The sequence below is a fragment of the Mesoplodon bidens genome (assembly GCF_964165515.1).
Source record: "Mesoplodon bidens genome assembly, chromosome: 16".
Classification (NCBI taxonomy): Eukaryota; Metazoa; Chordata; class Mammalia; order Artiodactyla; family Ziphiidae; genus Mesoplodon; species Mesoplodon bidens.
The window spans coordinates 41512631-41656809 of NC_138173.1; the positions used below are offsets into that span (position 1 = coordinate 41512631).

Below are 144179 nucleotides of genomic sequence, written 5' to 3' on the forward strand. Positions count from 1 at the left end.
GTAAATAAATAAATAAATAAATAAATAAATACAGTTAAGCACTTCTTTTTAAAGGACTTCTAGAACCTTCCATGTAATAATCTACATTGTGATTCTCTAAGAAGTGGATAATAGTCTATAGTATCTTTTTTTTTTTAATATGGTATCTTTTAAATCTTTTTGAGCCCCAAATTCTGTTTTCAAGGACCAGTGTTCTTAGGGACATATGTTGGGAAGTGCGACCGTGCAGTGCAGTGATGACCTCTGCAAGGTGATAGCTAAAATGTCGAGCTGCTTTTAAACGTTCATGCAGCCCCATTGTCCACCTGACATTTTGAGCAGGGTATAAAAGAGAGGTCTCATCCTGCCCCATAGGAAGAGTGGCGTCATCACTGCTTTTTGTCACTTGCAGGGAAGCTAGGTGCTCATCAGCTTTTAGTGGCTGTGCATGTCTCACTCATACTCTTACTCCGTCGTTTTCTGCCATACATTTCTAGCAGAGCTTAGGTGGGATTAGTATTAATTTTTTATTTAAATGTACAGTTAGGTGTTATTGATGTAAATGCATTGTGTTTTTGCAGTAGCGTTTGGCAGTGACTGTCTTTGGGAGTGACAAGTTGGGGAGAGATAGAGCAGTATTACAGTAGCCAGTGAAACGTCTGTCATTCTCCCTCTCACCCTGCCTCTGAAAGTATTTGTGTCCAACACAGATGAGACTGAAAAAAATAGTATAATTTTTTTTTGGTTTCTGTAAGCAGAATAAATTAAAATGTCACCTGGTGCTTGGTTGTTAATAGTTGATGGGCCATTCCTCATTTGTTTTCTAGGCTCTAAGCCACTTCTGTGGCTTAGCTCGCTTGATGACAGAAGTCTGAGCGAGCTGTGTCACTGAGTCCCATTCCGTACAGTACCCCGCGTGGGCCCTGCTGCCCTGCCCTCATCACAGGGGACAGGGCACAGTTGCTCTGCTTTGTGGTGGCAGGTCAAAGAACTATGCGCTGAGAGGATAGACTAGCATTTCCCAAAATACATTCCTGGGAGCCCTGGTCCCTGGAGATGTTTCCTGGGAAAAAAGTATTTCATGGCTACATAAATTTGGGGAAGGCCATATACTGTACCCTCCTATTGCAGATCCACAATGAATATTTGTATAGTTGAGGCTCTGCAAATACCTATAGGAAGGAAATCTGTCTTTCACAGACCACCACTTTTTTTTTTTTTTTTGCATACCTATTGTCTGGAGAATGCTAGTTTTGTGAAATATACCTTGCAAAACAGTGTGACAGAATTTGCATAAATAAATAAACAGGAAAGTGTCCATTTCTGTTGTGAAAAAGACTGATAGGAATGGTCTTATTCTCTATAGCAATGAAATGAATGGACGTGTTTATGGTGATCCTACTAGGTGTCTGCCGAGCAACCGAATAAGTACAGTGTGGCTCCTGCCCTCTGGTTGAGCAGCAGAGATTTCATTCAGTCAGGAAGTGTCCTGAGCAGCCAATTTGTGAGCTGAGCACCCGGAGACCAGCTACACGCCTGAATTGTGCATGAAACAGAACTCTGTCTGTGTGATAATGCTCTGCTTTTAAAAAATATTACATAAGTAACGTTTTTATATTAATAATCCACATTCATCATAAAAACCTAGAAAATGCAGATAAGCAACAACAATAACAAAACTTAAGTCACCTGGATTTTCACCATCCAGGTTGTAGGCACAGTTACCTTTCTGGTGCATATCCTTCTAGGCATTGACGTGTATGTCGGCAGTTTTCTTTTAAGGAAAATTGCATCAGCAATATATAATGTATAAAAAACCCATGCAGGACATGCACCGCTTAAGTGCATGTTGCCAGTTCCTTATGGAGCTTGATTATCGTGACCCTAATGTTCATTCTCCTTTTATCGGAAGTTAGTACTCAATGTTGCATTGCTGTCTTGGCTGCCACCTGCCCAGGGTGAGTTCTTTCTTCCTAGCCAGTGGCAGGTGGTGTTGCTGAAATCTTGGCTTCTCTGTGCACTGATGCCGAACAGAAATAGGGAGACAGAGGTTTTGGAGGGTGAGAGAGATGGCTTTATTTTTCTGCCAGGCAGAAGGGAAGACACAGCAGGCTAGAGCCTCAAGAACTGCACCTCCCTCCTCGGGGAATCGGAGCTTTCATACGCTGGGCTTGCAGTCCGGGGTATGTGATAAGGATCAAAGTAGTGAAGGCCTTGTATTCTTTTTCCTTTGCATTATTTCAAAACAGTCATAGCTGGCATCAGGCAGGCCGGTAACTTGGGTCTGGTATTCTGGTAATTGGGTCCATTTGTCTCTGGTTTATCGGCTGGCGACCTTCTCTCTGAAATGGTGACCCTGCAGGGGGTGATTTGTTAGAAGGGGGCGATTTGTTAGAAGGGGGCATAGGGAATGTAAGCACCAGGATGTAATAAGGTTAGGGAGTGATAGGCACAGGATGTAACTCACACAGAGTTAGGGGTGATAGGTGCAGAGTGTAATTTACATAGTGTCAGGGAGTGAGGTTAGCTTTGTGAAGTACAAATCTAGTTACAGACAGGATGGATTAGTAACAGTCTGCCCGCCAATGCAGGGGACACGGGTTCGAACCCTGGTCCGGGAAGATCCCACATGCCACGGAGGGCTGGGCCCGTGCACACAACTACCGAGCCTGCGCTCTAGAGCCCGTGCTCCGCAACAAGAGAAGCCACCGCAGTGAGAAACCCGCACACTGCAACGAAGAGTAGCCCCCACTCACCACAGCTAGAGAAAGCCCGCGCGCAGCAACAAAGACCTAACTCAGCCACAAATAAATAAATTTATTGAAAAACAAAACAAAACTAGGAGTGATTAACTCTTTCAGGCCAGGTTATGTTTCTTCTCTAGTCTGTTCGCTGTTCCTTTTTTTCCCCTTGCTCTCAGGAAAAGGAAAATTCATTTCTATTTTTGCTGCAAGAAATTCCCCACTGCTAGTTCATTCCCTCCATATCAATGAAGGAAGGGAAACGGGTGTCATTCTCGTCTGGCTGAGGACAAAACTTCAGTTTTGCTCCATTTGACAAACACCAGCTGTCTGGTCCAGGGGCCTATCTCCTACTTCAGGCCCACCCCCAGGGATGCCGACTTCACGAGTCAGGGGTGTGGCCTGACTCTGGGATTCTTAGGAGCTCCAGGTGACTTGCAGCCAGGATTGAGAACCTGTGGTCTAGACTTGAATATGAGGTTCAATGCAATTAGCCAGGGACACAGAAGCTTATCAGCTTATAATGCAGGGCAGGAGCAGATAGATGTAGCCTGTCTTCAGCAGGGCATGCAGCTGTCACTGATGTCCCCGGATGGGGTCCTGCTGCCTTGGAGCCAACGGCCAAGTTCACATAATGGCATTTTCCTTCTTTTTTTAAAATTAAAATTCAACCAGCTACTGTTCTGGAAGAACCCACCCTAACCACCCGTGTGCTTTCACTTAAGGAAGTGTTTACCAACATGGACCGCTCCTAGGTCCTGGCCCCAGCCTCACTGCACCCCGCTTCGTTCTCTTCACTTTGCCCTGAACACACTGATCTTTAGGCTCCTTGACCAGCCAGGCTCTTGATGCCACCAGACATGTGCTGTGCTTTGCCTTCATGGAATGTTGTCACCCCTCCCCCATGCTTTCTGCACCCCTGTCCCTCTCATCCGATCCTGCTGAGCTTGGCCTAATGTTTCTCAGGGAGACCCGCTTCTGCCTACGTTATTTTCTATCACACAATGGATTTATTTCCTGATGACGGCACAATGTGTAATGATTATTTTGTTGTTTACTTGTTTGTTGTCTTTCCATGAGGCTGTGAGCTTCATGAAGGGGAGACCATGTCTTATTTGGTTACCTTGGCACCTCAGATTCTAGCACAGTCCCTCACCCATATCTTTTTTTTAAAAAATTCATTCATTCATTTATTTTTGGCTGCGTTGGGTCATTGTTGCCGTGCGCTGTGGCTTCTCTTGTTGTGGAGCACGGGCTGTAGGTGTGCGGGCTTCAGCACGCGGGCTCAGTAGTTGTGGCTCACAGGCTTAGTTGCTCCGCGCTACGTGGGATCTTCCCGGACCAGGGATCGAACACGTGTCCCCTGCATTGGCAGGTGGATTCTTAACCACTGCGCCATCAGGGAATTCCTCACCCATATCTTGTATTTAATACGTTTTTGTTGAATCGATGTCTTAATCAAAGAGGGTGTTTGTTTGTGTTCAAACTACAATACCATCTATCCCCAGTATATGTTGTAATGGACTAAGCAGCCACTAGGTGGTGCCAAGACCTCATGAGAAAACCACCTGCTGTGGAATAACATCAGAACTGGAATATATTCAGTCGTGTGTGTGTGTGTGTGTGTGTGTGTGTGTGTGTGTGTGTTGTTGGACTTGGGGGAGTTTATGAGGTTACAGATCTAGCAATGTTCCCTCTTCTGGGGCAGACCCCTACTCCCAAGATCCTACTTTGAAAAGGCTCCGTGATTTTTAAAGAGGGGCCTAGAGAAGAAACAACTTGAAAAGCTCTCATCTAAAAAATAAATCCCATACACATTATCCCCAATAAGTTTGCTGAATGCCTCCCATGACGGGGAGATCATTACTTCACCTGAAGATGCCATCTCCCCCTTGGCAGCATGCTGATGGGCGACCTGGTCCCTTAGCCCCAGCTTCAGCCGGTCTCCCCTCCTCCCTGCTTCCATCGGCTAACATTGAGAACGAGCACTTTACGTTTAGGAAGTCAGTTATTAACCTTTTTGCTTTCTCTTCTCCAGGCTAAACAAGCCTCATTTCTTTTATCTTCCCTTCTCTTGTTTCCAGCATCTCACAGAGGACCTTAAACTAGTTTTTGGACAAGACATAATTTGTTCTCAGAATACCCCTGCACTGCTGTATGAGCCTCGGGCAGGGGCTGCTGGCTTTAGGGAGCGCCTCGAACATTCTGGCTCACTCTGGGTCCTCTCTGAAGTCTCCAGCCTTCTCCTCCCTTGCCCTGCAGGATTTAGCCGCTACTGCTTGAGGCGTGTGTGAGCGTGGTTTTCCTCAAAAGCAGAGCCTGGATGGCTTACGGGCAGGTAGTTTGTTTTAGGAAGTGACCTAAGGGAACAGGAATGCGGAGCCGGGGCAAAGGGAACTGGAGAAGGCGTGAGAGCCGATGAAGCGTGCATTATTCAGCTGGTCACCCGTGGAGGCATGCCCTTACAGCTGGACAGTAAGGGCACCCCGCACTGTCCACGTGAGGCCCAAGAGAGAGGAATCTCTGTATCAGCTCTCATTCCTCCTGGGCAAGGGCTGCCCCAGGGAGTCTTCATTTCCTTGCACCTCCAGGTCTGCTTGTGGGCATCCCAGGGAGGCCTGTGCAAAGCCCCGAGGCAGAAGAGGTGCAGCTAAGGCTGGGCTGCAGCAAGCGCTGAACAAAAGCTGTGCCCGGGGGTAGAGCCCTTGGAATAGGTGACTCTCTCACGGTGCCACTTTTGAGAAGCCAAGGGGTGTGTGTGTGTGTGTGTGTGTGTGTGTGTGTGTGCGCGCGCACATGTGCACGCTTGTATGGGGGAGGTGCTTGATGAGCTTTCTGGAATAAGTGCCAGCAGTTGGCGTGTAGACTCTGAAGCTCATCTTGCCAAAGTGGGGACAGCTATGGTCCGGCCGCTGCCACCTCTCCTTCTGGGGGCGGGGTGTCTCTGCAGAGAGCCTTTCTCCTTTGGTGAGCCCCGCCTGGCACGGTTCTGAATATTCCCCATTGTACGCCTGCAACCATCATTAGGAAACAAGTCCCAAGACTCCTGTCTGGTAAGGAAATCCCCCAGCGGAGATGTTCTGCTGGCTCTAGGGCTGACTCTCCCGTCATTTTTGCCCAGCTAGCTTCCAGCTCCCTTTGGCTCATCCCCACCCACCTCATTGTTTTCCTCCTAACTCAGCGGTTCCTCTCTCAGCCTCCCCCATTCCTGCAGCTCAGTTTATCCATTTCCTCGGTAATATTGATAGGGACAGAGAAAAGGACCAAAGTAGGTGATCAAATAATTAATCCCACTGGGGGATTGCAAGTAGACAAAAAAAATGGGAGACCCCTGTAAATTAATGATCACTCGAGAAAGCAGGCTTGCTTAACAACAAAACCAAGCAGGCTTGCTTAGCAACAAAACATGCAACAGAAGCATGAGACATGCCCCAAAACAACAAAACGATGGTAACCTGAGACCCACATCCTGCCCAGTGAGGTCAGTAAGTTAATGATTCCTAGGACATGCTCCTCTGTGCACACTAAAAACAAAAATACAAGGAAAAGATGAAATTAGACCGAGACCTGAGATGGTTTATCATATTTTAGTATACGTTACTTGCCTTTTTGCTCATTTCTGTTGTGCCACGACAGTCCCAGTTTGACCATGTAGGGACCAAGAAAACTCCCCTGCCCGACATGCGGGAGGAACCGATGATGCAACGGTGACGTCTACTCAAGAATGAGGAAGAAGGTGGTCTTCCCCTCCCCCCAACTTTCCCTTTGATTATAAAACTGTAGCCCACTAAGTTCTCAGGGCACCACTCCTTTGCCCGCCCGCTTGTATCTCTCACAAGCATCCTGTACTAATAAATTCTTTCCTTACCTGTCATCTGCCTCCCCCTGAATTCCTTCAGCCCTAAGACAGAAGAACTGACGCTCTACTAAGTCCCGAGACACGTTCTGCCGGTTTCAATAAAGGGGAGGTTGGAGAACAGTCTTGCATCAGCATTAGAAATGCAAGGTCTCAGGCCGTACCCCAGACCTCCTGAAACGAGTTTGCATTTGAAGAAAGTCACTAGGGGATTCACGTCCACAGGAAAGTTGCAGGAGCAGCAGATCGATTCAGTGGTTTCTAAACCTGGTTGTCATTAGAAGCACCTGAGGAGTTTGATAAAAACACAAATTTCAGGCTTCCCTGGTGGCGCAGTGGTTGAGAGTCCGCCTGCCGATGCAGGGGACACAGGTTCGTGCCCTGGTCCGGGAAGATCCCATATGCCGCGGAGCGGCTGGGCCCGTGAGCCATGGCCGCTAAGCCTGCACGTCCAGAGCCTGTGCTCCATAACGGGAGAGGCCACAGCAGTGAGAGGCCCGCGTACCACAAAACACCCCCCCCACCAAAAACGAACAAAAAACCCCACAAATTTCTGAGCATGGGTGGCCCTGAAATCTGCAATTTTTATTAAGCTCCCTTTGTGATTCCAACACAGGCCATTCGTGGGATCATGTCTGAGAATCACCAGAACAGGCAACTTTTGGTTTTTTTCCACTTCTAAGATTCTGACATTTTTGCCGCTCACTGACTTTTCACAAATTTGAATGTCGCTCTTTTTGGGTGTTATGAATTAGCAGGACCTAAGGTTTTTGCGTGTATGTGTGTGTGTGTGTGTGTGTTTTAAACAGGCCTGGTTTCTAATTTCTGAATATTCTGGTCAGGAACTTGTCTTTCGTCCAACATCTAATGGCCCCGGAGTCCCAGTGTCCTGATGTCCCTTTAAGTAACTCATGGGTACTTTGCCAAGCCCTGCAAGCTCCCACTGGAGACACTCCAGTGGCGCCTGGGATGGCATTTTGCCTCAGCCCCTCAGGCGTTAAGCGCTGGATGCTGTGCCTGAGATGCCCGGTCCGGACTCCCTGGTGATGCTATTGAGAGATGGAGCCCGAAGCATCTACGGAGAGAAGTCAGGGTGTCTGATTGCATTTGGTCTCATCAGGCGTCTCGGATGCCCCGAGTTGGTCCTGTCCGCCGACCTCACGCCCATGCAAGCCTGAGCAGCCTTTGAGAAGCAGCTACAATCCTTTGCCATGGGTGCCTTGGCAGGGGCATCTGTGGTGGCACCTCATGTGGAGAGGAGCTTGGCTGGCTTGGCACTAAATGTCCCCGGAGCACAGAGCACTGAAGCGTCTGAAGACCTCCGGGCACCCCAGCCGGGTGGCAGGAGGCACCAAACCGAAAGAAAGATTTCCTTCGAAGGTCCTCCTGGAACTTGGGCTCTCATGCAAAGCCTAATATCTCACCCCATTAAATTCCTTGATGTGTCATTCATGGTTTTCTGCCTCTCTGTGTCAGGCAGAGCCATCCCTTTGGAACAGAGAGGAGAGAAGGTAGGAATTGTTTTTCCCTAAGGGCAGAGCTTGGCTCCCCCAAAAGCTTGCCATTCGTTTAGCTGAACGCACTGGGGACAGGGTACCCTGGACGGGGAAGGAAGTGGTAGCCAAGGGGAAGCTGGCCTTCAGCCTGGGGTCAATGTGGGTCTGGGGTCTGGGGTTTGTTTTTCCTGGGCCAGCATCATCACAGACAGCTCTGCCCACCCCACCCTCCCAGAGGCCAGAGTTGAGGGGGGCCATGGGCTGCGTGTCTGCCACGTTTGCAGCCTGAATCAGCGGACACCTCCCCGAGTCTGAGGGGGAGTGGAGAGAGGAAAGAGGGGAGCAGGGGTGGCTAGGGAGCCCCAAACCCCAGCATAACGTCTCCCTCATGATCATCACCCGTGCTTCCTCAGCCTGTATCTCCCCATGGTATGAAAAAACTTAATTCTACCAGCGTGGCATGTGGGATGGATTTTCAGTTTCCAGCTACTGCCTTCAGTCATTAGCAGTACCAAAGAGGCACTGACACAGTGCTCACGGTACACTAGGCTTTGTGTGCAATATTCTAGTTACTATTTACAACCACACTCTTATTATGTCTCCATTTTACAGATGAGGAAACTGAGGTTTAGAGAAATTCAGTAATTTGCTGGAAAGATACAGATTCGGGGTCTGGTTGCCAGGCTGTGCTGCCCCCCGTCCTTCACCCATTTGGACCATCAGAGTCATGTGTGTTCTGTGCCAGGCACCGGAGGGTCAGACACCAGCGTGAATCAGATGTGGGCACGTCCTGAAGCCATTCAAGGTCAACAACTTGCTCCTTTGGTGCCACGTGAAGAGCGTTCAGACTTTTGGCTCTTGGTCTGGCATAGGAATCAAGTCTTTCTCATCCTGATGTTTTCCTAGGAAAGATGGCCCTGGAGTCCCAATAGATTTATTTCACTTGCTTTTCTCTCTCTTCATTTTGCCCCGATATGCTGCTGTTATTTATGATTCGAGCACCACCCAGACCATTCATCTTGCCATTGATAGGCATGTATGGAAGGCCCGTGATTACATCTCCCAATTGGCCTGCTCACGTTTGAAATATCGGCCAAAAAGCAAAGCAATAAAAAAAACAGCCACTCTTCCTCCCAGAGAGGAGTGGGTACACAGCACAGCATGGTCTATCTGAACCCAGAGAGGTGGTCTCCCAGCACGTGCCTCTCCTCCCGCTCTGCCCAGTGTTGGTCTTCGAAGCCTCAGATCATCTGATTCTTGTCATCTTGCCCCCCCAGTCAGTGGGCCCAGCTCCCCCGCCTGCATCCCTGCGAGCCTTGCTTCTCCCCCGGCCGCTTGTGTGGGCCTCTTCGGGCCCAGCCCTGCCGTCCCAATGAGGATTAATGTTAATCTCCTGTTCATGAGAGTGAGTTGAGTTATCCTTTCCGTCTGTCACCCCCCAGGCCGGAGCTCGGTGTCCTCCTTACCTTCCGTTCGAGGTCTCTGAGGGACAACGGCTATGACCCCCGACCCTGGACACATACTGGATCTCTGCAAGGCAGGCTGTCCAGGGACAGGTTAGGAGCTGAAAGGCCCTGAGAGACGTCTTGGCCAACCCCCTCGCTCATTTTGCCGACGAGGGGACGTCGCACTGTCACCCAGTCACAGCTGGGACCAGAGCCCAGGTCTCCTGACAGGGCCAGGTGCTTCTCAGGACCATCTCTTAAACTAAAACTTTTTCCAGAAAGAATCTAACATCCACAGGAGAGTGGAGCAGGTCTATGCTGCACTCAAGTTCCGCAGCTACTCTTTCTTCCTCTCCTGTGATGCCCCCAACTTTTCTTTGGCAGTTCTGCCCTCTGCATCTCTTCTTCCAGGAGCTGCCTGGAAAGCTAGCAAGAACAACAAGACTTGGGTTCAAGTCCTGGCCTCCCCTCTGCCGAAAGGCCCCGGGCAGGTCCCTTAAGCGGTTGGATCCACCATTTCCATTTTGTTTCGTTCAAATGGAAATAATATTAACGTCCACCTCACCATCTCGAAGCAAGACTCAAGTGGAGTTATAGAAGCACGAATGCTTGTGTTTATATTTGTCGAGCACTTGCCACGTGCCATTCACAGATCCTTGGCTTCATTTACACGGCTTACGTTCTGTAATCCTCACAGCAATTCTGTGAGTTATATCATCCGCATTCTATAGAGAGGCAAACTGAGGCTCCGTGAGGCGAGGCAATGCCCAGGGTCACACAGCTAATTGGGATCAAACCCACATCTGTCCAAGTCCTTAACTGGGTTGTCACAGTGACCTCCCTTTAATAGGCCCTTAACAAACAGGGGCTTAAGGTATCAAGGGCCAAAACAATGGAGGTCAAAGCATTGCCTGTCCTTTCTCAGAGACTTCATAGGGGGAAGGAGGTGGGGCTGAGGATGACCAGCTCAGGATTCCTATTTCCCTCAAAACTGGGGGGATGAGGATGATCCTACTGGCAAGGTGGGCGGCGGGGCTCCCACAGTCCGAGACGATGAAGTTCCAGGGTCTGGCCGCGGGGTGGCGCCGTGGACCGACACAGGCGCTCCCCCGGGTCCCCGGGAGAGGAGCCTCAGTTCAGCCTCCGACACGTCCGTGGATGGAGATTCGGGAAAGCAGGCCCTGGAGGGGCCTTCAGTTTTGTTGTCCAGCGCTGCAGCCCGGGAACCCGGTGAGGTTTACGCTCCTTTGGATTCAACAGGGTTTGAGGAGCTCTGGCCACAGACTAGGACCCGGGCTTTGGGAACCCGGGGGGCCTACATGACCAGGTCTGTCTCTGTCCCCTAGGAACTCACAGTCCACCTGGGGAGGCAGACACGGATACCGCTGGTCCCTTCAAAGTGAATACAAAAAAAACAGGACAGTTTTTTATGGCCTTAAAAAAAAATTTAAAACTTGTATTTGCTTTACCACCAGCAAATGAGAACTTCATGCTTCCCCAGACCTCCACCCGCCCTGCCTGCTCACTGGGAGTGACCCATCCCCATAGGAAGTGGGATCTGGGAATCCCAGGGCTCAGATGAACGTTCTAAAGATCAGGAATGGGCCTTCCTCACTAAGCACATCCCCCCATTCACGACCAAACCCATCTCACCTGGGGCAGGTCTCTGCCTCTTCTAACCTGGCAAGCTCTGGTTCTTCCTCAGAGAGCTACCCATCTACCCTTTTGGGGTCACTTTTCCTGAATCCTCCAGAATTAACCACCCCCTCCTGTGTATTGTGTACCCTCCAATGACTGGACATTGGCCACATATACTAATCTGTCTGTTTAGAGGTCTGCCCTGCTAGACTAAAATGTCCCTGAGGGCAGGCTTTTGGGGCTTGAATCCCTAGCATCCAGCACAGTTCCAGGTAGGTAGAATGTGCTATTTAGGCACTTGTTGAATTTGAGTTACTTGAGTGAGACCGCACACAGGATTTTTTTAACAGTGATTACCTAATTCATTCCTAACAACACCCTGTACACTTGGTATTATCTGCATTATTTTAGAAGTGAGGTGATGCGAGTTGCTGCAACAGGTCAACCCTGAAATCTAAATGCATAACACACCAGAAGTTATATTTCACATCACAGCCATAGCCTTCTTCTACCTCAAAGCTATTTCATCTAGAATACATCTTTCCAAGACTGCTGCTCTGGCTGCTGTAATAAAATATCGCAGACTGAGTGGCTTTAACTGTAGATATTTATTTCTCACAGTTCTGGAGGAATGGAAGTCCAGGATCAAGGTGCCAGGAGATTTGGTTCCGGGTGAGGACTCTCTTCCTGACTTGCAGACAGCCACCTTTTTGCTTGTGTCCTCACATAGGAGAGAGAGAGAGAGAGAGAGAGAGAGAGAGAGAGAGAGAGAATGAGATGTGCTGGTCTCTCTTCCTCTTCTTAGAAGGACACTAATCCCATCATGCGGGCCCCACTCTCATGACCTCATCTAAGTCTAATCACCTCCCAAAGGCCCCACCACCAAATACCATCACACTGGGGGTTTGGGCTTCAACATAGGAATTTGGGGGGAACACAAACATTCATTTAGTAACAGCTTCCACGACACAGACACAGGGGCTGCCCTGGACCGGAAGTGTACACACCTATGAACTGTGCTCTGACACAAGTCCTAAATATGAAATCACCTCTATAGACACAGAGAGTCTGCAGAACATTGTGTGTCCCAAAAGAAAAGACTTGTGTAAAAGAATCTGCATGTTGGGAAACGAAAAGGGCTGCATTTCTTAAAGAAGCTATTTTTCCCCATTGTTATTTAGCGAAGTGTTATGCTTACGACAGAAAAAAAAAATGAGGTTTTGGGAGAAAATTTGCAGAGCAGCAGACAAGCAGGTGAAAGCAAGGATGACACAGAGAGACGAGGATGTTCTCTCTGTTTCTGAAGATAACAGAGTTCTGGAGACAAGCCATTCCTGGGCGGTTTACAGAGGGAGCAGCAAAACATCATCTTTGCAAGATTTAGCTTGAGCACCAGAGACAAAGGTTTTATTTCTGATAATTCTCTTGCATATATATAGAAACAGGAGAGGCAGGAAGAGGGGGTGACTATACCTCCCCCTCCTCGCGGCTTTGTGCTGCGCCTGCCTTGTGGGTGTTGATGGCTGACGTAGAGGTTAAAAGCGACTTCTGGGAGGTTACCTGACGACATTTTGACGTTACAGAGAATGGAGGTGATGCGTCTTTGTGGGAATTAAGATATTGGGGCCAATTATAAAAATAAACCTGCCTTAAAGGGAAAAAAAAGAAAAGCCAAGGTTTTAAACCCTCGGTGTTGATTGATCCCCCCTTCCCTCTCTCAGGAGAGGCCTGAGATTAGTGTCTGGGACACAGAGACATTCCTTCACTCTGGCGTTTCTGGCCCGGATCAGGCGATAATGAGATTCCCTGAGAGATTTGGATTTCACTCCAACAACTCAATCCAGTTTGATAAACATTCCTGGAGTGAGTGCTGGGGGCCTGGCACGTCTCTGGACACTCAGAACACAATGTTCTCTTGGTTTCTGCCTGCAGGGAGCATGCAGTTTGGTGAGAGAGAGAACGCATGTGCTCTAATAACTGGAAGACAAAGAGGGGTGAGACCCTGTGGAGGGGTGTATGTGTGTGTGTCTGTGCGTGTGTGTAGAGGGTGCATGGGGAGTGATGTGGGGAGTCTTCACACCAGCCCTTGGAACGTGGTACCACTTAGCTCTGACGGGGAGGGGCACAGACTAAGGCACATGGGAGCTCGCTCAGCATTGCCTGAGCAGCTGACCCCTGATGGGAAGTGCACAGAAAGGTTGGGAAGGAAGTGCACAGAAAGGCCACCCTGCAGCAGCAACACCTGACTTCCCTTGGCCACCAGAAGCCCCCGCATAAGCACCAGCTGAGGAAGCTGCATCTTGCAGTTGGGCCATGGCTGATGGGAGTGGGAGAGGGTGGAAGGCGACACAACAGTTTGCAGTGGTGGGCATGGCTCAGGGATGGGGGCTTGGCCCTGCGGGGTCTCCCACAGCACCCAGGCAACAGCAGCCGGGCAGCTGCCTGAGGGAGAAGGAAACCACGGTCATCAGCAGTGGCTGCACTACTGTTCGCTCTCCTGTTCAATATCTCTCTGCCTTGGGCTGGAATCACACCAAGTGCTTTCCATGTGGAGCCTAGAGTTGGGGAGCCCGGACTGACAGCCCAGCTCACCCCTCTGGCAAGTTTCTTGTCTTCTTTCATCTCAGTCTCCTTATCCAGAAAGTAAATCAAATAATGACAAAGACTGGTTGGCACATTCTGTATGTCAGGCGGGTAGTTTCTGACCTGGGCTGTTAGCCATGAAGCTGTCCTGCCTCGTGCCACCCTGCTGGGGTGTAAGGAGGGTAGAGGGAGGTCATGAGGGCCAGGGAATTAGCACCTGGCACACAGGGACTCCTCAGTGTATGTTACTGTTATGGACTGAAAGTTTTTGTCCCTGCCTGCCACCCTCCCATTTGTATGTTGAAGCCCTAACCCCCAGGGTGATGGTATTTGAAGACGAGGCTTTTGGGAGTTAATTCAGGTTAGATGAGGCCATGAGGGTGGGGCCCTTATGATGGGATTAGTGCCCTTCTAAGGAGAGACACCAGAGTGCTTGCTGGCACTCTTTCCACGCTCACACAAAGAGGAGGTCATGTGAGCACACAGCAAGATGGTGCCACCTACACACCAAGAGAAGAGGCCTCAGAATGAAATGTACCTCACTGACATCCTGATCTTGAACTTCCAAGCCTCTAGAACTATGAGAAATAAATATCTGTTGTTTAAGCAGCCCAGTCAATGATATTTTGTGAGGGCAACCCAAGCCAACAAAGACAGTTACCTAACTTAATCTTGAATCCCCAGGTCAATATCATTAGACCCACATTCCAGGTGAAAAACAGAGGCAGAGGAAGTTTAAATAATGAGATCTGGGCAACACAGCTACACAAGCTCCAGTTCTAGCTCAGGCTTGGAACCAGAGACCCAAGTACCCCAACTCGGGGAGATGACTTGACGTCACAAAAATAATGTGCTAATTGGCTTCCAAGAGAGCTTCCAATGACCTTTACCCCCAGGTATTCATACCTTGTGTAGCCCCTCTCCCCACTGAATCAGGGCTGGCCTGTGTGGTGAATAGACAATGGTAGAAGTGACGATGGATGACTTCCAAGGCTATGTCAAAGAGGCATTGCAGCTTCTGCTTTGGTCCTAGGATCACCTGCTCTGGAGGAAGCCAGATTCCATGCCAGGAAGAGACTCATGCAGTCCTGTGGAGAGGCCTACATGGGCAGGAGCAGAGACCCCAGGCCAACAGCCCAGCACCAATTTGCCAGTCATGTGTGTGAACTACTTTGGAAGTGGACCCTCCAATCCCAGCCAAGCCTTCAGATAGTTGCAGCCTTGCCTGGAACCCAACTGTAACTTCATGAGAGAGTCTGAGCCAGAATCGTCCAGCCAAATGGCTCCTAAATTCCCTACGCACAGAAATGATGAGAGAGAATGGATGGCTCTTGGTGTTTAAGTGTCTAAGCTTTAGAGTGATTTGTTATGCAACATTAGCTAACTAATACAGACAGGACTCAAAGGGTAGACTTTCAGACATTAAGACCCTTCCTAGAACTGAGCTGCCCACTCTCGGAGCAAGGCTGATGCCCTGTGGTCTGGGAGCATTTTAAAATCACCTTGCTGCCACCTGTGCTCCATGTTGTTGCCTCACTGCTAGCCCTCCCCTTCATGGCCTCGGTGTTGCTCTGCGCTCCCCACGCCTGGGTGTTGCCAGCGTTCCTTGGTGGCTGCTCCAGTGCCCAGCACTGCCAGCACAGTCGGCTCTGCTTGCTGTCAGCATTCTGCCCCCCGCCCCCAGGCCAGCTGGTTTGGGTGAGGAACACAAGGCAGCAGATGACTTTCCTCCTGAGTCCCTCAGAGTGTCCATCATGGGCCACGACTCTTTTGGAATAAAGGACTGAGGTCAACGGGATCTTCTGTCTGGAATCTGGAGGGCAGGGCTGCAAATGTTGACACATTTTTAAACATCTTACAAGAGAAATGAGTTTGTGCTGCTCCTAAGATGTTCTAAGCAGAAGAACCTATCCAACCAGACAGCCAGGGCCTGGGGGCAGGGGCCATGTGACATTTCTCCCTTTCTCTCTTTTGTTCATTTGTTCATTCATTCCTTCAACCATGACTTGTAAGTCCTAAGCACTGGTGAGCTGGCAGGAACAAAATAGTAACCCCTGTCCTCAGGGGAGCTTACATTCTGGTTGGGGAAGTGGACAATAACCAAAATAAGTAAAATAGATTCTGTTGAATATTTGCTAGCAAGAGGTTCTGTGAGGAAATGCAAGAAGAGAAGGAGAGAGCAAGTCAGGAGGTGGCTGCAGCTTCAGTCGGCAAGTCAGGAAGGCGTCACTGAGCAGGTGACATCGGGTAAAGGCCTATGGGAGGCGAGGGCTGAGTCCAGTGATTCCAAGGGGAGGAATGTCCTAGGCAGAGGAGCAGTCAGTGCAGGGGCCCTGAGGTGCAAGTGTCAGGAGTTTTCAAGAGACAGCAAGTGGCCTGTATGGCTGGAGCAGCGTGAACAAGCAGGGGAGTCGTGGGGACAGGCCACGGGGGCAGGGAGAGGGCACACACTGCAGCTCCTGGTCATAGGTGTGTACACTTCTTGTCCTGAGCAGCCCGGGGAGGGGGGCGGGCTGGTGTCTCAAGCACCGGAGCCTTTTATTGCAGAGGCCCCCTGCCTGAGTTTGCTTCCCCTCATGTCCCTGGTGGCTCTAAAGCTCCAGTCCCCATCCACTCAGGCAGGGCCTTCAACTCCTCCCTCCCAAGGGGACATCAGGTGTATATATACACCAGGCTCTTAGCCAGGGTCGCAGGTGCACAGGCCCTGTCCCGGACATGCACTCCCTGAGGGCCAGTTGGAGGAGCCTCACCACTGCTCTGTTGCTGCATCCCCATGTGGGAGCATCATGTGGTGGCCGCTGAGTCCATGTAACCCTGGGAGCTGGAGAAACACAGGATCCATGCAGGCAAGGGAGAGAGGCCACCTGCCTTTGTCAGTGACAACTTTGGCAACTCTGTGCACAAGCCACGCTACCATGGGACCCAGGTAACCTAGTCTCCCGACCCAGCAGCATTCCCGGGGCTTGGCGCTCACCTATCTGAGCATCATAGCCGGAAGCCAGGACCTGCTCACACTTATCCTTCTTTTGCCCAACGTGAACTCCGTCCTCCTTTTCAATACAAAAAGTCCTGGATTCTGGTGGGGTTGGAGGTGATCGAGTGCTGTCAACACCTGCAGCGTCCGAGGGCCAGCTGGCCAGATGCCCCCGGATCTCTCCCTTGGCCATTGGCGTTATGCCCTTTGAGATCCTGTCCATTCTCTTTCCTCTTGTCACACTGCATGTCCCCATGACTGGTTTGCACCTCTTGGAAGGTGGCTACTGGGTCCTGTTCTCCTCTGTATGTCCTTCTTGTTTCTTCAGTGCCTACAAGTGTTTTGGGTCCTGGCGGACCTTCAATTTAATGTTTAATCTTGGAGTCACATAATAGGTGCTTGGTCACTTCTGGATATAGCCAGAGACAAATATGTCAGATTATCTTCGACACACTGGGTGTTCTCTTTGTGTGCTTGTGGTTTGCACATTATACATGTCATGTGGATGCCGATGACAACATGGTCTCCACGTCCCTTTCCTAAGCAATTTTCAAGCTGGGCTGTTATCCTTGTGGCTCTGGTCTCCTTGCTGTTGTTTTCTTCTTTATTTCTCAGATCTCATGTGAGATAAATCTTCAAGCCCTCCACCCATCCTTGAGCTGGTCTATGACTCACCAAGTCCCATCCTTGAGAATAAACAGGCTGTCCCAGCTCTCCCGTCTCCACCCTCCATGACCCAGCGCCCTCTCTCCAGCAATGATGGACCTTTACTGCAGCGATGGGTCGGGGTTTGGTCTTGAGTTGGCGACGTTATTAAAAACAGATTTAGTAATGTTCAAAACAGTGAGTCCCCCTGTCCAGTAATGGTTCATCATAGTCATAAAGCTAAACGGGCCGATTAGGCGTCAACTGATCTCTGCTTTTAACAGGCATGACCACACCTACGTCATTCCAGAGAGAAGGAATTATCTTTTACTTGTTATTTTTTAAAGACCTCCAGAGAGAGCTCAGCCTCCTGCAGAAAAGCACTCCGGTGATACAGTGGTCCCTAGGCCACGCTGAGCTGAGTGTGCAAGCGATGTGCACACTCCGGGGTTTCTGTGACCTTTCCTGTCCCCACCACTCGCCCTCCGCCCCCTTCTGCAGGCACAGGGTCTGAGACAAGGCAGCAGTCGAGAGCAGAGAACAGAGAAGGGGGGGAACAGCTGGGCGTGTGAAAAGGCTGCAGGCTTTGGTGCCTGGATTCAATACCACCTACCATTGACTTGCTCTGTGACCTGAGGCGAGGCTGATTAGAATCCCTGAGACTCGGTCCCCTCGTCTGTGACAGGGGGAGTAATAACTGGTACTTTGCAACGCTGTGAGGCTGGAAGTAATATATGTACAATGCCTCTTCCCATAGTAGCTGCTCCACAAATGCCTACTAGTATTGGGGATAGAGAAAAATGATGCCTGGGTGAGGCAGTGGAGACATTTGGACTTTGTGGTCTGCATGGGCACACTTCAGTCAGGGGTGAATCCTCCTGTGAGTCTCCACTGCTCACAGCACGGGGCTCCCAGGGAAATCCTGAGGCTGCCTGCTGAGCTGGAAGGGGTGCTGATCCCATGGGCATCCTGGGTACTTCCAGCTGACTGGCCAGTGCATACTTGCCCCAGGTTGTGGAGGTCATGGGCCCACATCTGTGGGTTCTGTGGGGGGTGATACACGTTGCCTGACTTGATGAGAAGCAACCTGTCCCTGGGCTGTTGGTTTCCATGGCAGCACAGGGAAGAGCAGCCAAGCAACCAGGCAGTTATGCTTGAAAAAAAAAAAAAAAAGCTTGATTTGGGAACCTAGTGACTGTCATTGCTCTGTGTATGCAAAATACAGAGATTCGATTATGAAACAAATGTTTATTCAGAATCTACCACATACCAGGCACATGGGATATATCAGTGAGCATAACAGAGATCCCTGTTCTTAAGGAGCTCACAATGTAGCAGGTAGGGGTGGAGAGGCAGACAATGAACAATAAGCGTGAGAAATACATACGTTGTAGAGTGTTTTAGGAGGTGAGCCATGATATGAAGAGAAAGAGGTATGGGGAACTAACAGTGCTGGGTGGAGGTGGGGTGGTTTGCAATATGAAATAAGGTGGTCAGAGTAGGCCTCCTTAAGGAGGTAACACTTGAGCAAAGACTTAGGTTTCAGGAATTAGCCTGGCAGAGAGACAGCAGCATGTGCAAAGGCCCTGAGGCAGGAGTGTGCAGTGGCGGGGGGGATCAAGGAGTAGGGAGGACGCAGGAGGGGGCCCTCGGGGCAGAGAGGTTGTGGACATCAGACCACATCAGGTCATCTGACTTGGGCTTTTCTACTGAATGGCCAGTTAGAAGTCTATGGTGATGATCCAGTGGGAGATGATGGTGGAGGCAGTGGAGGTAGAGATGAGTCCAGTGAATAAAGAGTTGTAGTTGAATAGGAGAAATGGGACGGCACACAGATGACCGTGACCCAAAGTGGAATAACCCGAGAGTTGCACACACACACAAATCAAAATCAAACCAAATCAAATATAGAAGGGATTCTAAGGAGGGAAGGAGCACATCTGGCTGATAAAGTCATAAAAGTCTTCAAGAATGAAGGATGGATAGATTCCATCTGGGAGCAGGTCCGGGAGGACAATGAGGGCAGGCGCTGCATCTGGGCAAAGCATGAAGGTGGGAAAGGTAGGGACAGATCAGGCCTTTTTCCATCTATGCTTCCTCTCCTGCCTTCGCCGGCCCCCACCCCAGAGCAAGCACAGAGCATGCAGGGCAGCAGAGAGAGTGGAGACAACCGGGCTGACCAGTGGGGAAGCTGGGGTGGTATTTCAGGTGGGAAGTAGGGAGGATCTAAAGCAAGGGCTGCAGCTGGGGGTCTGGGGAGACGGGAAAGGTGGGATGCTGACTGTCGAGTGACTGGCTGTCGGCCAAGCTTGGAGTCGGAGGTGGCCCTGAGGCCCAGCTGGGAGTAGGGAGCACAGGGGTGCCACTCAAAGGAGTAGGTGGTGGAGAAAAGAGGAGACGAGAGAGGCAAAGGCTTTGCCTTTAAACACACTGACAGCAAGATGTCTGTGGGGCAGTGGTCAGGCAGGGGCTGAAATGTCAGTCAAGGAGTTGTGACCACACTTGGCTCTCCGTTGATTTGCACTGATCTGTTTTGTTGGGGGCTCCCAGGATCAGTGGAGAGACTGCAGGATGAGGTTGGGAAAAGAGGCAGTGAAACCAAATGGCTGGACCTACGGCCAAGGTCAGGCTTCTGGCAAATGCTGGATGGCGTCGCTGGCGCCTTTACAACTAGATGTTGGATGCTGCCCCCGCTGGTGGCAAAAGAATACATTTTAAACAGGCCCGTGCTCCAGACTCAACATTCTGGGAGGAAGTGTCAACTGCCAGGGCTTGGGGACAAGGGGTCTTGCTTTTCAGCTTCCAGGGTGTGGGAAGGGTCTGCTTCCCCACAAGGTTCTCACCATGGTCGATTCCCCAGTCACAGCACATGGGGCACATGCTGGGGGCTGAGGGAGACAAAAGTCCCTGTGTCGGTTTGCTAGGGCTGCTGTAACAAAGGACCACTGGGGGCATTAAGTCAGGAATGTGTTGTCTCATAGTTCTGGAGTCTAGGAGTCCGAGGTCAAGGTGTGGGCAGAGTTGGCTGCCTCTGAGGGCCGTGAGGGAGCCTCTGTTGCATGCCTCTCGCCCAGCTCCCGGTAGCCTCAGGCGTTCATTCCTAGACTTGGAGATGGCTGTCTTCTCTCTGTGTCTTCACACTGTCTTCCCTCTGTGCATCTCTTTGTGTCTAAATTTCCTGTTTTTATAAGGACACCAGTCATACTGGATCAGAGCCCATGCTAATAACCTCATTTTTAACTTGACTACCTCTGTCAAGACCCTATTTCCAAATAAAGTCCCATTTTGAGGTGGCGGGGTTTAGGACGTGAATGTATCTTTTGGTGGGGGGACACGATTCAGCCCATGACGGTCCCCTGCAGTAGCATGTTGGTTTGGCTTTTTGTAACTTCAGTTCACTTCTCAAGAACAGGATGGTTTCCTTTTTTTTTTTTTTTTTTTTTTTTTTTGCGGTACGCAGGCCTCTCACTGTTGTGGCCTCTCCCGTTGCGGAGCGCAGGCTCCGGACGCGCAGGCTCAGTGGCCGTGGCTCACGGGCCTAGCCGCTCCGCGGCATGTGGGATCTTCCCGGACCGGGGCACGAACCCGCGTTCTCTGCATCGGCAGGCGGACTCTCAACCACTGCGCCACCAGGGAAGCCCCAGGATGGTTTTCATCCTGATGGTTTTAGGAAGATATTTGTGTAATTGTCAATTTTTAAATTACGGAAATTAAATAAATCTGCTTTGCTGTTTCAATCATTCATAAGAATCAGTTAACAAGCTTCGGTTTGCTCTCAGCAATTTCTGTTGATAGGTTGGAGATTCAATGCGCTGCTTGCGGAGTGTCCCTGGCCGTGGGATAAATGTTTTTTCCATTATTAACTTTATTGTTGTGGTGCAAAAATCAGTCAGGACAGTGGGGCTGTTCTCACTGCTTTTGGACGGAGAAAACACTTTCAGCAAGTGGGCTGCATCAAGGGGCCAAATACCAATTTACAGCAGAGACCCGTCACCCCAGGCCCACCCGGGGGCGGCTGCTTCACCAGTCAGACCTTCTCCCCACACGTATTTGATGTCCCCGTGGTTTCCAGAAAAGACTCAAGTCGCACACGTGTTCAGCCTGACGTCTGGGTGCCTCTGCTGCAGCCATCTGGATTAGCTTTTCCCGTCTGGTCACCTGCGCCTTTGCTGTTGACTCCACTGTCTCGGGAGCATTCTTCCGAAGGCGGATGTAGGGCCTCGGTGGTGCCAGATCTCAAGTTCCCTCTTTCTGCTGTCCCTTTACATGTGTCATCTGCTTTTTCTTCCACATCTTCCCTCTGGGCCCAGCAGGCCAGGGAAAAAGAGCTCTGCTTTATAAACAGGAAAATGGGGCATCAGAGGCAGACAAGCACCCAGCAATTGGCATCCCTCTAAACAGGGAGAGAAAAGGGAGATTTGGGAATGGACCGGGCAACCCCCCAAATAAACATACGTGCAACTAAAGGAAGGGAAATGGCAACAGGGGAGGAAAAAACTCCTCACTTTCAGCGTTCTTTGGAGGGGGCTCCGTGCCCAGATGTCCAGCGGGGCCCCTGGCCCGGGCGGAGAGCAGCAGTGCTGAGTAAACAGGAAACGCCAGGAATCTATTTTTATTTGGTGCTGTCTTTACTTTCCCTTGTTTCAGTGGAAAATGAGTCTGCATTCCACAGACTTCTGAGTGCCCAACAAATAGAAGCGGAGACAGTGCCAAGGCTAAGGTTCCTCTGCGCTGATTTGGACCCGGTTCTCCTTTGCGGCGACCTTGGAAGGCTCGGCCTGGCAGGAAGCAGGTGGTTTGCTTTAGAGAAGACCCGAGGGAGGCAGCGGAGAGTGCCTGCGCCCGTGACAGATTTCTGTCCGCTCTGCAGCAGCCTGCTTCCCATCAGCCGTTGACAAGGGTCAGCCCCGCTCCTGGCCGGACACCATCTCCGGGGCTGACAGCGGAGGCGGCCACGCCACTGGGAGAGGATGGCCGTGGCCGCAAGGTCTGTGAGGACACCCAAACTGTTCCTGGAGGCCGAGCGAACTTGGCCTAGGGGTGAGGCCAGATACGGGGCTGCGGTGGGCTGGGGGGTGCTGGGCGGAGGGCGGGTGGTGCATTGCGGGGTTTTGCCCTAAGGCCCACCTGCTCAGATCTGCAGGCCCTGGAGACAGAGTCGAGGAATGAGGTATTTAAAGGGCTCTTTCGGGCTTCCCTGGTGGCGCAGTGGTTGAGTCCGCCTGCCGATGCAGGGGACGCGGGTTTGTGCCCCAGTCCGGGAAGATCCCACATGCCGCGGAGCGGCTGGGCCTGTGAGCCATGGCCGCTGGGCCTGCACGTCCGGAGCCTATGCTCCGCAGTGGGAGAGGCCACAACAGTGAGAGGCCCACGTACCGCAAAAAAAATAAAATAAAATAAAGGGCTCTTTCGTGGTTGAGCTCCCTGGTTTTTTCCCCTGTCTGTGACTGGGGGTGACTGATCTCTCTCTCCACGTTGAGACGGCTTCACGTGTGTCTCCAGCTCCCCACGGCATCCCTTTCTTCAGCCCCTCTCTCATTCAGCAGATGCCTCAGACATCCTTAAATCACCACATTTCAGGATTACTACACCTTTAAAAAAACAACAAGGGGAGCTTCCCTTTGGCGCAGCGGTTAAGAATCCGCCTGCCAATTCAGGGGACGCGGGTTCGATCCCTGGTCCGGGAAGATCCCACATGCCACGGAACAGCTAAGCCCGTGTGCCACAACTCCTGAGCCTGCGCTCTAGAGCCTGCGAGCTGCAACTACTGAGCCCATGTGCCACAACTACTGAAGCCCGTGTGCCTAGAGCCCGTCCTGCAACAAGAGAAGCCACCGCAGTGAGAAGCCCGCGCACCACAACGAACAGTCCCCACTCTCTGCAACTAGAGAAAAGCCCGCACGCAGCAACGAAGACCCAACGCAGCCAAAATAGATAGATAAAAACAAAACCAAAAAACAAAGTTATGATGTCATCAAGCCTGGGATCTACCAGTGACTTCAGGTCATTTTCTTGGGCCCACCTTCTTCTGCCTCCTGTCTGAAGACTCCCATTGAACGGGTCTGCATTATAATTTGAATACTCGAAAGAATGTCCTCCTGGTTTTCATGAAGCGTTTCTCCAGTGGGCTCATCCTTTCCCTTTCTGTGCCAGCAGCCCCATCTAACGCATGTCTTTTGGAAACTCAATGAGCCCTGGGAAAGTCAGGTTCTGGTGGTGGCCGGGTACAGATATGCTCTGCAGCCAGCTGGGAAGGGCTTGGCTGGTGTTTAAGTGTGCTCACGAGCGAAGGTGAGCCTCAACACACCTGGGCCTTCCCGACACAGGCCTGGGCCTTGGCTCTTTCTTGGTCAGCCCCTCTTGAGTCTCTGCTTCTCTTGCAGGATCTGCTTACTTGCCTTCCTCTGCTAGCAGATTTGGCTCTTAGCTCTTTTACTCCATGATTCCCTCTCCCCTATAACTTTAATTTACTAATAATTGGGGCTTGCTCATGGCCCTTAGCTGTCATTCTACCTTCACACCTTTCTAGGGAGCCTTCCAGCTTCAGCTCCCACTCCTAACTCCTTGGCTCTCTCCACATCACCCAATTCAGGTTCTGGAGGGTGCGGCTCTGGTTGATCCAGCTCATCCTCCTCTGGGCACAATTTTTATGCCCACAGGCCATCTCAGTGGTCACTGTCTAGCCTACGACCCTGTTGCACTTGGTCATTTCTCATAGGACGTGATGTGCCACAAGTGCAAAACTTGAATTCGATCATTATTTCTTGAATGTTTATTATGCCATCTGATGTCACTCGTGAATGACTAAGAAAGATACAGGGGAAATGTCTTTAAATTCTGATAGGTGAGCTTTTGAAAAGATACTGATGATGTCCTTAGGTCCACCCCACACCCCCAGAAATGAAGTTAGTGCCATCAATTTACTTCCCAAATCAAGTCCAAATTCTTGAGTCTCTATCAGAGCTGGCCACTCAAGGCCTTCTTAGCTGCCTTTCTAGTCCTATCGATCTGTCTTCCTCTTCATGTGACCCACGTTCCAGATGTTTCCCAAGCTTGCCTTGAGCTATTCAGCTTCTCTTTTGCTCACAGGTTTCCTCTAATGTCCAAATTCTACATGTGCTTCAGAGGCCAGCTCAATACCTGTGTTCCTTTCCTGTGGTTGTCCCAACAAATTACCAGTGGGTGGCTTAAAACAACAGAAGTATATTCTCTCACAGTTCTAGAGGCCAGAGCTGAAGTCAAGGTGTCAGCAGGGCTGTGCTCCCTTCAAAGGCTCCAGGGGAGAATCCTTCCTCACCTCTTCTGGTTTCTGGAGGCTCTAAGCGTTCCTTGGCTTGTGGCTTCAGGCTGTACGCTCTGTCTGTCTTCATGTGGCCTTCTCCTTTGGGTGTTTGTGTCTTTTCTGTTTCTTACAAGCATCCTCATTTTTAGATTTAGGGACCACCCAGGTAAGCTGGGATGATATCATCTCAAAATTCTTAATTTAATTACATCTGCAAAGATCCTTTTCCCAAATAAGCTCACGTTCATAGGTTCTAGCAGTTAGGAGGTGGACATATGTCTTCGGGGTTGGGGGCCGCATTTGATCCACTACAATCCCCAATTCCCTTGAAGGCTGTCACCCAGCCAAAAGTGACCCTTCTCCCTCTTGGGCTCCCATGCCCTTTATTCAAGACTCTTAAGGCCCTTTGACAGTCTACTGTGCAGTTTAGATATTTTGGTACTAGTGGTAAGGGTGTGGGTTGCAGAGGCGTCCTGGGTTCAAATCCCAGCCCTGCCACCTGCCAGCTGAATGGCACCTGTCAAGTTATCTAACTCCTCTTGCCAGGGTCAGGATGCTGTGAGGCGCCTGGGGTACACAGTTTAAGGGGGCCCTTATTCACAGGGCCTGCAGGTGCAGGGTTGGCCCTCTCTCTACCCTGAGGGCAAGATTCCCATGAGCTTCCTTACATTTTGTGCCCTAGGTGCCGCTCTTGCCTTACCCTCGTCCCTGCCCCGCCTCTTGCCCTGGTTTTTAAATCTGTGAAGTAGACATAGTGACCTCCCTGAGAGAGAGAGAGATTATGAGGACTAAATGAACGGCAGGAGTAAAGGACTTACACAGTAAGGGCTCAACAGAGGAAAGCTATCAGTTTTCTGACCAGACAGTAAGTTCCTGAAGACCTAGCCTTCATGTCTAATGTGTTTTTATATTTCTAATAACTTGAAACATATTACATTGAAAATAGTATGTGATCAATTATGTTTGAGTACATTAATGCATATTTGCTGCTTGAGGCATGTGGTAATTGGGTTAGTGTCTATAACCAGGCAGGCAATTCAAGCTTCAAGTCCCTAGATCAAACGTTCCTGAACTGATTCATTTCCTTTCGTTTAGTGTTTAGAAGGTTTAGGTGAGGTGCTTTGGACAGAAGGAGTAGAAGCCAAGACTCAGAAGATTTTCGAGGCTGGTTTTCAAATGAGAACCATGAAGGAAGAGGCTCCACCAGCAGGCTGCGTGCATGCTGGAAGGATGAGCTTGCGTCTGGATAGCAGCAGCTCAAATGTGCAAAGTGGCTTGTGTCCATGCATGCTGGTCCTTCAGGAATGGATGGGCTCCTTCTCCGTTATGCATTTGCCAGCTCCCTGGGAAGCAGATTCTTTCCTGGAACACGGAGGCTATCTTGCATCTTGCCTGGAACTCTGTGAAACTCCAGCTGCGTGCACCCCAAAACACCACATTTATTTGATATTGGGATTGATATTCCTCTTTTACATTGCGGTTGGGACTCATTAACTCTCAATAAGGACCGACACTGAAGGCGGAGTTTCCTCCCTTTGTAGCCAAAAAAAAAAAAAAAGTTTCCTTGGATGGGCCACAGCTCCTGTAACTGATTTGCTCTCCTGGCACAGGACAGCATGTTGTGTGGTACCCTGAGGCTGGTGAGAAAGGGGAGAGACTCAAGAATTCCTGGGTGGGAAGGTTCTTCCCTGCATTTACCACAATTACTAAAACACTACATTTAATAGCCCAAGACTGGTCTATATTTGCATGGAAACCACATATATGTGGAATTCTATTTTTTTTACTTCAAGATGGCCATAATAAGAGCCAGACGGTTGATGAATCTAACAATTAGAAGCAGCTTCTAAATTCCCCACACAGTCATGTTGGGTTCAATTCTGAGATCTTGTTCTAAAAGTTCAAACTGTGTGGTGTTTATCTAGCAACCTCACTAAAGCACTCATATTGGCTGGTGCCAGACATGTGCATTAGGTTTGCAGTTGCCCAGTTCAAGGACTGCTCTATAACCAGCCTTGGAATTTAAATAAAGCAGTCTGGAAGGGTGTTGGAAAGGTTCATTTTAATAACTGGTTATATTTACGTCCATAATATCACTATTAAATTGGCAAGCAGGAGGCAGCCTTCGGTGTGGCCGAGTGTATATAGTCACCACCCCTGGATGAGCTGTGTGCTTTGAAACAAGGAGCATAAAGAAGTTCTTGGCTTCAGGAATTTGGCTCAATGCTTCTATCCACTTGAGCCATGTCCACCATTGCACCTGCTTCTTCTGGAGCCAGACTTACACATTATCACCATTATTCTTCAATAGCACTGAAATTGCACTAATCTATGAAATCTGTCTCTTCCCTTTCTTTCTCTGCCACAAACCTGAATCTCCAGGAGCTTGTGGGAATGGGTTGCGGCGGTGGGGGGGGGGGTTGAAATCTACATTCTGGAATCACTGCTTGAGACATTTTTTTATTATATTTTTTTCAAGTGATTCTGGTGACGAAAGTAGTATAGTTACAGGGCAAGCAAACACTGAAACTGATAACAATCAGATGGTAAGGACCTCTGCTTTAATCTGCTACGTGAGAGGTAACTGCTACTCATTTCTGAGGCAATTATCCACTTAAGAGTGTGGGATTGGAGAGGCCCTTCCGATAGAGTTAGTGGTGCTCATAAAAGAACTGCTACCTTCAACAGAGAAGAATTTGGGCACCAATGATGAACTCATTGCTTTCATTTGTATCTTACGTAAGCAACAAGATCCTAATGTAAATATCAAGACATGGCTAACACTCCCATTGTATCCAGTTTGTTTTTTAAACTCTTGAATGCCCAAGAAGTAAAGAAGAAGCAGCACGGCAAGGGCAGAGGAGTCTAGACCAAGCGTTGGAAAACTATAGCCCACCAACTGGCCACCTCCTTCTGTAAATAAAATTTTACTGACACCAGCCACGCTCATTTGTTTATATACTGTCTATGGCTGCTTTCATGCTACAATGGCAGAGTTGAGTGGTTGCCACAGACACTGTATGGCCAACAAACCCCAAAATATTTACTCTCTGTGTCGTTACAGGAAGAGTTTGCAGACCCCCTGGTCTAGACAGTCAGATGAGTCAAGTGTTGGCTAAAGGTCCCCAACTCACAATGCCAAGAGAAGGACAGGGTTGGCTTTGGTTGTTGTCGTGCAGTGTGTAATTTAAAAAATCTTTACAAGTCAGTACAAGTAAATCTCCTATTCACCTTACCTTGGAGACGCAATATGGAAAGTAAAATTAGGTCTGAATATATTTTATATGTTACCTAAACTCCTGAAGCATTGCTGGATTGTGCAAATGTGCATGTCAATGTCATTTCTTACAACTTTTAAAAGATGCAAATGTTGGCGACCACTAAAGTATTGGCATTATGCAAAATTCTACAACGTGCAAGACCACGTGCTATAGCTATAAATATAGTCCCACTTCAAGTAAAACTCTTCTAATTATTTTCCAAATTTTTGAAACCAGTTTTAAGAGTCACCAGAAATCTGTAGTTTAAGGCACCAGACACATTTCTTAGCTGAGCCTTCCAATGCCAACATGTTGGACCAGGTTCAGTAAAACATGCCATAAATTATATGACTTATGTTATTTGAATTAATGGGACACTTTCCACAATGGCAGGAATTGTTACCAGGAGTTCAAAAGCCAGACATGGGCTCTAGATTATTATTCATACATTGGTGATGGATTTGAATCTCACCTTTGTGGCCCGGTTTGGTTGGTCTGGTCAGGAATGCAGGTCATGACAGAGAACAAAGATAAAAGACCCAAAGCAGTTAAGACTATAGTTTCAATAGTTCTGAGTTAAACAACCAAACAAATGCAGGACAATTAGCTGGAATAATATTGGACTGGCCTGTCAGAAGTCATCTGAAGGTTTTGAAATGTCATTAAGGAGGGGGCTTATTATTTGGTGTTGGTGATAATGAAAGCTAGCTCTTTTCTTCTCATTTAAATATTAGGAGATCATAAATAATAACAGATATGATTATGGACTCTACCTGCAAATGTACCTTAGTAGCTATGTCACTATGGCAGCGGAAGAGCCATTCGGGGTATGGTAGCACCTGGGTTTCCTCCCTAGACTTAGGTTGGACCCCTTGGCTGTGTTCTATATCTACAGATTTAAAAAGGCTGAAATCCAGTTCTCTAATCATAACTGTTCTTTTACCTAGAAGAATTTTATTCTAAAGCTTGAAGTAATGCCTTGAGGAAGAAACAGTGTTAGTGAAAATATCACTAAGAATTTAAATATGATTTTTGAGACGTGTTAAAAGTTAAAACATAAAAACCCACTTGATAAATTATAAGACCTAAACAAATAAAGGCATAGTAAATGAAGTATATGTATATGTATACTATATGAAGTATATAGTATATGAAGTTTGTCTTCAGTTTCAATTCAAGTATAATAGGATCATACAGCTGAAGAAAACATCACCATTCTATTACATCTTTATTTAAAAAATTGGTACTAATTCTTAAATTTTTCCTTTCTTAAGCCTAAAAAAGTCCACCAGTCAAGGTCTTTTGATTTTGGTATACCCCATCATAGAATGGGGTATAAATTCTAATTTAAAGACACCCTTAATTTTCAAAGGATATTTGTGATAGGGCTAGTTTTCAGAAAAGATGATTCACCACTCAATTTGGGAATAGGAAGGTGAAATGTTTTGGGGGAGGCTCATAAAAAGGTGTCTCAGGAAAAATGAGTGCTTTCAAACCTTTGGTTTAGGAGCGAGGTGCTGGGGCTAAAGTGTCCCCTTAAAACAAAGCAACTGACCTTGCAAGCTGTATGGGAAAAGCAACCGATGTGTTCCGCAGCCAAATCGTGAATGCACATTTTTGTGTGACATTCCTGTTTGGGCAGCCAGGCTCTAATTAAGATCTAGCCAGTTCGATGATCACTAGGGAGAGGTCCAGGGTGTGGGGGAACACTTCAAATCACATTCCATGAAAACATTAGACTGTCAAAGCTTAGGAAGTCCCTGATAGTCCATAGACATGGAGGTGGGGTAAAGGACTGAAACAAGTGGGAGCACATGTCAGCATAAAATAGCTGCTGACACAAATTGAACATGTGCAATTTTTTAAAAGGTGGTATCGAATAACAGGCCAGCAGCCATCCCTCTCGGCATTTCAGACCTCTTTCTTCTCTCCACTTGGGCTCTTTGTGGAGTCACTTCCATTAGGCAAAGTTCCATAGGATAAGCCGTTTGAATCTGGTTGTATTTTGTCCAACGTTTGTTTCCCTGTGGAGATAATAATCACAAAGAATCTTTTGAGCTCTTTCAGCAGAATAAGTCTTAATAAATTCTCCTCTATCTAGGCCACATTTTATTCCCTTTAAAAAATACTAGGTGGTCACCCTCTAAATAGAAGAGATAAAAGTCAAGGAAGAAAGGCCCACGGAACTCCACGCCCCTTGATGTGTGATCATTGCTGTCCACATGACCGAGCTGTCTCCCACCCAGGGTCTACCATGCTGAGCACGGAAATCAGGTTGGATCAGCCAGGAGATTAACATGAAGCATGCACTCATCACCAAACCTCTCTCCCCCGTGTTCTGTCTCCTTGTCCATGTTTAGTCTAACGCATATAACAACAGAGAAAAACAGTCTTTCATAGTGGCTTCTAAAGCTGTTACTGATCCTATGTATGGGGCCGTGTGAAATGAAAAATAGAGTTAAAAAGAAGTAAACTTTATTCCCTACCAAAGAGCCCCTAACCATACAAGGCATCTCTAACACACACCCTTGCCACGAATGCCAATTCTTGCACTGAGTGCTCTTAGCTGATAAGATGGCTCGAATGGGAAAGAGAACACAGAGCTCATAGGGCCATATTTTCTCAGTCGTAGGGATGAGGCTTTAATGGTTTTTGCTTCAAAGGCTTGGTCCTAGCAGAATGGTGGAGGAAGCTGTGAGAACATCACTGCTCCTTGTCTAGAAACCTATAGGTCACCCCAGATCCCTAGCAAAACTGGAGATTGTTGGGGGTGGTGAGCAGGGGAGGAGGTGGGGACACTGCAGCCTTTGTTCTGTTATGGCTTGTGTTGTCTACGTGACAGAATCTAGTTAGTCTCAGTGAGAGTGGAGAGCTGGGACAGCGATGCATCCGCTCTGGATGAATGAGGTAAGGAAGAGGGGAAGAAGCTCACATTCAGGTGGTCGAGACGAACGTCTCTCTTGGCCCTACGGTGCACAGGCCACCTCCGTCTGAGCACCTGACTTTCTGGCCTTAGATGTTCCCTGAAAGGCTCTCCAAGCAGCAAGGGTCTGTTCTTGCCACTCCTACTCCTTTCCCTACCCTTTTCCAACTTAAAGAAACCTAAAAAGGAAATTCGCAACATCATCCAAATCAAGAAAACAGGATCAGTTCCTTTCTAACCCCAGGGTTCTGTGCAAAGCCGAGAGTCAAATAAATGATTATTAACATTTACAGTTAAACTACCACCTCTGGTTTCATCATTAAATGTACATGTTTTTGAGGGTAAGAATTATGTTTTATATTAATTTAACACCCCAAATCATACAGCAATGATTAATTTATAAGGATAAAATTTTCTATTCTAAATTAAGGAATATACAGTTTTACCAGGGACATGTCCAAAATCAACGTAAGACTGTGGCAGATGTTCCTTTCCTCGATTTCTTGTGACCAAAACCACACCAAGGAATGACAGAAAACACCTGTAAGAATAATGGTAACAAACAACACAAGATCACTGAAAGAACACACAGTGTTAAATAACTGAATTCCATATTCTACAGGATGACATACATTCCACCGGTTTTATTCTTTCTGTTTCTCATGGTAGGCTGCCTAGAACTTGTCTTAATTGCTACAGCCAATAATATTTGTCCCCAGAACCAAGACCTGGGCAGCTTCCAATAAGTCTCTGCTTCAGGTTTTTACCATCTGGAGGCTAATTTAGGCTCTAAACCCTTTGGGTAGACACTAGGTCTCATTTTCTATCCATGCATGCCCAGACTCATTACTGGCATGCAACACGAGCAAAAAATAATTTATTCTTTAATTTTCTAAGATATTTTGTTGTCCTTGGCCATAAGAATAGTCATGGTTTCCAGATCCCAGAAGTTTAGCCTCGCCCAAAAATCTTATGAGATTGAATTCTCAAGATAGATGATTTTCTACACTGAAAATAGTCTGGGCTCAAGTTTGCATAACAATGGTCATGCAGGATACCACATCAAGAAGCAACTAAGCATTCATGGAGTGCCAGCTGGAACCAATGGAAGAATTGATACATTGGCGATATTTTGTCAGAGTTCTGCTCTCTGTTTGCCAGAATGCCAGCAGTGACTGTCCTCCAAATCTCTAGGCAGGGTTAAAGCTGGGCACCCAGACACAGGAGAGGGATGGCACCAATCTGATGTTATTAGGTCCAAAGGTAGGGATCTGCCCCAGTCTTGGTCTTTTGTTCTAGGTGATCCTAGAGGCATCTGTGGTTCCCTGATTGAGATCTAACCTAGGGGTTCCCAAGGGTGGGGTAGGTCTGAGAGAGTATAAAAATGTGGAGTAGCTACAAGGGCCAGTGGATTTACCTGGACTTTGTCTGGAAGAGAAAATCCCCAATGTTTCAGAACCCTCAGAGAGATACTTAAATCACAGAGACACTGAGCCCTGGGTAGGGTGTTAAGTTGAAAAATATGTTTCTTTTAGGAGCTCGGGGAACTGATGTTTCTTATATAATTTTCCAATTTTCTATGCCTCAGGTACAATGCCAAAAACCTCACATAAAAGTAATAGGATTTCACATACGTTACTTCTGAGACATTTACTCACCCAAAAAGATATATAAATATAGTGAGAAAAGCTGCACCAAGGAATTCCTGATAAAATATGATACCTACCATAGAAACAGAAGATAACATTAATTTTAGGGTAAGAATATTTACAATAGCTACATATTGTTTTTCAAATTAATATATTATTTTTTCTAAGTATAGTTACCCTTAAAATGCACATCCTGTAGTTTAAAAATATTTGCATGCCATACTAACATTTTCAGTGATTCCAAAAAAACACAGATTTTTAGACTTTATATAATGTAAGTATCATTATTAAAAAATCCGCACCATTAACATAGCTTTTGCCAACAGAAATTTCTTACCCAGTCCAAGGTTTGTCCCCCTGGCATGTGCAAGAAAACAAAACTCGAGTGATATTTCCCACCCACAGTTTTAAGCCTGGGGTCAGCAAGCCTGACCTGTGCATCTGGGTGGACTCTGGGCCTTTGACACAGCGCTTGCACTTCCGGCCAGATGCTCCCCATGCTGTCAGTCTTGGCAACACCCTGCGGTTTGTGGGTCTGGCACATGCTCATTCAGGCAGTGGAAGTTGCTGATGTGCTACCCCAGCTCCATTTCTCACTGCCAACCCCTCTCCCATCTCCTTCTGGGTGAAGGGAAATGTGGATGTGTCCTTTACTCTGATGAGATTTTCTTCTCTCCTTGTTAGTCTCAATGATTTCCTCTTGGGCTATGGTCCCAAAGCCCTTGTAGAGTTTTTACTAAATAAGTTATCTTTAAATTATATATTACTTGGAATCAAATTTGTGTGTGTGTGGTGTTAGCCTTGCTACCCTGTGGACAAGTATTTATTGAGAGTCCTAAGTGCCAGCCACTGCTTAGGTGATGCAGATACCACAGGGAACAAGACAGGGGCTTTCTCAGTCTGAAGTCTATCTCCTCACCTAGAGGATAAACTTCCTACAGGAATAAGCCATGTCCCATTCTGATGAATATTTGTTGAATGAATCAACACTTCTGAAGCATTTTTCCATGTTATTACACATTTCCTTGTGATCATTTAATGTTTTCTTGTTATTCTGAGCTGGTGCCCCATAATATTCATTTCTTGAAGGACATTTTAAATTGTTTCAAATGTTTTGCTTTTGTAAAGTGTCAATAAACTTCTCTACATATTTTTTTCCCAGTATTTTAGGATTTTTTGTTGTTGTCGCTTTAAGAGGAATTTCTGTTAAAACAGAGCAAAAACTAAAAAAAGTGTAGTAAAATACACATAACATAAAATTTACCATCTTAAACATTTTAAAGTTTACAGTGCAGTTGTGTTAAGTATACAGTCATCACTTGGTAACCACAGGATTTGGTTGTAGGACCCCTCCGTGGATACCAAAATCTGAGGATGCTCAAGTCCCTTATATAAAATGGCATAATATTTGCATATAACCTACACACATCCTCCACAAATATTTAAATCATCTCTAGATTACTTATAATACATAATACAGTGTAAATGCTATGTGAATAGCTGCTATCATGCGGCATATTAAAATTTTGCTTTTTGGAACTTTCTGGTATTTTTGGAGGGGAGGGGATATTTTCTATCCACTGTTGGTTATATCCACAGATGCAGAACTGTTGATATAGAGGGCCAACTATATTCATATTGTTGTGCAACCAATCTTCAGAACTTTTTATCTTGTAAAACTGCAACTCTATACCCATTAGACAACTTCCCCATTTCTGCCTCCCGCCAGCCCCTGGCAATCACCACTCTACTTTCCATTTCTGTAAGTTTGACTACTCTGGATACCTCATATAAGTGGAATCATACAGTATTTGTCCTTTTGTGACTGGCTTGTTTCACTTAGCATAATGTCCTCAAGGTTCATCCATGTTGTAGCATGTATCAAAAATTCTTTCCTTTTGATGGCTGAATAATATTCCATTGTATGTACACACCACATATTCTTTTTTTTTTTTTTTTTTTTCTTTTTGCGGTATGCGGGCCTCTCACTCTTGTGGCCTCTCCCGTTGCGGAGCACAGGCTCCGGATGCGCAGGCCCAGCGGCCATGGCTCACGGGCCCAGCCGCTCCGCGGCATATGGGATCCTCCCAGACCGGGGCACGAACCCGTATCCCCTGCATCGGCAGGCGGACTCTCAACCACTGCACCACCAGGGAGGCCCCACACCACATATTCTTTATCCATTCATCTGTCAATTTATGTTGCTTCTGACATTTGGCTACTGTGCATAATGCTGCTATGAACCTAGGTGTACAAATATCTGTTTGAGTCCCTGCTTTCAATTCTTTTGGACATATACCCAGAAGTAGAATTGCTGGATCATACGGTAATTCTATGCTTAATTTTTTGAGGAACTGCCATAGTGGCTACACCATTTTACATTCCCACTAACAGTGCACAAGGGTTCCAATTTCTTCATATACTTGCCAACACTTGTTATTTTATTTATTTATTTGCTAGTAGTCATCCTAATGGGTGTGAAGTGGTTTTGGTTTGCATTTTCCTAATGATTAGTGATGTTGAACATCTTTTCATGTGCTTGTTGGCCAAGCACAAGTACATCTTCTTTGAAGAAATGTCTTAATCAAGTCCTTTGCCCATGTTTTAATTGGGTTATTTGTTTTTTGTTTTTGAGTTGTAGGATCAAAGAGTAGAAACATTTTTAAGGCTCTTGATAAAAACTATGACACTCAGTTCTAGGAGGGCGGTACCATGGAACCCGGCTCCACGAGACTGCCTGCACCACTTCAGCCTTGTCAGCATTGATTACTGAGATAAAAAGAGCAAAACAAAAGCTTTACTAATTTAGCAGGCAAAATACGGTATCTCATTTTCGTTTCAAGCTATATTTTTTGATGGGGGCAAAGAGGAGAAGTAAGTCAAGAAGCTTCACCTCCATTCCACACTTCAGTAACATCAGGTGAACTATTATCACTCCCAGAAAGTTCCAGCTTCCCTGATTCATCAATTACTTGGTGTGCTAAGTATTCAGATCCAGCCCTGTTGGTCCTCCTATAAAACCTTCTTTTCAGGGGAACTACATGTTTTACACATCTTTAGCACAGTCATCTTAATTACTATGCTGTATGTCACGCCTATAAATGTTTTTGGCCTTGCTCTTTTCCTTTTTCAATATTTCTGGGGCACACAAGTGTACAATCTTTTGTTACTTTCTTTTGTCAACAAGCATAAAATGCTAAAAAAAATTAGATGTTTCCGGATAAAATCTTTCTCTTTAAAAGTATGTTTCAATTTTGGGAAACAGAAAATGCATTAATTACATTAAAAAATTGCCCCTTGGCAGTCACCCTGTTTGCCATGAAATAAAAAAGATGTGTCCATTAGGCAACAGATAATACCTAATTACCTTCCAAATACATAAACTTTGCATTGGGAAATGAAGTCCCAATATGACAAGGTAGTAAGTACATCTAATAAGCCAATGAACTAAGGTATACCAGTACCAAACTTACCAATGATATACCTGAATCTACTGTATTTTTGTTTGGACCAAATTTCAAATTTATACTTTTTTAACACTATTGTGTCTGACATACTTAAAAAATTAATCATAGAAAGAAAAAAACTACAATAGTAGAAAAATAGAGGCCAGAACAGCAAAGGTAGTAGTTTCTATTCTCATCTGTCTGGCCTTCCCTGGAACACTGGATTCACTTTTGGACTCCTCTCTCTGATGCAGGTGGTGAGGACCAGGGAGGGAAGAGTTCATCGAACTGGGGATGTTTGGTCCAGAGACAGGACACAAGAGGACCTGCGCTTTGATTATCAGAAGGGCTGGCAAGGAGAAGACTCCAGAAAGCAGAACTAAGATGAGCATCTGGAATTCACAGGGAGGCTTATTTCAGTTCCAATACAGGGGACTACTTTCTAATAATTAGAGCTCTCCAAATTATTAGAGTGATTCAAACCAGGACTGAACTGTCTCGGGGGACAGAGAGCACTGGGGAACATTCACACAAAGTAGAATAACCTCTCCTAGAGGACGTTATGGAGGAAGTTCAGACACTGGGTGGTAGCTAGGAGGATGTGGGTTATACATTCCTTATAACTAAAATATTCCTCGATTTTCTCATTACTCTGAGGGAGACCTCATTTATGCTTGTTATGGGGATCGAATCACCTCAGCGTAGAAAGCCAAAACTCACCTGCAATAATGGCACTGATTGTAAAGAAAGTATGGTTAATGGGCACCACCGTCGCTGTATTGTAGAGTTTTGTGGCTTGATTCAGGAGCCTAGAGCAGAAGGCACTTACTGAAGCTCTGTCTTTAAGAGATGCTCAAAAATAAGTTAACAATAACATCGAGAAATGCATGTTCTTTAGCTACAACTACAAAGGGAAAGGAAGTGCAGTAAAAGGGCATTTCCAATCAGCAGTCATAGCTTATATGCATCTGATGTATGAGATCAGATGTCAGGTTTTACGGTCTGTTTAAACCAACAACAGTAACAATGAAAAGCAATTAATCATATTTGGAGGCCACAGAAGTTTGAGTTGGAAGCGATTCAAGCTGCTGGACCAGTATCACACTGGGGCTGATTCATTAGGATAGACTTTAGAACCTGTTAAATATCATATCTGGGGAATGGTATAGCTATCCCTTGACATGCCACGTGCCAAGAAAGAAGATGGAGAAGTAAAGGAATGTTTAATGTTTCAAAAACAATGCTCAGCCCTCCAGCTGCAGAGCACATGTGGGAGCTCAGCTTCCCACTTTGGCCGCCAACATGGTTCAGGTTCCCACAACTGCACTGTGCAGCCCTGTCAGGGACTAGACCTTTGCTGAAGCAGTGCATTGCATTGACATCACCTGGGCACTTTAAAAAGCACTAATGTTTAGGTCCTATTCTAGAGCAATTGAAAAAAAATTTGTGAGTAGAGCCCAAGTGTTCCTCTATGTGTGTGTGTACATGCATGTGCACACATGCATGTACACAGGCATGTAAGTATATATGTGCATGTATACATATATGTACATACAAACCTCCTCAGGTAATGAATTGTAATGGGAAGCCAGGGCTGAGAACCATGGTTCTACAGTTCTAGTGTGGTCACATAGTTCTAGGGTGAGAAGTGCAGGGACTGAAACAAGGGTGATAGGAATGTAGTTTACCTTCAGTTGTATCTGAATTCGTGAAGCAGAGTTTAAAGATAATGATGCTAATCACTAAATTCTGAAAGCTATTGTAACTGTACCGATTAATTCAGAAGAGAGATGAAACAGAACAGTTTCATGATTCAAGTGTTAGATACACACTTGGTCTTATAAACAAACAAAAGAAACAGTTTGTTTATGACAAATGAAACAGTGACAGAACATTGGATTTCTCCTGTAACACACTCCTTGTAACAGGGTCCATATTCAACCCGTAACAATTAGACTTGACTTCTAGCACCTAAGGAAGGAGCTGCTCTCCTCCAAAATTTGGGCTTTGATTTCCTGGCTGGCACTGGGCTGCTGCTCAGTTTTGGGGTAAACAGAAAACTCTCTGGTGGACTCAGGAGAACCTAGCAGCAAAGGCAAAATCATGATGTGAAATGGAGGGGAAGAGATTGGAGCAGATGGAGGTGGGGGGAGAGAAGAGCAGAAATTAAAAATGTTCCATATCACCACTGTGAGGTCCCAAGAGAAATGTAAAACAATCATTCTGCAATCCCGTGGGTGCAAAGAAAATTCTGGCTAAAGATGCAAAGTTTTGGGGAAAGGATTTCCCTCCCGGCCAAACGTCTGGTTTTGTCCATCTCTGGGCAATTAATGAGTATGAGCTAAGAAATGAAGGTGAAGGGTTCATGTATTTCCTATATTTAGAATGAAATCCTGGATGTGGACCTGCCCCTTTGATTTATTGCTAATGACAACCTGTGTGCAATGGATATTAATTACAAGCAGAAGAGCATCAGGAAAGTATCAAAGTGTACTTAGCTGGATTATGGCCACACTTTAGAACTCACAAAACATGAAGGCAATGCTTCGTAAAAACTTATTATTGGATGTGAAGGATAAAGCCAGGGATATTGGCTGAGGATAAGCATAGACCCCTCACCCTTAGAAATCAGTTGCATCTAATTTTAATTATCATCTGAGGCCAATAAAGATTAATGGTCAGAGAAGCACAGGAATATTGAAAGAGCAGTGAGTATGTAAGAGCTAACTTACTTGACTTGGAAAACACAAGATGCTATCATGATGATAAACATGATATAGAAGATGGGATAAGTTAGTTGCATTTTATCCGTCACAGAAAAAGCGATCATGCCTGAGACGGCTTTTACTGAAATAACAGTCAATGAGGCTGAAAAAGAAAGCACAAAACACAAATAAAATACATATCTTTGATAGAATTCCAAATAAGTATCTTTACTTTACATGGTAGAGTAGTAAATACCCCTATTATGCTTTAAGAATGAAGACTGCCCTGAGAGGTGTAGGGTAGGTTGTGATGCCAGCCAAGCAGTAGTCCTGTTGCTCAAGCTGTGGCCTTTCCATTTGCTTAAATCAGCTAAAGATCTGCTGTGTGACTGAGTGCTTATCTTTGGAGCAAGATGCTTATTTTCCAGCCCTCACTGTTGAAAGGATGCTGTGGAGGCTATAATTACTAGTAGAAGGGAAAGGAAGAAAATAATGAAGGGAGGAGATAAGAAAAGGCAGATTGCCCCTGTGACATTAATGGGAAAATAACTATTAAACTATACTGAAAAAATTTAAAGCCAAATAGATGAGAAGACTGGAAAGTGAAAAGCAACTCACTCCGTGAGTTTACTAAGAGTTCTACTAAGTCTACGTATGAGCCCTTTTGTTAGTAAACGCCTAGAAGTTTTCATTAAAAATATTTTTTGACAAGGACGTTAATAGTAAGCAGGACAGAGCTGTGCATTCATTTCTCAGAGTCGACCCTAAATCTAAGATTTACACAAGCAATGTCTGTTTATTTTCTATGCTAAAGAGGAACTTATCACTATGAGAACAAGTTCCTCATATGTTTCAAACAGCAATGAGGAAAAAGTGATTTGATAAGGTTATGTTAGAATGAAAGCAAGGAAGAATTTTCTGGAAACACAGTGTTTCTGTAGGAAGAAGAGAGTTTTCTTTTTGTCTTAGGTCTCTTGAAACTACTGTTGCATATAATTCCATAATTTAGCTGAAACCCACAGAAAGTTAAAAAATAATTTTTACATGAAATCAAATATCTGTAAGTCAAAGGCAGTGTGAAGAAGAAATACTATCTTTGATCTACTTGGTCGTAATATATCTGAGCTTTATTCCTTTTAGCTTTTGAAAAGGATATATATATATATATATAATGTTTAAAATAGCAGGTGATGGCCAACTAGGAAAAGCCTAGTTTTCCAAAAACTAAAATATACTTTGACTTGAAGGATACCAGGGCGTACTTCCAAATTAGGCATTTTCTTTCTGTTAAAAGTCATAATTAACAGAGGAGACCAGGTGATAAATTCTAAAAACAAACTCCCAATCTGAACAAAGAGGCCCTTACAGCTGGGCCCTTCTTCACCTTAAATGTTTTTTGACTTGGTCATTTTACATATTTTCTATAGATTATGAAAATAGTCATATTTTAGCTCATCTAGAAATGTAAAATACCTATAGACATGTATGTCACTTGATGGTTTAAGTTTATAAGGTTAGCTCTTGAGGGACCTTGATTTCCTCCTAAGCACTTGGCTTGAAATTAGAGCACAATGTGGTGATGGGCTTGTGGTCTGAACAGCCAGGTTTCCAAAGGAGATCATTCACGGAGAAAGAGTTGAACACACTGTTTCCTTCGCCTCAGAACCTCAGGGTAGCAAAGGCCACCTAATTCAACCACCATCTGATGTTAAATTTACTTAAATACAAAATAAAAACAAAACTAGAATTCTTTATTAAACAGCTAAACCAACTATCAGTTGCTAGAGTTAATCACTATATTTTCAAAGCATGCACAATCACCACCTAATTAATCACTGTTTATTGTATTTCTAAGCTGGTGTTGAGTACTTCTAAATTTTTTTGAGGGCGGGGGTGGTTAATGAGGATGGGTGGGAATACCAAATTGTAATGCAGTATCATTCTAATGCTGTAGATGTAAAAGTAGAAAGTACTTACATATGCACAGAAAAAATGGCTAGAAGAAACTACATCAAGATACTATTAGTGGCTATCTCTAGGCAATGGGATTATGAATAAACTTTAAACTCATTTTTTTAAACTATAAAAAGTATACATGCCCACTTACAAAAATTTGGAAAATGCAGAAAAGTCTGGAAAGAAAAATAAAAATCACCTGTAATCTCAACACTCATCCCCAAATCATTTTTAACATTTGAGACTCTGTAGTTACTTTTCTATCACTAAGCACAAACATATTATAACATGTGAATCATACAGTATATACTACTTAGGAACCAATTTTCCATCACCATTAAGTATTTTCTATGCCAGTAATTATTCTTCTAAAGTATGATTTTTATTGGCTGGAGAGTAAGCCTTTGTATGAATGGGAATGCCTTTTGGGAATTCCTTACTCTTGGATATTTTGATTGTATCCATTTTTTTGGTATTAAAAATGAAACTGTGATGAATGTCCTTGAATACAAATCTTTGTATATCATTCTGCCAATTTCTGTAGGAAAATCACCTAAAGGGCAATTACTGTGTTGACAGCCACTGTTCTTCTGAAATCTATTGGTAAACTATCTTCTACAGAGGACCAGACACACTCCCATAATATTACGCTGCAGTGCTCAATTATATGAATTTTAATATTTTATATTAAAATATTTTATATTTTCTTGTTGTCTTTCTCTGTTTTCTTAATTCTCAGCAGTAGACATGTATTATTTTCATCATTATAACAGTACGATTTTTGCCCAACATTAATTATGCTGACCCATGTTTAAAAGTCAGCCTTCTCAGTTTATTCCTAGTTCTTCCTCAGAACTGATTCTTGGGTTTATTTATTGATCCATTGCTTTTCTGCTTTCTATTTCATTAATTTTTGCCTTTATCTTTACTAATTGATCCTTTCTGCTTGCCTCAGCTTTATTTCTGTGCTTTTTTCCCCTAACTTCTTGAGTTGAGTACTTACTTGACTTACATTTAAAGCAATGAATTTCCTTCTGGATATAGCATTAGCCATAAACTATAGGTTTAATATTAAGTGTTTTCATAATAATTTAAGAAATATATGCTGTAATGAAATCGTGGTTTCTGCTTTGGCCCAGCTGCAGTTTAAGCATAGTGTTTAACATTCCCAGGTGGTACGGTTTTAGTGGTTCTATTTTTGTTATTATTTTCTGTTTTTATTTCACTGTGATCTGAAAATGTGGTCTGTACTATTTCAACTTCCTGGAATTTATCAAAAATTTCTTTGTGGCCAATTATAAGATCAGCTTTTGTAAATGTTACACAGGCACTTGAAAGAAGGCGTATTCTCTGCTTTCTGGATTTAGAGTTCAACATTAGAGCTGCCAGATCAAAATTAAGCATTCAGTTTCTCTAATTTTACATATTTTTCTGTCTCCTTATTTCCATGAGCCAAGAGAAGTCTCCTACTCCTCTTATATTTATGCTAATGTAGTTTCTGAAATAGCTGCTGCCCAGTCTACTGAGGGCCCCTGTCCCCTGATGCCTCCTCCTTCCAAGCCCCAGTCCTACCCTGATTAGCAACTAAATACCAATAGGGGAGCCTCCAGGATCCTCTGTTGCATTTAGTGCTTCTGCCTTGATTTTAACTTAGATGGTAATATAATGACCTTCTGCTTTCTTTTACTTTCAATCTGAGTTACCTTGTTTAGATGAAATTTATGTATGAAGTCAAAATATTTCACAACCAGCAGAGGCCAGTCAGAAAGGGTGCTGTTTCAATAACCCTTATAGAGCTAAACCAGAGGAAACTGGCTGAATCCAATTTCACAATCTTTTTCAAAATCAGTATGGGAATTTTTCTGAAGTACAATTTGGAAATATTTCTTTTTTACTTGGTAAACTTACCCCTTTTACATTTATGATCAAAGCTGATATGTATGGTCTTAATTCTGTTATCTTACTTTCCTATTTAAAATTTCCTTTATTTTCAATATTTTCCTACATAATGTGCATCTTTTCTCTTAGTTTGCTTTTGTTCTCCCTACCTGGTAATTTGGAAGAAAAAAATATAAAGTTTCTTTTCTGTTCTTTTGATCAACCACATACCTGAACATGTTCTAGAGTAAATTTGTTTCTATAAGTAACTATCACAAATGCAAATCTTCCAATTCAAAGGAGAGTTGATGAAATGAAGAAATGAAACCTCCAGCACCTCATGAACATGGGAACTGCAGCTGCCTCAAAGGTATAAATACAATGTACAAAGTTAGAGTAAACAACATGTGATGGATGGGTCATCTTAGGCAAAGAAAGAATAATAAATAAATTTTTGAAAAGGGAATTTCCCAAATGATTAGTGAGATCTCCTAGTGTTGAGATATATATATCTATATATCTATATCTATATCTATATATCTATTTATGTATATGTATATGTGTGAGAGAGAGATACAGAGGAGTGGGGAGGGAGAATAGATTTAAAAATATATAGAGGGCTTATGTAAGCATCAGTTTTCAAATCTTATAAGGTGCCTCTGGAAAAAAAGGAAATGGGTAGTTAAATAATGAATGAAAGAAATGTTGTATTCAAGAAAAATCATGCTGTTCACATTTGTTTCATATTAGCCATGTTTTAAAGTTTTTTATTTTTCTAAATGTAAACAGGATAGGCCTAGATAACTTCTGATACAAAAGTTTCATTTGGGTTTATTCATTTGTTTCTCTTTTAATATTCTTCAATTATTTACTAAGAAAAAAATCCCCAAATTGTCAGAGAGCAAATAAAATGATCAAGAAGTAAAAATCCTTAAATATATTAAAAATTAAACATATATCAATTGCAGCAATGGACATGCAAAGTATAATTTGCATAACTGAGACTCAGTTTCTATAGATCAGAATTGAAAAGTAGAAACAATGAGAAAAAATAGAATGCTCAAATATTTTCCTTTAAACTCTTTTATGATTTAGCATGGCTAGATTAGATAATTAGAAAACAAAAAATATTCTTACCTAGAAGTGCCACCAGGGTTAGCAGAATCACAATGTGTTTTATTCCTTTTCTTTTATGGAAATATAGGAGAATGCAGAAAATTAGTATTTCTAAAATCTAGAAGTGAAAAAAATGAAAAAGAGTAAAGTGTAAATTATTCTATACGAAGTCTGCAGAATGTCACACTTCTCTTTTTGATTTTTGCAACAACTATCATATGAGGGTTGAGGATGACTGGAGCTCCTAAAGACAATTATAAATATATGAGAACAGCATAAGGAGCCTTAGTGATGCAGACCCAGAGTTTTAACGTCACCTACATGGCAATGATGCCCAAATCTAGATCTCCAGTCCTGACCTCCCAACTCCAGTCTCATTTATCCAGTTGTCTACCAGACATTTTCACATGCGTTTTTTTTTTTTGGCTGCGTTGGGTCTTTGCTGCACATGGGCTTTCTCTAGTTGTGGTGCACGGGCTTCTCACTGTGGTGGCTTCTCTTGTTGCGGAGCATGGGCTCTAGGCACGCAGGCTTCAGTAGTTGTGGCATGCGGGCTCAGTAGTGTGGCTCAAGGGCTCTAGAGCACAGGCTTAGTAGTTGTGGTGCACAGGCTTAGTTGCTCCACAGCATGTGGGATCTTCCCGGACCAGGGCTCAAACCTGTGTCCCTTGCATTGGCAGGCAGATTTTTAACCACTGGGTCACAGAGAAGTCTGACACATGCATAACAGCCATAACACATGAATATGGGCAACACTTAACTCTTTTTTTTTTTTTTTGGCCGCGTCGTGTGGCATGCAGGATATTAGTTCCCCGACCAGGGATCAAACCTGTGTCCCCTGCAGTGGAAGCGCAGCGTCTTAAACACTGGGCTGCCAGGGAAGTCCCAACACTTAACTCTTTATTTATTTATTTATTTGGCTGCGTTGGGTCTTCGTTGCTGCACACGGGCTTTCTCTAGTTTTGGCGAGCGGGGGCTACTCTTCCTTGCGGTGCACAGGCTTCTCGTTGTGGTGGCTTCTCTTGTTGTGGAGCACAGGCTCTAGATGCACAGGCTTCAGTAGTTGTGGCGCACGGGCTTAGCTGCTCCGTGGCATGTGGGATCTTCCTGGACCAGGGATTGAACCCGTGTCCCCTGCACTGGCAGGTAGATTCTGTACCACTGCACCACCAGGGAAGTCCCCAACACTTAACTCTTGGTGGCCTACCTTCCCTACCTGTTCCTCCTGGGCCTCCACCCCATCAGGAGATGGCATCACCTCGTGCCCTGCTGCACAAGCTGAAAACTCCTCCTTTTCCCTCATTCCTCGCCGCCCTCTCTGACTAGTGCAACAGCTTCTACTTTATCTCTGATTTGACTTTTGCCTCTTTACAATCCAGACATTCAGCAGCAAGAGGAGTCATTTAAAAATACAATTTGGGGGCTTCCCTGGTGGCGCAGTGGTTGAGAGTCCGCCTGCTGATGCAGGGGACACGGGTTCGCGCCCCGGTCCGGGAAGATCCCACATGTCGCGGAGCGGCTGGGCCCGTGAGCCGTGGCTGCTGAGCCTGCGCGTCCGGAGCCTGTGCTCCGCAACGGGAGAGGCCACAACAGTGAGAGGCCCGCGTACCGCAAAAAAAAAAAAAAAAAAAATACAATTTGGATAATGAAATATTTCACTCATAGAGAGTATATATGAATATATGTATCAGGTATTTACAGTAATGTGACAAGTACCATTGTGCCCTCTACTCAACCTGAGAAACAGCACCCATCACTCCTGTGAAGTCTCTCGTTCCCAGTTGCACTCCCCTCCTCCTGCAACCTCCCCAGGAACCGCTACATTGAGTTTTGTGTTTACCATTCATTTTCTTTATACTTTATCACATTTCTACGTATCCCCAAATGACGCCGTTTATTTTTGCACACTTGTTCTTTATACAAGTGGAATTATACTTGCTTTCACTCGCTTGCTTTTTTTTCACTGTGCATTATGTTTATGAGATTCATCCAGGATGATACATGTAGTAAAAATAGAAATTAGATCTAGTCATTCCTTTGCTTAAACATCCCAGCACGTTAAGAATAAGCTCCGCTCTCCCTCCTGGATTACAAAGTCCCAGTTAACTTCTGGGACCTCATCATCTTGTACGGCTGGCTCCTGGACGGTCCAACCTGCACCAGCCACAAATGGCCTAGCCCTCCCCGCCAACCCCTGCCACCCCGCTGAGTCCTTTGAGGTCCTCAGATTGCTCAGCTTTGGGACCTTTGCACTAAGAGTTTGCCCTGCCTGGAATGCTCTTTCCCTGAGCTATTGTTTGCACAATGACTCCTAGTCACTCAGCTCCCCAGACAGATCTTCCCAGGTCGTTCTGATCTCACAGAGCCACCCAGTCATCCCATCACAACCCCAACTTCAGGTGGCTACTGTGGAGTATTTTATCATGACCTGTTCGTGTGGTTATGTGTCTCTTGTCTGTTTCCCACTAGCACATCTGCTCTATGAGAACAGGGACCTTTTCTGCCTCCAGTGCCTGGAATACTGTTGGTCACTCAATAAGTATTTTTCTAATTAATGAGTAAATTACACCTCAAATTTATTATGAACAACTTGCCAAAAAACAAGCCTAATGTCTAATAAACTGAGTGTTCAGTAAGTATTAATAGACTGAATGTCTAAAAATTTCCTACCTTTAAGAAAACTAGTATAATTTTGAGTTCTCAATTTTATTTTTGTTTTAGCTTTTTTTTCTTTTTTGTAGTCCTTAAGATAACCTGAAGCATAGCTTTTTTTTTTCTCCCCCCAAAGAGACAGTATCTCTGGACTGAAATCATAAATATGAATGTTTACATTGGACAAGTGAAAATACCAGCATTAATTTTTTTCTTAAAAATGACTAGAGTTAGGGACTTCACTACTTTCAGGGTGGCATTTTACTTATGGAGCCGTAAATAAACATGTCTCTTCTGTTCTAACTCAAGGTTTTGCTTGTTGGTTTGTTTCTCCCTTTAATCCTCTGTGGGCATGGAAAGCAGCAGGACCACATCTTCCTCATTTAAAAACTGTTTCATCTAATATGGAAGAGTAACTCATCCCTTAGTCTTTTCTTTTCCTGGCAAATTAAACCAATCATTTTAACTCTTCCTTATAGCACTTATTTGCCAGACCTTTAATTTAATCAAGCTATTCAACTCCTATCTCTTTGCTTTCCTGAAAGCTGCCATCGAAACCGAAACATCCCTCTCGGCTTGGTCTCCCCTCCACCACAGTTGTCCATTTCTCATGTGATACAATTACAGACAGCTCCCAGCAGCTTTCGGGACCACTGTGTTTGTGGCTGGAGGGAAGAAAGCTCTTCCTGCACTAAGGCACAGAGCATGTTAGCTAAATCTGTTAGCATGCCAATTATTAACATTTTGGGGGGGGGATGACGGTAGTTATCAGTTTTGAAAATCATGTATGACTTTTTTTTACAAACTCTATTTCTGTGGCTTCAGATCTTATCTATAAAACATGAGTTCCTATTATTCACAGAATGACTGCAGTTGCCCTGGGTTCTGTCCTGTGGCAAGAGATCGCGGAGCTCCCGGGAATAAAATATTCAAGCAGCATGAGTTAATGTTAATTTTTTCTTTTCTAGTAACATTTTCTCTCCTCTCTGAAAAAAATCAATATCAAAGAAGCTGTGACTTCTGCAGGTTGTTGCGACCCAGGAAGAGGCTGCTTTGCTGATTGCTATCTCAGAGGCCAGAAATAATAACAGCACCTAGTGCATGCCTGCCACATGCTTTACTTGTACTAATTCATTGAATCCTCACAACAACCTCAGGAGGTGGGCACTATTACTGTCCTCATTTTACAGATGGAGAAACCAAGGCTCAGAAGGGTTAAGTGGTACAGCTCTGGAAGGCAAAATTATGCCCCCCTTCCCACCCCAAGATGTCCACGTCCTAATCTCTGGACCTTGTGTGTATGATACTTTACACAGCAAAGGGGCTTTGCAGATGTGATTAAGGCTATGGACCTTGAGATGCGGAGATTATCCTGGATTATCCGAGTGGGCCCAGTGTAGTCACAAGGGTCCTTAAAAGCAGAGAACCTTCCCAGCTGTGGTCAAAGAGAGATGTAACATGAGAAAGACCCAAGTCAAAGAATGCTGGCTGCCTCTAGAAGCTGGAAAAGGCAAGGAAACAGATTCTCCCCAAGGGGCGCTCGCAAGGAATACAGCTCTGCCAATACCTTGATTTTAGTCCATGAGACCTGTGTTGGACTTCTGACCTTCAAAACTGTAAGAAAATTAATTTGTGTTGTTTTAAGCCACTAAGTTTGTGACAATTTGCTATGGAAACAATAGGAAACTAATTCAGGTTTGGGTACCTGAAGTCTTTCCAGAGGAACAAAATTTTCAGGAAGAGTTTTCTGAATTATTCTGGATTTTCTGGATTCATTCTCCAATTTCATTTAAAGGCACGCATCACCCTGTTTTCAGTGGTAAAAAGAGCACTAGCAGTCCATGGGATCATGTGACAGAAGAGATACACAAAATTTCATCACTGGAAACCCTAGTCTTACTACCAGAATCTGAGCCTGTGTTCACCTCCTTTTCTCTCACCGAGTTCTTTCTGAAAGTACAGCCTTTGATACAGCTGCCTTGTCCAAAAGAAATGAGCTCTGCAAAGGTTCTCTCTAAGGCCAAGCCTGGACAAAGGTCTGATACTCGGAGGTCAGCTTGTATTAATTCTGCTTGGAGAGCTGTGTGGGGAAATGAACTGGAGTGTGCACCCCAGAAGTGGATGACCCGGTTTTGAATTCTGGCTCTGCCACTGAGTATTTAAGTGACCTTAGACAAGCTACTGAACCTCCCTAACTCAGTTTCTCCATCTGCCAATGTCTAGGGCTGTTGCGCAGATGAAGGACAGAACATGGCTGGAGTGGGCATAGGGCTCAGACTGCTCGGTGAGGTTGGCTACTGCGGCCGCAAAGTGTATCCTAGCGCAGACCTGCGAGTGCTACTTATATGCAGACAACAGAGCAGATGAACCTCATGCAACAGACACGGAGGCTTTGTACACACATAGTTTTCTCCCTTCAGATTTTAACACTTGCTGGTGGGTGGTTGAAGCAACTTTTGCCAGAAAGGCCAACTTAATAGTCGGCTTCGGGGTGGAGAATTACACCAATCGACAGGCTGGGTCCCTGCTTCGGCTGATTTAATTTTTGGTCCAGTGGAGAGGAAATGAGCACCATGCAGATTATTTTGTAAAGGATTCTGTGTTCACAAGAGAGGTTTCCATCTGAATAGTCTATGGGGAAATCTGGGTGGGCAAAACAGCCACAGTCAAGCCTGCCAAAGAACCCGAACTAACTGAGGCTCAGAGCCATGTTTCCTCATGTGGGTTCTGCAGAGGCATTAATAGTTGCTACTCAACAAAAGGCCCTTCAAGAAAAGGGCCTCGTGGTCATATAAGCCTGGGCAGGGCAGGAGTAACAAGGTTAAGCCTGTCTCTTTCCTAAAGGACTTCTAGTTTTTAACTTGCTGATGGAGATGATGAATTTCTCAGGGGCCATGTATGTTTTGTAGCATCTCTCCAAGCTAGTTTGACCTTGCAAACTTGATTGCTCTTTGTTTTTTGGCAAACAGCAGGTGGGAAAGTCTGTTTTAGTGGGTGAGCAAAGGACACTTCATTCCTCTCTGGCCAGTAGACACCAGGCTCCTCAAATCCTCTTCCTGCCCAAAAGAGTCCCAGCTCAGAGGATAGGCTCCCGGGCCCTGTTTCTGAGGCTTTGACTTCATGTAAGCCTTAAAGGGAAAATGGATATTGACCTGGGACAGGTCAACACAGGATACAAGGAGATGCTATTAACTAGTCTGTAATATGACTTTACAATCCCCTTTTGAGACATGTAAAATTTATTCAGACTTAAAATATTTTTATTCATTTTATTAGTTATTTGATCAGTCCCGAAAGGCAGTTCAGGTGTTGCATTTATACTTGGTGTAATACAAAAACTGTTAGATGAATGTACTTCAAAGAATTGTCTTAATTACTGTAATTATGATCTTTGCAATTATGGTTTGCAGAAAAAGCACAGAATCTGCGATGTTGAAGGATTAAATATTAATTACGTAGATGTTTTTTTTTTTTTTGTTACGTGGGCCTCTCACTGTTGTGGCCTCTCCCCTTGCGGAGCACAGGCTCCGGACGCACAGGCTCAGCGGCCATGGCTCACGGGCCTAGCCGCTCCGCGGCATGTGGGATCTTCCCAGACCGGGGCACGAACCCGTGTCCCCTGCATCGGCAGGCGGACTCTCAACCACTGCGCCACCAGGGAAGCCCTTACGTAGATGTTTAACAGATTTAAACCAAACCTCAGCTCAAGATCTTAGTATGTAATTGATAACTTCTAGAGTCTTTAGAGATGCAACATATAATGGATTAAATTCCAAACTGAGATAAACTGAGATAATATAGATCTATTCCCCTAAGAGTCTAATGCCAATAGTGCTATCCAAATGTGACTTTATTAAGGGTTTATTTTATGCTATCTTATAAATATCTGGAATTATTTACATTTTTGGCAACATTTACTTTCAAATATACTTTCATTATTTTACAGGAATATGGGTCTCTTCCAGGACTATAAAATTCCTGCTTCAGGAATTCTCCTCTGTATTCTAGGTGGCTAATAAGGTGAATGAATTGTGAATAAATGAATGAATTAAGAGCTAACTTTGGAAAGTGGAAAAATGCAATTAATTTCAGAGTACTTTTTTCGTGGAACTATAAGGTTTAAAAAGGTAGTTTTGTTCTTTTAAAATGTTTTCTATGGTGTTAAAACAATATAAAATACATCATCATCAAACAATGCTGTTTATTCCAGGAAATAAGTCTTGATGCATCTTTAATCTCCAAAGGATTCAGCTCAGGCTTTTAATTTTCTGGTCACAGACTCTGTGACCCTTTTCTTACTGGATGAAGAATTTGTTTTGCTTATAGGCAAAGAATAATCATGTGTTGGTAGGACATCAAGTCTAGACTATCATGAAATGCTCAATGAGCCCTTCTAGTGCTTAGATTTGATTGATGAAAGGCTTAATAGTTAAAGGACTGGGTATGGTGGACAAGTAGAAAGATAAAATAGGGGAGGGGGAGACACAAAGTATGACGGACCTGAGGAAACCTACTCTGACTTGGGAAGACCAACCCTAAAGTTTGATGGAGGGCGGGGGTAAGGGGAACCTTCCAATTTAAGAGAGGAGGGAGTTCAGGGGAAAAGATATTGAGTTCAGTTTCTGAGATGTTACTTTTGCAGAATCTATGGAACATCCAAGCAGGAGTGAGTAATAAGTAGACAGATGAGAACATAGCTTTGCAGCTTAGAAGAGATCTGGGAAGGAGATGCAGGTCTGGATTTGGAAGTCTTTCTAAAGAATGATGGTGGTGGAGTGGGCAATGAGATCACCCTAGAAAATCCTGGACGAGTTTGTAGCACAAATAGATAAAGAGTGGATGGCAGAAGAGAAGGAGTTACCTACCAAGAGCCTGGGATGGACTGATCAGAGAGGAGGAAGAGGAAACAGGGAAAACAAACCAAGGAAGCCCGGGAAGAGAAAGATGCAAGGAGAAGAGAGTGGACCATCAGGAAGTGCTGCACAAGGCTCAAGAAGAATCAGGACCAAAAAAAGCAATTCCACTTGGTAATTCGTGGGGAGGGGTCTACTAGCTTAGGACGAGTGAGGAGTGACTAGGAGCTGAGAAAGTGGAGGGGGATAAATCTTTGGTGGTGTTTAGAAGGGAAATAGGATAGTTTATTAAAGGGAGTGTAGAGTATGAGGAATGTTTCTAAACAGTGTCTCTGTTGAGTTAGAGAAAGAAGTACAGTGAGAAACTATAAAAAGAAAAGCCCTATAAACACTTGTGTCCCAGTGGTCAGAATTGTATATCAGAGATAGTAAAATAATAGGATTCTTGTCATACGACTAGGAAGGGCCACACCATAGTGTGATACCATGCAGTTCCTGCTGTAATATCCTGAGTTATATCACACTGAGAGCAAAGTTCGCCATGTCTCTGCAAATGCCAATGTCACACATTTAAATAATAGGTACACAGCAGGATCATACTATTTTACCCGTTTTAATGGCAGAGCACTGGACCAGATAGTTTTTTGAGGTCACTTCTAACCCTAAAAATGTTTGACTCTGTGTGCTTTGATTATTTTTATTGAATTCACAACTCTTGATATTTTACCAATTCGGCTCTTGGTTAGATGCTCATTTAGACAATCCCAGTTCTCTTCTTACTGCCTGCCCTTCCGAGAATATTCTTATTCTCCAATCTAAACTGACTTCCATAACAAGTTACATACCAACCATTTCAATCACATTCTCTGTACCAGGGGTCCCCAGCCCGTGGGCCTCAGACCTCTACCGGTCTGCACAGCAGGAGGTGAGCAGTGCGAGAGGGAGCGGAGGTTCATCTGCCGCTCCCCATCATCACATTACTGCCTGAACCACACCCCCACCCCCCGCTCCATGGAAAAATTGTCTTCCACGAAACGGGCCCCTGGTGCCAAAAAGTTTGGGAACCACTGCTCTATACCCACCGGATACAGCCATTGCATCAAATAAAATATCCCAATTAGTGGCTTCCAATTTCTACATCAGCTCATTCCGTTCTTTCTTTTACACATCTCTCAGTATTGTCCTACCCGCTGTCTGCTTCTCCTAAGACAGATTACTGCATGGGTCTCAAAGAAAGCTTTTTTTTTTTTTTTGCGGTACACGGGCCTCTCACTATTGTGGCCTCTCCCGTTGCAGAACACAGGCTCCGGAAGTGCAGGCTCAGCGGCCATGGCTCACGGGCCCAGCCGCTCTGCGGCATGTGGGATCTTCCCGGACCAGGGCACGAACCGGTGTCCCCTGCATCGGCAGGCGGGCTCTCAACCACTGCACCACCAGGGAAGCCCAGAAAGCTTTTTTGAAGGGAATACCTATCTTGGATAAAATTCAGGGAAGTAAAATGTGTCTTCAGGTACTTTCCTTTGACCTGGGAATTGAGTTTTTTTGTTTGTTTATTTTTACTCTGAATTGTCCTAAAATATGTTGCTCTGGAATTTGCCGGATTAAACTCCATTAAATTGTGGAAATTGTTCCAGTGATAGGTCACCCCCAAGGACAGAATACCTGGGAAATGGGGGTGCTTTTATTGCTGATTTAGTGTTTGAAATACTTTAGTACTGGTCAAATATATTTACATTTTAATGAGATATTAATGCTGAGAAGGAAAGATTATAGTAGTTTTCCAGCATCTGCGTGTACCAGTGGTCTAGATAATACTGCCTTTGTAACAGTAAAATTTTTAGAATTCTTACCCCGTAGGTCATGAACTGCCAGCCAACAACGTAATACTGTACTGTTCTTGCAGAGATATCCTGAGTTATATTTGGAGCAAAGTTCACCAATAAATATGTTCCTGCAAATGCCAGTGTCATACCTTTAAATAAAATTAAAAAGACAAACAAGTTGAAAGGGACATTTAAGCCTTTTTGTTTATGTAAACATTTCCTATAGACTAAGCATTACTTGTAAAGGTCCATGTCTATTAAAATACGATTCATCAAACCATCCCCAGATAGCATCATGCATTCACCTGACGGCATTACCTTTAAAGGGCGATAAGGGCTAGGGAATGGATGTGGTAGGACATAAATTCTGATTTTTCTCTGTTGTTCCAGATGAATCTTGGCTTCTTCAGAGAAGCTTTCCTCAAAGATGGGGAAGATCGGAACGCGTGCATATGGAGACATGAAAACACATCCAACCTGGCTGTTTGTTTCCACGTGGACCAGTAAGTGCACGATGAAGCTAGATCCATCTAGATCTAGATGGCAGAGCCCAGAGAGTGGGGAAATCCATCACCTGATGATGATCTACTCTGCACCTAGTCATCTTTGGGTCCTTTACACACACAAACTTAGGTATTTTACACTTTGAAACTCTGGTAAATGAAGACCTTAATCATTGCCATTTATTGGAGTCCTTTTAGCAGAAATAACGAAGGTGAAAGATGACTCTGCTGTAAGATTTATTTGATCCAATTTAAAATCTAGAATTCCAGGGATAGCTTGGTAAAATACCACATAATAAACCTATGTAGGAATGTGTTACTGTCATAAGTAACTTAACGTTACTTATACTGTAATAATGGAGGAAGCGAATGTGTGGGGGAGGAGTGGCCACAGAAGAAGGGGACTTGCCTTCCAAATAACATGGAAAACTGCTTATTTATTAATAATTAGCAGCCTGAGAAAAACTAGTTTATGTAGCGTTTTCTGGATAGCACACATGAAAACATAATTCAACCTGTTTCACCATTGAGGTCAGCATTGTTGTGTATGTAATTTACAACCAGCATTCACTCCAACCTGAAACAATTTGGTGTGTCTATAAAATCTCACAATTGGAAGACATCAATTTCCTGTTGCTCTTAACCAAATGACTTAGAGTTTTGAACTCTAGTTTCTGAGAATTCATTTGATTTTTTACACAAGCTGGACAATAGCTATTCATGGTATTGTAGGAGCTATAAAATAAGCTTACTCTAATGCAACGATTTATTCTGCAATACTTTGTGAAGACAGAAATCATATACACAATTTAAAAGCTATTTTCTAATGAGAATTTTTAAAAAGAAAACAATATACATTATTAAGCATTTCAATGAAAGGAAAATAATAAAAACCATACATAAGAACCTGGACAAAATTATTGGTCAGCTCTGTCCTTTCTTTGGGGGAAAAAAAAAGGTCTTATAAGATAATTGTTCAATATTACATTTCTAGGAAGAAGGAATTAAAAAAAACACCTTTCTAAACTTGGTATAGTAAAGTAGAATAAACGCATTGAATACAATTTCAAAGTCTCAGAGACTTCCAATTTACTTTTGTGAAATCCAGATTTCTTATCTATACTGAGTTCCTCTGCCAGTCATTTCTTTATCTCATCTAACTGTATCTAGTGTCAATTAAATTTCTTTTTTAGAACATTTAGTTTTGAATGGGTAACACACGTGTATGGTAAAAAATTCAAAAGCCACACAAGAGGGATCAGTGAAAAGTTAAATCTCTCTCACACCCTTAGGGCTCACTAGGTCCCCTCCTCAAAGTTAGCTACTCCTGCTGGTTCCTGAGGTTTTCTTTTCAGATATGTTTTAGGCAGGTGTGTGTCAGAGTGCATGTGTTTTTTTTTTTTTTTTTTTTTTGCGGTACGCGGGCCTCTCCCTGTTGTGGCCTCTCCTGTTGCGGAGCACAGGCTCCAGACACGCAGGCTCAGCGGCCATGGCTCACGGGCCCAGCCGCTCCGTGGCATGTGGGATCTTCCCGGACTGGGGCACGAACCCGTGTCCCCTGCATCGGCAGGCGGACTCTCAACCACTGCGCCACCAGGGAAGCCCTGTGTTTTGGTTTTTTATGCAAATGATAGTAGCATATTATACATATTTTTCTATATTTTGCTTTTTTTCTACTTAACAGAACATCTTTGGAGAATGTTTCACATCATTATATGTAGGGCGGCCTCATTCTTTCAGAGTCTGCATAGTATTCCATTTTGTGGAAGCAGTGTTATTTCCAATATGGTCTCTGTTTCACATCCTGACACATCCCTCCCTGTTTCACATCTGCTTCCACATTTGCATACTGTGCCCATTTCCACCAATGTAGGTCTTCACTGCATTCCAAAACTCCTTAAAAACAAATTCTTTCTTCTTAATAATTTTAATTTCAGCAACTTCCGACATTTACAAAGGCAGTTCTGGATAGCTGCTACCTGCCATTTGCTTGTTTCTTTGGTGTCATTTTTATTTTTCTGTGTGATTTACTCTCTGCTTCATGAGTCATGTGCACATTAATATAAGTGTTTAAAAGTGTCGAAGGTAGCCATTAACAAGTCCTTCAATAAATTTCTGTAGAATATATTTGCATCCCACCTTTTTCTAAAATTGGCATGAAACATCAGTTCCTGTTATTTTTATTTCAGTAAAGCCACAGATATTCCCTCTTTTGAAAGGCACAGATTTCTGACTTAGAAAACTTGCTAGTTTACCTTTTGTTGGCCCATTTGACCAAAGGAGTACTCTGGAAGTATGAGATCCTAAAGGAAAGAAAGCAGCACTTGACATGCCCTTGGCCCAGGGAAATGGTTAAATGTCAGGTCAAGACTTGGATAGGAGAAGTCTAATCCAAGCTGAGACTAGCTCCACAGAATTCAAATTTCACTGCTACTGTTAGCTGGAAGGGCCCAGGCAAGTTGTTTATCCCTCTGTGATGCGGTGTCCTCATTTCTAGGTACAAATTAACTTATCATACCAGCTAGACTCCAGGAATTTGGCTCTGTAAGAGGCTTTGCAATGTTTGAAAGCTCATCTGGAGACCTGATGTGACAAAGGACCCTGGGACAGATCCAACTTAGGATGCTGACTGCCAAGGGTCAAAGACCATCTGAGTCAAGCTTCAAACTTAATCCAAACTTGTATCTCTAATATTGTAGTCTAGGGATGACCAGGGACTGTCCCTGGGGCTGTCTCTACAGGGTTAACAACTCAATTTGAGAATAGAAGGGCAGGATAGGAAGGACTTGGCTGGCATCTCCTGACTGCCTAGTGAAGACTTCTCTCCACTGGTCTTAAAGGAAGGCAAAAGTAGCAAAAGACATAACAGATAACACAGAGAAGAAGAAACACTACCAGCGCTATGTTTGCTACCCACTGCTAACCTCAGGGAACTGGTGCACAAAGCACCAAGAGCTGGCTATTGGAGGGGACCAAAGGTGGAGCAGTCAGGCAGCAGTGGGTAAGCTGCAGGTGGGGGTCAACCATGGGATGCTGGATACGACCCACGATACAGGGATGTGGCCTCATCTACCACCCTCATGCCCAGACCTGCAGCAAATACATTTTCTCATCAAATATGACTCAAGTCACATAAAAGTCTATAATGATCTGATGGGAGTTTCAGATTTAGCTTGATACAGTACACAAGTATTAATAAAATCTCTTCCTATAAACTTGTCATATGTACAAAGCAGGGAAACAAACTCATCCCTGCTCTTTATAGTAGATAGACTAGGTATCCTGGGAGGGCAAGGGAAGGCATCATTCTTTTTAAGTGATGTTCTTAAAACTATAGATTTCATAGACAATTGTGGCTGACATGAGAGTTATATTATGATCACCGTCATACAGAAATGTGATGATAAGAACTATAATAGTAATAGCTAATACTTAGCACAATTCTAAATGCTTTATACACATAAAATAATTCTTACAAAAAAAGCCTGCAAAAAATAACTATACCACCATGTTACTATACTAACATATACTATATGTATATTATGTATTATATAATACATAACATTGGATACTGTTCAAGTATTACTAGCCACATTTGACACAGGAGAAAATTGAAGGAGAAAATTGAGTCACAGAGGGAATAACTCTCTTGTCTGTGATTTTCTAGCTAAGTGGAGAGCTTGCATTGGAACCTAGGTAACTTATTCTCAGTGATTACACTCTTCTACCTCTTGTATGCACAATGGACCGGAGTTGATGAACGGACAACTCACGGCTGTCCTTCACACCGTAGTCTCAGCGAGTGGCACCCAGGAGTTGTACTGAGCATAACCTGAGGCTGGATGAAGCATCCCCACTGGGGATAGAAGGAACTGACTCCTCCTGGCAGTGGTCCCTGGGGCCCCTGACTGGCCCCGAGGTTCCTTTAGAAAAGCGTCTCCAAACTGGTGTTCCCTAGAACCCAGTTTCATAAGATGGACTCTCCACCAAAAAAGGTCTCAAGTCAAATCTATTTGGAAAGAGATGAGTTAAACCAACTTAAATAGTTCTTTTACTGGAAGACCCCTGAGACCCTCAATGTGTTAGTGTTCATTGTGAATCTCCTTAGGGAGGATATGGCTGTAATATTTTCTAAACATATTTGACCATTTATATCATCCTGAAGTAGTGTTTTGAGGAATGTTTTATACTCTGAGAAATGCCTGACATTTAACTGGATCCAGCTGTGAGAATGCAGCCTCTGTTTCAAGAGGCTACTGAAGTTCTGTTGCAAAAGTCTCCTATAGAGACTTGTGGACTGAAGTTGAAATATAAAAGCGGTGGAAGGGAAAACAGCCTAGAATCAGGCTTCTTCTTATGCTTCTGTTCACCGGCATCTCCAACCTGCTGAGTGCCTCACCTGTGCAAGCTTTGGATTCTAGGGTCTACTTGCACAGTTCTTCCTCAGCTGACATCTGGTTTCCCAGCCCACCCTTCTCCTTAAGTAAAACCTGAAATCTCCTTTAATTTTGTCCTCACTCTCCGGCTCAATGCCAGCTAGTGTTAACTGCCTTTTAGCTAGCTTCTGGAATCTGGCTTGACCTGACTTCTGGTAGCCTTAAGAGTTTTAAAAATTCAGCTAACCTGATGTCAACCAACACTGCTGGCTGGTTTTCTTGGAGCCTGCAATATGCCTCCTGATCAATGGGGGTCCAGCTATTGCTTTTGTGGGTTGCCAGGAGTCACAGCATAAACTGGACCTTTTAACACCAAAGGATGCCTTCCCCTCAGTACAATCTTTCCAGATTCCCCAGGCTGAAGGCAGCTAAATCCTGAAGGAGCCTTGGATTGGGAAGTCTCAATAATATAGTGAATCCAAATAGTTCTGAATCTAGCATCAGAAAGTCTACCTTTCTTGAGGCAACTTTAAGACCAAATAGCCAATCTGTCCTCTCAACCAGAAATGATGGTTTGTTTGGCTAGATCTGTATTCTAGATACTGGCTTCAAATCAAGCTGACCTCTGGTGTGGGAGTAGGAAGGAAGGAGGTGGTCTTTGTCTCACTATTAATCTCTTGACATTCTATCTGGGGAAACCATTTATAGGTGACTTGAAATAATCAAGTTACTGGTCTCTGGAGAGTGCTGATGAATTGACTATAATTTTTCTTTTTATGATGACGCTATCTGGATTAAATCAACTAGGATCTCACAGACTACTAGATTCAGTATTTTTGATGACTAAGGGAGAAGAGGGGGAAAATACTATAGTTTTGGCTGCTTGAAGGGGAGAGAGATTTGGTGCTTTTTAGAGGAAAAATAATCATTAAAATAATTTAAAATTATTAATCCACTAAGAATCAGAGCACAGTCCAAAGCCTGTCATTGAGTTAATAATAGTTGGCGATTCCTTTCAGACATAGCTTTTGTGAGGTCATTTTTTGAGGCTAGTGCTGAAATGCTTCATAGCCACAGAGCAACATTTGGCAATAAATTAATTCAGCTTGTTTCCACACGGTCCAAAAAAATCTTCATTTGTTCCATCATGAAAAACAAACTTTCATTTGCTTGAAGCAGGGAAAAGTAAATGATTTTCTTTTGCATATTTTGACGATTTAGTTTTTAGCATGCTTATACATTAATCTTTCAAAAAATGCCATTAACTACTCTTTTCCCTGTTTGATTTTAGTCCCTGTAAAGAAAAAAAAGAACATTTTTAGCTTTTAACGGAAAGAGCCAAATTTTCTCAAGGCAACAGCAATACAGGCCCAAAGAAAATACAGGTGACTTAACACATTACTGAGTATGGTTGGGGAAATGTCCTTCCCCAAGCACGAAATGGCTTATTACATCTCAGATCACGATAATTGTATGATACTGCTGTTGGAAGCATGGGTATGGAATCGGTGACTAAATCCTTTCTTATTCCTGTGACTCTAGATTCAAGAATTGATCACTTTTAATTACTGTATGAAACAAATGTGACACCAGATATATCCCTGCTCAAAAAGCATTAAGTTAAAAGGCTAAAAAAACTCAACCAGAGTTGTGCGAAATGTTACCTGGATTGCTAAAGTTCGTTAGAATATCCTAATCAAGGTTTCCTCTCATGAACCAGTAGTGATGGGTGGTGGTGTTAGTAACAAGGATAATAATAGCTGACATTATTGAGGACTTATTACATGACAGACCCCGTTCTCAGAGATTTATATACATGAGCTCATTTAATCCTATGAGGTAGGTAATACTTCATTTTAAGGTTGAGGAAATGAGGCTTAATTAAAGAGACTAAGTAACTTAGCAAAGGTCACATAGATCTCTGACACTAGAGACTTACCCTCACTCATTATGCTATAGTTAAATCAGGCTGCCATTATTAGAACACTGGTCCACCACTGACTAATTATTTGACCTTGGTTAAGTTATTTAACCTAAGTATCAGTTCTATAAATGGATTGTTCCTACATTTAAATGAGGTGGTTCATGTAAAACACAGTACCTGAAAGGGGTAAATATTTAATAAATGTTGACTGTTATTAAAGTAAGAGAAATTAGCAAAGAATCAAAGAATTAATAGAGGTTTTTGTTTGTGTATTTTTTTGTTATATGTGTATGTGTGTGTGTTTCCTATTTCTTATGTTTTAGTATTACCTCTTGGTAATGAAGTTGATCACAGAAATAATACCAATTGTATTAACAGGGCTTTACATTTCTCAGAGTGCTTGTATCAATTATCCAGTGAGACCCTTAAACCAGTCTTCTTGGGACTTCCCTGGCAGTCCAGTGGTTAAGATTCCACGCTTCCACTGCAGGGGGCGCGGCTTCCATCCATGGTTGGGGAACTAAGATTCCGCATGCTGCGTGCCACGTGCCAAAAATTAAAAAACAAAAAACAACCCCCTCCCCCCAAAACAGTCGTCTATATTTGTCAGCAAACTGAGGCTTAGAGAAGTTAAGTAATACGTTGGCCACACAGTTGATAGCAGAAGTTGAATACAGATTTGAACCCTTGAGAGTGAGCTTAATTTATATCCTTTGATGTCGAGCTAGTATACTGCTTTTAGCAACGTTTAGTTGATCGGGTTTTCTAAGTATAAAATCAAATCATTGGGGCTTCCCTGGTGGCGCAGTGGTTGAGAGTCCGCCTGCCGGTGCAGGGGACACGGGTTCATGCCCCGGTCCGGGAAGATCCCACATGCCGCGGAGCGGCTGGGCCGGTGAGCCATGGCCGCTGAGCCTGCGCGTCCGGAGCCTGTGCTCCGCAACAGGAGAGGCCACAACAGTGAGAGGCCCGCGTACCGAATAAAATAAAATAAAATAAAATCATTGGCACCTATTGATACTTGTGTTTCTTCACTTTCTATAGTTATGACTTTCCTTAATTTTTTTCCTAATCCTCATTGGCAGTGGTTGTAGTACGGTATTACATAGAAACTTGCCTTACTTTTTTGTACCTTTGTCAACACTTCTCGTGTTATCCCCTCTGTATGTCGTTCTCCAAATGCTTGGATGTGGCCCATGTCTGTCCTATTCAGCTGTCAGAACTGATTCAAATGGTACCTCTGCTGTAGAAAATTCTCTCTGAGCTTCCCAGCTAGAGTAATCTCTCTTTATTCTAAACCAGTGGTTCTCAAATGGAGGCAATTTTGCCCCCCAGGGGAGATTTGACAGTGTTTGAAGTCATTTTTGGTAGTCATAACTGGGGCAAAGTGTGCTCCTGGCATCTACTGGGTAAAGGTCAAGAGGGATGCTGCTGAACACCCTACAACGCACAGGACAGCCCCCTAGGATGAAGAATTATCCAGCCTAACATATTAGTAGTGCTGAGGTTAAGAAACCCTGCTCTAAACTAAAGGCTCAAGGCATTATGATACCTATTATCTTCTGCTTTTAAAAAATGTGTTCTTGTATATAGTTTATCATTGACTGTATTATCTGAAGGCAGGGATTCTGTCTTAATCATCTTTTCATCACAAGGGTTCACGATAATTGGCAAGTTTTCCTTTACATCCATCTGTATTACCTCATTAAATACCTTACATTTATTTAAACATTAACCAACCATTAACTACAAAAGATGACATATGTTAGATTAAATGATTTAAAGTTTCCCTAAGACATTTGATAAATGAGAAACATAATGTAGGATCTAATTATTTTAATCTATAAAACTCAGGCATTGCTCATTCTTATTTCTGATTCCACACAACTTCCCCAAATGAGTCCATAAACATAATACGAAAAAAGAGTACAGAAAAATAATATATTTGAATTCACATATGAATGCATTTGGAAAAACATTTTAACCATGAAAATTTGACAATGTTGACTAAAAACTCTACTAGCAGAATCAAACCAAGGAGGAAAAAGAAAAAGTGAAAACTCTTTCAAGACACTAGGCTCAAGGGAAACATGATCAGGGAAACAAATGTTCAACATACCAACACCGGTGTCACATTTAAGCTCAAAAATTTTTAAAAATGATCTCTTTGGAACCAAGTAGACATAGATTTATTTAAAGTTTCTAAAGTATTATACTCATTATCATACGTCAGCAGTAATTCAGACAGGATTTTGTCAAGGAAGAAGATATGAAGCTCTATAATTCTTCTCACTAATGATATTTCCAACTAGAGGTAGAAGATACAATCAATATGTGATGGCTTTGCCATATAGCGGAAATCTTTTACAGCCAGGAAGGCTACTGTGATTTTCCATTAATAGCTGTATTTCTAAATAAAATTTTGAAGATCAACATTCTATGTTACTTTTGGAAAGGGCTAAATAGAAATTAGGCAGTTATTTGGTGTATCTAATTTTTGTATGTGGTTTTCATTTTTCTGTAGTACTTTCATACAACAATCTATCAAATATGTCCTATGAAGTGGAATACTCTATTAGGTAACACAGATGTTTTCTTGGATTTTATTATGTTCATAAAAATTTCGTAACAGTCATAATAATAATACTGTAAAATAATGATTTACTGTGGTCAATGGCATGGGCAGAGGGTATAAGGAAGGTGCACGTATTTCTTGTCAAAGAACAGATGGCAGTTCCAAGATAGAATAATGTTCGCCTCTAGATGAGACTATATCCATTTCAGTAATTTGTTTCCTGTTTTTAAGACACATATTTTTATTGGATAGGATTATTTATTTCCTCATCAAGCAGTGTTTTAATTACATGAATTAAATAATTACTTACCTAGTAAATCTGAGGCTCTCAAATTTTCTTTCAGAAACATAACAGAAATAATGGCACTACCTAGAAAGAAAATGGCCATTAGTGGTGGTTCCAAATATAAAAACATATATTATGCAATGCCATTTGAAAGGAGTGAAGTAGTCTTAGGCCTGACGAGCTGTGTCCTGGTCAGAGACACCTGGTGGCTGGGGCTGTGAAGATGGCCTCTTGCCCCTCACGGTTGAGGATTCATGGAAATTGGCCTGGTTTACAATGAACCTATGACAGTGACTGGGATAGTGCATGGTATACAGTGAGGGCTTAATAAGAGTTTACTAAATGAATGAATGTAGAGAAGAGGGAGGAAGGAAGGAAGGAAGGAAGGGAAAGGCAGAAAGAGATAGAAGGGAAGGAAAGAAGAAAGGATGAAAAGGAGGAAGTCTTAACTTTAAATATATTCCAAACGGAAACATTATTTCCCATCATCTCCTCCCATAATCCCTATTCCAGTGGTACCTCTATTGAGCACCAGGATCCTAAGACTCCTCCTGGTATCCCCTCTCCTTCACACCACACATCCAACAGGCCCCTGGGTCTGTTAAGTCTGGATTTCACTGTCTCTCAAGTCCATCCCCTCTTCACTCCCTTGTCATGGTTCAGGTCAGCTTCACCTCAGGCTTAGACCGTTAAAGTAGCTTCCCTCTGGAGCCTCCCATTTCACTACCCCTTCCCCACAGCACTAGGAGTCATCTTTCTAAAATGGAAATCTAATGTAAAACCACAGCTTTAAAACCTGTTAATGGCTTCTAGCCACCCAGAGACAAAGGCCAAACTACTAAGCATGACATTCAAAGACAGCCGTGATTTTACTCCTGACAATTTCCTTGCCACGTTTGCCCTCGATCTCTTTTATATTCTATGGTCCACTCTTACTAAAATAATCATAATTCCCAGAACCCCCATTGAGTTTCATGCTAAAGGACTTTTATACAAGCTATTCCCTGGGCAACTCTGCCTCCATCCTTTCACCCAACTCTAGACTCAAGCATCACCTCTGGATTCCCCCTGACTGAGTGGACCACTCCACCCATATGTGTGATTATCCCTTATAATATATAACTTTTTTGTTACACTTAGGATTTTTTTTGCCTGTCTCCTGCAAAAGGTTATCAGTTCCTTTTACTCTGAGATATGCCTTATTCTTTGAAGATCTCCCATGTGTAGTTAGTGCTCAGCACATAAATAAAAGTGTTGATGGGATCTCCTGCATTTGCTGACCCTTGTGATGTTGAAGACCCTCTTTCCCATTATTGATGCTACTGAAACCTCAGCCTCACAACTGTGCCATGACCTACAGCTATGGCCTCAGGTGTGTGTGGGGTAAGTTGAATCTGAGCTGTTCCTCTTAATGAGTCATGAGTAGAGGCAAGGGAAGATCCAAATTTGCAATAATACGAAAACAAAAAACAAAAACCCACAACATTATTTGTATTTTAAATATTTGATAAAAACTATTAGTTGAATTTCTTATTTTTTTTTAAAGCAAAAATACAGAAAGAAAAATCATTATAAAATAATTTCAGGGCTTCCCTGGTGGCGCAGTGGTTGAGAGTCTGCCTGCCGATGCAGGGGACACGGGTTCGTGCCCCGGTCTGGGAGGATCCCACATGCTGCGGAAGGGCTTGGCCATTGAGCCTGCGTGTCCGGAGCCTGTGCTCCGCAACGGGAGAGGCCACAACAGTGAGAGGCCGACATACCGCAAAAAAAAAAAAAAAAAAAAAAATAATAATAATTTCATCATCTAGGCAAGAACCACAGTTAATATGTTTGTGTGTTTATTTCCCTCTGGTTGAGATCAAACTGTAAGGCAAAATTTCTTTTCTCAGTTTCCTCAGTTACTGTATTACCATTTGCCATGTCATTAAAAATTCTTCATAGATATAATTTTAATGAATCTGAATTATGATACATTAAATCAGTTAAGCTTGAATGTAACTATATCTGGTGCTCTGGCAATTGATTTAAAACAAAATAAAAAAATCCACGCCAGAACACTCATTCAAGATAAGCTGGAATCCACATATGTTTTTTCCATCTTTTTTTCAACCTAGCTCTCTCTCATTCAAGTTGAGCTATGTCCTTGCAAATTTTTCCTGAGCAGGTTATTTATAGGAATGGGGGCTTCACACAAAATAAACAGAGCATGGGAAATGTCCACCAAGCATGAGTTTATTGTGTGGCATGGCTTTAAAACATTAAAGCAATATTTTCTGAAGATAAATTAATGTATAGATATGTAGTCCGTTACATTAAGAATTGAGTTTGGGACAAGCATAAAAATGTATGATAAATTTCTATTTCAGATTTGGACCAAATAATTCATGGAAACTAATTTCACATGTTAGAGCATTAGAAAAGGTATAAAAATCAAGACCTCACTCCCAACTCCCATTACTGACTTCCTGTGTAATTAGGTAAGGAATGTTTCCAAGCAGAGGGAGATAGATTAACAACAAAAAATAGGTGAAGTATCATTACACTAACACATACCAAACGCATTCCATTATAACAATACTTGAACTGACCATTTCACAGCAAAGAATTCCAGTAAGAAGGTAGACATTGCTTACATGGAATAAGGAAATTTTAGAGCTAATAGTAGACAGAGAGATAATCTACTCTAGGTTCTAGACTTTATAATTGGGAAACTGAGGTCCAAAGAAACTGATCCATTCATCTAACAAACATTTATATTACAGCACAGCTGGAACCAGCATGCATATTTCCTCATTCCAGTCCAGAGCTCTTTCTAATACACGACACTCCATTTCTGCCTTGGAGTAAGAAAGGCATCATTTTCCTTCTCTTCTTGTTGCTAAGCCACCATCTCATAAATAATTTCACTTTCAGAAGGAAGAGGTAAGTATGTTATGTAGGAGATAATTTCACTGCTGAAAGCAAAAAGGACATGACTGGTAACAATAAACTTGAAATATACCATAAGCATCAAATTATATCAATTGCCATAAAATAGAGTTTTATGAAACATAAATACGCTACCTTTACCTTCTGAAAGAATTTATATGTCTGATGCATTTTTTTTAAGTTTTAAGAGAACGTGATTTTCTACAAAATTTTTAGATAAGAGAATAAGTTTATCTATCAAAGAAAGTAATAAAAAAGAACATTCTATTAAGATACATCTACTTATAACTCATTTACCTTGCGAAACATGGTTAAAATGAGAGCTGTGCTGAGAAAAAGACAGCTTCTGAGCAACAGCTAATAACATTACTTCTAAGAACAGAAGTAAATTTTTTAAATGAGAAAAAATAAATAAACTGAAGTGCTCCCATATATATTTGCAATCAGAGATCTGTCAAACTCAAAACTGTCTAGTTGTTGCTACATCAGCAACCAATGCCTAATAAACATGTACAAGGGGGGAAAATTATTACACTTTTATTCCTATAGTAAAATTTAATATTTAAAAATAGAGTATTTCAAGATCAATAGTTCAAAAGCATTAAACACTTGTAACTTATTAAACTATAGTTTACCACTGAGCACTAACTTCAGCACTCAGAGTTTTGTGTACATTTTTTTTTTTTTTTTTGCGGTACGCAGGCCTCTCACTGTTGTGGCCTCTCCTGTTGCGGAGCACAGGCTCCGGAAGTGCAGGCTCAGCGGCCATGGCTCACGGGCCCAACCGCTCCGCGGCATGTGGGATCTTCCCGGACTGGGGCACGAACCGGTGTCCCCTGCATCGGCAGGTGGACTCTCAACCACTGCGCCACCAGGGAAGCCCTTGTGTATATTTTTGACTGCAGGCATATTTGGGCAGAGGTTCATGAATCCTTTTCCATCCTGGCCTTCACAGGACATGGGTCTACACAGAAAGTGCTCCCAGACACTAGTCTATACAGCATGATCCTGGACGCTGGAGTTAAATTCGTTCCACAGTGAACACAGTGACTCCAGAGGCATTGTGACCACAATGATCATAATGCATTAAAAAAAAAACGGTAAAAGGTAGCATATGAAAGATAACATACCAAAATTCAAACAGTGGTTATGGGGAAAAATATATAGTAGGGGGACTTCCCTGGTGGTCCAGTGGTAAAGAACCCGCCTTCCAATGCAGGGGACGCAGGTTCGATCCCTGGTTGGGTAACTAAGATCCCACATGCCATGGGGCAACTAAGCCCGCGCGCCAGAACTACTGAGCCCGCGCGCCTCAACTAGAGAGCCGGTGTGCCGCAAACTACAAAGCCCACGCACGCTGGTGCCCGTGCGCCACAACTAGATAGAAGCCTGTGCACCACAACAAAGAGCCCGAGCCGCGATGAAAGATCCCACATGCCTCAATGAAGACCCCGCATGCCGCAACTAGACCTGATGCAGCCTGCCCCCCACAAAAGAAAGTAAATAAATAAATATAAAAAAAGAAAGAAATGATCAATTAAAAAATATTGTAGGAATACTACTGTAAGAGGAAAGGACAGAAAAGTTTCTTCTAGTATTTTCTTTGGTTCAAAAGAGTACGTCCATGGGGCAGTGTATTAAGGTAGTCACTTGGCCTTCATCATAATACTTTATGGTCAGGAGAATCTCAACAACAATTATAATGGACTCCTACTGGTGAGTCATCTATACTCTTTTCAGCCATTAAATGTCACTTGGTTTAACAACCAGAATGGAGACGATTTCCTGTCAAGGTTGATACAAGGAAACTTACACTTGGGCATTCTGATTCGGATTTCTAGATGAAAACAGATAGAGGCCTAGCAAGATCCCCGTGGCTTCAGCTGAACGAGGTTCAGGCATGGGGGAGGTGCCAGTCCCAAGGGTAGACATGTGCCCTGATGTTGAGCTCCCTAATGCTTCCTGATCTACGTAGGAATAAACCTTAGTTTGTTCTTCATTCACCTCCACTCTGACATCACAAGAGCTGGCTGTAATTATGGAAGAGTTACTTACCTTAATGTGGTCAAGAGTTGGCATATGAGAATTCAGATAGGATGTACAAACTTGATTTAGATTATCTTCTGTAATAGCTACTAATGGGGATTAGTAAACCAGAAGTTAAGCATCAACTTTCTATATGTTAGCAATTAAACTCAAGGGTAGACTTTTACATGTGAGTTTAGATTTTTGTGTCTGTAGAATAACAGGTAAATTGGCATTCCTTTTTTCAATTTTCAACATTAAGATATATGTGCACATTTTACTTAAATTCCCTTTCTCCCCAAATAATAATTTTTTTTTATTAAAGGTTTAAGAGCACAGAAGAGACTTCAGTAACTATTTAAATGTGTTATGGTATGGCTATTTTTAAATGATTTTGTTCACATTTATTTACTTCCCTCCATTTTTTACCCTTTTATGACCACTTCTAAAAAGACAAATTTAATCCAAAGTTTAAAAAATCAATTACACTTTACTTAAATGTGATTATGGATATGATACTCTTATCTGATAAAGCTGGAAAGAAAAAAACCTTTGAAACTCAAATGCCTCCAGGGGCCAGTTAGGTAATCCTCTAAAGAAGAAAGAATAATGAGGGTGGTGGGCTGTAGCGATGAGGGGCTGTGGAGCCATGGTGACTTGGCGTGCACAAGATCATTGAAAGGCGGCAGCCAGAATTCAGCCCTAGCCAACTGCAAGTCCAGTGTTACCAAATCTGATACTTTAAGACAAAAATCCAGTTTTTGTGTATCACTATCCAATTTTTAAACATGGGAAATTAATTTGTATTTTTAAAATACATTCTTTGAGCCAAACAAAACACAACAGTGGCCAGATCTGGTCTACAGGCCACCAGTTTGTAAACTCTGATCTAGTCCGCAAATGAAAATTTCATCAATTTTCCTGCCTGAATATTCAATTTATTGTTTAACCTCTATGATCTGAAGAGAAAGTAGGGTATATGTTTATAATATAGGAAAGTAGAAGACAAAGTAGGAAAGAAAGCACTCTTTTATAAAAAAAAGAACCCATGACATGAAAAGAACATATTTATATAATAATACTACAAACAGATACTCACATGTAAATATCTGGCTTGTGGTTTCTGACCACTTATAATGGCAACTTTATTGTACTGCTGAAAAGCAAACCACAAAAGCACTTTCATGTCAGTCACAATCAAGCTTCAAGCACATGGACACGCTGAGTGTGCTCACGGGCTCAATCAACTCTAGCCGTTTTGAGGTACTGACTTCTCCAAAATGACCGTTCCCCGTTAGTTGTAGAATTGGAGGGGAAAAGTATGTCAATTACAGTGAATTCCACGGAATTAGGATTTGAAAATCTGAGGATGTGACACTTTGAAAAATGTTTCTTTATAGAGAGAAAAGTTGTCCTACCATCCATATTGGCAGGAATGAAAGTGTCCAGTAATTCATGTTAATTAAAAAATAGCTAGAGGGTGTGGAGAAAAAGGAAGCCTCCTACCTTCCTACACTGTTGATGGGAATGTAAATTGGTACAGCCACTACGGAGAACAGTATGGAGGTTCCTTAAAAACTAAAAATAGAGTTGCCATGTGATCCAGCAATCCCACTCCTGGGCATACTTCCAGACGAAACTATAATTCAAAGAGATACGTGTACACCCATGTTCATAGCAGCACTATTCACAATAGACAAGATGTGGAAGCAACCTAAATGTCCATCAACAGATGAATGGATACAGAAGATGTGGTATATATATACAATGGAATATTACTCAGCCATAGAAAGAATGAAATAATGCCATTTGCAGCAACATGGATGGACCTAGAGATTATCAAATTAAGTGAAGTAAATCAGAAACAGAAAGACAAATATTGTATGTTATCACTTATCTGTGGAATCTAAAACAAATGATACAAATGAAATTATTTATAAAACAGAAATAGATTCACAGACATAGAAAACAAACAAAGGAATAGCAGGGGGCAGGGGGTAGAAGAGATGAATTAGGAGTTTGGGATTAACATGTACACACTACTATATATAAAACAGGTAAACAACAAGGACCTACTGTATAGCACAGGGAACTATACTCAATATCTTGTAATAACCTATAATGGAAAAGAGTCTGAAAAAAATACGTATATATTATATATATATAACTAAATCTCTTTGCTGTACACTTGAAATTAACACAACATTGTAAATTAACTATACCTCAATTTTAAAAAAGGGAAAAAATTGCTATTGTCATTTATTGAAGGTAATGAAATTGTAGGTAAAGTGCATAATTTCAGATGAGGAAATTTACCTGGATTAAGAACAATAATCTTTTTTAAAAAATAAATTTATTTATTTTTTTACTTTCGGCTGCGTTGGGTCTTCCTTGTTTTCTCTAGTTGCAGCAAGCGGGGCCTACTCTTCGTTGTGGTGTGCGGGCTTCTCATTGCAGTGGCTTCTCCTTGTTGTGGAGCACGGGCTCTAGGTGTACGGGCTTCAGTAGTTGTGGCTCGTGGGCTCTAGAGCGCAGGCTCCGTAGTTGTGGAGCATGGGCTTAGTTGCTCTGCAGCATGTGGGATCTTCCCGGACCAGGGCTCGAACCTGTATCCCCTGCACTGGCCGGCGGATTCTTAACCACTGTGCCACCAGCGAAGCCCAATCTTTTCTTTTCTACATTTTTCTTGACGTACATTAGTGATTAAATTGAAAGGAGTCCAAAAAAGTAAAAATACTGTCACTGACAGGATTAACTCTGTATTATAAATGTAATAGTGCATTACATCATCATTAGCAATTTCTTTAGAAATACTCTGTGGCGTTCTCCAAAAATAAGGATGGGTGGAAAAGATGTTTCAAATAAAGTTTTTTAGGTTTTAGGAATGCTTTCAGCTGAGAGTGCATGAGCAGACACAAAATGAGAACTTCAGAGATTTATTTCACACATCTTATTTAGGCTGGTTTTGAGACAAATGTGCTAAGGCAGACAACCCAGCAAGCCACTGAGAAAAGGGATATTTTCTGCATATTTCCAACATTAAAATAAACGTCCATGTAAAGTGCCACTATCACAGGCAGCCCGTGAGGTTTAGAGCTCCAGTGACTTCATCCAGGCTGGCATCAAGCACAGGGGGCTAAAGGACTGAGAGAATCCACAGCATCGAGGTTTGTGGAACACTACAGGTCACTTGCTCATTGGCCTGTTTATGTTTTCTTTCATTTGTTTCTAATAAAAATCTTGGAGACCAAAGTTTCTGCTTGAGATGACTTCTCTGGAATTCCAAAAGGCCTCACCAGGGCTTTCTGGCTGTGCTATGACCATCATTTAATGGAATACAGACACATTTCAGCTTACAGCTTTATAATGGCACACAGAAATACACGAAACAATGTATATTCCACATCATGAATTTCAATTTGAGCAAAAGCCAGCATGTTAGGGAAAATGAGAGATGGAAAAGACTTACCAGTCATCTGCCTCATTCTCACAGTGCAGTCAGCTTTCCAGCCTTAATTCAAATTAGCCCAGTCACAGGGTGACTACTTCTCTTAGGAAAGTATTCCAGGGCCAAGGAGACCTTCACTGCTATTAATTTTATCATTCCATATAAAATTCCAAGTGATTGATCTCATATAATTCATCTCAAATTTAACCTACTTATTACTCACTTCTATTCATCTGAGCAGTAATTAGGTAAAATAACAAGGTTGTATGTTTCATACAGTACCTGGCAAGGTGGATGCTCATTCAATATTAGTTTCTTATCTTTAACTATTTCTAAACTGTTGCCTGAATTTAACTTGGAAAAAGGTGATATATTCTCTGAACTCTTTTCTAATTACGTTAAATCAATATACTCAGAGGTATAGAACTGAAAAATGTCCATCACATTTTTTTTGTTTTGTTTATAAATTTATTTATTTATTTTTGACTGTGTTGGATCTTTGTTGCTGCACGGGCTTTCTCTAGTTGCGGTGAGCAGGGGCTGCTCTTCGTTGCGGTGCATGGGCTTCTCATTGCCGTGGCTTCTCTTGTTGTGGAGCATGGGCTCTAGGCACGCGGGCTTCAGTACTTGTGGCACATGGGCTCAGTAGTTGTGGCTCATGGGCTTAGCTGCTCTGCGGCATGTGGGATCTTCCCGGACCAGGGCTTGAACCCATGTGCCCTGCATTGGCAGACAGATCTTAACCACTGTGCCACCAGGGAAGTCCTCTATTATGTTTTATTTCTCCCACCCTCCCTGCCCCTGCAATAATCTCCCTAAATATCCCATTCCTTTGCCGCCCCTAGCCAAGTCAGTTTTATGCTGACAAAGGTCTACCACGAACCTCTTTTAATTTTTTGTGGCTTCAACTCTTTGGATTGTTGATAACTTTATTATTTTTAATCATCTCAATGTTGACGCATAGCACAGATCACAGTGATGTCCCCAGAACAGAAAAATGAAAACATTAAATGTAAAGTCATGCTTTGTAGATACACAAATAATATAACTCAACCCCCCAAAGGACAAGTTTATAAACCTTTAAATATTTACAGGAGTGAGTATTCACAAGTTCTTTTCAATGAAATGTTTAGCCATTGTGCTTCATTGGGAATTGAAATCTTTTAAACAACACCCTAGAACAGAACAGAACCCTTCTCGTCCAGCATCCTAGAACAGAGCATCCTAGAATGCCGAATCCTCATTTTATCAAAATTCAAACTCAAACCAATTCTGTGAGGCTGTATTGTGTGGTTTCCTGCACCATGCTCTCCTGGAAAGAGCAGACAGCAGGCACACACAGTCACCAGTCTCCTGGGTCTCAGCTGAATGGCCAGAATGCATTAAATATGTCATTGTGAACATGATGAGAGTTGCCAAAGGGGAAGTATAGGATCAAGACTGCTACATGCAGTTGAGCAGGTTGTGCACTGCACAAATACACTACACCTGAGGGGGTATCACCCACATGTCAGATCTTGGTGACTTGTATAGTTCTCAGGACAATTTTCTGACAGATGGCACCAGAGTGTCCTGCTCTAATGAAATTATTGTATTACGATAATTTGCAGACAGACAGACAGAAATAGAGTATCAGGAGAAAGGATGCCTTTTTCTAATTCACAAAAAGGCACCAAATAGCTGAGCAGAGGGCCCGTGTAGGGTGCTTAGGGAGCGGAGAATAAGCCTGTTTAATTTAGTGTAGAAGCCCAGAAAGGCCTCCTGGGGAAGCGGGACAGGAAAGATTAGCAGTAGTTTAAAATTTTATTACAAACTCCTCAGAATACCCAACTTATTTCTTTTTATTGGATTTCTGGTATAATAACTAGTTTCTCAGAAAACACTTTCTCAAATTGCAGTTAGACCTGAAAGCCTCTCTGAAGTTAATTAGCAAGTGAACAAAAGTGCTTTGAAGCCAGAGCAAGAAGACAGAAAGTTGCACGCATGTCTCAGACTGCTATGCTTTTCCTTGGACAAATTTCTGTGTCTGTTTTTTAAATGTATTTGGTATTGGTAGGTTATTTGGAAGTTTGGTATTTTCCAACACGTTTTGGTGGGGAATATGTGGAGAAGTCAAAGGGTAAATGCTGCTTAATGGCTGAACAAATGAGCTGTGAAGAGCCTACATTTCTGCTCCCTGAGAATTAATTACTGCATGGATAAGAACAATAAAAAGCATTTCTTGAAGTGGTTCATCCATTTTCGATAATTTAACCACCAGCTACCTTCAGGGGCATGGAAGTAAACTCCGTTATAAAGAATAAAGTACTGGACTTCCCTGGTGGCGCAGTGGTTAAGAATCCGCCTGCCAATGCAGGGCACACGGGTTCGAGCCCTGGCCCAGGAAGATCCTACATGCTGCAGAGCAACTAAGCCCGTGTGCCACAACTACTGAGCCTGCGCTCTAGAGCCCATGAGCCACAACTTCTGAAGGCCGCGCGCCTAGAACCCGAGCTCCCCAAGAAGAGAAGCCATTGCAATGAGAAGCCCGTGCACCGCAACAAAGGGTAGCCCCCGTTCGCCGCAACTAGAGAAAGCCTTCGCGCAGCAACGAAGACCCAATGCAGCCAAAAATAAATAAATTCAAAAAAAGAATAAAGTACTTCGTTTCTTTTTAATAATGATTATAAATCACAGTGACAATGGCTAGTTGTCACTGCACTATGTATCCAACACTGCACTATGTATCCTACACCGTTCTTAAGTGTTTGTGTTTACTCAATTCTTCCCCATGACAACTTCTGAGGTAAGAACTATTTTTTTCCCCACTTCACAGATTAGGGAGCTGAGGCATATACCCATTTAAATAACTTGCCCAAGGTCGCAGAGCTTTCCAGGGGCAGAACTGAGATCTGAAGGCTGGCAGTGTGGTCTTAGAGCTTGCACTCTTCACCATTCTACTGCCCTGTAGAAGAGTATCCAGCCGAGGCTTTAGACGAAATTGAAAAACCATCCCTTAAGCTTTCTTAATTAATGGAAAAACAAACACAAGTCAACATCTAGAATTAATCATACTGCCAGCATATAACCGGCATTTTAGTCAGAATAAGCTTTTGTCCTATTATTCACTGAGGAAGCCCTTCAGTGAGAAAAAGAGCGTAAAAGTATAAGGTGATACAAGGATACAAGGGCTCTGATCCTCTTGCTCCAAAAGCTGGACCCAGGCTTGGGAATTCAGATCTGCCTATACACCAGGATCACTCCCCATTATCCACCCCCAACTGCAGGCACCAGCCAGTTATCTACCCTGTTTGAGTCTCTAGGATGCTGTGACTGCTTGTGAGCATTGCTTGAAGAACTCTAAAGGGTTTTCTGCAAAACTGTTGTCCCTTGAGATACTTCTTATAAAGGCACCTTGTGGACAATAGGTTTGGGAAAGCTGGCTTACTGCATCTGCCTCTGAAAGGCTGACAGCATGCCTGGGCCCATCCCAGGGCCTCAAGAAGTCCTCCACTAACAAAACCTGTGTCACATTTTAAATCCAATATTGCGGAAACCTGTTTGCTTACAGAATTCTTTGTTTCTTAGAACACCTATGAGACCATCAGTAAAACTAGTGCTTGAGAAATGCTGTCTCCTGGTAAGCGTGTCAGTGTAGAGCAGCAGGCCACACAGACAGAGGGAAAGGAAGAATAGAAAGGGAGATGGTTCAAGGCAGGAACGTGGGTAGAGTGCGAACTGAAATATCCACGGTGCTTACTGTAGTGTTAGTCCTAAAAAAAAAAAAAAAAAAAAAAGACAAAAAAAAAAATCTGTTCCACTGAAGTGTACAAAGGGAGGAGGAATTTTGATTATGTAAGACAAAACAGTGGGACTGACAATATTAGCAGCCTGGACGTAGTGAGATGGTGACTCACACAATTTATCCTTACTTCTGGAGAGGAGAAAAGGAACACAGTGTGTTGGTATGAATCAGGCTGCCCAAGGAGAATGAGGAAAATGGAAGAAAGTTCCTTAACTCAGACTTAAGAGCTAAAACTTTTAAAAAACTGTTCTGGACTTCAGTTTTCTTCCTTTCTTATTTTTTTTCCTTTTCAAAATTTGAAAGCCAGGAAAGAATATGCAATCTCTCATGCAACACTGCAACAGACATTATCTTTAAAAAAAAAAAAAATTCAAAGAAAGGTTTGATTTCTTTCTTGAAGCTCCCAAGAAGTAATAGGGAAAATAAAATTTCTAGCTCAGTAAAGTGTAGACACGCTTCTCCCTCATCTGTAGACATAGCCATAAGATAATGTATTTATTAAAAAATACTGTCCCTTTTGCTTCAAGTTTTCTAGAGTTTCTAGAATCTTTATAAAGAATTATAAAAGTGGTAGGGGGTTGTTCTGGGGAAAATTCTCAATCACCAGCATCCCTCACCCACCCACAGCATTGCACAGTGACCTAAATTCAGTGCAAGAGTGCTGTGAGAATATTATGTATGAGCATATATTACTGTTTGCAAAGATTGTAAAGCAGGAAACAATTTGTGTTTGAGGCTATAAGTTTACTTCTTGGAATCATTTTAAATGGGCAGAGAGGGAGGTTGCTAAAAATGTTCTAAAGTTGAAACATTAATCCAGGCTAGGAGCAGACAAAGAAAAATGATCTGTAGCATTGAGAAAAGCCCATCTCCAAGTTTGAAGGTGGGTGGACTGCTCCCTCCCCTCAGGGAGTTTGGGGAGGACAGGTCACTGTCCAAGGGGAAGGTGGTTAAACTTAAAACTTCCCGTTATTAATGAGAGTTTCGAGCAAGTCATGCCAAAATGAACAGCTTCACAGGCGTCTTCACTGAAGGTCTGTGAGGAGTATCAAGGCTGGCCCTTCATCTCTGGCAATTTCCGAATTCTCACTTCAGGTCCCAAGAGGTCTGGCTAATACTTCATTTCTGTGAGATCGCTGATCTTTATAATAAATATAGCACATCCCCCTTTCTTTGTGTTAGTTGGAATGGCTCTTTTCTTCTCATTCCCAGAAAAAAAGTTTTCCCAGGACTGGGGGACTAGAGATAAATGGAGAACTTCAGTAAAATGGCTCACACACTCAGCCCTCCCGCCCCAGGCATCTGTTTGATCTGCACGGACACTTTTGTCTTTGGATATTGCATGGAAACTGAGCATGAAGCAGAATAAGAAAAGAAACGAAAGATCAGCTCTAAACAGATACTCACTGTGAAAAATAATACAACATTTTCAGAACAATTGGGGCCTGTAGAGGTCCCAAGGTGACAATGTAACAATACCTTTTATCTATTATTTCTCAAATTTTGAGAAGAAAAAAATATCCAGAATGTCCATGTATGCAGTATGTGCGGTAGTAAATAGAAGATAAGATATCCTCAAATTGCTGATTTTACCTGAATGTTAAAAATGTCAAATGAAAAAAAAAAGAAAAAAAAGTCAAATGATTACATAAATTGTGTGCCTATTCAGAGTAGGGTGATTTTAACTGAACAATAAGATATTTTAAATTATTAAGAAGGAGAAACTACTTTCAAAATGAAATAAAATTCTCTTTGAGTATACATTATTTCAGTTTAAACTATGCTTTTTTTTAAAGGCTATCATATAATTTTTAGGAGAAATATTACAACTGGGATATGTGGGTGCACATTATGCTTGATCTAGTTGCTACCAGACAATAGCCATCAACTTGTTTCTATGTCAATGAAGATTCCAAATTCACAGAAACTTAGAAACATGCTGTTTCCATAGCAGCAGATAAAGGGTGAAACTCAAAAGATTTTATTGATTTTAACATGGCTTAAGAGAATTTGTTCTCTTTTTTAGCAGTAATTTTTGCTTTTTTTTTTAGTCTTTACCAACATCTCATATTTTCTTTTCTAAATGTATTTAGTAAGTCATAAATTTTGAAAGTAGGATAATTGTGACATTACTGTAAAATTACACATTCTTTCTTTTTTTAAATTTATTTATTTGCTTTTTTCTTTTTTTTAAGTTTTGGCTTTGTTGGGTCTTTGTTGCTGTGCGCAAGCTTTCTCCAGTTGCAGCAAGCAGAGGCTACTCTTCTTTGTGGTGCGCGGGCTTCTCTTGTTGCGGAGCACAGGCTCCAGGCGCACGGGCTTCAGTAGTTGTGGCACGCGGGCCCAAGTTGTTGTGGCTCGCAGGCTCTAGAGCGCAGGCTTAGTAGTTGTGGCGCACAGGCTTAGCTGCTCCATGGCATGTGGGATCTTCCCGGACCAGGGATCGAACCCGTGTCCCCTGCATTGGCAGGCAGATCCTTAACCACTGCACCACCAGGGAAGCCCTAAAATTACACATTCTTATAGTAACGTAGAATAACCAATATCGAATTCTCTTTTTCTTAACATCTTTATTGGAGTATAATTGCTTTACATTGTTGTGTTTGTTTCTGCTTTATCACAAAGTGAATCAGTTATACATATACATATATCCTCATATCTCTTCCCTCTTGCGTCTCCCTCCCTCCCCCCCTCCCTATCCCACCCCTCTAGGTGGTCACAAAGCACCGAGCTGATTTCCCTGTGCTATGCGGCTGCTTCCCACTAACTACCTATTTTACATTTGGTAGTTTATATATGCCCATGCCACTCTCTCACTTCGTCCCAGCTTACCCTTCCCCCTCTCCGTGTCCTTAAGTCTATTCTCTATGTCTGCATCTTTATTCCTGTCCTACCCCTAGGTTTCTCAGAACCTTTTTTTTTTCTAGATTCCATATATATGTGTTAGCATACGGTATTTGTCTGTCTCTTTCTGACTTACTTCACTCTGTATGACAGACTCTAGGTCCATCCACCTCACTACAAATAACTCAATTTTGTTTCTTTTTATAGATGAGTAATATTCCATTCCATATATGTGCCACATCTTCTTTATCCATTCATCTGTCGATGGACACTTAGGTTGCTTCCATGTCCTGGCTATTGTAAATAGTGCTACAATGAACATTGTGGTACGTGACTCTTCTTGAGTTATGGTTTTCTCAGGGTATATGCCCAGTAGTGGGATGGCTGGGCCATATGGTAGTTCTATTTTTAGTTTTTTAAGGAATCTCCATAGTGTTCTCCAGAGTGGCTGTATCAATTTCCATTCCCACCAACAGTGCAAGAAGGTTCCCTTTTCGCCACACCCTTTCCAGCATTTATTGTTTGTAGATTTTTTTGATGATGGCCATTCTGACCGGTGTGAGGTGATACCTCATTGTAGTTTTGATTTGCATTTCTCTAATAATTAGTGATGTTGAGCATCCTTTCATGTGTTTGTTGGCCATCTGTATATCTTCTTTGGAGAAATGTCTATTTAGGTCTTCTGCCCATTTTTGGATTGGGTTGTTTGTTTTTTTGATATTGAGCTGCATGAGCTGCTTGTATATTTTGGAGATTTTTCCTTTGTCTGTTGCTTCATTTGCAAATAGTTTCTCCCATTATGAGGATTGTCTTTTCGTCTTGTTTATGGTTCCTTTGTTGTGCAAAAGCTTTAAAGTTTCATTAGGTCCCATTTGTTTGTTTTTATTTCTAATTCTTAATGTAAAAGAGATGCTAAACTATGGATCAGGTATCAAGGACTCTAACTACGTGTAATGTCAGTTTAGCATATGAATTAAACATAACTTTTTATTACAAATGCTTTAAGATAATTCATTATTGATTAAAAAGCATGGTATAACATTTTCTGCTACTGTTAATTTCATTTATTAAGACTCAGACACTGGGAATCAGGCTTTTAAACATAGATGTTACAGCTATAAAATGCAAGGTTCTTTGTGGTTAGTGTGGCACCATGACAATGAATAACTGAAATTGGTAGTATAATTGTTCCAAGTTAACATGCTAAGAAAACAGGAAACGACTTTTTTCTTTTGTGCGTGTGTTGTTTAAGTTGTATTTTTTTTTGCCAACTATTTTGATCTCTTAAAATTTCTATTTGTCAAAACACAGAAAAATGGCTCACCTGTAACAGACATACAGCCTAATGGAGCAATGAGAGTAATGGGGGCAAATCCATAGGCTGCAAAGTTTCCTGTCTCTCCCACAGCCATCAGTACGCCGCCACCCCACCACAGCACGCTCTTGAAGTACGGCCTTGGGTGTTCTTGGTGCGCCAACTGAAGATGCGAATATTTCTGGAAGTACATCACGATGTAAATAAGAAAATATTTCCACCCAACCAAAACTTGCCTTGAAATTTTTGGTCCTATAAAATTGCTTCATGGCTTTTAAATTTATTTGCAGATTATTATAGAGCAATTATTATGGTTTTCTGTTTGTTCCAAGCATATTAACAGAAGTGAATCATACTGCTATAGCATTTTATAGTTTAAAGGGCCTTCTCACATATTGCTTAATTCTCATAACAACTCTGTGAAGTAAATATCATTGTTACTATCTAAAGACAGAGTGTGTGTTAAGGAGTTAAGTGACTTTTTAGTCCACCACACCAAAATACTTCTTTTAGATTGTAAGAAAAATTCAAATGCTGAAATAAAGATAATAAGTTACTAAAGAAACACCTTTGGAAAAGGGATTCAAATCTATGAGTCAAAGTTGCTACCACAATAAACATAACAGGGCAGAAAGCTCTGGTAGCAGAGGGATGGGGGAACTCATTTATATCTGGTTTGAGTATTTCTTTGTATTGGAAATGTATGAATTCCTGAAAAACTGGCCATTAAATAAAGCTCTATTTTCCTATTGATTTTATGATAACTGAACTTACTTCCTTAAGAAGTATGTACAATTCTAGATTACTTTAAAATCTTTTCTTTAAAATTTTTAAAAAAATTCAGAAGTTATTTAGAAAATAATAAAAGTACCATAAGAAAATGTAGAACATTAAAATAAATCTTGGCTTATGCCAAGATATGAACATCTTTTTAAGCGTGATACAAATTCACAGGTGCCTGGTCTGGGGTACACAATACTATTAAGAGGCTCACAAAACATTTAACTTCTTTTAAAATCAGAAGACGAAAAAAGATGGACACAGTCTAGCCTGGATTATATTTGTCTTTATATCAATGAGGTCATAAGATATACTTTCTTTAATGGAGGAGGCAGTCCAAGAAGGCAAAAGTGCCTGAGGCTCACTGAAGTCATAATGTGTCCCTGGATCAAACTACAGAGTTAGAAAAATAAGCTTCTTCTTACCTGAATATTTAGGGAAATGCTGATTACCAAGTTTCCTAAAATGGCCAGCAAAACTCCAAAAAGGTGAATCTATAAAAGAAAAATTTTTTAAATGGTACTTTAAGTAGTACTTGTAAGACATTTACCAAAAAAATTATGAAAATTTAAGTTGATATATTCATTCATTTGTTCATTAATTCAGCAAATATTTACTTAGCACCCATTTGCCAGGGTCATTTGGAATATGAATAATGGTTTTATTAGGATTAATTTTTCACTTTAGTCAAATATTATTTTTTATAACTAGTTCAGTCCTTTACTGAATTCCCTAGATATGTGCTTCATTCACTAAAATAAAGTCATCAGGTTCTGACTTTTTCCCACTAAGATGCTTCTATTTATCCTGTCTGCCAATTTCCTCAGCAACCTCTCTGATTGGGGTGTTCATTGCCTCAAGTATGGACTATATAATTATTTCTGTTCTCCCTCTCTTCTTTCTCTTAAGATATTCTGGAAGACTGCGGTATGAAAGAAAGATCATTGGCTTTGGGGTTAAAGGATGAACCTGAGATTCAGATCTGCTATTTTCTAATGGGCGACACTGAGTAAGTTATTTCAGCTCCCCAGCCTCAGTAAACAGGGGATGTTGGATAAGATGTTTCCAAAAATCCCTTTATCTCTAAACTGCTATGAACCTCACTGGAGACAGACTAAATTTTCTCACCACTCTGCTGGTCAAGAACCCACAATGTCTCTCTACAGCCAACTATATTAAATACAAAACTACTGTACCAGCTCCCCATAGTCGGTCCTCATCCTGACCATCCAATTGTCCACAGCACACTTTAATGTGCTCCCTCTACCTTGGGTACCTGGCTCCTGACTTCTCCAGTCAGATGTCATACTTTTTCTCATGTCATTCCTCTCACCCAGACAGAGTATCTTCTTTTCTCAGCCCATTTCAATCAGACCTCACCCTCCTGGCCATCGGAGCTCTACCTCCTTACGACCTTCTCAGACACCACAGCACATCTTTACTTTCTCAGACTCTAAATGGTGAACATCCCTATTTCTTCTTTTATATTGTCAGTTGTATCATTAGGCTCTATACATAGACAGCAAATTCTCTGAGGGAAGGGAATCATGTCTAAGACTTCCATTGGGTTTTCTACATCATCTACTATACAAAATGAGGGGTTTAAAAAATACTTGCTTGAGAAAGTATAGAGTGGTTTAAAACAAGAACTACAGCGTTTAAAAAATTAGTTCTGACACATTGCCCAAGATCTTTACTATAGATAGCATATGTATTATTTGATGACTTCAAAAGATGCATATTCTGTTCCTATCTAGGTACAAAGATGTAATATCTTCTAGCAGTAAAAATTAGCAATGATAGAAGGGCTCTTCCCCCTTCTTCTTCTACAGTACATAACTTCTAGCTAGCCTCAAATTCCAAGGAGTTATTTGAATTTCAAATGAACATTACAACCACAAGAACCCTTTTCAGAATGCAAAATGTCTTTGAAGTTTTAGAACTTCATTATATGTGCTGAAGTGAAATTCAGTATTTCTAAAAAATGAAGCAGAAAAGTTGAAAACCCATTTAATAGTTGACATATAATATCCATAGTCTTTAATCAGTTAAGAATTTTCTTTTCCTAATAAAAGCAGTTGGCAATAATTTTGATCACTATTCCTCATGGGGAACAATTGTATCATAATATAATGTGCTATTTCCATGCTTTCGATTTACAATTGACTGCATTTGGCAGTAATCAGGAAAATAAAAATTCAGAAGAAGTTTGGGATTGAATGGATAATTATGAAATCTTCTATAATTATAAAAGTAAATTGTTGAATAGAAATAAGTTACTTCAAAATTCTTTAAATGATTCACTGAGTAGTTCAAACACCACCAGGCCAAGTGCTTAGAAATTGGTTAGCAGGATTTCACAATGATTTCTTGGATACGACATGAAAAGCACAGGCAACAGAAGAAAAAATAGATAAGCTGGACTTTATCAAGATTAAAATCTTTTGTGCACCAAAGGACACTATTAGCAGAGTGAAAGGCAACCCACACAATGGGAGAAAATATTTGCAAATCATATATCTGATAAAGATTGATATCTAGAATATATCAAGAACCCCTACAACTCAACAACAAAAAAATAAACAATGCAACTGAAAAATGGTCAAAGAACTCAAATAGACTTTTCTTCAAAGAAGATATATAAATGGCCAATAGGCACATGAAAAGATGCTCAATAGCACTAATCATTAGGGAAATGCAAATCAAAACCACAATAAGCTACCACTTCACACCCATTAGGAGAGCTACAATTAAAAAAAAAACGAAAATAACAAGTGTTGGTAAGGATGTGGAGAAATTGAAACACTAGTTCATTGTTGGTGGGGATGTAAAATGGTACAGCTGCTGATCTCATAACATATACAAAAATTAACTCAAAATTAACCAAAAGACCTAAATGTAGGAGCCAAAACTATAAAATTCTCAGAAGAAAACATAAGGGTAGATCTTTGTGACCTTGGATTTGGCCATGGATTCCCATAGATAAGACATCAAAAGTGTAAGCAACAAAGAAAAAATAATTGGACCTCATCAATATTAAAAAACTTTCTGTTTCAAAGGACACTATCAAGGAAAGTGAAAGGATAATCCACAAAATGGGAGAAAATATTTGGAAATCATATATCTGACAAGGGACTTATACCTAGACTATATAAAGAACACTTACAACGCAATAATAAAAAGACAAATGACCCAATTAAAAATGGGCAAAGGATCTGAATAGACATTTCTCCAAAGAAGACAAATGGCTAACAAGTATATTGAAAAGATGTTCAACATCACTAGTCATCAGGGATTGCAAACCCAAACCACAGTGATATACCACTTCATACCAAATAATATAGCTATAATCAAAAAGTCAGATAATAACAAGTGTTAGTAAGGATGTAGATAAATCAGAACCCTCAAACACTGCTCATGGAAATATATAATAGTGTAACCACTTTGGAAAACAGTCTGGAAGTTCTTCAAAAACATAAGCATGGAACTTCCATTTGACTCAGCAATTCCATGCCAAGGTATATATCCAAGAGAAACGAAAACATATATCCACACAAAAACTTGTACACAAATTTACATACCAGTATTGTTCATATGACAGCTAAAGGCTGGAGGTAATGATTGTACAACTCAGTGAATTGTACAGTTTAAATGAGTGGATTATATGATATGTGAATTATATTTCAATAAGTTGTTATACAAAATTAATTTTAAAAACACAAAGCATTTACATCTTTTTTTTTTGCCCAAAGAAATAAAATGTTACAAATGTAACTAGCTCTATTTCAGTCTCTTCTTCCTCCCAGAGATGTGACTTTTTTTTCTGAAGTTGATACAAATATATTTCTTTCTTTCCTCGATTAATTTTTATTATCTATTTTGTTTACTCAGCTTTTCTTTTTTACATCTTCTTCGGTTGGACTCTTAACTCATTAGCTTTTTCTGTTTCTTTCTATCATGCAAATAGGGCTTTACATTTCCCTCTAAGTACACCCTCTGTTTTAGCTGCCCGCACAGTTTTGGCATGTACAGTTTTCATTTGCATTTAGTTCTAAATATTTTCTGATTATCTCATCATTTTTATCTGAGCCTTATATTATTCAGAGATGTGTTTTTTAATATTTCTAAATGAATGGGGTGTTGATTATCACTTTATTACTAATTTCTAATTTTACTGAGTTGTGGGCAGAAAATACACTGTGTGTATATTAACATTTGTTTTTGACCTATTATACAGTGTAAATTGGAATTTGTTTTGTGACCTGCTGGTGTAAGGTCAAGTTTATAAGTGTTCCATGTATGTTTGAAAATAAAGTATTTAAAAGTTGAGTTAATACATTTTATATATCCTTCCTATCTATCTATCTATCCATTCATCTATCTATCTCCATTAAGTCATTGTTCAAATCTTTGATATACTTACTAAATTTTGGATTGCTTTGTCTATCAATTGCCTAGGGAGCTATGTTAAAAATCTACTCAAACATGTATTTATATATCTTAAGACTATAGTCCTAGGTGTATACAGGATCAGGATTGTTTTATCTTCCCAGCTAATGGTTCCTTTTTTTAAATTTTATTTGTATTTATTTATTTACTTATGTTTATTTTTTATTTATTTTTTCTTATTAGTCATCCATTTTATACACATCAGTGTACACATGTCAATCCCAATCTCCCAGTTCATCACACCACCACCACCACCCCCCGTAATTTTTCCTTTTATCATTAGGATTTTTCTTTAAAATCTATTTTAGCTGATATTACTGTAGCTGTTTTCTTTTGATATTTGCTACTTTCCACATCACTTTAACATTTCTGCATCATATTTTAGTCAAGTCTCTTATATATAGAAAATAACTAGATTAAAAAAATCCTGAGACTTTGTGTCAGATGGGGAGGTTAGTCCATTTTGTTTATTGTGATTATAAATATATTCTCCTTTATTTCTATCTTTTTTGTGTTTGTAGTTATCTTGCTTTTTCTTTGCCTTCTAATTTCTCTTTTCCTGAATCCTGTTGAAATGATTGAGTTTTCTTTATTCTTTTCTTTCCCCTACTCTTCTGGCTAGGAAGTTACACATCTTATTTATAGTCTTTCAGTAATTACTGTTAAATGTTTTTAATTTTGAAATAATTATGGACTCACAGTAGGTTGCAAAGAAATGTCCAGGTAGGTCTATGCACTCTTCCCCCAGTCCTCCCCTTGATGTTAGCATCTTACACAACTACAATCCAACATCTGTGGTTCTCTCTATTCTCTCCACGTGGAACTCCCCTTACAAGTATGTTGGACTTTTTAATTCTTGTTTCCTAAAATAGCTCTCATATTTTCCAACTCTTTATCTCTTTGTACTGAGTTATGGATAATTTCCTCAGATCTATCTTCAAGTTTAGCTTTTCTGGCCTCCCTTTGAATTGAGTCTTTATACATGCCTATCAGTACATATATTAAACTGTACTATAATTATGTTTTACAAGTGCATTTCCCCTCTAGACTATAAACTCCTTGAGGGCAGAGCTATGACTTATCAACTCATCTTTGTAACCCTAATGACTAGTAGAGGCCTTTGGCACAGAGAAGTTGTTTATTAAATGCTACTTGAACTGAAATAGTCTCAGATTGATTATACACTGTCTAGAAATAGTAAATTTTGACCTTTGGCCCTAGGAAGGTGACAAACAGTATTTCATAATCAACTGGGGTTTGAATACAGCAAACACTCTGTTTTGTGAGAGAACAAGCTTGTCCCAGAATTCAGATTTCAACAATTAAGTGTCCACTAGTGTGCAATAGAAAGCTGCCTTCTGGGGCTTCCCTGGTGGCACAGTGGTTAAGATTCCACCTGCCAGTGCAAGGGACACGGGTTCGAGCCCTGGTCTGGGAAGATCCCACATGCCGCAGAGCAACTAAGCCTGTGTGCCACAACTGCTCAGCCTGCGCTCTAGAGCCTGTGAGCCACAACTACTGAGCTCGCCTGCTACAACTACTGAAGCCTCTGAGCCCAGAGCCCATGCTCCACAACAAGAGAAGCCACCTCAATAAGAAGCCCATGCACCGCAATGAAGAGTAGCCCCTGCTCGCCGCAACTAGAGAAAGCCCGCACGCAGCAACAAACACCCAACACAGCCAAAAATAAATAAATAAAAGAAAGTTGCCTGTTGACTTTTTTTTTTTTTTTTTTTGCTGCGTTGGGTCTGCGTGTGCGCTTTCTCTAGTTGCGGCGAGTGGGGGCTAATCTTCATTGCAGTGGCTTCTCTTGTTGCAGAGCACGGGCTCCAGGCACGTAGGCTTCAGTAGTTGCAGCATGCGGGCTCAGTAGTTGTGGCTCGAGGGCTCTAGAACACAGGCTCAGTAGTTGTGGCGCAGGCTTAGATGCTCTGCGGCATGTGGGATCTTCGCGGACCAGGGCTCGAAACCGTGTCCCCTGCATTGTCAGGCGGATTCTTAACTACTGTGCCACCAGGGAAGCCCCTGACTTTTAAAATCTAGTGCACTCATATATACTAAAAAATCAGAACTATATAGGTATAAAGCAGGTGTCAGAAACAGTTTCCTGCTAATAGGGACATACCTCATTTTCTTGTGCTTCACTTTATTGCACCTTGCAGATACTGCATTTTATACAAATTGAAGGTTTGTGGCAACCCTACATCAAGCAAGTCTATCAGCGTCATTTTTCCAACAGCATTTGCTCACTTTGTGTCTCTGTGTCACATTTTGGTAGTTCTTGCAATATTTCAAACTTTTTCATTATGACAGTATTTGTTACGGTGATCTGTGATCAGTGACCTTTGCCGGTACTATTGCAAAAAGATTATGACACATTGAAGGCTCAGATGATGGTTAGCATTTCTTAGCAATAGAGTGTCTTTTAATCAATATACATTGTTTTTTTAGACATGATGCAATATGCAATATAATTGCACATTTAACAGACTACTGTAAGTGTAAATGTAACTTTTACATGCACTGGGAAACCAAAATATTCATGTGACTCACTTTGTTGTGATACTTGCTTTATTGCGGTGGTCTGGAACTGAACGTGCAATATCTCGGAAGTACGCCAGTACGCGTTATAAACTGGTATATCTTATTCTTTGTTTTTCTGAAAATTTACCTAACTATCCAAGGTTAATTGAATGCTCATTAAATTCATTTGACACATACCTGTAAAGAGTAGTAATTCAGTAAATCCTCATTAATGTCCCGAATTGCTGGGGAGGGAAGGTTCAAATTTGCAATGTTTCTTAAAAAAGGTGGTTTAATTACCTTCAAGGACACAGAGTGACTGAGGCAAGCATTACTAAATGCTGTTTCCAGTTAGAGGCTCTGGTAAATGTGCTTTAATGACTACAAGATCCTCACCTGCAATCAGAAGTGTCATTTGCATACAGTGAGCAGCCCTTATAAACTTGCCATTTAAATTAAAGATATCTAGTTTACTTCATTACTTTATTCAGAGTGTTATCTGACTTCTAGCATATTAGAATTAGTGGAAACTCAGAGCTTCTCTCTCCCCCGCCCTCTTATTCCCCCCCTCCCTGTTGATCTGGAGACTGGTGGTCAGGAAAGAGAACAGAGGGCCAGAGAAGGAAAGTGACTTGTGCAAAGTCACAGAGCTAGATAGACACCAGGCAAATTCTGGCCCCAAGGCACCCAGCTCATGTCTGAATCACCATTTCTTCACAGACTGCAATACGTAACCATCTGGCTAGTCTACGCCAATTTACGACAGTTTTAAAATTAGCAGGATCTGTTTCTTTTTCTCAGTGCAAATAAAATAAAGCAAAGATAATAGTTAGAAGGAAAGGTTGCTCCACATCTTAACAGTGCAGCTAGAAGTACAGACCAGAGACACAGAAAGATGGCCTTAATTTTTGCCGTGCTCACTCCTGTCAGTACTGTAGCTCAATTTCTGGCTTTTCCAGGATGGCTTGACAAATAGATGGTGGGAGCCACAGCAAACAATTTATGGAGAATGAGGTTCAAAATATCAGCACTAATGAGTACTAAGGATGTTTTTGTTTTATTTGGAATAACAATCTTATCTCCTACTTTTTGGTGCCAGAATGTTCTTTAGACATTTCACATAAAGTTATTGACCTATAATCCATGGGTGGGGCAGTTTGGCCAGATGGCAATGGGATACGATAACAGGGATGTGTGGAATTGGTCACAGTCTATCCCAGTTCTGGCTTAGAACTCAACCATATTCCAGGCTCTGCCTTCAAAACATAAATCTGGAATCAGACCCAGTGGAGCTAGCACATGGTTCAAAAGAACCATAGATTCAGAGCTAGTCTTGAACACTGTAATAGTCATATTCAACTCACAACTAGAATAATGCTACCTCCTGTTCCAGGCAGTAAAATATCCCTGAACATGGATGTGAGCGATCCAGTTTCGAATACCAGAAATACCATAGGTTAAGTGATTTAGGTCAACTAATCACTGCAGGAATGATCCTAAGAGCCTGAACCTGAAAGGGAATTATATACCTGAGAAATGAACATTCAGGTCACTTCATCTCACAGGAAACTCTTAGGAATGAGCTGGGGTTGTTTTTTATTTGCACCTAGTAAACAGGTAGACACAAATCTACTTCCAGAAAGTTGGGAGGGGATAGGAGGACATCAAGAATCTTGGCGATACATCCTTCAGTTTCTAGGAGTGAAGACTCATAATGTGTGCAACTTACTTTCAAATGATACATGACAATATAAAATAAAAAACATATGTAAAATTGTATATGCTTAGAAAATTCATGCAAAGAAACTTAAAACATTGTTAACAAGGGGGGGTGGGAGAGGTTAGGGGTGGGAGTTTGGGATTAGCAGATGCAAACCAGTATATGTAGAATAGATAAATAGCAAGGTTCTACTGTATAGCACTAGGACCTTGGGGAAATATACTCAATATCCTGTGATAAACCATGATGGAAGAGACTATGAAAAAGAATGTATATATATGTATAACTGAGTCACTTTGCTGTACAGCAGTAATTAACACTACATTGTAATTCAACTATACTTCAATAAAAAATAAATTAAAAAAAACAAAAAAAAACAGAGGGAGAGAGAGAGAGAGAACAAATATTTCACAATGTTAACAACTGGTGAATCTCCACGTGAAGGACATATGGCGTTTACTGTATTATTCTTCTTGATTATCTATAGGTTGGAAAATTTTCAAATTAAGAAGTTAAAAAATTCTGCTTTATAGACTCAATGAAATTAAAGAGAATATGGATTCATTGAAAAAGAGTTAAAAGAGGAGATGATAACAAGGAAAGAAATAAAAGCAAGAAATAAAAAGGAAGCTGGCTGAACCAAGAAAAGAGATTAAGTAGAAAAATAAAACCACTGTACAGCTGAAAACCACAGGTAGACACTGCTTGGGAAAAACACAGAAGGTGGAGGAAAAGGACATGAAATGGAAGTGATCAGAGAGAAGATGGTAGATACGGGAGACAGACAACTCGAAGCCCACACCAGAAGCTATTCACTCAGTCATGCACCCATTTGGTATTTATTTAGTAACTGCTAAATATTAGGTCCTATTTCAGGAACTAAGGATGCAAAGTATCCTCGATAAGCTCAGAAGAGGTAGAAAAAGCGACCAATAACAGACTATCACCTGTGACATCTATAATAGAGGTATGTTCTGTAGAACCCATGGGAACAGAAGGGACAAAGTACAAATCTGCCTAGGTTGGAGAGTATGTTAGCTTCCTGTGACTGCTGTAACAAATTAGCACAAACCTGGTGGCTTAAAACAACAGAAATTTATTCTCTCACAGTTCTGGAGCCCAGAAGCCCAAAATCAATTTCACTGGGGTGAAATCAAGATGGCAGGGCCCACATACCAAGAAGTTCAGTTGCTAGTTCATAGGGTATGCATATGTCTGGGTTTTATAATTACTCACAAAGATTTTTCCAAAATGTTATATAGTAGTAAATAACATTTCCAGGTGCCTCTCTCCCCCTCCAACACTTGGTATCTTGTATTGTAATTTTTTTTAAGTTTAGCTATTCTGGAGAACCTCACATCTCATTACGGTTTAAATTCCATTTTTATAATGACGAATGATGTTGAACCTTCAGATAATCTTATAAACCACTTGGCTCTCTTGTTTCATTAAATGTTTTTCCAGACTGTCCAATTTTTAATTTATGGTGGCAGTCTTTTTGTACTTGATGTGTAAGAGTACTTTATCCCCAATATGATTTCTTTTTGAATATATGCATTCCATACAACTTTTCTCACTCTGTGTCTTGTCTCTTTTTGCATAGAAACTTTTAAGCAATAAACGGACTTAAATATACTCTATTGATGAAGTAAACTTATTGATCCTTAACTTTATGTGTGGTACCCTTTATATCTGGGTTAAAAGGTCATGAGAAAACTTCCTACATTTTTTTCTAGAAGGCTTACTTTAAAATAACATTTTGCATATAGGTGCACAGACTGGAACATGTTTGCCTATGCTGTGATATAAGGCTCTTCTGCTGTTTCCAACTTACTGTTTACCTAATCTGTTTAGTTATTAATTTCAGTCATTAAAATTTTTATTTCAAGGATTAAAGAAAAAAAAATGGCAGGGCCACACTCTCTCTAGAGGCTTTAAGGGAGAATCCATTCCTTGCCTCCCCCAGTTTCTGGTGGCTGCTGACATATCCTTGGATTATGGTTATATCACTCTAATCTCTGTCTCTGTGGCCACATTGCCTTCCTCTTCCATATGAAATCTCCCTGGGTCTTCCTCTTATAAAAAGATACATGTGATGGCATTTAGGGTCCATCCAGATAATCCAGGATAATCATCCCTCCTCAAGATCTTTAACTTAATCACATCTGCACGACTCCAGTATAGCTGGACTGGAGAGGCAGGCAGGAGCCTTTTCATGCCATGGATCTGCTGGTGGTGCTACAACACGCAGGACTCTAAACCAGAGAATGTTAGATCCAGCCGTGACTTTTAGAAGACTCATCCTGGCTACAGTATGGAGGATGGACTAGGAGGGAGCAAGACAGGGAACAGGAAAACCAATTAGGAGACACTTCGGGATCTCAGAGAAGAAGTAGGGGAAATGTGGAGAGTTAATTACAACAGGGCCATAGAGGACCAATATTCATATTCATCGCAGCAAACATTGGAGGCAACCTGAAATATGAAATGCTTTTTAGATTACTGAATGGGTTGGACTATTCTTACCACTAATCTCCTTTGCCCTTGTAGATAATTGCATTGTCTGCAATACTAACCCAAACTAAGTTAAAACTATAATCCCATACGTGAAAAAAGAAGAAAGAAAAAATTTCAGTCAGGAACAGATTTTTAATTTGTTATCTTGGTTTTTGTATGTTATACGGTTATTGCCTTTCTATCCTGAGAAACTCTCATGACACTGGATCCAAATCTGGTGATTTAGAGCCAACAGAAAAGGTCAGGGTTACATACCACAGTGTATCGTTGCCGTTCCACAAGCTGTCCCATGCCAATTTTTAATCAGCCTTAAAACCTAGGCAGAAAAGCCCAACATATTGCCTTTCCATACAATTAAGCACTATTACATTTTGTCTTTTACTCGGGAACACATTTACTTACATAACTGTACATTCATTATTTTAAAAAACTGAACTCCATTAAGGATAAGCCTTACTAAGCTTACTAAGAAGCCACCATGTTTTTTTGCTTTTGAGAAATTTAAGTTGCAGCAGAACAAATTTATGGGCAAACTTTAATAAGACATCCTTGGGGGGCTTTTAACACTTTGTTAAAAGGAGAGCAACAATAGTCAAGGAAGGTGTGATATCACTTAAGGAAATCTTAAACTTGGTTCTATTACAAAACAAATCAACCCCGTTTAACATTGGAAAGGCGAATCTTTGAAACAAGGACAGACATGCTGAACACAAAGAATGCTATTGTTTGCATCCAGATCAAGATGAGGTCCCATTACTTTCAAATTTTTCAAGAACATATTCATACTAATAATTTAAAAAATCTGTCATCTTTTGTTTCCAAAGAAGCAGGACTGCAGGCTGTCTTTTGCAGGGCCAGCCCAGGGTTTACGAGAAGCTTCCTACCCTAAAGTTGGAAACTTGGGAGCTCACTGAATGACAGCTCTTTCCCCAACACCTGCTTAGGTTTCAAGAGTACATGTCTGTTTTGAGAGCAATGCCTGCCTTGAACTCTGGCTGTATTTTGCCAGCTCCATCCTCCTGGAGACTAAACTCTATTGTCTATGTCAGGCCCCAGCCACTGGGTGAGTTTGTGCCTCAATGTGGGGGAGGGATCATGACATTGCCACTCACTGACACGCATCTGCCAGGCCACCCACCAGACCAGATCTTTCTGACATCAAGGCAGGAATCAAGTTCAAATTTTCTCCTCTGGGACACTGTGACTTGGACTCTTCATTGCCTCTAAAGGGTCAGTCCTCATAGCCAAGATAATTTCCCCCATTCCTGGCAAAATTCTCACATCCCACTGGTCCAGCAGGCAGGTTCCAAGATACTTTATGATCATCCCACATATGATACCCATAGGACTCATTGATGGTGACTGTGATTTGGGTCTGCAAGTATAGTTCAAAAGACTAATAAAATGCTGTACATGTAATTCAAAATTATTCTCTATTTTATGGCTGTGGCAGCTGCTTGTAACATGAGGTCTGCTCGTACCTTGTTCACAAACAATCACTCATTTCTCCACTGCTGTGACTCAGGCAGCCATATCCAAAGGTACATCACACTATTTCCTCTTCTGCTTTGGCTCTCTTTATTTACAATTACATAACTGTACTATGTTAGTCCTGGAAGCACAATGGAAGCAATCCATCAGATTATATAAGCAAGGGTAGCTTCACACCAGTCCTTCAAGTGTTGTTTTTCAAGTATTTCAAAAGCAGTCTCTCTCTCTGTCTCTCTATCTCACTTTCACACATACACATTGTACATTGTGTAATGTACACGTGATATAATTTATGTATATCACACACATATGTATGGCTACAGTCTGAGGACACAGTCCATGTTTTCCGATTGCTTTGATATCACTACCCAACACCGTTCTGGTGAGAATGACGCTCCGCTTGTGATTTTTATTGCGTGGAATGTTGGTTGCATTTTGGGCCCTCACTGTCGATTAGCTGATCAAGAGTACTGTGGGCTGTGACGAGAGGGAACATAGTGCTGCTGTCTCCCAAACAGCCCCAGAACAGCCAGAGCCCTGCAAGTCCAAAGGCTGAAGAAGACAGAAAGAGCCCCCAGGATTCACGGGATTCTCCTCAAGCTTGAATGACATACCAGCAATGCTGACATGGCTTCTAGGACTCCATACAACATTGCACTCACATACCACACTATTCCACCTAAATCCACTAAGCTTTTAGGAGATCCCTACCGACTGAAGAGAAGATTGCTGATGGTAAAGAAATCGCTAAGCAGGTAGAGGCAAGATTGAGACGAAGCAAGGAACACTGCCTTTGCCAGTGGATACCCACCTTGTCCAGGCAGACTAAAGCCGATGTATTTTCAGTGTTGGAGAAAGTCAAGCTTTTTCCTTCCTGGAAGTGAAAGGGAGAATGTAGGCTGGAGGGTGAGCCTGCAAAAAGTGGAAACAAAAGCCCTGAGGAACAGAAGTTGAAGAGGAGAGTGAGAACCCGAGCATTTGCCATGCTGTTGGAGCCTGTGGATCAAGGCTGGTGTGGACCCAGAGTTCTTCCGGCCTTCCACGTCATCCAGACTGATGAATTTCCTCTATTACTTAAGCCAGTTAATGTTAGCTTTCCTGTGACTCGAAAACCAAAGCCTCTTAACTTACAAAGCATTCTTGGTAGGGAAGCCAAGTTCAAAAGCCAGAAGAGAGATGGACTCCCGTTGCAAGCTAAAGAAGTCAGGCCAGGGGTCCAAGTTACCGAAAGGAGAAAATTTGAGAGGTGCCGAGAAGGTGAGGGGGTGGCTTAGGAAACAAGAGCTGGGGCTGTTGGCAGGCCTCAAGACGACCTGCCATGGCCAGGGTGGGTCTCTGAAGGAGTCAGGCCAGGACAAATGCAATATTTGGTGGTGTGGAGCTCATGACTAAACATGTGCTAGCCTGTGTTTACACGAGCCTGTAATTTACTCCGTGTCTCCCGACAGGTGCCAAAGATGATAGGAGACCATGCTGGGAGTGACCAAGGGCCAGGCAAGTGACAAGGTGAAGCAAATGTACAGGTATGCACATGCTGAGAATTATGTGGAGGGGAAGTGGAGTGTTATCTGCCAGCCTCCAGGCAATTAGGACACTCTGGTGGACCAGGACAGACCGGCAAAGAGCTCTGACTTTATGTAAAATGTAATTCTGTTGGACAGAACAGGTGGGGTAGGTTAGAAAAGGTGTAAACTGAATAGAGGAACGTTGGACCTTCAGAAAACAAAAACCAAAAAACACTCAAGCTAAAATAAATAGCATTTAAGCCTTAACGCTAACACTGCATGAGCTTTCCCAAGCTGGGGTGCTGGTCCTGCTGGGTGGTTAAACTATAGTCAATGTCTGAAGACATCATCACACTACTACCACCCAAACCTGTCAGCTGTTCCCAGGGCTACACACCCATCCACCCCAACCCTGAATTCTGGAAAGTGGCATCAGACATGGGAGGAATCTTCGCCTTAGTACTTCAAGATAACAAGTGTTCCAATTAGGAAATTACTGCCATCAGGAAGTGTTCTGTAATGTGAATGTGTTTTGAGAGTGAAGGGGGGGGGCAAACATCAAAGGGAGAGAGGAAGGCACTGGATGTAGAGAAATCCGTGGTTTTAGATGAAAGAAAACAGAATTCCATCACATAACTGACATGATGTCTCTTATTTCCATTTGTAAAAAGTGCAATAATTATTAATTATTAGAAATATGTATTTTATGACATTTCCTATAATATAGGTTGACTGTAATACTTCTAATAATAGCTAGTGTTTATTGAGTGCTTTCTATGTGTCTGGAACTGCTAACGATTTGATATACATTATCTTAGTTTATTCCTACATCAACCTTATAAGGTATGTAGTGTTATTATTATTACCACTTCAATAGAGAAAGCCAAGATTTGGAGAAACTAAGAAAATTGCCAACGCACCTAGTAAAGAGGCTGAGCTTTTTAAACCACACTATCCTTGAACAAAAAGGATAGCTTAGGGGAATGTCATCCTTTCCATGGTAAACTCTCAAATGTCAATTTGAACAATCACCAACATTTTAAAAAGAAGTTTAAAAAATTCTCCTAAGGAAACAAAATGAATATGGCATACCATTTCCCACACCATCTGGGTAAAACATGCAAGTTGAACAGTCATAGCAATCCTAATATTTTTTAACATTTTAAAACTGTAGAATATAATAGATACAGGCAACTGTAAAGAAAATGATATAGATGAACAAATTACTAAAATGAATTATTATAAGGCAAATACCCTCATAACAGCATCCAGATCAAGAAAGAGAAATTGGGCGCCCACCCAAAGACCTCCCTTTGCCTCATCCCACCCCTTCCCCTCCCTTCCCCAAGGAGACACTGGCCTGACTCCACGGCAATCACTTCCTTGCTTTTCTCTATAGTTTTATCACCCAAGTGTGCATCCCTAAACACTGTGAACGAAGGCTGTCTTTTTTCCTAATAGGTCCTTTAGGTGTATTTTAATCCACAGGTTCTTCCTCTATCCTTGCTCTCCTTTTTTTTTCCCTTGTAAAAATGATTTTTGAAGAAACCGAGCCACATAAACCTGTAAACTGAAGTTTCCCACAGCCTGAACTTAGCTGATTGCATTAATGCAAATATTATAGCTGGTTAATATAAATCAAGCCATAAAGAGGATAGCAGGTAGATTTAAAGGCAAACACGTGGTGTGACAAATTCACAACAGCATTAAGAGTCTGTTCCTCTGATAAGGACCATGGGATGATGATGATGATAATGATTACAAAAGCTTTGATACAGTTTCTTTGAGGTAATCCTTTTCTTCCTTCCTTCTTTTGCTGCCTTATACATATATCTCGAAGAAAATGTGGTAAAGGGAAAATGCCATGTTGGATACATAAGGAAGGCAAAAAAAAAAAAAGGGAGGGCTTCCCTGGTGGTGCAGTGGTTGAGAGTCCGCCTGCCGATGCAGGGGACAGGGGTTCGTGCCCGGTCTGGGAACATCCCACATGCCGCGGAGCGGCTGGGCCCGTGAGCCATGGCCACTGAGCCTGTGCGTCCGGAGCCTGTTCTCCGCAAAGGGAGAGGCCACAACAGTGAGAGGCCCGCGTGCCGAAGAAAAAAAAAAAAAAAAAAAAAAAAAAGAAGGAAAGGGCAGTAAGTATAAACAAAACAAAAAAGGGATTTTTCTTGGGAAGGAAATGGAAAGGACCAGCAACCTCTACCTGGCCCTTTGGTTATTCGTAAGTTTTGGCACTTTTCTTTCTCTAAGAGGCAATCAGATGCAGCGACCAGCAGAAAGGAGATAAACGGTAGCAAAGCAAAATCAATAAAAGGGCAATATAAAACTCAATGTGATTTGTCTTTAGTGCAGTGAGACAAGCCATATTCATTTTCTCCTACCACATTCTTTTCAAGTCTTAGTTTCTAAGCAATGGCCTTCAGGCATGGAATAAAAATAGCTTTGCAGTTAAATCTACTTGCTGTAAGATCTGGGGGCAAGTTATTTAACACAAGTTTCCTTATATGAACAGTGAGGATAATATGTACCTTACGAGGTTGTTCGGGGCTCCAATGAGATAATAGCTATAAAGTGTCACATAGTAAATGCATAACAAATGTCTCTTCGATTCGCCTCTTCCCTGCCAAGTTGTATCAATTTTCCTCTAAATATGTTGACTTTAAAAATTCAAGCCATTGAATATCAAAAGTTCAAATAAAGGACATTTAAAAAATCTAAATGTTTCATTTCACCCTATGCAGAATAAACCTTTCTGACAGTGTCTTTGTAAATTTAGATATTTAGCAACATGGATAAACTTATAGAAACAGCCTCAAAACCCCTCCTTCACAATATTCCCACGCTCATCCTTTCCTGTCCATTCCCTCTACAGCCTTGCCGGATTGGCACTTATTTATTCAACCAGATAGCATGAAAGAGCCTGGGGATCTTCTATTCTAAGCCTAATTTTACCAGTAAGGAAAACTGAAGCCCAGTGTGACGCCCACGTGAACTCCGCTAGTTGACAGCAGAAACTAGACAACAGCCTCTAACGTGCTGGTTGCAAATTAAGTGCCTACAAGGCGAGTAGGTAAAAGAGATGAGAGCAAAGAGAGGGGCCTAAGTGGGGAGCACAGTTGTTCTACACAGTGAACTCCCCCTCACGGTTATCACGTGCGAAAGAGGGCCAAGTTGCTAGCGCTTCTAATATTTAAACAGATCATGGAAACTTGAAACCTTATATATAATCTACTCATTTTTAAACATTGGCAACGTATTAAACATTTTCTAAACCTCTCTGCAGTGTGACACAAGATACATCTACGGGCTGGATTCGGTCCATAGCTAGCCAGTTAGAGGCCTCTGCATCCTGCTAACCCTAATTTGTGTGTTTCTTTTTTTTCTTCTGGCTGCATTGGGTCTTCGTTGCTGCACGTGGGCTTTCTCTAGTTGTGGCGAGCGGGGTCGGAGCGCGGGCTCTAGGCGCGTGGGCTCCAGTAGTTGTGGCTCGCGGGCTCTAGAGCACAGGCTCGGTAGTTGTGGCGCACGGGCTTAGTTGCTCCGTGGCATGTGGGATCTTCCCGGACCAGGGCTCAAACCCATGTCCCCTGCGCTGGCAGGTGGATTCTTAACCACCGAGCCACCACGGAAGTCCCTGACCCTAATTTAAATGTCTTTAATTTGCTTTGATCCTTTTACTCCCTCTTTGAAAAACCTTCAATGGCTCCCCACTGTCTACCAGATGTAGTCCAAACTTCTTTACCTGTTGTCCTTCACGGCAATCCATGACAATATCTAAGACCCGAAACTGTATTTCCACCTTCCAGTCAGTATCAGTTTTCCACTGCAACCAGAATGGCCACTGACTTCTACTCTAGGTACAAAAATGTTCAGAAGGGCACCTGCTCAGACAGCGTGGGCTGCTCCTTGGTCTCCAGACTTTTCCCTTTCTTGGAATGCTTTCCACCTGTGACTCCCATCAATGAAACTCTGTCTTTAGGTGGCCAGCTCAAACACTACCTCTCCTCAAAACATCCTTGATGGCCCCTGCTAAAAGCCACCTTGCTCTGGATTCCCAAAGGACTTTATATTCCTCACACGACACTTAAAACATACTGCCTTGTTTTACAGTTACCCGCATAGCTCGTTTCCCCAAGTACCTAATAACATTAGGAAGGAAGGAAGAGGTTGAGTCTAAAGACTATGTTGAATATCCCACAGTGATCTGTACAAAGCACGGAGCTCAATAACCATCTGAGAAACATTATTTTTTATACTGAAAACTTGTGGATGAAACATAAAGAAAATACCTTTGTAGAACTTTATTGCATCTATACTTGTATGGGTAGACTCCTAAGAGATGCAGATGGGGCAAAGGCCTCACTTCCCTGATTCCCTAGAACATTTTCCCCACTGAACTTCTACTTCCCACTTGTTTTGGGATTTCTTCCTCTAGAAGCACTCACATCTTTGCCTTAGACGACACTGATTCTAAGCGGGCACTGTTAAATATCCTTGTCACCTGAATGTGCTTCAGGGAAGTTGGTCTTTTTCTGTGAGTAAGGTTAATTTATCAGATCTGATGGTTGTCTCTTGGAAAGACACAGAAAGCTGGGCTATCAGTGAACAGACACTGTTCAAACATTTCCGTAGTGATAAAACTTATTAAACTCTGGCTATCCAGCAATCAAGGTTAGTTTTGAGTCCTAAACTTTCATCTCTTATTTTGTTTTCCTGGAGCCACTCCCATTTTCAGCCATCTGTATTCAGTTAGTGTCCAAAAATAAAAGAAAAATTAGATTCTATTTTATTTCTACTGGCCTGCCCAGCACTAGAGGCACTCAATAAAATGTTTGCTGAATGAATTTTTAAAAATCAATTTTTACTTTTGCTTTAAAGCAAATGCAATCGCTGACAGGATAAAATACCACAATCTTATAAGATAGTCTAAGTTTGCATAATAATGGGAAAAGCTGATATAGTCTTACCTCAAACTAGCTATGCTTGGGTGTCAGCTGGGTAGTTTCAGTTAGCATATCCTGGATACACCCTTTCTAACCTGTACAAATCTATATTGTCAAAGACAAGGTAAGCCTTGCAAACATAAAGTTAAAATTTCACATTTATATCACATGATAAGCTGTGTTTGGTGTCAGAGAGCCAAGATTATCTTGAATTCCAGGAAACATTAAAGAAAACTAATGACTGCAGGGGCTTCCACTCTGCAAACAATGTTTTCTCCTGTTTTGGATGATGCCACGGTAGGTCACATTTACTCTTTAATTCCTTTACCAAAAGAATTTACCGTTTCATTCTTAAACTTTTATTGGGAGTGCTTCTAGCATAAGCATATTATAATATGCCTTATAACATATGCTAGCATAAGCATAGTGTAACAGATATGCTCAAAGAACTTCCCATAAAAAGCAGTTCTTGTCTTTGTAACTCCTGTGGGTGGAAGCAAGGAGAAATGGAATCCAATAGGCTCTGTGCCCCCCATTTTTTCTATTTTATTATGTTTTGTGGTAAAACAGACTCAAAGTGATAGTCTCCTCTGTTGAATACTAATAACGTGAACATGCTTATTTTGTCTTTATATAAGTAAATTATCTTCCTTGTTGGTTTTGAAAACAAAATTTTAACATTTCAGAAACTAACACTCGAAACACTTTTCAAGAATAAAAGGCTTCTAGGCCTTTGATTATTGGTAAAACCCTTGATGTAGAACAACAGCAACAAATATTTTATAATTATATTGTTGTAAAATAAAAAGAACCATTGATTTGTTAAAGAACAAGAACAAAGCAACACCCATATGAAAACAGAAGGAAGCTTGGAATCGACCATGTCAAGATCACTTGCACCCACTAGAAAGAACAGAAATACGGCTAGAGGAAGGGCTTTTTTTCTGATCTTAAACCAAGCCCCAAATAAATGCGCAGCTCTAATCCTCTTTGATCCTGTTAAACGTGTATTTCCAGCGTACATGCACGTTGTTGAGGCTCTCGACGTTTCCCCAAAGGGTCGGTGAAAAAGGAGTCTCGCAATCGCAATCGCAAGCTGAGAGCATCAGCGATCCTCTTGCCACAATGGAAGAGCTGTGCTGACACATTGGGGACTCACACACACGCACACGCTCAGAGCCTCCGCACAGAGGTGACATTTGGCGGCCCTTAACGAGTTCTCTGATTCGGAGAACAGAGTGTCACTTATTTTTTTTGAACTGTAAAATGATCCGGGCGGGGGGGCGGATATGGGTGGAGGAGATTCGCCCCGCACTCCTAGAATCATTCCGGGAGAAGAAGGCGGATTCAGGCCGGAGAGGCGGGATGGTTGGGGACCCAGAGGCCCATGACCGCAGACCTGTGCGACCCGCTCCCTGGAATCGATGCCCAGGAGGGGCAGACCAGGGCTTCCCGCTCTCCCAAACGAGGGGCAGTGAAGTCAATGTGTGGTAACATCATGTCAGCTCTGCCCACTTGGACAGCGCGGTGTCCTTCTGAGAGTCGGCGGGAGAGCGGCCGAGGAGCCGGAGGCGCCGCGGCACCACCCCGGTCCCCACCAGGCGGCGGGGCGGCCGGCCCTTACCTGGTTCCGGCGGTACCAAGCGCCCGACAGGGAGCCATTGCCGGCGCCCAGCGCCCCGTACGTGAGGTTCCGGGACAGCTCGTCCAGGGCGGCCGAGGCGGCGGCTCCGGGGCCCCCGGGCGCAGGCGCCGCCATTAGCTCTCGCTCCCCGCGCTGGGACTCGGGCTCCCGCCTCCAACCGGCCCGGCCGCACAGCACGGCGCCACAAAGGAGGCGCGCCCTGCGGAGGCCGCGCCCGGGCCGCGCCGCAGCCACTTCCTGCTCGGTGCCCGGGCGAGGCGGGCGCGCCGGGGCCACCTGGCTCCCGCCCCCGCGCGGCGCCAGGTTCCCGGGGGAGCCCCACGCTCTGAGGCCTCCCGGGGCGGCTCGGCTCGCTCCGCACCGTCCCGCCGCCGGGCACGGGTGCGCAGAGGCCTCACGGGCCCGAAGGGGGAGAAGAGCTGCGCCCCTCTGCGCGCCGGGTCCGCACCTGTCGGGACCAAAGCCCTTCCAGCCCCAGCGGCGCTGAGTCAACACTTAGCGAAGTGAATAGGAGTGAAAGGAGACATTGGCGAACCCAAAGCAGCCACCTTCACTCCGCCTGTACCTGGCAATCCAGCTCTCTATCTCAGATGCAGTGTTTCTCACTTGTATCTTTTAAATGGTTTGCATATGGAAGAGTCACGAGTTCCCGGAAAATATTGTAATCGACATGAGAATAAAGATCGGAGAGATTAAATCTCAGTGCTAACACTTGATAGAGCCTTAGCAAATATTCCTAGAATGAAAGAAGGACTCTCCAGTGGTAGCTGGAGGACCCTGACGTGTTTTGGGGACTGGATGGGGTTTCCTTCAGGTGGAACCAGAAGGACATGCTGAAAAGTTGCCAGCCACTGCATATAAGAATTTAGGTTGGGAGATACTTGTTAATGGTCTTAAGGAACTCTAACCAGATGTTCTGGTTTTATCTGTATTCAAATTCTACTGCGTTACTACAGATGATGTTAAGTACCTCTCACCTTGAGAACTCTGATTCTGTATTGTTGCTCGAAGCCCTGGAACTTGCAGTTCGTTTGCACGATGCTGAGCTTCTTCTTAAATAATGTGCTATGACTGCCATGACTTCATGAAACAGAGACCTTCAAGAAGAGAGAATTGCTGCCTAGCGGGGAACAGGGAGAAATGTTCTTAGGGAAATGTGCGAATGAGAGAAGAAAATGAGAAAAAAATCATTCCAGATAGAGAAAAAATAAGACATCTCCGAGGTTGTATAGTTTCTTGCTTGAGCACCCAAAATGTTCAGTGAACAGTTAATATGGTAGCTATTTCCAATTTTGTGGCTCATTTATTTCAAATAAGTATCTGAAGGAAAAAGTGTCTATTTTTAATATTTTCTATAACATTATATTACATTGTATATTGGAGGCTTTATTAATGCTTCTTTCCTTGAGATGGTGTAGGGTACAAGTAACAGAATATCCAAGTAAAAGTGGCTTGAACAATAAGCATCTGTTATCTCCAAAGGGAAGGTGGCTCTGTGTGGTTCTATGACGTCATCACCTCCATCTTTCTGCTCTGCCATCCCTGAGGTATTGGCCTTGTCCCTAGTCACGGTGGCAGCTCCAGGCATTACATGCAAACACGATCATATTTCGAAAAGAAGCGGGGCTTTTCTACTTACGCATCTTTTTATTAGAGAGGGAAACCTTTTCCAGAATCCCCTTAGCAACCTCTCCCACCAGGTCCCATTAGCCAGGACTGGGTCACATGCCCGTATTCTACCTGCCAGGGAGGCTGGGAAAGTGATTGTTAGGCATTTCCAGCCTTCAGAGTGGGAGGCAAGCTCTGCCGGCAGGGAGGAACCAAGCTGGGGTAGGAGGGCACCACCGGCAGAGCTTGTCACAGCCAGTCTTTAGGGTATTCTATCACCCATATTGTAACCAGTCATGCAGCCTGTAACGAGCAAAATAATAAACGGTTTGTGTTACTTTCCTGTTTAAAAGACTTCCAAACCTGCTCACTGACGCAGTGAAGTTCACACTCCTTAAGTCTGTCAATATGAGACCCTTTATGACCTGGCCCACATTCAGCTCATTCCCATTTTATTTTTTAATTAAAAATCATTTTCAGTTTCTTGGCATTTGTTTTAAAACCTTTAATTTTGGAGGAAGATGGCACTTGGTGCAGAATAGGCATGATGTCTAGCCTGTGATGTGCTATAGTCTCCAGATTCCAAGATGTCACTGCAGTTGCTGTGACTGTCCTGGCGTGTGCGGGTAGTTGAAACAAAGAATTCGTGGCCAGTGTTCCTTCCCACACAGTTCACAAGGAGGCGGCAGGAAGGCCGTGTGAGCTCTTCTGGTCCCAGCAGTGTAGGCAGAGCTGGAGGCTGTTCCGGGCATTGTGATGGCCTCTGCCTTTTAGAGCGTTTCTTCAGGGGATATTCTGTTCACTTTACAAGATGCCAAAAGCCTTTGATCAATCTTCTGTCCTCAACTCTGGAATGGTGGAGGTCTGCCTTCCTCAGTTAATTCAAAGAATTCTATTCTGGGGCACATCATTTGAAGCTCAACTTCACTGTGAACTTCCAGAGCAGGGTTACATTTTGCTGGGGATCACTCTCTTGCAGTCTCCACGAACTAGGTTTTTTTTTTTTTAAGTTGAGAATTATGTTTTTTTTTAAGTCTTTATTGAATTTGCTACAATATTGCTTCTGTTTTATGTTTTGGTTTTTGTGGCCCCGAGTCATGTGGGATCTTAGCTCCCCATACCCCCTGCATTGGAAGGCGAAGTCTTAACCACTGGACCACCAGGGAAGTCCCTAGTTTTTTTTTTTTTAATTCATCTTTAGCATGAATCAGTCAACACTAGTTTCACTAATGATGAATGTCTAAGGGGATGAAGTAGTTATTAAAGATTAATTCAGGTATCTTACATCATATACAAAAGCCAACTTCAGATTAAATACTTTAATGAGAAAGGTAAAACTCTAAATCTTTTAGACTAACCAGATGATCTCTGCAACTGGAAGTATAAACAGTCTTTAAAGTGCAAATGCTAAAGGCAGATGGTCTGGGTTCAAATCCTGAGTCCACTGCTTATTTACTGTGTGACATTGATCAAATTGCTTAATTTCTCTGTGTCTTACATTCATCATCCATGAAAGGGAATTAAGAGTACTGAAACACAGAAAGTACTCAGTAAATGGTGTTTACTATTTATGACCTTAGGATAGGGAAGGATTCCTTAAACAAAGGGAAAAAATGCAAACCACAGAGGAAAAGACTGACACATACAATTACAGTAAAATTAAGAACTTTTGGAAGTGTCACAGAGTCGCTAGTTGGCGAAGAGTGTGCTGCCCGCCCAGTCCCCGCGTCCCCACATCCACCGTGGCCATAGCCAGCGAAGAGCTAGCGAGCAAGCTGCAGCAGTGACTGAAGTGGGAGGAGGTGGACGGCGGGCTCTAGCCTGTGCCCCGAGCCGCCCCAGTCCCCAAGCCCCAGCCGCAGGCGTCTGCCTGGGCGCCCACGGCCAGAGCCCACGCCGAGCTGAGCGCACAGCTGAACCGACGGCTGGACGTCAACGAGGGCGCAGTGCAACCCCGCCGCTGCAAGGTCTTCCACCCCTACTCCGAGTTCCCGGAGTTCAGCCACCGCCTCATCAAGGGATGGAGAGCATGTTCAAACTGTACGATGCCGGAAGGGATGGCTTCATCGACCTGATGGAGCTGAAGCTGGTGATGGAGAAGCTGGGGGCCCCCAGACCCACCTGGGCCTGAAGAGAATGATCAAGGAGGTGCACGAGGACTTTGATGGCAAACTCAGCTTCCGTGAGTTCCTGTTTATATTCCACAAGGCCACAGCAGGGGAACTACGGGAGGACAGGGGGCTGATGGCACTGGTGAAGCTTTCTGAGATCGATGTTGCCCTGGAGGGCGTCAAAGGTGCCAAGGGGGCTTCTCTGGTGGCGCAGTGGTTGAGAGTCCGCCTGCCGATGCAGGGGACACGGGTTCGTGCCCCGGTCCGGGAAGATCCCACATGCCACGGAGCGGCTGGGCCCGTGAGCCATGGCCGCTGAGCCTGCGCATCCGGAGCCTGTGCTCCGCAACGGGAGAGGCCACAACAGTGAGAGGCCCGTGTACCGCAAAAAAAAAAAAAGGTGGCAAGGACTTCTTTGAAGCCAAGGTCCAAGCCTTGTCCTCTGCCAGTAAGTCTGAAGCAGAGCAAGATGAGCGGAAGCGGGCAGAAGACAAGAGGAAGCTCCACCAGGCAGCCTTCCGGGAGCTCAAGGCCACTTTCAGTACACAGTTGGGCTGAGCTGGACCTGTGTCCACAGCTGTGCCTCACAGATGCCCCGGGGAGAGCTGGCCGGGCATCCTCGCCCCTGCTGACCCTTTGCCCCAACAAGCCTCCACAACCACCACCCAGCGCAAACTCCTTAACCTCGTCGGGGTGGCGGGGGGTGGCTCTCGCCTTCATTTGGGAGCCCCTCCCAGAGGGTCCAACTGCCCCACTCAAGTCCCTCTCCTACTCGCCCTTCTCTGTAGCCGGAATGTGCCTCTACTTGGCAACGTTTACTTCTTCCTTTTATCTTTCCCCCTCCACATCAAAGAGTGGTCTGCTGTGTTAATTTGCACAGATACTTCTTTCTTTGGTGGTCCTCAGAGGAGATAGTCCCTGGAGGCCTGTGATGTTAATGTTGCCCATTTTCTTGGGTAATCCTTTTCTGTGACTCTTCCTGTCATGCCCCTCTCTCCTTTGTTTCCCATCCAACTTCCCTGTTCTCATTCTTAGCCTGATCCTGCCAGGTGCTTTTGCATCTTCTGTCCTTTGATGATGCTGAGGTTTAAGGCAGGCCAGGCTCCACCACTGCCTGTCCCCTCTCCAATAGGCGGAACGGCATGCTGCTGAGGTGACACAAAATAGTCAAAAGATAGGAGATTCTGTTCCTTCCCATCACCTTTCTCCTGTCCTCTTAGCATTTCCCCTAGATCTATCCTTTTCATTCTTCTTCCCACTTCAGCCTTTTTTCCCTACCCCTAAATACTGTGCTATTTAACTGTAAGAATGATTATAAGTAATATTAATGAGTAGAAGAATTCCTGTTAACTCTGACTTCATGCAAATTTTATTACAGTAGACCCCTGACATTCCCAAGTGACAAATCCAGAGCCTTTCAAAATCCCAAAAGTCATGACCCTCCTCACCATCTAGCCAGTTTCCAACATCTGCTCTAAGGTACTGAGGTGAAGCTGTTTTTCAGCATAAATTTTTATATGTTATGAGTTCTTGGGATGGCTCACAAATATCAGGGGTTTGTTGTATTTTATAAAATAATTTCTAACATTGTATTTATTTCTTCTCTTTTTTAACTGCTGTCTCTACAAAAAGAAAACATCTTTTTGTACCACCAAATGTTGGTAAAGATGTGGAGCATCAGAAACTACTATTCATTGCTGATGCTATAGACATTGGAAATAGTTTGACATTGTTTGGTAAAGATGAAGGTGCACATATGAATTTCACCCTTATGAATATATCCCAGAGAAACTTCTGTATGTGGGTAGCAGAATTGTACAAGGATAACAGCACTCTTTGTAAAAACAAGTAAACAAACAGACAAACCTGGACACAGCTCAAGCATCCATCACCAGGAGTAGTGGACAAATGAACTATGATACATTTATATGATGGAATACAATACATTGTTTGAGTACATCCATACGTGGGAAAATCTAAAGAAAAGCAAAGGAATGATAAACACAAAATTTGGGTAGTGGTTCAAAGGTATTGGCAATGTTCTATTTCCTAAACTGGGCAATGGACTACATGGGCATTCATTTTATTATTATTATTAAAGATATGAATTTATGTGTAATATGACATAACTTTTGTACTATTATATATTTTATAACTAATACAAAAGACTAATTCAGGAATAAAAGCACGGTTTTGTGGTCAGAGTTTCCAAAAGTTCAAGGTCCATAGACCTAGCTTTAAGTTCAGTCTTCTGCTCTTTATCAGCTACATGGCTTTGGACAAATTCTCTGAGATTCAGTTTCCTAATTCATAAAGTGAAAATAATCATATTTATCTCAAAGTCTGTTGCACACTTTCAGTGACAGGTAATATGAGTGAAAAATCTTATAGTTCAGTTGAGTTCACCAAACATTTACTTTGTGCAGGAGCCAAAGACAAGGATAAATGAAACTTGGGCTCTGTCCCTGGGAGCTTGCATCGTAGTGAGCGGATAGGCAGGTAAACTGGTAAACTCAAGTTAACTTCTGCCTGAGAGCTAGGAGAGAGCAAAGAAGATGCACTCAGCTCAGCTCAGGAGGGCATGTGCAAGGCTGAGATGGCTACCTAGAGGGAGGTGATATCTGTTGCGAATCCTGAAGGATGAGTTAGCCAAATGAAAGAGAGAGGTAGGGGGTGAACAGGGCTGAAACAGCATAAGCAAAGGCCAGAGGCAAGAAACAGCATAGTTTGTATGTTTTCACATTAGTCTTGGGTGAGATGAGATATACTCTAAAATAAGGATAGAGAGACAGGCAGGGTCAGGAAATTGAGGATTTTGCCAGTTGGGTTGTCAAAGTTGGACTTGACTCTTTTTTTTTTTTTTTTGCAGTACGCGGGCCTCTCACTGTTGTGGCCTCTCCCGTTGCGGAGCACAGGCTCCGGACGCGCAGGCTCAGTGGCCATGGCTCACGGGCCCAGCCGCTCCGTGGCATGTGGGATCTTCCCAGACCGGGGCACGAACCCGTGTCCCCTGCATCGGCAGGCAGACTCTCAACCACTGCGCCACCAGGGAAGCCCCGACTCTTTTTTTAAAAAAAATTATTTATTTATTTTTGGCTACATTGGGTCTTTGTTGGTGTGCACGGGCTTCTCATTGCGGTGGCTTCTCTTGTTGCGGAACACGGGCTGTAGGCGCGCAGGCTTCAGTAGTTGTGGCTTGTGGGCTCTAGAGCGCAGGCTCAGTAGTTGTGGCGCACGGGCTTAGTTGCTCCACAGCATGTGAGATCTTCCCAGACCAGGGCTCGAACCTGTGTACCCTTCATTGGCTAGCAGATTCTTAACCACTGCTCCACCAGGGAAGTCCCGGATTTGACTCTTAATGGGAGTCACTGAGTACTTTAGATAAGGGAGCTGCAGGACAAGATTGGGGCTGTAAAAGATCCCCTGCTGGAGGGACAGGTGGAAAACAAGAGAGATAAAGAGACAAGTGAGAAGACTGCAATGGCTCAAGTGAGGATATATGAGAAAGGCTGAAGAGAAGGAGAGAGAGTGTTTAAGAACAGTTTAGAAGTAAACCCAGCACAACCTGTTGATGGGGCAGGGGAGGAAGGCAGAAGGAATAATCTAGCTTGGACCGCTGGGTGCAAAGCCAGCACCATTACTGATGGGAATTGGAAAGAGGAACTGGTTTAGGGGGAAAGGATGAGTTCAGTTTAAATTCGAAAATTATTGAATTTGAGGTGCTTGTGGGGCATCCGAGCAGAAAAGTTTGTGCAGAATTATTCCAAGATGCAGGGTGAGGTCAGGGCCAGGGAAATAGATTTGGGAGTCACCAGCTTGCAGGTGGATGAGACTGGCTGGGAGAGCACATGGCCTCCATTTTTTGGGGTAGGGCTCAGCACAATTTTTCTGTAAAGGGCTGGGTAGTAAATATTTTAGGTTTTGTGGACTGTATGGTCACTATCATAACTATTCAACTCTGATATTGTAGTGTGAAAGCAGCCACAGACAATACATAAGTAAATGCATGTGGATGTGTTCCAATAAAACTACGTACAAAAACAGATGGCCAGCCAGATTTCTCCCATGAGCCATAGTTTGCCGACCCCTGTTCTAGAGAGAGAAGAGCTGAGTGCAGAACACAAGGTCAAAAAGGACCACTCGAGAGGGAAGAGACTATATTTTCTAGGCCTCTTGGCATGTGAATGATAGAATCCCAATTCAAAGGGAAATTCAATAATTCATAACTAAAATCTGGGAAGGTAGGGATGGAGCCAGACCACTGGATCTAGGAACTTGATTTTTTGGGTATGGGCTTCATCCTCAGATCAGCTTCACATGGTGGGAGGTAGGGCCACAGCAGCTCCCAGGGTCCATCTTTAGAGCCTGGGTTCAGAAAGGTAAAGGGAGTGTGGCAGATTGGTTATTGTTCCCAGTTCTTCACGCCCCTCCATGCAGGGATATTTGCATAACATAGTCCCTCCCGTTGCTGAGTGACTGCAGTTGCTCCCAGCAGAGGCATCTTCCCAGTGATGTTGGGTGTGGCCACATGACTTGCTTTGGAAATGTGGACAGAGGGACAATGTGACAGTTCTGGGCCAAGACTTTAAGAGGTGTCACATGTTTCTGCTTGCTCTGTGCTCCTGTGCTCCTTCCTGAGAAGAGTATGTCCCCAGTAGCCCCTGGTCCAGAGAGAATAAAGAAACCTGTGAAGCATATCTGAAGCCAGTCCTTGCCACTTCTGTCCTGTAGACTCACGCACAAGAAAATAAATACTGGTTGTTATAAGCCACTGAGATTTTTTTTTTTTTTTTTTTTTGCGGTACACGGGCCTCTCACTGTTGTGGCCTCTCCCGTCGTGGAGCACAGGCTCCGGACGCACAGGCTCAGCGGCCATGGCTCACGGACCCAGCCGCTCCGTGGCATGTAGAATCTTTCCAGACCAAGGCATGAACCCGTGTCCCCTGCATTAGGAGGCGGACTCTCAACCACTGCACCACCAGGGAAGCCCAAGCCCCTGAGATTTTGAGAGTATCTGTTACACAGCAAAACTGATTGATTAAGGGTACTCCCAACCAGCTTCATTTAGAAAATCCTAGTGAAAAAATGATTGGCCTGATTTGGGACATGTGACCCATCTCTGGACCAATCACTGAGGACAGAGAGATATGATATTATGATTGGCCAACCTGGGTCATGTGCTCACTCTATTCAGGGAGGTGGGGCACTTACCAAGGTAAGGAAAAGGGATGCTGAGCAGACAAAAGCATGTTGTGGAGAACAAGCAGATAATAGTGCCATGAAAACTTAGGCAGGAGAGAGTAACACAAATGAGGGTATGTTGAATAATGCCATCAGCAGCAAAGAAGACACCAAGACAATAAATGAAATGTGTTTCTTGGTTTTGGCAATATCGACCAATAAAAGTCATTGGTGATCTTTGCCTGAGCAGTTTCAGTTGAGTGTTGGGATGACAGCCAGATTATAGGTAACAATAATATTTCAGTAAACTCTCATCCGCTATAGGAATGTTAGTTGTAACTAAAAAGGGCCTTAGATAGGAGCAGGTTAGAAGTCTGTTAAGGGAGAGCCAGGAGTTTTACCTAATTGTTCATCACTTTGAAGCCACAGGAGGCTTAGGAGAGGGAGTGTTGGGATCATCCACATTAGAGGGACACGATTCCCAAAGTGGGAGAGGGTGGAACCAGGCTGAAAGGTGGAGCACAGTCCTGGTGTGACCCTCAGGGCCTGTGGCAGAACTGCATCTTGGGAATCAGACGTGAAGACAGGATCTTTAAACAAGAAGTTTAAAACAGCAGAGTTTAGTCAGAAATCATGAGGAGGTCAAGGGAGGAGAGAGCTGATAAGAGTCTCTGGCTGGAGAAACAGGTACAGAGCCAGTTGCTGTAACACTGGTGTCCAATTGACAGAATGTTCATCCAGTGCCCACCCCTGTGGAGGAGTCTGACCTTTCCTTGACTCCTTTCAAGACCTCTTTCTTGGCCCCTCCCATCCTCTGTCCTCCATCTGCACCCCGTCCCTCCTGCTTTTACTGACATCTGACTGTGTACAACTTCCCAAGGCTGTGTCCCACTTGGGCCGGTCCTCCCCAGACAGTCCCCCAGCATCTCTCCCTCTGCCTCATCTGAAATTGTACCACCTTGTGTCTCAGTCTTTTGCTCTCTGCTTTCATCTGGGAAAGAATCCATGTCAAGATATTAAAGTAATAGATCTTTTGTGGTTGTTCGCTTTCTAAATAGACCCCTGGTAATGTGATGTCATAACCCAAAGGAGTATTTCTGTCAAAGGAATAAGAATGGGGGCCAGTGGAGGTGGGACATGCAAAACTGTCCCTCAGATGGTACCACGAGAAGAGTTGATTTTGCAGTTCAAGTTTGAAGATAGGAAAAAACTGATGTACCAGCTCAGCAGTGGTGTGGTGGAGTGGGTAGGAATTCCCTCTTATTCAGCCTTTTGTTCTACTGATTGGATGAGGCCCACCTACATTAGGGAGGGCAATCTACTCTACTTAGTTTACCGATTCAAATGCTAATCTCACCCAGAAACACTCAAAATAATCTTTGACCAAATGCCTGAGCATCCATGGCCCAGTCAAGTTGACACATGAAGTTAACCATCATAGTGGGCTCCTCCAGGAAGGGAATAAGAAAGACAGCCCTGTGTTGTTCTTAATACTAATAAAATGGCCTGTGAAGCCGGAGGTGGCATATACGGCAGGCAGAAGTTTCACGGACATAAATTTGATGATTTCTACCATTTTCCTTTGGCCTGGAGTCTGATCTCTATAGTAATGCAATTTGTTTTGTAGGTTTCTGTGAGCTTTCTACTTGAATAGAATTTCTTTTCTATCTTTGTCTTCCTCTCCTTCTCCTCCAGCGTCATAATCATCATCACAGTCGTCATTGTCATCAACGTCCAAGGTTTCTTGAGTGCCTGCTGCTTATATGGCTCTGTACCAGGAAGGAATTTGGAATTTGCAGGGGAAACTAGATCTGTCCCCTGTTTTGAGTGGCTAAATTCCAGTTTAGGAGACAGAACATGTACACAAAGAAGTACAAATCAAGTGTGAACTAGGTAACAAAGTGCTAAATGAAGGAGGATATTCATCTTAGATTCCAGAAAAAAGGAGCGATTAGCAGGTTGACCATGGTCTGGAATAGCTTCAAGGAGGTCGGGAACCTTGGGTAGGGCCTGAGGAAAGAGTGTGACCAAAGTAAGTGTCGGGAAGGAGAAAGGCTATGACAGGAATACAGAATGCCGGATGCAAGTGGAGAGTGCAAGTGTGTGCGGGGACAGTGTGCGGTGGCTTGGCGGCACCTGCGCCACTGAACAGCTGGACGCCTGAAGCGCAGCACCCAGGAACAGCTTTAGGCCCAGCTTGCTCGTTAAAATTTTTTGACTGTGTGTGAAGTTTTCCAGGATCAGCATGGAGCCTCCAGTCTGCATCTCCTGGAGGCGTCTCCTCCCAAACACGCCTTCCTAAACCTGCCCAGACGGTCAAGCGTCACTGCTGCACCACTGAGTTACACACACGTCCTCTGAAAAGCCCTTCTCCTGGATTTGCACATGATCAAAAGCAAGAAAAGCAATTAAAGCAAAAGCCTCAACTTGTTTTCCTGTGCGCAGTTCGTGCTGGTTTTATACTGCTAGTCCTGTGTATCTGGGTCCACAGCACTGTAGGTTCTTCGTGAGTGCTTCGCGGACATGATAGAAACTGCGTGAGCTAGAAGACTGTGTAAACTTTGCTTCCTGCCGCCAATAGGGCAGCCCTGCACCGCCCCTGAATTTCCCCCAGGCCTTCCTTTGTCCTCAGGAGGCAGTGTGGGTTGTGGAGAGAGTCATGTTCTGTGAGAAACCACACGCGCTCCGGTTCTGCTCTGCCACTAACCAGCTGCATGACCTTGGGCAAGTCATTTGAACTCTGTGAACCTCATTTTCTCATCTGTGAAATGAGAGGTTTGGACCAGATGATCATGCAGAATGTTTCCAACTCTGAAGGATGAGACTAGGAGAATTATTATCTTTTTTGGATTATATCAAACTGCTTCCCCGCCCCCCCCCCCGTCTACTTAGCGGAAGAGAGAGAAGCTTTAGAAGGGACTAATCCCTCTCCCTAAAATGTCTTGAGATGTCTGACAGTCTCTAATCAAAGAGGGTTGGCTTTTACCTACCAGCCACATTTTAAAAAATATCTTTTATGGGTAATTTAGAGAAATGGAATATTTAGAGAACTTTAAATGTTCAAAGATTTATTTAAGATTTATTTAAGATTTATTTAAGATTCAAGTAATGCCATAATTTAGTTGCTATATGATCTTGGGCAGGTTACTTCACTTTTCTGAGATTCAGTTTCCTTTTTTGTACAATAGGAATAGCAATAACAACAAGAACCACATCCCATAGGGTTATTGTGAGGATTAAATATGTAAGAATCAGGTGCTGAGGACAGTGCCTGCACATAGTAAATCTCCACAAACTGAAGCCATCAGGGTGGCTGTTACCTGTGTATTTGTGAGGAAATGAGGTGTGATGTATAGTGGTTAGCAGTGGGACGCTGGAGCCAGGCAGATCTGAATTTCACTCTGCACTTTGTCCCTTTTGTGTGTCCTTGGGCAAGTTAATTTTACTTCCCCAAGCCTCAGTTTCTTCCTCTTTATGGGAACAATAATAGTTCCTGCTTTGTAGGATTATTAATGAACATTCAGCGAGACAAGGCATCAAAAGTGCTTAGCCAGCTTACAGAGTAAGCATTCAACAAATTTAATCACAGTAACAAACAAAAAAATAACAAATGTCGTGCTTCCCTCCTCCACTGGCTTTCCTCCAAGGACAGCAGGAGTGGAAGGAAAATCTCCTGACTGGGGAGAGGACTGAATCATGTGGCCAGATAGCAAGGTTCATGAGTGTAGGGCCATGTCCATCTGGTTTATCCTGAAGCTCCAGTGCCGAGCACAGAGCCCAACAAGTAGCAGGCACCGGCAAGAAGCCTTTACTTATGGTGGAAACAAGACAGAGATGCTCATAAATCACCCTACTTTTACAAGACAAGGCTTAGCTGCCAAGCTTTCAGGCCTATTCCATCCGCTGCCTTAATGGCTCCACCCAGGAGGACGTTAAGAGATGTCTAGATCTTCTCTTAAGTCTAGACCAGCACTGTCCCAAAGAACTGTAAGGTGAGCCACACATGGAATTTAAAAAATCTTAGTAACCATGTGAAGAAGGTAAAAAGAAATTAATGAAATTAATTTTAATAAGGTATTTAACCCACTATATCCAAAATATTATCATTTCAACACATAGTCAATATAAAAATATTAATTAAATATTTAATTTTTTCATACTAAGTTTAAAATCTGGTATGGATTTTACACTTGCACATCTCAATTCAGACAGCATAGTTCAAAGGCTCAATAGCCACATACATCTAATGGCTGCTGTATTAGGAGGCGTAGTCCAGATTAAGCAAGATGAAGCCTCTTCTTCCACCACCCTCAAGCTCACCCCTCAGTTCTACTTCCTGTTCGAGGACCCCGTTCTTTCCCAGGTGGCTGCCCTGGAGAAAGGCTTCAGGCTTCTTAGAAGACACGTCCACCACCCACATGGGTGTGCTTTTGCCTTACATGTCTTACCAGAAAAATCACATGAGAATACAACACCATAACCTCAACATCCATTTCATAAGATACAAGTATGCCACAGGAATTAATTTTTCAAGGCACTTCACTTCAAGCTTGTTACTTGAAGTATCAACTGTCATCAAATATCAACTATCAACCTCTTTTTCAGACAAGGTTTTGGAGCTCTATCTACTGTGATGTTGCCCACATTCAAGCTTCTCTGATAATTCAATTGTTCATTCAATTTTTGAGTACCTACTATGTATAATGGAGTTAGGAATGTAACAATGAGCAGGAAAGATTCAGTGCCTGCCCTTGGGAACCTTAAACTCAAGTTGAATGGACGGATGAGTAAGCTGGATCTTATAACACAGAGTAGTGAGAGAGATTAATACTAAATACCCTGAAAGCTCATAGAAGGGCAATTAACCTAACACAGGAGTGTGTGTGTGTGTGTGTGTGTGTGTGTGTGTGTGTGTAAGGGGGCAGTCAGGGAAGAAACATCTAAAGTAAGACCTGAAGTGTGGAGAAAAGGGAACCCTCTTGCACTGTTGGTGGGAATGTAAATTGGTACAGCCATGCTGGAGAACAGTATGGAGGTTCCTTAAAAAACTAAAAATAGAACTACCATATGACCCAGCAATCCCACTACTGGGCATACATCCAGAAAAGATAAAGTAAGACCTAAAGGTTGAGTTGAAGTTGGAGTGTGAGTTATTGGGGTGTATGGGGCTGTGGAAAGGAAAAGAGCATTCCAGATAGGTAAGGAAAGAGCAATCACATGTCCCAGAAGGTGCAAAGACCAAGTAGGGGGTCTGTAAATCACCCCATTCAGCTCGAGTCCAGGAAAAGTACATCTTTGGCTAGGGTAGATATAAAGAAGACATAGTCAATAGTTTGGACTTTATTTAAATTCTATAGTAAAGATCCTGGAAACTTCAGCTTTGGTTCTGATTTCTCACCTACTTTCTTAAACTGTATTTCCAGCTGTTTACAGTGTAGCTCCATGTTTCACTTAAAATCAACATGCTCAAAATTACTCGTCACTTTCATTCCTCTACTAACTATTCCAAACTGGTTCTCTGTCTTAATTTCTCTGTCTCTCATAATGAGATTAGCATAATTCTAGTCTCCTACCACAGCTAAGACATCTTTTGTCTCTTCCATATCTTCACCCCCCGTACCAAAACTGTCACTAAATCTTGCTAATTTTTTGACTGAATAGCTGAAAGCTTTTGGTTCAAGCACTTTCTGGCTTCCTTGAATCCATCACTCATCTGTCTATAATAGCTTTAAATTTTCACCAAGGCTATCTAAACTCCAAGTGGTATAACTTATACTCCTTTGAGATATCATTTTGTAACAAACCAGCAGTTTTAAAGATCACATCAGATTATAAAGTAGGAAAATAATTTCTGCAGTCCAGAAAAACCTTAAGTAATTTTTACTGGAAAAAAAAAGACAATTCTTAATGTTTTATTTATTTTTGATTCTGTCTTCTTCTATCTTAAAACAATTCAGCAACTTTCCTCCTGGAATCTCAAGGTTTTATTATCTGCATAGAGAATCCAGAAACAGGGATTTTTATTTGTCTAATAGTGTCCCTCCCTTTCTATTCAAGGCCTTTCCTGGATACATTACCTGAATGGTCACTCACCCTAAAAAAATGTTCAACACTGTTTAAACTTGCCCTGATTACCAAGTATCTTACTTCATACTGGCTTAGCAATTCATTATAACCACACCCTGAGAACTGGAAAACTTAAAATACAAGAACCAGATTGCATTTCGTGTCTCAGGAATAAATGAGAAGAGAAATGATAATTTCCCCCAGTTGTATTTTGTCATATTTTAAACAAAATGTCCACTGGCTGGAAATTCCATTTCAATCAGTTAAGTATTTAGTGAGGTTTAAGTACTGTGTTTCAGCATGAAACTACTTGTTAGAGTTACAGTCACCATGTTTTCTACAATTTAAAATGAGGACACATGGTGTGACAATGGGATGGAGCATTTGAAATCAATACTACCCTGGAAAATTTGAGTTATGTGATTGCCATAGTTACAGAAAATGCAAGGGAAATATTGTCGCTCAAGTTTACAATTTTATTGGAAACACAAGTCTAATACACATTCATTTATTTCACCACTGAATAGTTAGTGAACACCTAGTACAGGAGGTACTTTGTCAGGCAGTAAGATTACAAAGATGAAACATACAGTTGCTTTAAATGCTTTCTTAGGGCTCCCCTGGTGGCGCAGTGTTTAAGAATCTGCCTGCCAATGCAGGGGACACGGGTTCAAGCCCTGGTCCGGGAAGATCCCACATGATGCGGAGTGACTAAGCCCGTGAACCACAACTACTGAGCCTGCGCCCTAGAGCCCATGAGCCACAACTACCGAGCCCACGTACCACAACTACTGAAGCCCACGCACCTAGAGCTCATGCTCCGCAACAAGAGAAGCCACCACAATGAGAAGCCCGTGTATTGCAAAGAAGAGTAGCCCCCGCTCGCCACAACTAGAGAAAACCCATGCGCAGCAATGAAGACCCAATGCAGCCAAAAGTTAAAAAAAAACAACAAAAAGCTTTCTTAAACAAGGTAGGCCCTTGTGAGGTTAATTATATGTGTCACCTTGGCTAGGCCAAGTTGTTTGGTCAAACGCCATTCTAGATGTTGCTGTTACATATTTTTTTAGATGTGATTAACATTTAAATAAGTAGACTTGAGTAAAGCAGATAATCCTCCATAATGTGGATGGGCCTCATTCAATCATTTGAAGGCCTAAAGAGCAAAGACTGAGGTTCCCCCGAAGGAGAGGGAATTCGGCTTTCAGACTCTAGACTACAAGATCAGTTCCTGGGGGAATTTCCAGCCTGCCAGCCTACCCTGCAGAGTTTGGATTTATCATTCCCCACAGTCATGTGAGCCAATTCCTTAAAAATAAATCTCTCTGTCTCTGGAGAATTTTAATACAGCCCTCATAAGAATTGTTATTTAAATAAATAACATTCCTGAGGTGTATTTTTAAGCATACTTGTATAATCTTTTTTTCCCCACAAACAGTAACATTCCCCTTCACAATATGTCTTCTAGCAATGTTTTTAAACATATGGCATTCACTTTCAAGGCCCAACTTGCTGCTCAAGAGAAAATTTAGAAGCTGATGTGTAATTATCTGATGGAACAAAGTTGCCTAATTTCAAGTGGAATGGAAATAAGGGAATGCAGAGAACTTGAGGAAACCCGAGAGCGTTCAAGTCAGAGAGACAACAGGAACAAAAGCACAGAGAAGGCAGCTTTCTGATGACAGAATTTGGAGACAAGAAACTGTCTGCATGATAGGGCCAGTGTCTGTGAGTATCTTTACAGGGGAAAAAGATACTGTGGGGGGCGGGGGGTGGAAGAGGACAGTAGAGCGAAGCTGGTCAAAGCAATTGGGATAATAATCAAAATTGCTCGTGGGTAAAAAATGAGCAAAGAATGTCATTTAAGGTATAGAACTATGAGTTCAACACTAGATAGTTTGGGGGCTTTGGAGTTTTTATGAGCCTTTCCAGTGGAAAATGGTACAGGTTGATCTGTTCTAAAAGGAAATGTGGGTGCTTTGTAGCAAGACAATTTTGGACGGAATAAGTGATAATTGATTTCCACACCTGATTTGAGCACGTAGCGAGCCCACTTCTCTGAACTGGCGATAGAAACCTCTTGGAAGGGGGAAATCTTATAAATAATTAGACATAATTTGGTTGTCAGCTCATATTTCATTATGTCTTGCCTCTCAGGGATGTTTTGAGATTAATTAGTTAATGTTTGTAAAATATGTTCCAAGTGCCATGTATCATTGGCATAGAATTGATTTTCAGTGTGATAAATGTAATTAAGCCATGCTGATTTCATATGAACATTCATTGCAGGGTAACGTCTGTTCTGGAGTATTCTGAGGGCATGGGCGCACTGGTTCTCATACTTCCATTTCATCAAGAAGAGCTCTGACACTGGGAGCACTGTGGCAGGCATTTTGCATCATGTGTGATACACATCTCAGGCGAGATGAGGCATTTAAAGTGTCAGATGAGAACTGTGGCTTCTACTGATGAATAAATGTGTTTGTAATGATACCCAGTTTGACAGTACAGTGAATAAAAGCAAACACTTTATTTATTTATTTATTTAACATCTGTATTGGAGCATAATTGCTTTACAATGGTGTGTTAGTTTCTGCTTTATAACAAAATGAATCAGCTATACATATATATATATATATATATATATATATATATATCCCCATATCTCCTCCCTCTTGCATCTCCCTCCCACCCTCCCTATCCCACCCCTCTAGGTCCTCACAAAGCACTGAGCTGATCTCCCTGTACTCTGCGGCTGCTTCCCACTAGCTATCTATTTTACGTTTGGTAGTGTATATATGTCCATGCCACTCTCTCACTTCGCTCAGCTTACCCTTCCCCCTCCCCATGTCCTCAAGTCCATTCTCTACATCTGCGTCTTTATTCCTGTCCTGCCCCTAGGTTCTTCAGAACTTTTTTTTTTTTAGATTCCATATATATATGTTAGCATATGGTATTTGCTTTTCTCTTTCTGACTTACTTCACTCTGTATGACAGATTCTAGGTCTATCTACCTCACTACAAATAGCTCAGTTTCGTTTCTTTTTATGGCTGAGTAATATTCCATTGCATATACGTGCCACATCTTCTTTATCCATTCATCTGTCGATGGACACTTAGGTTGCTTCCATGTCCTGGCTACTGTAAATAGTGCTACGATGAACATTGTGGTACGTGACTCTTCTTGAGTTATGGTTTTCTCAGGGTATATGCCCAGTAGTGGGATGGCTGGGCCGTATGGTAGTTCAATTTTTAGTTTTTTAAGGAACCTCCATAGTGTTCTCCATAGTGGCTGTATCAATTTCCATTCCCACCAACAGTGCAAGAAGGTTCCCTTTTCGCCACACCCTTTCCAGCATTTATTGCTTGTAGATTTTTTGATGATGGCCCTTCTGACTGGTGTGAGATGATACCTTATTGTAGTTTTGTTTATTTGTTTGTTTGTTTTGTGATACACGGGCCTCTCACTGTTGTGCCCTCTCTTGTTGCGGAACACAGCCTCCATATGCACAGGCTCAGCGGCCATGGCTCACGGGCCCAGCCGCTCTGCGGCATGTGGGATCTTCCCGGACCGGGGCACGAACATGTGTCCCCTGCATCAGCAGGGGGACTCTTATCCACTGCGCCACCAGGGAAGCCCTGTTTTACATTTTTAATAAATATTTAAAAAGCCTATCTTAATAGAAAACAGCTGTAGTTCCATATCTGCTTCTGCATCCAATCTGACATGATACATCATTTGGTTGCAGTAGATGAAGAAAATTTGGCCTAACACAAATATGTAACTGGAAAGGGAGGAGTATTTTAACAGCCTTCTTAGATAATTGTGGATATTGCTTTTTTGACTTGACACCATAATGCAAAAAGTGATAGGTTTTGTTTTGTTTTCACTTTTCATTTTATATTGGAGTATATTTTATTCACAATGTCGTGATAGTTTCAGGTGTCCAGCAAAGTTATTCAGTTATACATATACGTAATAGTTTTTAAAGGTTGGTTTCTTAAAAGTTGGTGGATTCTAAACCATGTTAATGACTTTTTATACTCCATTGCTTTAAAAACCATTGGTCTATCTTGTACTTGTGTCATGCAATGGTCATTTGGAAAACATTTATTCACTGGTTATGCAGATCTTCCAAATCTTGACACATTTCATTAAACAATGTCAAACAATCACTTTGGTCACTATCACCACCGATTTCATCCTAAAATGCTTTAAGTATTGGTATAGTGTCAAGTTTTCCAAAATTTTCATTTTTGCTCTAAAGCTGGAATTTTATTATTGTTAATAAATACTTTCAGTTGTTTTCCTTGAAGTGATAGTCTCACTTTGTTCATTTTAGAAAAAAATGTCTCCTAAACACCCACATCTGAATAAGCATAGTTTGTTGTCAAGTAAAAATGGTATTCCATTAAAAAAGCAGCTAGCTTAGCTCACAACCATCATAATTGGTGTGCATCGAGGTCTTGTTAGAATGTCCCATTTCTCACACAACACATTAAAATGATATGTGTTCAAGGGCTGACATTTAATAAAGTGAATACTTTCTACCGCCTTATCAGGAGCATTGTTCAGTGAAATTGGCACTTTAAGAAAACTCCAGGAGGGCATGGTAGTGCCATGCACACTGGCCGTTACCATTTGGTGCCTCTGCCTCAACTGGTGCTAGGGCCCAGCTGTTTTATCCATTTTGCTTTTGCTGCACCAATGCAAATGTCAGCACAGTGAAAATACAAATAACAGCCTCGTCTTACGATGAACGTGTAGACTCTTTTCAGAGATCTCCAGAGTCCATGGACAGCACTTTGAGAATCACTGGTATAAGAAATGCACTGAAGAGCAGAGGAGAGAGACAGCGTAGTTTTTTAAAGCAGCTACTTCCAGAACAGGTATGATGATGCAGAGCAATATAATTGGATGGAATTTGCTGCTCTCACTGTTTTTTATTAAGCAGCAGGAAGCATAATATAGCGCCCTAAATCAGTTTTTCACGCTTTTTTGACTGTAATACACAAAAGATATATTATCTACACTGTAGCACAGTGTACAATACATACAGATATATTATAGTTACTGAATAAAGATATCCTTACAATTTGTGATGAACTCTAACATTTTATGTTATTCTATTTCATTTTTTAAAAAGTGTTGGTCATGACCCACTAAATTAATCTTGCAACTCACTAATGGGAAGCCACAGTTGGCAAAAATCTGGTTTAAATAAAGATGCTTTCCTTTCGTAATGCATCAACCCTCCTAAGGGTTGATTACCTTTGGTTGGAGACTAAATGTATCCAGGAGTTTTTAATGGTTGCTTATTCTGCCATTTCTTGATTCAGTGGCAAATGAGTTCAGATTTTAATGTGTAGTCAAATGAGAAATACTTCGTTTTAAGGATGCAGCATGTATACTATTACATTAAATTACCTGTTTGATTTTTTAAAAAATAAATTTATTTATTTATTTATTTTTGCCTGCGTTGGGTCTTTGTTGCTGCGCATGGGCTTTCTCTAGTTGCGGTGAGCGGGGGCTACTCTTGGTTGTGGTGCGCAGGCTTCTCATTGTGGTGGCTTCTCTTGTTGCAGAGCACGGGCTCTAGGTGTGCAGGCTTCAGTAGTTGTGGCACACGGGCTCAGTAGTTGTGGCACATGGGGTTAGTTGCTCCGTTGCAGCTAACGGAGCTGTGGGATCTTCCCGGCCCAGGGCTCGAACCCACGTCCCCTGCATTGGCAGGAGGATTCCTAACCACTGTGCCACCGGGGAAGCCCGATACCTGTTTGATTTTGTTTTCTCTGATAAAGTTTAAATGTTTACCTGGGGTTGATAAAACCTAACACTTTCCCTCGAGCATTGGTGGTTAAATATACTCACTATAGTCTTATAAAAGATATTATGTTGAGACTGATACAGTAGTAACTATTACTCTCATAAAAAGAACGCTTTAGTACATTCCCAGCATCTAGTTTTATATCCTATTTAATACTGCTCTGACTTCCTACTCTGCCAATATTTTGAGAATCATTACTTTGACGGGTGCAATTAATTGTAAATACCAAAATGAAGTGGCTATCAATTTTGGGTTTTTTGCTTTAACAGAATTATTTCTTGTTGGTGATATAAGAATATAGATGGTAAGAAAATAGAATGTACCAGAGATAAAGAAGTAGCTTCTTTGACCTCTTCAGTATTTGGTTCCTCCTTGCTTCTCCTCCTTGGCTTTCAGGATATCCCTTCAGAATCAATCTCCCTCTCTCTCTCTCTCTCTCTCCCTATATTTTCCAATAGTTTTAAAATACTGATCTACTGCTCTATTCTACCTCAATCTTTAAAAGTCAGTTTTTTAAAAAAATTTTTATTGGAGTATAGTTGATTTATAACGTTGTGTTCGTTTCAGGTGTGCAGCAAAGTGAATCAGTTATACATATACTTTTAAACATTCTTTCCCCATATAGGCCATTACAGAGTATTGAGTAGAGTTCCCTGTGCTATACTGTAGGTCCTTATTAGTTGTCTATTTTATAGTCACGTGTATATGTCAATCCTAATTTCCAATTTATCCCTCTCTCCCCTTACCCCCATAAGTTTCTACATCTGTAGCTCTATTTCTGTTTTGTAGCTAAGTTCATTTGTACCATTTTTTTCAGATTCCACCTATAAGCGATATCATATATTTGTCTTTCTCTGACTTACTTCATGCAGTATGACAATCTCTAGGTCTACCCGTGTTGCTGCAAATGGCATTATTTCGTTCTTTTTTATGGCTAATATTCCATTGTATATATGTACCACATCTTTATCCACTCATCTGTTGATGGACATTTAGGTTGCTTCCATGTCCTGGCTATTGTAAATAGTGCTGCAGTGAACATTGGGGTACATGTATCTTTTCGAATTATGATTTTCTCCAGATATATGCCCAGGAGTGGGGTTGCTGGATCATATGGTAGCTCTATTTTTAGTTTTTTAAGGAAGCTCCACACTGTTCTCTATAGTGGCTGTACCAGTTTACATTCCCACCAACAGTGTAGGAGGGTTCCCTTTTCTCCACACCCTCTGCAGCACTTACTGTTTGTAGATTTTTTGATGAGGACCATTCTGACTTGTGTGAGGTGATACCTCATTGTAGTTTTAATTTGCATTTCTCTAATAATTAGTGATGCTGAGCATCTGTTCATGTGCTTTTTAGCCAACTGTATGTCTTCTTTGGAGAAATGTCTATTTAGATCTGCCCATTTTTTGATCGGGCTGTTTGTTTTTTTGATATTGAGCTGCATGAGCTGTTTGTATATTTTAGAGATTAATTCCTTGTCAGTTGCTTCGTTGGCAAATATTTTCTCCCATTCTGAGGGCTGTCTTTTCATTTTGTTTATGGTTTCCTTTGCTGTGCAGAAGCTTTTAAGTTTAATTAGGTCCCAGTTTTCTCTCTGTTCAAGGTCAAGGTACTTACTTAGCCTTGCCTCCTGTGCTTTGGCATCATTTATTTCCTGGCTTCAAGTGATGTATAGGAATGATTGGGCAGGAAGACAGGATGTGAGAGAAAGAGTTAGCTACCTATTGCAATTGTTCAGAAGAGAGATGAATTAGGGAGGTGCCTCTGAGAATGGAAAAGAAGGAACAGACCTAGAAGATTTGTCTGGTGATTACAATGGGGATGCAGGAGAAAGAAAGATTACTTTGAGACTCTCACTTGGAAGAACCTGGTATGGTAGGAAGAGGACCTGATACAGGAAGATGATTAGGTCATTTTAAAAAACATGTTGCAGACTTTAAACAGGCACCAGAAAATGTAATAGTGGAACTAGAGAGAGTGCAGGCCTAGAGACTTGAGCTAAATTATCTACACAGGAGCAGTTGTTGAACTCACAAGTATAAATGAAGTCGATGAGGTAGAGAACACAATAGACGAAGGTGACTGAAGATAAACTTTGGGGAATTTTGAAATTGGAAAAAACAATGAGAGACCAGGAGCCTCCAAAGGAGACATTCAAGGAGCAGAGAACCAGTTAGAAGAATGGAACTTATAGAGACAAAGTACTTTGACATCACATGAAATACTAAGTTACAGTTCTTTGGGGAAAGGACAGCTTCTTTCTTTTTTCTGAGCAAATAGTAACACAGAGCAATGTTCAAGGAGATGCGTGATGTGGAGAGAAAGATCCTAGAATTTGGAGCCAGAAGCCATGGGTTTTCATTTCCCCCTAAGTGCTTACTAGTTATGTGACCTTGGGCAAGCCACAAAACACAGATATGAAGCCACTGGAGAACAGCTGCAGGATAATCTGCATGCGATATATTGTCAAAAGTATATCAAATCAAATAAAGACACACATGTAGATAATGGACTTGAGGACATGGGGAAGAGGAAGGGTAAGCTGGCACGAAAGAGAGTAGCCTTGACATGTATACACTACCAAATGTAAAATAGGTAGCTAGTGGGAAGCACAGGGAGATCAGCTCAGTGTTTTGTGACCACCTAGAGGGGTGGGATAGGGAGGGTGGGAGGGAGATGCAAGAGGGAAGAGATATGGGGATATATGTATACGTATAGCTGATTCACTTTGTTATACAGCAGAAACTAACACACCATTGTAAAGCAACTATACTCCAATAAAGATGTTAAAAAAAGGTATATCAAATCAGAAGGAGTATAGCTTTCTGGTCAGAGGAAGACAGAGAACATCACTGAGTGTGCAGAACTTGAATAAAGTGTCAGAAGATGAATATGATTTTGGCAGATACAATAGTGAAGGGAGGATATATGACTCAGAAAGATGAAGGTTCATCATCTGGAGAAGAGAGAATGGAAGACATAAATTCTCCCAGAAAGGAATTTTTGTGCTTTCCTTTCCCTTGTTTTGGAACTTAGGAGTCTTGTTTATTTGAGATGTTGTTATACTGTAGTTTGATGCTTGATGGAAGAAGAAAAAGAAAAGAAAAATTACACACTTATATGAAAAGTCTTCCTTTAGGCTGAATGGGTTAATCTTCATTTTACTTTATTCACTTTCATTTTAGAAATGTACCCTGAAAAGTTTTCAACAAGATGCTTCTTATGTTATTGTTAAGGAGATTAATAGCACTTTATGTAGAAAATTCAGCAGCCACTTAAAGGTCGCTCCATTTTACACATTGCAGGTACAAATAAACAACTCATTGTTTAACCTCAAGATCAAAAGTGGGAGTCATACAATAGGGGTCTGGGAGATGCATATTAGATGTGATATGAAACTGCGTCTTCTTGGATCACAATAACAGAGAAAAACAGGAGTTGATTTCAAACTAAATAGAGACACAGAGGGAATACAATCCAGAGGAATAAATTGTTTAAGAGTATTGTGACTTTAAGATAAAATATCAGTTTGGTAGTAAACCAACATTCTTGAGCCATGATGCTTGTTCTTTGGGGGGAAAATTATATCAAGCAAACATAAAGGCGTTTTATTCCACTATCTTTGGGGAAAATACAGTTACATATTTGACCTCTTAGAATCTGTTCCAGAATCCAATGGGCTTTATGGACCATGCACTGGAACAGGATCAGCAGTTAGGGTGTGTGGCAGGCACTCTGTTTGTGGCTGAGAATTGTTCATTAGGCATTACCAGAGGCTTCAGAAATGGTACCCGTGTGGTTCACCTTGCTTTAAACGAAACCAGTGAGATCACCAGTGCTCACTTTAGTTGAGGACAAGCTGAGGATTAGCAGCTTTACAAAATAAAAACCAGAGAGTACTAAATGTGTCCTCATTGGGAGGCAGTGCTCTGGGTTTAAGAGGATTTGGACACATACAGAGATCATTACTATGTTATTAAGCATTTAGAAGTTAGTTTATATTTGCCAAATACAAATATAAAAATCATTTCTTAATTATATGGGCATTAACGTCTTGCATCATTAACCACATATGTAAAACAGCTTTGTATCACTTACAAAAACAATTTAAAATATCAGATTATTGAATTTTCTCCGTTCTAATGGCCAACTGCCTTACAGCTGGGATTAACCTGTTTATTGTCTTATAATTAAATACATTAAAAAGTGTTATTCTCTCATTTATCAAAAATTGAAGTGCGGGGAAATGAAACAATTTGTGCATATGTATTCATCAATCCAGTGTTCAAATTCAAGACTCAGACTCTGATTGTTTTTTAACCTGGTCTGTATTTGTACAGTATGTCAGGCAGGGAGCATACTGTTAAGAGAAAAGAAGGAAAATCATAAAATTTTAAAAAATTATTAGCTTTGAGTTGAATAACAAAGGAGCACCAAATGGAAACTCATCCACTAGCCAAGAAGGGCTATAGTTCACTCCCCCATCCATCACCACCAGCTGGCAGATGGGCTCAAGAGTAATGCAGTCCTCCTTAGATGCCAAGTTCTCTGCTTATGCAGCAGTCTTTGTCCTTGCCATCCAGAGAGGGAGAACAGGGAGTGGCTGGAGCCTACAGTTCCACGTAGCAGTACATCCCACTGTGAAGGAAACTCTTGGGGTTAGCCAACAAAAATGGAATTCAAATTTGGAACCAGATCTCACCTGATATATTTTAATTGATTGCCATGTGATTGGCCATCTGTTTATAATTTGAGTGTCTTTTCTTTGTGTGAGAAATGCTTTTGTACAGGGTGGGACCCATGCGCCTCTCAATTTCTATATGGAAAAAAATATTTTCTATCTTTTCATTGCTTTGCTGAGTAGCTTTCAACAAGTTTTTGGAAAAAGTCTGGATCCAGATTTATAAAGTATCAACTGATGCTATGCTAAAACAATGGGGTATTTTATGGATTGTAAAGCTCTTATTATTAAGTAATTTTTGGTTGTGATAATTTTAATAATAATAGTAATAAACTATTTGAGAGGCTGGAAGGCTGATGAACCTTGAGGTTGTTTAAATTCACTTTATGCCTTAAGAACTAAATCTTAAGTATAATTTGGCTATAGCTATAGTTCTATAATTTATTTGAATGTCACCATTTAGATGATATGTAGAAATTGTTGTTAGCTAGAATTATGGATCAAAATGATCAGTCCCTAAAATTTCCAGAAATGCAAAAATTGTTTTATTTTTACAATTTAAAATATGCTAATCTTCATTGGGCCAAGTTTGAGTCTCTTCTCGAAACCTCCCTTTTATGAGTCTCTCATTAAAATTGTGGTGGTTAATATAGGACATCGGAGCTGCATTTCTTAAGGGAAAAGAGCAGAGGTTCTCTAACTTTGGTGCCTCAGAATAATGGTGAGAGCCCCCGGCCCAGCCCAAACCCATGGAATCAGAATCTGGGGTCTGGACAGCTTTTGTTGTCACAAGTCGCTCAGGTCATTCTGATGCACACCAAAGTTTGAGAACAACTGAGCTTGAGGACAAGATCAGCCCAAAGGCCAAATCCACCCACTGACTGTTCTTGTAAATAACATTTTATTGGAATACAGCCATAGCCATCATTTTTGTATCGTCTATGGCTGCTTTCCCGATACAACGACAGAGTTGAGTAGTTGTGACATAAACCATATGGCTCACAAACCTGAAAATATTTACTATCTGTCCCTTTACAGAAAAAGTTCGCCAACTCCTGAACGAGATGAATGATATAAAAAGAAATACGTTTTTCCAGATCTAGTTGTTTCAGTTCACCCATTCATTCATTCCTTTGCCAAGACAAATAGGAACTAAAATTCATAGAATCACTCAGGGGGTTAAAAATGTCTTTAGATATTACCTTTTAATTTTCTTCAAACCTTTCAGTTGTTTCAAACAAAGAAAGGAAAAACTAAACCGAATAATATGTTTTTTTAAAAAATTAGCTGTATTTGATTAAGATTTTGGATATTTAATGATTTTCCAACTTACTGCAAAATGATTCATTGCTAAGTTAAAACTCTGTAATATCATGAATTTTAGCAGCAATTCAAATAAAATTCAAATATAAGAAAAAAAACCATTTTCATCTCAAAAGGTGGATAATGTTAAAAGATTAAAGGGGCTTAGAAATGTATTTGGATTCAGCAAGACAGTGAAATGGGGAAAAGGGCTAATGCTCTTTAGGGCTGCCTAGCCAAAAGACAACCATCATAAAACAAAGATGCTTTCTGGTGATACAGTACAAGAATGCTCTGTACACAGTATGAAGCATCTTGAAATGTGAATAAATTGGATGAAGTTCCAAAAACAATAGATATGCTCAAGTGAATGGGAGGACTGAGATGCAGCAAGGCTTTTGATTTACATAGCATGATTGTTTCAAGGCACACACAGCCCTTCCCAAGAGCTGGGATGGATTTTCCTCCCAGCGCCTGTAGGAGATGTTGAATTGACATCACAGAAAATTGTCAGCAGAGAAGAGAGACAGATTGCTGGGCTGTAGGAGGGAGTTGGAGAAGGGAATTAGGTTCCTTACACCTTGTTCATCATGTCATTCACTCCCTTCCTCAGAGATCTTCAATGACTTCTTATTACTTAAAGGATTAAAGACAAATCCCAGCTGGCATTTCAGGCGTTCTCTAATCTGTCCCTTATGTGGTATCGCAAAGCATTTTCATGCCTATTACTTCATTTGATCTTTACAGTACCCTCATGCAAGTCAGAGGGGATGTTTGCATTCCCATTTTACAGATAAATAAGCTCAAGTATAGCTGGTTTAATAGACCAGCTAAAGGCCACACAGCCATAAGGGGCTGAGTCAGGGCTGGAACTCATGTCTCCTGCATCACAAGACATGTTCATGAATCTTTTCTTCTAGGTTAGACTTGTTCCTGAAACATGCCTGATGCTTGCCTACCTGATTCTTTGCTGCACCACAGAATGCCTCCCCCTTCTCCATGTGCAATGCCACCTTTTGAGTTCCAGTTCACTTTCTGTCTGCTAGCAAACGTTTCCTGAGCTCCGGTATTCCGTGCTCTCTTTCTCCTCCTCTGAGCTCACACGCTTTTTGTTGACACCATTTTCTTTTCCTCAGAATCCTACCATGCTTTGTGGCACCTCTACCTTGTTGGGTGTTTGTCTTGTGCACTGAGACTCTTGAATGTCTCCTCGACTTTGCCCATGTGTATGCCCCATGTCTCCAATGGAACTGTATGCTCTTTGAGGGAGCATCTAGCTAGCATATATTTCTTTTCTCCTCCACAATGCCTTCTGTAGTGCATTAAGAAGGCGGGGGCCCAATAAATATTTGTTGGACAAACGAATGATTTCATTCTCATGCCGTCTCTGAATATGATTAAGAGAAATGAGATGAAACTAAAAAACGGAGACCAGGTTGTCTTTTTAACAGCAAATTCTTTTCTAATGAATCAAAGTATTCCAAGGACAGCCACTGACGCTCCATGTTTAGCTGAGGCCTGGAGTCATAAGGGCTGAGTGATCCTAAACTGGGCATAACAGAAAACAGCCCACAGGAAACTAAGACTTGGAATATACACTGATAAGACAATTCTTTCACAACTTTCACTTAAGGCCAGCAACTCATAGACAGTTGGCATCACAGGAAGAAACAGGAACGGTTTTCCCCCCAAAAGGATGGCTTTGCCATTTCCCCACCTTCCTGAGGTTAGTGCAGCTCTGTGCTTTCCTGGCCAGAAACCAGAGGCGCAGCTGTAACAAGGCAAACCTTCTTTGGAGCTTTGACAAGGTCTTCTCATCTCTCTTTGGTTGTGGGATTAAGAACTAAACATAGTCCCTTTGGAAAATCTGAGAAGTGGGAAATACAATTCATGGCGTGACACCTCACAGGTTTGGTGCTTGCTCCAGAGCAGGCTTGGCCAAGTCTTCATCATGCCCACTTCCTGCCACTCTCAATCATGGGCAGGGCTTCCCCCCCATGTTGCGCATTTCCTGCCCAGTCGCACTGATCCCACCCCCCCACCACCACCCCGCGATTAGTGCATGAAACGATTCAGGGCTAATCTCACCTCCTGTGCTGACCACACCTGTAATCAGCATTCTCTGAGTTCAGAGCCTCGGCCAGCTCAGGAGAGCTGTGTGGTCTATACCATTCCCCCTATTTCTGGAGGAGGACATTGACCAAGTTACAAATAAATTTGAGGTTATACCTCTTTACATTGATGACTTCCTCTTGATTTACTAGATCTTCCTGCCCCAGAAGGTAAATAGATTAATCTGAGTGCTACCTGGGAAGTTGAAAATTTATGTGGTTTTTATTACTTCTGCAAGAGTCTCTCAATTATATTCTACACACATATTTCTTCACTTAAGAGTAAAACAGAGCTGTGTAAAGTGAGCAGCATGTTTACACTAGATCCCTATGGCTTGCTATCAAATTAGTGGCAAATCAGTATTATAGTAAACAGAGGTCAAAGATCAAACCCACAATTTCACATAAAATTCAAAACACAAGACACAAAACACAAAATAGAAGGCTCGTGTCATGAGACCATCAACTACTCTTAAAAAATAATCAAAACCAGGAAAAGATGAGAGGAAACAAAATTTAAACATGATTTTAGTCCAGACTCTGATGCAAAAGCCAGACCTTACAGAGATCTTTTAAAAACCATGACAACTGACTACTTGTCACTCATCTTAAATGGAAACACACATCAAAAGGTGGCAAGAACCAAGATTTAGTAACTCCCGGATTCTATTCATGGATTTGACACTGACTTTGGACAAGTCAAAATCTGTCTTCATTTTTCACTCTGAAAATTCGGGTGGAAACTATTGTTTAACTTCCCTTGATGGACAACTCTGGAGAGAGTCATGCTAATAAGGAGACAGTGGTAATTCTCTCCTAGATTTGATTAGATGTGTTTTTCAAAGGTCAAATGATTTAGTAGCATAAAATTGTACACACCACACCCTATTTTTACTGTGGGCAGCTCTCCACTCTTGGCTTCTAAGCAGGAAACTAGAATAATCACATTCCATGTTAAGGCATTCCTTGAAACCAAAAAAAACCCCATACAAATTGATTACTGTTTAGCTCTTACTGTTGAAACTGGAGTCCTAAATTAGTCAACAGTTCACACCTATCATTATTAATTTAGGTTTAATTCACCTTGAGTTAAAACATAATGTTTTACTGAGTGTCTTAAATGAATGGACTAAGCCAGTTGATAAATATTATCGGGGAACAGCAAAGCCTTTTTAAATAGAGTTTAGGAAAGCTCCAAAGGAATGCTGAATATTTAAAAAGAATTCAGTCAATAATTTTAATTACAATGCTTATTAATTCATAAGTATTTGCTTAATCAGTGCCACCAGATGTCAGTATACTCTGTATGATTAGCAGTGAGTTCTCAAAACCAGCCAGACTTTTCATTCCAGTTAATGAAAATGATGTAGTGGCCAAATAATTAAGGCTCTCTAGAGGATTATAAATCCTATTCCTCAACGTTGGTTATGTTATGGTTGAGGCCCCTCAGTTTAGAAACAAATTCCCAACTTCCCAATAAATCTTGGCACTGAGGTTCTTGAAAGTAAGAATGCCATTCTCTGAAATTGATGCATGGTCTTCGAGCTCAAACAGCATGTTGAAGAACATAAACTTAAGCACAGCTTAAGCTGGGCCAGCTCTAGACCTGTACTTCTGTGTTTTTTCCTAGCCTATTGACCTGGTTTTTGCATTTGGGCAATGTCTTATTGGCATTTGATGTTTAAACCAAAGGGTTATCAGCTAGATAAGGGGAATTTTATTAATGGAGGAACAATTTTTACTGAATTCCTAGATATGTACTAGGAATTTTACCTGTGTTATCTTATTGAAACAATAAAAAATTGAGAAAGAAAGAAATTTAAAATGCTCTGGGGACTTCCCTGGTGGCGCAGTGGTTAAGAATCCGCCTGCCAATGCAGGGGACAGGGGTTTGAGCCCTGGTCCGGGAAGATCCCACATGCTGCGGAGCAACTAAGCCCATGCACCACAACTACTGAGCCTACCCTCTAGAGCTCACGAGCCACAACTACTGAGCCCGCATGCCACAACTACTGAAATCCGTGCACCTAGAGCCTGTGCTCTGCAGCAAGAGAAGCCACTGCAGTGAGAAGCCTGCACACCGCAACAAGGAGTAGCCCCCGGTCACTGCAACTGGAGAAAGCCCGCACGCAGCAATGAAGACCCAACACAGCCACCAATAAATAAATAAATAAATAATAAAATAAAATGCCTGAAAGCTTATTGTGTGTTTCTTTTTGACAACATGAAAGACTTAAAATGAGTTCTCAAGCCTTTCAGCATTTTCATTTCAGTTAACAAAAGTGATGTCGTGGTCAAAAAATTAACTAAAACTGGCAAAATCTTACATTTTTAGGTTATTATTAAGCAATGACTGGTTGATTCTTTAACTGGATAAATCTGGAAAGCATTTAAGGAACTAGTAAGGATAAAATTTTAAATGCTATTTAACAGTATGCCTTTGTGAGATATGTGTGCATTTTGTTAACTGTAAGCTTTAGAAATACTCAAAGGCTCTGGCACTTTGCTATGTTTTCAGAAGAAAAAAAAGAGAATTTTGCATTAACAAAGTCCATGTTGGAACTTCACATTATGAAGTCTTAGTGTGGGAGGGTCCTGGGCCTGGTCCCTAGGGACAGCATGGCAAGGTAGCTCCAGGCTTCTTGCTGCATAATGAAGAATGCACATTTTAATTAGGAATAAAGAAGTTGATATTGCTGTAGGCTTTGCCCTTGAAGAGAAATCCTTTGAAATATTCATCTTTATTATGTGAAAAATTGTTATAGTCTTGTCCTGTAGGACAAGAGGAAGAAAAGCCAGACAAAATTCCTTGGACTCTTCTTACAAAAACATTGAGACACCTGCCATTGTGCTTGTGAAAAGATAACTTTGAATTTTTTAAAAGCGTTTCTGACTTCAAAGTGTTTGTGAAGTTCGCTGCAAACAGAACTCCCCTTGTCTCCAAATGCACGTGCACACATTATTTCATTGGCACATAGAGAATGCTGAACCAAATAGTTAAGATTCTCTATTGGACAATGTCAAATGGGGGATTTTTACTTGGTAACATACATGTTTCATGAAATAGACCACTGAAGTCATTGTATTTCAATATCTGCACTCACATACCATCACCATCATAAAGCCTTAGAAATCAGAACATTTTACCTAGTGACTAAGAGAAGATGCTACAAAAGCCACTCTTAGACAAATCTTACTTGTCCTAGAGTGTTTCCTTATAAAAATACTTTCCACAGACTACAGAACTAGTCATTGGTTGAATCAAAATCATGCCAGCTGGGGAGGACTTCAGTCTTCATACAGTGATAGTCAAACCCACTGCTTCTCCCAGCCCCACTTTTCATTTTGGGGACACTGATGCTCAGAGGAGTAACTTGCTTAGGGCCTTGTAGGTCAGCCGTGGCATGTGAATCCCAGCCACTCTCAGGTCCCTGGGCATTTGCACTATTTAATTCCTTTCTATTGAAGTATAGTTGATTTACAATGTTGTGTTAGTTTCAGGTATACTGCAGAGTGATTCAGTTATACATAAAACTGAAAAGAATACATATATATATTCTTTTTCAGATTCTTTTCCCTTATAGGTTATTATAAGATATTGAGTATAGTTCTCTGTGCTATACAATAGGTCCTTGTTGTTTATCTATTTTATATATAGTAGTGTGTATATGTTAATCCCAAACTCCCTCCCCCTCCTTTTCCTCTTTGGTAACCATAAGTTTGCTTTCTGTGTCTGTGAGTCTATTTCTGCTTTGTAAATAAGTATTTTGTATCATTTTTTCAGTTTCCACATATAAGTGATATTGTATCATATTTGTCTTTGACTGACCTCACTTCACACGAAACTGTCTAGGTCCAGCCATGTTGCTGCAAATGGCATTATTCTTCTTAATTTTTTTTTAAATAAATTTATTTATTTATATATTTATTTTTGGCTGTGTTGGGTCTTCATTGCTACGCGCTGGCTTCCTCTAGTTGTGGCGAGCAGGGGCTACTCTTCATTGTGGTGCGCAGGCCTCTCATTGCGGTGGCTTCTCTTGTCATGGAGCATGGGCTCTAGGCACGCAGGCTTCAGTAGTTGTGGCATACGGGCTTCAGTAGTTGTGGCATGCAGGCTCTAGGGTGCAGGCTCAGTAGTTGTGGTGCATGGGCTTAGTTGCTCCACGGCATGTGGGATCTTCCCAGACCAGGGATAGAACCTATGTCCCTTGCATTGGCAGGCAGATTCTTAACCACTGTGCCACCAGGGAAGTCCCTTCTTAATTCTTAATAATCGTAGTTTTATTGCAAACTAATTTATTTTACTCACTAAAACTGGTTTCTAGGCATTAACGAACCTTAACTAACCTTCCTAATAGATCATTAGACAAGTAGGTAGCAGGTATAATTCATCTTTTAAAGCTGGAAAAAGAAAACAGGAGGAAGTGGCAGGCATTTTACACACATTGTCTCGTTTATTCTTCACAAAACCGTATGAGGGAAGGTAACCCTCTCCATCTGACAAACAAGGAAACTGGTTCAGAGAAGTTAATTAACATGCCCAAGGTCACTATAGAGCCAGGATTTAAATCCAGATCTGTCTGGTTCCAGAAACCATGCTCTCTGTCCAGTCCAAGATGTCTCTGATTAAGTTACTTTTCCAAAATGACATGAGGAAGGCTAATAGAATTGGACACGAAACTCACTGCCAATGCACTGGATTATGTTTGAACAGGATCTTCACAATAAAGTCCAACAGTATAACTCTTAGCACTAACCAACAACATCCTAAATTTTTCTCTCTCTTTTACTACTAGTCCTGATTTATTCCACATTCTCAATATCTTAACTAAATTACAGGTTTGCTTTTCTCTTGCAGTCTGTAAACCCCCTGAGGAGGACAGTCCATAGGTCCCCAAGGAAATAAAATATAAAGAATCCCAGCAAGGAATACTGTTCAAATGTGGCTTTAAATGCAGATATGTATGGTCAGCAGGCTTCTGCCTGCTCATGAACTTCAAATGGGGCAGGAAGAGGGAACATGGACTCAGAACCCTCATGCTGGCTCAATGCTCCAAATGTCCTGTTCTCATCCTGTAGCTCATCTTTCCCCCATTTCTCACCTCTAACTGAAAACATCATTTCCAAAACAGAAAGAAAGAGAAAGACAAAAAACAAGAGTTGATAATACCTTTATGATTTTATTATCAAGTTATGAGAGACTGATATTGTGTTGACAAGTTTAGGGTCTAAAAATGGATATATTTTAAAATTCAGCCTTGTTTATCTAACACGGGTCTCAATAAGCTTAGGTGGTACAAAGTTCTTAAACAGACCTCAATACCAAGGACGCAATGGGAAATCAGCCTCTTCCCTAACCAGATAGCTCTGTTTGTTGTTAACTGAATGACTGAGGCAGTTTCTGCTCTGGTGTCTGATTGATGATCCCCAGTGTTTTGGAAAAGTAATACGATCCTTCCTGGGGCCAGTTTGGAGCCAGCCATCAAAAGATCACAAAGTATTGGGCCAGAGAGGCTCCTAGGGACACCAGCACTTGCTGAGTAAACACTCATGGCCTAACGGCTGCCATTTTGTTCTTGGGTACACAGAGAACGTGTGTAACCAGGGAGAGTGGAAAGGAAAATAATTTTACAAGATTGTGCAAGTATTACTTATAACTTTCCACTGGGGAAGTTCACAGGATTTAAGAAACCATCTTTTTGGTGTTCACTCACCAGGTGGTCCTGGGGGGTGGTATTCAACACTACATCTAACCTTGAAAGTCATCTCATAAAAATTCTAGCTGTTCTGATACAATGGAAGAGAAACTCTTACTCTTGTGTGTTTGCATATTCTGTGCAGGAGATGAGGCTTTACTCTGGTTTATCCCTCTGCAGATCCTTTGGTTATGAATGACCCAAGCCTGGTCATAGTCCTAGAATCACTCTGGAGGGCCTTTCCGTAGCAAAGTGGCTCTTCCCAAGCTTGGCTGCAGAGCTGCTGTCAGAGGGCACCCTGAGTAGAGCCAGAGATTTTAAATACTGCACATCTTCTGCTTTGTTTTTTAGGGTAAACATACCTCTGTGTGCAGGTAAAGGAAAAAATAACCAATTGACATTTCATTGACCCCAAAAAGGCAAGCTCTGAAACCTTCACGAAACAAAAAGAACCTAGGCTAGAAAGAAGAGACTGACTTTTGCAAAGATTTGCACTGACAATATAGTCTATGTATTAAAAAATTTTTTTTAACATCCTCAATATCGGAGTCTGAAACCTATCAAATCATTTTCACCATATGCCTGTTTTTTTTTTTTTTTTTTTTTTTGCGGTACGCGGGCCTTTCATTGCCGTGGCCTCTCCGGCTGCGGAGCACAGGCTCCGGATGCGAAGGCTCAGCGGCCATGGCTCACGGGTCCAGCCGCTCTGCGGCATGTGGGATCCCCCCTGGACCGGGGCACGAACCCGTGTCCCCTGCATCGGCAGGTGGACTCTCGACCACTGCGCCACCAGGGAAGCCCCTGCCTGTTTTTCTTAATCATATCATAATATTTCAAAGTAAATTGGCTAGCTTTCTTACTTCCAACGGTTCTGAAACAATGAAAAAAGAGCTTCTCTTTTTTATTTTTGGAAAGTGTTTTTATCAAGTTTGTACTCACCATGACACTGTGGACAAGATTCCTTCCTCTGGCTCTCCACTGTCATAGCACTAGTTCATGATCTCAGCATTAATTCAGTTGGCTAGTATTTCGTTGAGGATTTTTGCATCTATGTTCATCAGTGATATTGGCCTGTAGTTTTCTTTCTTTGTGACATCTTTGTCTGCTTTTGTTATCATGGTGATGGTGGCCTCATAGAATGAGTTTGGGAGTGTTCCTCCCTCTGCTATATTTTGGAAGAGTTTGAGAAGGATGGGTGTCAGCTTTTCTCTAAATGTGTGATAGAATTCGCCTGTGAAGCCATCTGATCCTGGGCTTTTGTTTGTTGGAAGATTTTTAATCACAGTCTCAATTTCAGTGCTTGTGATTGGCCTGTTTATATTTTCTATTTCTTCCTGGTTTGGTCTTGGCAGGTTGTGCTTTTCTAAGAATGTGTCCATTTCTTCCAGATTATCCATTTTATTGGCATAGAGCTGCTTTCAGTAATCTCTCATGATCCTTTGTATTTCTGCAGTGTCAGTTGTTACCTCTCCTTTTTCATTTCTAATTCTATTGATTTGAGTCTTCTCCCTTTTTTTCTTCATGAGTCTGGCTAATGGTTTATCAATTTTGTTTATCTTCTCAAAGAACCAGCTTTTAGTTTTATTGATCTTTGCTACTGTTTCCTTCATTTCTTTTTCATTTATTTCTGATCTGATCTTTATGATTTCTTTCCTTCTGCTAATTTGCAATTTTTTTGTTCTTCTTTCTCTAATTACTTTAGGTGTAAGATTAGGTTGTTTATTTGAGATATTTCGTGTTTCTTGAGGTAGGATTGTATTGCTATAAACTTCCCTCTTAGAACTACTTTTGCTGCATACCATAGGTTTGGGGTCGTCGTGATTTCATTGTCATTTGTTTCTAGGTATTTTTTGATTTCCTCTTGATTTCTTCAGTGATCTCTTGGTTATTAAGTAGTGTATTGTTTAGCCTCCATGTGTTTGTATTTTTTACAGATTTTTTTCCTGTAATTGATATCTAGTCTCATAGTGTTGTGGTCAGAAAAGATACTTGATATGATTTCAATTTTCTTAAGTTTACCAAGGCTTGATTTGTGACCCCAGATATGATCTATCCTATAAATATCAATGAAGTCCATCTTGTTTAATATGTCATTTAAAGCTTCTGTTTCCTTATTTATTTTCATTTTGGATGATCTGTCCATTGGTGAAAGTGGGGTGTTAAAGTCCCCTACTATGATTGTGTTACTGTCAATTTCCCCTTTTATGGCTGTTAGCATTTGCCTTATGTATTGAGGTGCTTTCTTTTGATTTCCATTTGCATGGAATATATTTTTCCATCCCCTCACTTTCAGTCTGCATGTGCCCTAGGTCTGAAGTGGGTCTCCTGTAGACAGCATATATACAGGTCTTGTTTTTGAATCCATTCAGCCAGTCTATGTCTTTTGGTTGGAGCATTTAATCCATTTTACATTTAAAGTAATTATCAATATGTATGTTCCTATTACCATTTTCTTAATTGTTTTGGCTTTGTTATTGTACATCTTTTCCTTCTCTTGTGTTTCCTGCCTAAAGAAGTTCCTTTAGCATTTGTTGTAAAGCTGTTTTGGTGGTGCTGAATTCTCTTAGCTTTTGCTTGTCTGTAAAGGTTTTAATTTCTCCGTCGAATATGAATGAGATCCTTGCTGGTTAGAGTAATCTTGGCTGTAAGTTTTTCCCTTTTATCACTTTAAAAATGTCCTGCCACTCCCTTCTGGCTTGCACAGTTTCTGCTGAAAGATCAGCTGTTAACCTTATGGGGATTCCCTTGTATGTTATTTGTTGTTTTTCCCTTGCTGCTTTTAATATTTTTTTCTTTGTATTTAATTTTTGATGGTTGGATTAATATGTGTCTTGTCATGTTTCTCCTTGGATTTATCTTGTATGGGATTCCTGCACTTCCTGGACTTCATTAACTATTTCCTTTCCCATATTAGGAAAGTTTTCAACTATAATCTCATCAATATTTTCTCAGTCCCTTTCTTTTTCTCTTCTTCTTCTGGGACCCATATAATTCAAATGTTGGAGCTTTTAATGTTGTCCCAGAGGTCTCTGAGACTGTCCTCCATTCTTTTCATTCTTTTTTCTTTATTCTGCTCTGCATTACTTATTTCCACAATTTTATCTTCCAGGTCACTTATCCGTTCTTCTGCCTCAGTTATTCTGCTATTGATTCCTTCTAGAGAATTTTTAATTTCATTTATTGTGTCGTTCATCATTGTTTGTTTGCTCTTTAGTTCTTCTAGGTCCTTGTTAAATGTTTCTTGTATTTTCTCCATTCTATTTCCAAAATTTTGGATCATCTTTGCTATCATTACTCTGAATTCTTTTCAGGTAGACTGCCTATTTCCTCTTCATTTGTTTGGTCTGGTGGGTTTTTACCTTGCTCCTTCAACTGCTGTTCCTCTGTCTTCTCATTTTGCTTAACTTACTGTGTTTGGGATCTCCTTTTCACAGGCTGCAGGTTTGTAGTTCCCATTGTTTTTGGTGTCTGCCCCCCGTGGCTAAGGTTGGTTCAGTGGGTTGTGTAGGCTTCCTGGTGGAGGGCACTGGTGCCTGTGTTCTGGAGGATAAGGCTGGATCTTGTCTTTCTGGTGGGCAGGACTGCATCCAGTGGTGTGTTTTTGGGTGTCTGTGACCTTATTATGATTTTAGGCAGCCTCTCTACTAATGGGTGGGGTTGTGTTCCTGTCTTGATAGTTGTTTGGCATAAGGTGTCCAGCACTGTAGCTTGCTGGTTGTTGAGTGGAGCTGGGTCTTAACATTGAGATGGAGATCTCTGGGAGAGCTTTCACCGTTTAAAATTAAGTGGAGCCGGGAAGTCTCTGGTGGACCAATGTCCTGAACTTGGCTCTCCCACCTCAGAGGCAGAGGCCTGACACCCTCCAGAGAACCAAGACCCTGTCAGCCACATGGCTCAGAGCTAAAGGGAGAAAAAAAGAAAGATAGAAAAATATATATAATAAAGTTATTAAAATAAAAAATAATTATTAAAAATAAAAAAGTTAAAAAGTAATAAAAAAAGAAAGAAAAAATGAAAAAGAAGAGAGCAACCAAAGCAAAAAACAAGTCCACCAATGATAACACCAAGTGCTAAAAACTAACTATACTAAAACAAAACAGACAGAACCCTAGGACAAATGGTAAAAGCGAAGCTATACAGACAAAATCACACAAAGAAGCATACACATACACACTCACAAAAAGAGAAAAAGGAAAAAAATGTATATATTGTTGCTCTCAAACTCCACCGCCTCAATTTTGGGATGATTCATTGTCTATTCAGGTATTCCACAGATGCAAGGTACATCAAGTTGATTGTGGGGGGCTCAGCTTTGGATTTGGCCCCGCCTCTGCGTGTAGGTTGCCTGAGGGCATCAGTTCTTTGCTCAGACAGGACGGGGTTAAAGGAGCCGCTGATTCGGGGGCTCTGGCTCACTCAGGCCAGGGGGAGGGAGGGGTACGGAGTGCGGGGCGAGCCTGCGGCGGCAGAGGTCAGCGGGATGTTGCACCAGCCTGAGGCGCGCCGTGCGTCCTCCCGGGGAAGTTGTCCCTGGATCCCGGGACCCTGGCAGTGGCGGGCTGCACAGGCTCCCCGGAAGGGAGGTGTGGAGAGTGACCTGTGCTTGCACACAGGCTTCTTGGTGGCTGCAGCAGAAGCCTTAGCACCTCATGCCCGTGTCTGGGGTCCGCGCTGATAGCCGCAGCTCGTGCCCATCTCTGGAGCTCATTTAGGTGGTGTTCTGAATCCCCTCTCCTCCTTCACCCTGAAACAATGGTCTCTTGCCTCTTCGGCAGCTCCAGACTTTTCCCCGGACTCTCTCCCGGCTAGCCGTGGCGCACTAGCCTCCTTCAGGCTGTGTTCATGCAGCCAACCCCAGTCCTCTCCCTGGGATCCGACCCTCCGAAGCCCAGCTCCCAGCCCCGCCCACCCTGGCAGGTGAGCAGACAAGCCTCTCGGGCTGGTGAGTGCTGGTTGGCCCCGATCCTCTGTGCGGGAATCTCTCCGCTTTGCCCTCCGCACCCCTGTTGCTGCGGTCTCCTCCGTGGCTCTAAAGCTTCCCCCTCTGCCACCCGCAGTGTCTGCCCGAGAAAGGGCTTCTAGTGTGTGGAAACCTTTCCTCCTTCACGGCTCCCTCTCACTGGTGCAGGTCCCGTCCCTCTTCTTTTGTCTCTGTTTATTCTTTTTTCTTTTGACCTACTCAGGTACGTGGGGAGTTTCTTGCCTTTTGGGATGTCTGAGGTCTTCTGCCAGCATTCAGTAGGTGTTCTGTAGGAGTTGTTCCACGTGTTGATGTATTTCTGATGTATTTGTGGGGAGGAAGGTGATCTCCGCGTCTTACTCTTCCGCCATCTTGAAGATCTCCCAATGGATAATTTTATGTGTCGACTGGGCCATGGGAGGCCCAGCTCTCTGGTTAAACATTATTTCTGGGTGTATCTGGGAGAGTGTTTCTGGAAGAGATTAGCATTTGAATTGGTGGCCAGAATAATGCAGATTGTCCTCCCCATGTGGGTGGGCATCATCCAATCCATTGAGGGCCTGAATAGACCAAAAGGGTCCCCAGATTGCAGACAGAAGGCTGTGGGACTTCTCAGCCTCCATAACTGAATGAGCCAATACCTTTAATAAATCTCTTTCTAGTTCTGTTGGGTGGTCTGTTCTGTTTTCCTGAAGAAGAACCCTGCCTAATCCACTATATATCAAACATTTTTCTGTTTTACATTTATTAACTCATTAATCCTCTTTAGTTATATATGGTAGATTTTTATTCATTTTACCTTATTGTAAGACTATTATACTTACATTATAGTTGAGTACAGATACCATCTGCCAGGCTCAGATAGATTCAACATCTTGGCCCAGTTTCGCATCTGGACTGTGACATTAATTTCCAAAACGGTGGCAGTTTCCCCTCTTGCCAATCCATCCTTCACAGATATCAGGGTTAAAATCTTCTTTCCCTTAAATCCTTCATTGGTTTACCACTGCCATTAGTATGAATTCCAAATTACTTAGCATGGCATTGCAAGTCCAAAAACGTTTGGGTGACCTTGATTCAATTTCTACCATTCCCTCTGGGCTGAAGCCACGTTATGTGGCATCCCTCAGCTCCACTGTATTCTTTGGTGCCTATGGGCGTGTGCATGTGCTACTTGGGTCACTTCTCCCCATCTCTACCTGCCATTACCACTCATTCTTAAGACCCCACTTTTCATTTGAATTACTGCAGCCAGCTCCCAACTGGTCTTCCTGTCTCTATTCTTTATCCCCTACAATTCATTTTCTACTTGGTGGCCAGACTAATCCTTCTAAAATGCAAAGATAAACATGGTATGCCCATGCTTAAGGCCTCAATAATTTCTCATTATCAGAGGAATAAAGTCCACATTCCTTCAAGGTGCCCTTCAAGATCTTGTCCCAGTTTATCTCTCCAGGCTCATCAATAACTATCCTCCTAAATGGACCCTTTCTTCCCAGACATTTGCACAGAAGAGCCTCTTTGCTAAAATATTCTGCTTTGTCCTCACATGGCCAATGCCTCACTTGGCCAATGCCTCAACCTTCATGTCTCTGCTGGGATGTCATCCCCTCTAGCACACCATCCTCTACTCTTGCCCTGACCCAATGCCCTCCAAGTTGGAAGCATACTGTGCCATCAGTGTACAATAGCACACTATGCTAATTACTTACTAATTATGCTAATTACTTACTTTTGTTCTTGTCCCACTGTATGGTCACACCTGGTTCTCATCAGCTTCTAGCACTGGACTCTACCTAACTGGCAGGACTGTCATCTTATTCATTATCACTGACCCAATCAATGCCTGCCACTTAATAGGAACTCAATAAATATCACCGAGCAAATGAACAAGTGAATGGCTGTCTGGTTGCCTGTCTTGTCTTCACTCCCGGATGAAATCCCTGCCTTCCTTGTTTGGCTCCAACTTCAGTTCTTCTCTAAAGCTGTCCCTTCTCTGTCCCCTCTGTGGAATTACCATGCCCTTCTCCATGCCCTCCTGAAAATGTGCTACAAATATGGTCCTGCTAAATTGTAAGCTCCTTGAGGGTAGGGATTATATTTTTGCCCACTTTAAGCTTAGTCTCTGGCACAGGACCTGGTGCTTAGTGGATTGTCAGTAAATTTTTGCCAGATGGAATCCTGTATTCATTCTTTGCCTCTCCATTCACATCAGTTGAGAGTTTTCATTAGCATTGCATCATGAAAAATGAAAAAAAAATAGAGGATACACAGAGAAGAAAATTAAGGAAGGATATAGCATTGTGATGAAACAATGCACACCCCCAGGCAAATAAACACCCAGCGCTCTGTGCCTGGGGCTTTCCACTCCCCCAAGGTGCACCTGGGGCACCTTGACTTTTGCCTCTACCTTCTCCACTGACTCTTCTTCAGTGCATCTGCAGCCCAGCCCAGCCCAGGCTCAGCCACCCTGAACACACATTGTGTTTTTTCTACCATATTAACATTCATTGCTGAGCAGAAGCTATGTGAAAGTGGATGGCAAGTGCTCAGAGGGCTAAACCTTGATGTCATCTGACACATCAGTCTGGGTCTTAACCATTCAAGGAGGCTTCTTCTCAAAAAGAACCAGATCAGGACTTCCCTGGTGGCACAGTGGTTAAGAATCCACCTGCCAATACAGGGGACACAGGTTCGAGCCCTGGTCCGGGAAGATCCCACATGCCAAGGAACAGCTAAGCCCGTGTGCCACAACTACTGAGCCTGCGCTCTAGAGCCCGTGCTCCGCAACATGAGAAGCCACCACAATGAGAAGCGTGTGCACTGCATCGAAGAGTAGCCCCCACTCTCCGTAACTAGAAAAAGCCTGCACGCAGCAACAAAGACCCAATGCAGCCAAAAATAAATAAATAAGTTATAAAAAAAAGAATCAGATTACTCCTTCACCTTGACCTTGTGTTCTGTCTAATCTACACCTTCCATTCAGCAGGAAATCCCCTTTCCTTCGCCACCCAAATGCCAGCCTGGATACTGTCCCACCCGAGAGTCCTCCTTCCACATATTTATAATACTGCTTCTGTCCTCTTGAGAGTTCCCCTCAGTAGATGCATTTTCTAATTGCTGTTTCTGGGAGTTCTCCATCCTCACTAGTTATCTGATTTTTCCTTAGAACTCAGTTTGTATAAGTAACTTCCTTCTTCTCTTTATTCCTATTCCCACTGGTCCACTCTTCCAGTTCTTCTGCAGATGGTTGTTCAAGCCTCTCCATCCATTTCCCCCTCAGTTTACTTCAACAAGCATTTACAGAGGGTCCACCACTTGTCAGGCACTGAGAATAAATAAATACCACACAGTGCTTATCCTCAGAGGAGCTATCTGAAACACACAGAAAACAATAATTACAACACAGAACAGACACATGATAATGGAAGCTTGTATGGGACTGTCTTAGTTTGGATTCTCCTAAGATGTAGATCTTGTGACAGAGATTTGGGTGCCATTCATTTATTTGAGAGGTGATCCAAGGAAGTACCATGAAGGCATGAGAGAGTAAAACAGCGAAGGAGGAAGAGCCAATCAAGAGTGTATTAATAAGTGGGTAAAGGCTGTGGGTAACAGGGGCTCGGACCTACCAGGAACCATCAGAGACACAGTGGAGAACATCCTCAGAATGGTTTCTTTGTAAAATAAGGAATGAATTCCCACCCCTCAATGGTTAAGGGTTGCTTCTGAGGCAACCTTCCCCCACCACTCTTGCCTACCACGTGTGGGGATGACATGCTCTTGTGGTCAGAGAAAGTCCTCAAGTCAAGAGACACAGCATCCTGAGAAATGAAGTCATAGACATGTATAGGAATTGTCTACTGAATCTCCAGGTGGCTTCTGGGTTTGTCCCAGGGAAGAAGAGTGAGGTGTCAACAGCACCTGCTACATGGACACAGGAATATGTTTGGGGGGGGGGAGGGTATTATAGGTCAGCGGAATATTCATAGAGGTGCTGCCATAGCAAGGTTTTGAAGGTGCAAAATTCTCCAGGTGAACAATTAGGGAAAGTGCTTCAGAGCAGTAAGACATTATGAGGGCTTGGGCATGTGAATTAGCACGCTCTTGTGGGTATCTGGGTACAGATGAGTCGCTGTGGGGTGGAGGCA

The 144179-nt window shown here is 42.3% G+C and overlaps 1 protein-coding gene and 1 pseudogene across 3 annotated transcripts; one reads left to right on the top strand and one right to left on the bottom strand.

Annotated features, from left to right (window-relative positions):
• Nucleotides 1-28731: 28731 nt before the first annotated feature.
• NIPAL2 (NIPA like domain containing 2) lies at nucleotides 28732-100729 on the bottom strand. 2 transcript variants are annotated; one of them, XM_081258762.1, is made up of 11 exons: nucleotides 100461-100729; nucleotides 80114-80182; nucleotides 78918-79089; nucleotides 62589-62648; nucleotides 52928-53049; nucleotides 43594-43690; nucleotides 38650-38785; nucleotides 36638-36726; nucleotides 32481-32544; nucleotides 31269-31363; nucleotides 28732-29923 (listed from the first exon to the last, which is right to left on the bottom strand). In XM_081258762.1, the coding sequence occupies exons 1-11, from the start codon at nucleotides 100593-100595 to the stop codon at nucleotides 29811-29813; spliced, it is 1152 nt and encodes a 383-aa protein (XP_081114888.1). In that variant the 5' UTR covers nucleotides 100596-100729; the 3' UTR covers nucleotides 28732-29810. The 2 variants fall into 2 exon arrangements, with proteins under 2 accessions (XP_081114888.1, XP_081114887.1); XM_081258761.1 differs by lacking the exon at nucleotides 62589-62648 and having other exon boundaries at nucleotides 100461-100712.
• Nucleotides 100730-103702: 2973 nt separating this feature from the next.
• LOC308630024 (EF-hand domain-containing protein D1-like) lies at nucleotides 103703-104758 on the top strand (annotated as a pseudogene). The gene is made up of 2 exons: nucleotides 103703-104385; nucleotides 104601-104758. The product of its transcript is annotated as an EF-hand domain-containing protein D1-like (transcript).
• Nucleotides 104759-144179: the final 39421 nt, after the last annotated feature.

Bases quoted from the DNA above. Each gene is read 5' to 3' on its own strand.
- NIPAL2 (XM_081258762.1), bottom strand. From the start codon at position 100,595: ATGGCGGCGCCTGCGCCCGGGGGCCCCGGAGCCGCCGCCTCGGCCGCC. The intron at 36,727-38,649 runs GTAAGTTAGCTC...CTTCTGCTCTAG, and splicing joins TCTTGTGTTTTCCAAGTCAA to GCTCCTGAATCAAGCCACAA. The intron at 29,924-31,268 runs GTAAAACTGTAT...TTATCTCCACAG, and splicing joins TGATTTTGGACATGTCCCTG to GGAAACAAACGTTGGACAAA.